Source organism: Pangasianodon hypophthalmus, chromosome 2 (genome assembly GCF_027358585.1).
Source record: "Pangasianodon hypophthalmus isolate fPanHyp1 chromosome 2, fPanHyp1.pri, whole genome shotgun sequence".
In the NCBI taxonomy this organism is placed as follows: domain Eukaryota; kingdom Metazoa; phylum Chordata; class Actinopteri; order Siluriformes; family Pangasiidae; genus Pangasianodon; species Pangasianodon hypophthalmus.
Window position 1 is genome coordinate 12859745 of NC_069711.1, and position 119406 is coordinate 12979150.

The window sequence follows — 119406 nt, forward strand, 5'->3', positions numbered from 1 at the left end:
AAACACTTCATGAGAACTGGAGTGAGAGCCACTGGTCTGTAGTCATTAAAGACAAGAGACATTTGCTTTCTTTGGAACAGGAGGCCAAGTCAACACCTTGAACACTTTGTCATGTTCCTCAAACTATTCCTGAACAATTTTTGCAGTGTGGCAGGGCACATTATCCTGCTGAAAGAGGCCAATCCCATTACGGAATACTGTTGCCATGAAGGGGTGTACTTGGTCTGCAACAATGTTTAGGTAGGTGGTATGTGTTAAACTAACATCCACATGGATGCCAGGACCCAAGGTTTCCCAGCCGAACATTACCCAGAGCATGACACTGCCTCCGCCGGCTTGCCTTCATCCCATAGTGCATCCTGGTGCCATCTCTTCCTCAGGTATGCGATGCACATGCACCCGGCCATCCACATGATATAAAAGAAAATGTGATTCATCAGACCAGGCCACCTTTTTTCATTGCTCAGTGGTCCAGTTCTGATGCTCAAGTGCCCATTGTAGGCTCTTTCGGTGGTGGACAGGGGTCAGCATGGGCACTCTGACTGGTCTGCTGCTACACAGCTCCATATGCAGCAAGCTGTGATGCACTGTGTGTTCTGACACCTTTGATAAAAAATAAGCCATTAACCTAAAGTTTCATGTTAATAATAGCCTATTCCACTTTTAATAGAAATGTAAATGTAAAGTTCCAGCTCAGCATTTAAGGGTTAAAGGACTAATGAGCATGAACTGGGGGCAGGTGAACACACGCCCAAGCCTTTATATTCACTCAAACAGACTCAGATTACACACAACAGCAGGATACCTGAGAGCGGAGAAGAGAACACAAGTACCTGGCACTATGGAGCAGCAAAAACATACTTCAACTGTGTTACTGCCAAAGAGAAAAGTTCGTAACAGCGATACTAACACGTCCCAGAGAACCTATCGCCTGAAAATCAACAACACATTAAGGGCCGTCTATGTTGTTGGGACTGAGCTGAAGATTAACCTGGACAGGTATTTGTGTGTGTGTGTGTGTGTGTGTATGCGTTTATATCTTGGTGGGGATAGGAAAGGTTTGTCTTTAATTAAAAAACTAAATAGGACTAAAAGTTTCCTTTTGGTTACTATTAATAATGTCAGTGGAAGGTCCTCACAAAGACAGTAAGACACCATCGCCCGTGTGTGTGTGTGTGTGTGTGTGTGTTGCACATCATAACTTATCAGCGGCACCCAAACCGCTAAACATTGTGTTCTCTGTGCATGCAGGTAGTATGGAAAGCAGCACAGCTTGAAAAGCAGACACTTTTCTAGCATAATATAAGCTATGCTAATTAAGTCTTCACCAGATGTCTTGCCAACATTATTAAATCTAGTGAAAATACAAGACACAAGTCAATGTTCGCTTATACGAGGAGGTAAATAGGTCTGGTACGATAGTTGTCACATGTAAACAGCACTACCCAGTGGACATTTTGAGTCTCAGACATAAAAGGTCACTGGGTGTGTCCCAAACAAATGTTTCTTCTGTTTAGGTTCTCCAAAAAAAACGTACTACACTGTACCAGTGGGGGCAGGTACATCTTTTGTACCTTGTATATTTTACCTAGGAAGGTGAACCATGTACTTTTAATGATTTTAACGCTACACTAAAACATAAATATGGTCCATTTATGTTCATGAAAACATTTTAAAGCTAGACTGTATCCATGCTTCCAGGTGAAATATACATAAATTTACAAAAAGTACTCTTGAGGAATGGTACAGTCCATTTTTTCTTTTTTCTTTAAGCATGAACTGTAAATAATATCAGCTTGAACATAATGTGTTGTGTTGATGAACAGTCCATGAAAAGCTCTATGGCTTTAATAAATAGCCAGAATATTATTGTACATATTGAATAACTAACAGTTAAAGGGGTCATTGGCTGCAAAAGTTTTAAATTATGTTTAAATTACCAATTGAAAGAATGAACATTTTAATAAGATTGTATTTATTGTTTTTATTCTACTTTGTTTAATGTAAGAGTAGCTATTTTGAAAAGTATTTCTGTGGTGTAAGTAGCCTAACACAGAGTATCAGCATGTGAATCAAGCTGATATATTTACTTGAAATTGTATGTGTAGTTTTTGTAGTGTGCGCAATATTGAAGAAAAATGTGATATGCAATAACTTGTTAAATAATGCGATATGCCATATGATAATGCTATGTGTAAAATAATTTTAAATTATATATATATATATATATATATATGTGTGTGTGTGTGTGTGTGTGTGTGTGTGTGTGTATATATATATATATATATATATATATATATATATATATTCATGTGTGTATATATATATATATATATATATATATATATATATATATATATATATATATATATATATATATATATATATATATATATTAAAAAACTGAAAATGACATAACCAACATACATGTTTCATGTTCTTTTGAGGAAAACATTCTCTGTTATCTGTCACCCTAAAATATGCATATCGCGATATTTACATTTGCGATATTTCGCTATATTGTGCAGCCCTAGTGTAGTTTGACGTCACAACTTTTCCAGCCCAGAAGGGCTGTGTCCGGTAGACTTTAAAATCAGTCTAGTGCCCTTTCTGAACTCTCCCCTCTCTCCTGCTGTAAGTAGTAGTGTAGCCAGTACGGAAGTAGAGGTTAAAGTGGGACAGAGGCGCTGTGTGAGTCAGTGCAGTGAGCGGAATTGTAGCTGCTTTGCAGAGCCGGCAGCAGCCGCAGTGTAGCTGTGTAAACCCAGAGACGGTGTGTGTAAAAGTTAGGATGAGTGGAGCTCCAGCAAAACACAGGACCATGAATTCACCCCGAACTCTGCGCCTCGTCACTGGCAAGAGCACCAGGACCCTGTATGTGTTGGGAAGGAAACTGAGAGTGAATTTAACAAGGTAACATTTACCTTGTAATTCTTCCTCACGCTGTCTCAGGGAGCTTTCTTTCCACTGGCCACTCTGGTCTGCTCATTAAGGATCTAAATCCGGATTTCTGTACAGCTGATTGGTGACACTGTCTGATGTTAAATGCTGTGTGCAAATAAATTTGAACTGAATTAATATTTACTTTGAATCCTCCCTCACTTGTGTCTGTTATATATACTGAGACATACTGAGACTAGAGCTGAACACTGTAATACACAAACAGTCTATAGCAGTGCTTCTTAAAGTGGAGTCCCAAGTGCTGCTAATCACAAGCCACCCTTGTTATTATATTTATACTTATTATATTTATACTTATTATATTTATTATTGAGTTATTGTAGTTGTTAGTCTGTTTGTTTGCTCCTTTGAATTAAATTGGTTTAATCTAAACTTCAATAACTCAAAAAACATGTACCCTATTAATAATGTTAGCTTGGGCATAATGTGTTCTGTATAGCTCTAATAATTCTAATAACTACACAAAATATTACTGTACACATTTAAATAATGTTCATGAAATAAAGCTGTACTGATGGAGTCTCTGGAATTTAGTTTACCACTATTTGCAAAAAAAAAAAAAAAAATTTGTGATATTTCACACATATCGTATTTGTCTTCAGTATGGACTGCATCATAGTCTAATCTTAACCCCATGATTGTAAAGTCTTTTACAACTGACCTTATAAATCAATAGTACTGACTGTTTTATATTCTTTGAGCACGAGAATAGTAAAGATCACATGTGAATATGCCTTTTGTTTCTTGCTTTAGCACATTGCATTGCTTGAACAAAGCCTCCGTCTTGCTTGTAGACTGAAAGCTTTGTATTCGGACAGCATTCTAGTCTGTAGTAGGCTGCTGCTGCCTCTCTGCTTCTTCCTGCTCATCTACACACAAACAAAGTGGTTTTGATCTCTTTACTGGTGGACAACAGGAGTTTGTTTTTGAAACACTGCTTTATTGGTACTGTAGGTCACATTGCTGTAAAGTGTTCAATCTGTAGACTAATGGTATTACAAAATATTGATTTATAACAGTGCACTGACGTACAGGACAATGCTGCTCTACTGTTAATATGTGCAATATGTCCAAAGTGCTTTATAGGCCTTTCTTTATTTGTGTCCAAAACATTTCCTTTTCTCTTGTCAAATATTCCTTAGACCTTCTTGTCTTTATTGTCTGTCACAAAACGAGGTTGGCTTTGATGTGGCCTAAGTACACACATTATAATATAGCTCTACACCATGTGACTAATGTACCCAGACAAGTCTGACCACAAAGTATGTTATTTGTGTGCCAAGCATGTTCTGTCTGAAATAGGAGAAGTGCCTCAGACAACATTTCCTGCTCACACACAGCCAATGTTTAACGATAACAACAAAATGATCAAGCAAAGAAATCTGTTAATCTCATTTGTGCCGTTCTCATGGATATGCTTTTCCAATGTAACATAGGTCTGTTCCAGTGTATCTGTATCAGTGAATTTGATCAGGTCAAGTAGTAGTCCATTGAACATGTTTGTGTTTTCTGTTGCCAGACTGCTGAGTGTATTTTTCAGTTAGTTAGTCCCACAAACCATATGACTACAATTTCCCACAAAGCTTTAATTACACATTCTTTGTGAAAAATGTGTCTTTCCTAACGTTTACTTACTGTAAACCCGGTTAACCCACCGAGACAGTGTAATACAAGATCTTACAGTTGCTTCTTAATTTAAACAGTGATGCAGCATGCAGAGAAACCTGGCCTGACCTCCACAATCCACTGAAGATGATCTGTGTATGTTTGTGTGTGGATGTGTGTGTTTTTATTTACAGTTGTGCCCCAGTACAGAGCAAGTCCTACTCTGTTAAATGCACCCCCAATGTGCAGTGCCAGGTTTTGCCTCAGGTCCAGGCTGGAAACTCGCTCTTCTTGCCACAGCCACTCAGCAGAGACACTGTGCTTCTCATTTCCATGGAAGTTGCCAGCTTGCAGCCCAATGACAGCAAGGTAACCTTGTCTTATAAACACTCGTCCCTCGGGTTCCTTTAATGAAGGGCTGGGATTTAGTCACAAGGCAGGGATTTCCAGTGTATTATCTGCAAACAACTGTACAACACGTGGCTGACAGAAGCAACTCATGCCCTGATAAAATATTTTATTGTAATTATATGACTGTATTTTCTTAAACTGAGTCATACGTTCCAGCGAAATATTCAGTTATTCATCTTAAAGCATATCAATCAGTAACTACAACCCCTGGCAAAAATTATGGAATCACCACACTTAGAGGCTGTTCACCCAGCTTTTTTACTTTATAGCAAACAAACAAATCACAGATATGACACAAAAAAGGTTTTGTTCAATAGCTTAACATTCTGGTTTGTGAAATATTCATAAAAAAATTCAAGGACATTTTTTTTTTTATTAATGGCATGTCTTTTTCCAAATCAAGTAGAGGAAAAAATTATGGAATCACTCAATGTTGAGGAAAAAATTATGGAATCAATTTTTAATTTCCATTTCTAAAACATATATTGGGACAAGTCTAAAAATGCTAATAAGTCAGCAGTTAAAAGGGAGTGCTTACACACTGGTGGACTTGGCTAATTGAAAGGAAACATGGCTCCAATGAGAGAGTTGTCAGTTGAAACAATGGAAAGGATTATAAAACTCCTTCAACAAGGAATTTCAACATGGAGTGTGGCCAAAGAGGTTGGTTGCTCCCAGTCAGCTGTGTCTAAAATTTGTTGCAAGTATAAACTTAATGGGAAGGTTATGAAAGGTAGATATACAGGCAGACTAAGGAAGATGTCAAAGCATCAGGATAGAAAACTCAAAGCACTATGCCTTGAAAATAGAAAATGCACAACAAAACAAATGAAAAACAAATGGGCGGAAACAAGAGTCAATGTTTGTGACAGAACTGTAAGAAACCGGCTGAATGAAATGAGATTTACATATAGAAAAGCCAAAAGAAAACCAGCACTAACACCAAAACAGAAGAAAACAAGGTTACAGTGGGCTAAGGAGAAGCAATCATGGAGTGTGGATGATTGGATGAAAGTGAAATTCAGTGATGAATCATGAATCTGCATTGGCCAAGGAGATGATGCTGGAACTTTTGTCTGGTGCCGTTCTAACAAAACATGTAAAGATGACTGCCTGAATCGGTCAAATTTCCCAACTCATTTATGATATTGGGTTGCATGTCAGGTAAAGGACCAGGGGAGATGGCAGTCATTACCTCAGCAGTCAATGCACAGTTGTACAGTGAAATTTTGGACATTTTCTCATTCCATCCATAGAAAATAGGTTTGGTGATGATGAAATAATTTTTCAGGATGACAATGCATCTTGCCACAGAGCAAACAGTTTTAAAGTTTTTTTTCAGGAAAGGTTTATCAACTCAATGACATGGCCAGCAAACAGTCCGGATCTCAATCCAATTGAAAATTTATGGTGGAAAGTAAAAAAACTGGTCCATGTTAAGGCTCCACCCTGCAAAGCTGATCTGTCAACTGCTATTCGAGAAAGTTGGAACCAGATTGATGGGGAATATTGTTTTTCATTAGTGAGGTCTATGCCTCAAAGAATAAAAGCCAGAGGAGGAGCAACAAAGTATTAATTGTGTTTTTTTTGTTGATGATTCCATAATTTTTTCCTCAACATTGAGTGATTCCATAATTTTTTCCTCTACTTGATTTGGAAAAAGACATGCCATTAATAAAAAAAATGTCCTTGAATTTTTTTATGTATATTTCACAAACCAGAATGTTAAGCTATTGAACAAAAGCTTTTTTGTGTCATATCTGTGATTTGTTTGTTTGCTATAAAGTAAAAAAGCTGGGTGAACAGCCTCTAAGTGTGGTGATTCCATAATTTTTGCCAGGGGTTGTATGAGTTATTCTGTAAAGATAGTGAAACTAATAGGAAACACGTGTCATCCTGACAGTGAGGAAAGGAAGTCTGGAGAGGCTGACAGATCTTGCAGTTGTAAGGGGTTCAGCTTTTTATTTTTTTATTAGAAATTTAGGTATCTGAGGAAGGGCTGGTGCCATAAGGGTTTTGCATGGAGTTGTTCTCCCTGTTTCTGTGTAGGATCTCTGGTTTCCTCCACCTCTGAAAGACATGCCAGTAGGTGGATTGGCTACACTAAACTGTCTGTAGTTGTGAATGAGTGTGTGCATTGTACCCTGCTATGGACTGCTGTCTCATCCAGTATGATGGATGGGATTGGGCCTTCCACTGTGTTCCTGATGTTCCCGGGACAGCCTCCATTTCCACCATCACCCTGACCAGGATAACATGCTTATTTAAAATGAATGAATGATGAGATAACTGAGTAATTGTAAGAGTTTGTATCCAGTGTCACTTTGAGTAACACGGGTATAATGCAGAATCAGTAGGAGAACTATTACAGATACGCTTAATGTGTTTGCTCAGGCTATCAACAGACTTTTTGCCTAACCAACAAGTTTGTGATTCATAATCAAGTGTCAGCCATGTGTAATTTGTAATTTTTAATTTTTGTAATTACAAAAATGTGTAATTTTTTCCCCCAATGACTCAATCAAAATGGGAAATTGAGCAATGACTTCTTACCAATCTTCATGAATATTGCAATGCAAAATGTATTTGTGATGATGAAAATTACTCTTAACATAAAATATGTATATTTCAGCTATCTGTGAGGTTCTATGGGGATAAGTCAGAGATTCTTGGAAATGCTGTGCTGCATCTTACAGCTGTTGGTATGCCCCTGTGTTCATCTTATATACACAAACACATGCCTATGCGCACACACACATGACCTCTGCTGGCTTAAATTTACTGTAAAACACAGCATTAAGGATACACCTGTGCATATCCCAAGCAACAGCTTCGAATGCTATGTTAAATATCACAACTGCCTTCAGAAAAAAACAGTTGTGATAAAACAAACACAAATTTGCTTGTTTTTACTTTTACTTTATTTAATACTGGTGATAAAGTAAATCTCTAACAAATAAATTAATCTGTATAACCATGCCCTCCAAGTAACCTGCACGTATGATGCTGCCTTCAGTTTTTGCTGCCATACTGCAGTTTAGAATAAAGAAGAAGACAACCTTATTGTCACGTATACATGTACTGTACAGTGAATTTTTTTTGGACTATCCCAGCTTGTTAGGATAAATTGCAGGGTTATACAGTGCCCCTGGAGCAAAGTGTGTTAAGCGCCCAGGGGCCCAACATTGGGCAGCATTTGAATTCACAACTTTCCGATCAGTAGCTAGAGCCTTAACCACTAAGCCGCTACTCCTCTTAAGTTATTAGTAGCTATTAATAAAATTGTCAACTTCCCTCAAAGTGTTTTTAGTAAAAGACCTTTTAAAATATTTAAAAAAGTGTGCCATTTTGTAATGAATGAAATGCAAGTAATAAATAAAATACACAATGCTAACTGAAGTGTCTGTGACTTAGAGTAGACTAGTGGTATAGGGAGCCATATAAGGTTAGTTGTAAAGAGACGACATGTTCTCATCAACTTGCCTCTGTTCCCTTACAGAAATCTCCCTAGATGTGGATGCAGATCGAGATGGTATTGTTGAGAGGAACAATCCAAACAAGGTGTATATCTCGGTTTTTGCCTGTGGTGCTTCAGCCTTCTCAGCAAGAACTGACCAGGACATTGTGCTCTTAGAATATATATTTTTGAGTAAACAGAAGTGGAGTACTTAATTTTTAAGCATATTTTCAGATGTTCTCCATTTTAGGGAGACAATCTTCTATGTGGTGAGTTGATTTCTGGTTGGGCCTCTTTATAAACATTTACTCTGTCTTTCTCTTCTCTCTATAAGGCTTCATGGAAGTGGGGTCCTAATGGACACGGTGCCATTCTGCTGGTCAACTGTGACTCTGAGTCTACCGTCTTAAAGAAAGTGGACAGTGAGAATGAGGAGCTCAGTAAAATCTCAGGTAAGCAAACCTACTGTAGGTCATCCAAGTCCAGTTAATCTCATTGTCATTATACAGCCAAATGATAAAAGAATTATGTAATGAAATATACTTGTAGGCTTTTTCATTCTACACATACACACAGCAAAGTCATTTGAGTCATTAGGCCTGCCACAACAATTGTATAATTCCATAATCTCAATTATCTGATCTTATGGGGATTATTAAAGGCAATTACAATTACTTATACATTTCCAAAGAAATACATGTTAAAAAAATGTTTATTCCCAGTTAGTCTCTTGACATGATCAGAATCATTATGCTCACTGTAAAAATGACATCATAACTAGTGGAAATACCTTGAATACAGTCAGATTTAGCGAGTATTTCCTATTATAAGAAACAATAAACCAAATGTGAGATTATTAATCCTATTTCTAGTCATTTTATCCATTTCAAGCTTGAAATAATCTTGTTCTATTGGCAGATAAATTTACTAATGTTTGATATTTGCTATCTATAAAGAAGCAAAATGATCTGCAAATAGAAAAAGAAAATTTAAAGCTTGAAAAAATGTCTAGAAATAGTTTTAATAATCTTATTTGGTTTATTGTGTTTTAATATTCTTATATTTGGAACACTTATCACTGAACACTTATCTGTTTGGCAAATGTTAAAGGCCTCAGCTTCAGAACTTTGTGTAAGATGACAAGGAAAACCAAAATCAGTGTGCAAGTGACTTGTACATGCTGCTGATAAAGGTGGAACTGCATGTTATAATTGTTCTGTTATATGAATATAAAAAAGCATACATATTGAAAGAATAGTATTCTTAATAATTCCGATCCACAATGGAGGTTTTTCTTTCAAATTCCAGATTTAAAGGACATGTCCAAGATGATCTTGCGTACCAGTGGCCCAGCTGTGCTCCCAGAAGGCTATAAACTGAGCTTGCATATCTCTCAGACAGACGCTGAGAGAGTGAGAATCTTCAGGGCCAGGTCCACCAAGCAGGCAGAGGCCTCTCTGAGTGAGTTATAGCAGAAACACATTCTTGTGTTTAGTCTTACATAGCATGAACATTGATATTTTAATGACCATCACACCCTAAACTGTTGCCACAAAGTTGGAAGAACACAACTATATAGAATGTCTTGTATGCTTTAGCCTTACAATTTCCCTTCACTGAAAAAAAAAAGGGACCCAAAAATGTTCCAGCAGGACAATGCCCCTGGGCACAAAGCAAGGTCCATGAAGACATGGTTTGGCAAGGTTGGAGTGGAATAACTCGAGTGGCCTGCACAGAGCCCTGACCTCAACCCCTCTGAACACCTTTGTGATGAACTGAAATTCTGACTGCACCCCAGGCCTCCCGACATCAGTGATCTCACTAATGCTCTTGTGACTGAATGGCCAAATCTCCACATCCACGTTCCAAAATCTAGTGGAAAGCCTTCCCAGAAGAGTGGAGGTTATTATAACAGCAAAGGGGACTACAGCTGGAATGGGATTTTCAACAAGCGTTTGGATGTGATGGTCAGGTGTCCACAAACTTTTGGCTATAGAGTGTATCAGTGCTACACTATAGAAATAGATGGCAAACTAGAAGTGGATGGGCTACAACAGTAGAACACTACACTGAGTTTCACTCCTATCACCTACAAACAGGAATATGGGGCTACAGTGGGCACAGGCTCCAGAATCCTGATCTTGGATGTCACTGAGATTACTTTTTTTAAATCCCGTTTGATGTGAACATTAAGTGAAGCTCCTGACCTGTACCTGTATGATTTTATGGACTGCGCTGCTGCCACATGATTGGCTGCTTGTATAATTGGATGAATGAGCAGGGGTACAGGTGTTCCTATTAAAGTGGCTAGTGAGAGTATATAGTATTGTAAAATATAATGTGATTACATATCAATATTATAAAATCTACAAGGTTAAAACTTTAAATTGATAAAATTACCTATATCCTATAAAATTTACCTATATCTATCATTCAAAGTTCATCCAAAAAATGCACAAATGATCTTTATTATTTGCTTTAATTAAAGTAAATTAATCTTCATTATTTGCTTTATTCCAGAAAATACATTCCTCAGTTTGTTCCAGAAGGAATATCCTTTAGTGCTGAACAAAAAGCAACTGGCTAATGAAGTCCCCTATCAGGGTGGCAAGTCTGAGCTAATGTTCTATGTGGAGGGCCTTCACTTTCCAGATAAGGACTTTGATGGGCTACTTACGATCAACCTTAGTCTTTTAGAGCCTGTTGCTGAGGTCAGTGCAAGCAAAAACCTTGTCCATATTTCAGTGGCTTTTCTGTAGCATGCAAATGAATACTAAAAACCTAGATCATTTATACCTTTCTATCAGAATGGATGTCCTAATGTGTGCATATTTCTCTGTCTTTCTCATTAACTGCACCCTGTGGTGTTTGGCAAAGGAATAGAAAGTAATTGAAAAGGCAGGCTCTGTTTTTGGTTTTCTAGGGTTTCCCAGAGACTCCGATTTTCACTGACAAGGTCATGTTCCATGTTGCTCCTTGGATTATGACACCCAACACCCTAAGACCTCTGGAAGTCTTTGTCTGCAGGTAAGCAGACCAATTTATGAATCAGTGTAAATTGTTAATCATTATTCAAACTATACAACACACACAAATGTATTTTTAACTTATCATCTTTAATCATTAGCTAACGAAAGATAACACTTGTTGAACAGTCTTGAGCACATTTCCAAGTGATAGTATTACTTAGAGCTAGACGTGTGTAACAGGACAGGGATACCATGGGACCCAACAAAATAGTTGCGTGAACAAGTGGTTTTTACTTTCATTCATATGGTAGCGGACAGTAAGATGTGAAGCTCATGGGACAAAAACGCCACATTCATTAACAGGAGAGAGTACTGGGCAAGCAGCTCTGTGGGATGAATTTAGTGTTCATTTGCTTTATCTGCTTTATCTTGCTTTATCTGGATTAGCATTGCTGTGGTTTAAATTACTAGTTTGTTTATATTTTGGTAAATGGAGCCAACCAAGTTCATTAGAAAATATTGCTAGTAGGTACAAACAAAATTAAACTGCAGGAGTGGGTGGGATTGGTCAGGAGTGCCTGTGGGAATTGGTGGAATTGTTCAAGAGAGACTGCGAGAGTGGGTGGGATTGGTCAAGCGTGTCCGCGGGAGTGGGTAGGATTGGTCAGGAGTGCCTGTGGGAATTGGTGGAATTGTTCAAGAGTGACTGCGAGAGTGGGTGGGATTGGTCAAGCGTGTCCGTGGGAGTGGGTGGGATTGGTCAAGTGTGCCTGCAGGAATCCATGGGATTGGACAAGATTGTTTGTGGGAGTGGGTGGTAACAGCTGGCTGAATCCTTTCTTTTTAATGTACCAACAGCACATCTGATAACTATGAGTTTCTGAAGGGCATAAAGCAACTGTCCCAGAAGAGTGGACACAAACTGAGGATATGCCACGAGTACATGAACCGAGGAGATCGCTGGATGCAGGTTTGCGCTAATCAACTGTTCATATCACTGATCTCAGAACTTTTTAAAAATGCATTCAAATTTGTAAGTTTAAACTGCAAAAGGTTTATTAAATATTGACAGGATACCTGGCTTTTCTATATTTGCAAGTACACTTGTAAGCAGATTGAGTAATCTCCAGTGCTGTTGCTCTGCAGGATGAGCTTGAGTTCGGCTATATTGATTCTCCGCACCAAAGATTTCCTGTGGTCCTGGACTCTCCACGAGATGGAGACCTTGGGGATTTCCCCTATGATGTCTTACTGGTATGACTGACAGGTTGCAACATTCTGTGCAGTTGTACTGATGTCCATTAAGACCACTGTTAGGAAGTCCATTTATGTTTACAGTGCATCAACTTCATGGTCCATTTCTATTGTTTACTGCATTTTGCCTCACTAAAACTTAGTAGCACAGGATTTGGCACCATAATGTCATTGACTGTTGCTGTTTTTATAGCATTATTTACAGACCACCTACCTCACCAATTCAGATTTTAGAAAATCCATTTCTGATATTTACCAGGGTTAGGGTTAGGGTTAGGGTTTGTTTGCATTCCAAACAAAAGCTGATTTTATGTGACAAAAAAACAACTTTAGAAATACTGAACATCTGTCTCAGGGTCCAGACTTTGGCTATGTGACCCGCTACGCTTCAAGACAAGAGGTGAGCAGCTTAGATTCATTTGGTAATCTGGAGGTAAGCCCCCCTGTCACTGTGAATGGGAAGAACTATCCACTGGGCCGGATCATCATTGGCGTGGCCTTCCCTACGTGAGTAATAACTCAAAAGCCTTAAATATGTTAATTATTAGATATTGGGCCTCATGTATAAAGCTGGATTCAAACAAATTTATTTGTAAGTTGTTTGCGGGAGCATTTACACAAGCAATGTCCATGAAAATCTAGGTTGTTTGGAAAAAAATGTTTGTGTACATTTAGGAGACTCACCAGTATGAACCTTGATTTCAAATCATATAATTGGCATGACTTCCTGCAATTTTTCTTTACAGATTATGCTCTAAAAAAATTTTAATCACTTTTTTAATTTTAATTTTTAATTTAAATTTTTTTTATTTAGTAAAACATGATAAAAACTTGATAAATTAAGACAAATAAGATTAGCTATTTCCTGGCATCCCATTTGCAGTGAATTCTCCCACCTTGTGCCCAGTGTTCCTGGGATTGGTTCCGGATCCACTGCAAATTATACAAATTAATTATACACAAAGAATGCTAACAGCTTTTATCCCTTACTGTCTCAATAGCACAGAGCATGGCCGCAATATGACCAAAGTGGTGCAGGACTTCCTGTGGGCTCAGAAGGTTCAGGAGCCCATTGCCCTCTACTCTGATTGGCTCTTCGTGGGTCATGTGGATGAGTTCATGACTTTTGTCCCAGCTCCTGACAGAAAGGTACATATTAAATTTCTCAATTTGTTCCCATGACTTTGAGGCTTTATTTACACATCAGATCTGGGTGTCTGTGTATGTGTTGACCTGCATTAGTCATCATTAAGTGCATCATTAAGTTACCCTGCTGTTTCTGCTAGCTCTGACTTTAATCCTCTCATTATTGTTCAGCAATTCAGACTGCTGCTGGCCAGCCCTGATGCAGCATATAAAGTGTTCAGGACATTGCAGAATAAAGGACATGGGAATGCTAAGATGTTTGCAGGTGAATGATGGCAGGTGTTCTTTCAGATATTCCATATGGCAATCATCGCTTGCAGCATAATTGATAAACACCAGTAATCTTTTATTTCAACAGGGACAGAGGAGGAGGTCAGCGTTGATCAGATCTTGAGTGATGAGGAGTTTCAAGCAGAAAACAGTTATGTCCAGGTCAGTGATCTGGTTCAAATCAACAGGCCTGTGAACATAGAAGCTCACAGGTGGTACAGTAAAGTAGTCTTTGACTATGTACATGTGGTCCTGGACTAAATTAAATAGAAATTAAGTCCTGAAAACATAAAATGTCTGTCTTTCTGCTTTCCTAAATTTCTCTCTTGTTTTTTTCCCCCAATCAGAGCTGTATTGACTGGAACAGGGATGTACTAAAGAAAGAGCTTGCACTAGATGATGAAGACATCATTGATGTACCAGTCCTGTTTAAAGTGATTCCTGAAAAGAACAGAGCTGTGGCGTTTTACCCTGACATGGTATAGTTTAATCCTTTAGTGAACAATTAATGCAGTATATGTGTGGTGATCAGGGAAATCCATTTACATGGTTAAATTTTTTTTTATATTTTTACTATGTAGTTTTGAAAACATCAGGATTTCCTGAAATATGTTTGTCTTGTCTTTGCATGTATTTCAACCACGAGTAAAATGATAGCATGTTAAAGTCTGGTTATCAATAAAAGTGAAAAGGGAAAAAAATTGCCTTAAAGATTGCATTCTGTCCATGGCACAGGAGCATCACAGACATTTTGACAGCTGGTACCTGATTACAAACTGGCCTGTAACTATCTAACAATCTGATCAAAGCGTGACATTCTCTGTGTGAGGAAATCACACGAGGCTATGGACATCTGTATTCATACTGACTGTTTTTACCTCCACGTCTATTAAATTGGTTCCTAATCCAACATGATCTGCAGGAAGAGAGCCAAGGCAAGATTAAAAATGTAAAAAAATATATTCCGGGTAGTTGTAGTGAAATATATGTATGGCTTCATAAATTTGAGGTCTCTATGTATGCCATACACAGAAATGTTTTTATTTATTTATTTATTTATTTATTTATTTTTTTTTTGAGGAATTCAGCCTCGGTAACATCTGACAGGTTTTCCCAGAACACCACACTTTCTATGTTAAATACCATTTTGTGTTTCATTTGAACAAAGAAACCTATAACCATTCAATATTCTATGTCTAGTCCTAATACTAACTCCTCTACAGTTCAGATATTGAGTTGTATTGACTGTTTTCTCCTTAACTAACTTTTAACATTGTTTTACTATACTATTTTAATGAATATAGTTTTGGCACATTTTAAACAAAGGTCTGTATAGGCTGATTAGTAAACAACTCTATGTTTTATCCTTACTGTGTGATGTTGTAAACACTACCCGTTGTTCTTGCAGGTGAACATGATAGTACTCGGGAGGAACCTTGGCATTCCCAAGCCTTTTGGGCCACAGGTGGATGGAAAATGTGCCCTGGAGACTGAGATCCGCTCTCTGCTTGAGCCGCTTGGCCTGAACTGCTACTTCATTGATGACTTTGCATCCTACCACAAGCTCCTGGGGGAAGTGCACTGTGGCTCCAATGTGCTCAGAGAACCTTTCACCTTTAAATGGTGGAACCTTGAGCTGTGAGAAAGTAGAGCACAACGAATTCAGTAGGGTTTGATAACATGTGAGTACAATATCAAGAGGTCTTTTTTGTTTCACTTATAAAAAACTAATACAATATATTTCCCAAAGAAGGTAACATCATCTTCATTATTATAGGTTTGCTATTATTTATTGACAGCATAGAGCACTGTACAGAGCCTATATCAAGTGTTAGTCATTATGAGATGATAGCATGTGTTTAAAGCATTTGTGTTACTATTTGAGTGAAATACCATATCATTTTTGAATGGAGGAAATTGTGTAAGCTTGATATTCAGAAATATTACATTTTTCATACATGGATGAACTCTGGGTACTCTGGTTTCCTCCCCCAGTCCAAAGACATGTGTTGTAGGCTGATTGGCATCTCTAAATTGTCAGTAGTGTGTGAATGTGAGTGAGCGATTGTGCCCTGTGATGGACTGGCACCCCGTCCAGGCGCCCCGAGTCCCCTGGAATAGGCTCCAGGCTCCCTCATGACCCTGTGTAGGATAAGTGCTATAGAGAATGGATGGGATGGATGGATTTCTTGGATGACTAAAAGGTGTTCATAAATAATAAGTACTAATAGAGTTAAAAACTTTATTTGACGTTTGATAAATTGTGAAATATACAGGTCTTGGAGGGGAACTCGGATGTTTTGACGCTACTGCATACCTGTTGCCTGCAAAAAATCATGCAGTTCCCAGAACAATCTACTAAAGCAGTATAACAAATCCCTACTGCACTAAGTTTGCCTACTGCAGTAAGAGTATCTACCAACCACTATGCGTCTGGGAATCTAGTTTTTTACGCTTCTGCGTTGTTGTTTTGTCCTGCTTACTTTATTACTACCTTTGGTGCCTTAACAATGAGACCTTTTGAAAGAAAATGTTTTTGTGTTGTTTTACTGAATGAAAAATACAGTGTAACACAGCACCTTTTCACACTGTACAAAATAATCAATAAAACCATTCTAAACATTGTCACCTTCATTAAACAGGATTTATTTTACAAAAAAACAAGGGTTTTGTTATTCACAGTGAAATATCACGCTAAGCCTTTGTGGTCAAAGGAAACACGTACAATAATTTTTATTTAGTAATATCAGCCTGTTGGAAATGAATTTGTGCTAAAGGGCAACTTGTGATATGTGCAAGCATACTCGATAAACAACAGTTTGATAAGCAATTTGACAACGACAATGTACTAACAAGGCCTTAGCACTGGAGGGCACACTTTTCACTTTGAAAGATTCAGCAAAATGCAGAAAAAAATTCAACCATTTTCCTCGCAGCACCGACACAAGCGATTTCACTTCAAAACAAAAATTTGCTGTTCAGTAATACACACAAATCTGGAACTGAACATTACGCAAACCTTGAATTCCACCAGGTAGTAGCAATAATGGGGGTACTTATATTTAATCAAAATGTTATTTTTATACTGTACAAACCATAAATTACATAATTGATAGACAAAAGAAATGTTCAAGATAAATACAGCTGCCTGATGAAAAAAAAAACATGATTTTTACAGTTAACCAAATATCACAGCAGCAATAAAGTAAAAGTAGATTAAACCTTAATTTTTTATAGAAGTGATAGCTGAGAATGTATTTTTTTAAAGAAACACTTCAACATTATTCAACCTAATCTCTATTTACTGTATATGAAACAAGCGTAAAATTACCACATACACTATAATTTTATACATCTCCCTGTATGGAAAATACCATAAAACCTGTTTAATTAAAAAAAAAAAAAGTCATGTATAATGCATGTCTAAGGGCAGTTGTAGGGATAGTCAGCAATTTTTTTTTTTTTTTTGTGTGTGTGTATTTTTGGAGAATGGTTTCATTATAGTTTTAAAATTGCATAATATAGTTTAATATAGTGTACTTTAAACGATTATTGACTGCCCCCACAGTTCCGTTAGAAGTGAGTTTCAGGTAAACAGGTTTTATGTTCCTTCCTCAATATAGGGAAATGTGTTGAAATTATTGTTCACAGCGATTAATCAATGTTGTAGATAGAGGTTAGGTTGAAACATGCTAGAGGATTTCGTTAACTATGTGTTTAGTCTTTTTCTTTTATCAAATATCATATAATTACCCAATCTTGCTATTATTTACATTCAAAAGCTTACTGATGCCTCCTGTAGGATGCAGTAGGGTTTCACACAGAGCACATAAAGCTATAGAAGGCAACTTGAGAACATCTCACAGTAGACAGCACAGTGAATAATTTCAACCTCAAGTGCTCTGCAGAAATAATAAAAACAGTCACGTGTGTGTAACTGCACACTACATCCATCACAATCTAAAAGTCTGAACTTCCCAATGCAAATACAAATACTGCAGAAATCAATGTTGTGAAAAGTATATTGTGCATAAAAACACCCATAAATACTTTTTAAAAATTAAATAAATAGTATAAGTTATTATACATAGCATTACTTGTTATAAACAATTACTCACCTGACAAGATAGTAAATGGTTTGTATATTCCAGCACAAGTCAGTTCATTTAACAACAAATAACATTTATAGATATTCACAGAATCACAAAACTGATGAAAATAATACAAAATGTACTGCTGTTAAAAAAGAAGAGAAAAGCTTACACATAATTCTGTTACACTGCTGTATGTGTTCATTCATGGGTGTTTTCCAGCACAGAAAAGTATGTTCAGTTCTGTGGTGTACTTGTTTGAATCTTTGAATTATTCTTTTTAGAATGTCATTTTTCCTGGGCCGCTGTGTACCTGTGAGTGGCAATCTGACCTCTGCCTGCTATTATGATCTTGAATAAATAAATACACCAAACAAAGAAGTAGACAAAATTAGAGCCACCAGTAAAGTGTGTTGTGCTTAATGCCACGTGGAAGCCACAGAATTAGTGAAAGAAAAACAGTAAGTGATAAACAGATAGAAACAGAGAAAAATAAAGACAGATAAGGTGTGAAATTTCTGGTTAAAGCCATAACACCCTTTGCTGGTTTTGCAGGCAGACAAATAACCATTAGAAATGCAATCAATAATAAGCCTCAGGCTGTTACCATTTGGCACCTGTGTAACAGACAGCCTTCGTAACCTGCTGAAGCCTAAAGGCATGCTGGGAAGCATGTTCAGTCACATGATACAAACAAAATGGTGCAAATCCTTAAAACAGGGATGAGATTCCTGGCCAAAGGCCCTGTGACTGACAGCTCTCCTTCTGCACTGGGTCTCCAGACGAGCTGGCTTTAAGCTCTTTAGGAGCTGCTGTAAATGAAACAGAATACTAGAGCTGTTTTCCATACCTCTAAAAGTGTTATTCTAAACAACTAGCCATAATATGCAGTTTGTTTCTATAACCGTATGGTTAAGGAATAAAAGTGCATCTAAGGCATAACTGCCAAAATTGTGAAGTGCTTTCTTTAAACACTAAGAGATAAAATTAATCAAACCTGCTGATGGACATTCATGAAGTAATTTGAGGAGAAAGCCTAGCAGTTCTGCACAACACAAACACAAAAACACACGAATTAACATTTAATACACTATCACATACTGTAGAGAATCAATTATTCAATCAATTAAAGAATAAATAATTGTTAAAATGTCTGACCGAAGCAAAGTGTTGTCTTTCTGTTCTGGGTCGAATGGGATCAGACAGCTGTCGAGAGACAACTGTGAAGTCAAACACAAAGGCTTTTTAAGCAAAAAGCTGCAGGATCTGCAGGACTTCATCTTATTAAAGGAATTCATTTTTCCTGACAACATTTTCTAATAATTGCTGTCTAATAATTGAGCTTTTTGAACTATTCACCATCTGCTGACATCCTAAACATTAAAGTCAACAATACAAACCCATAACAACCCTTTAGTGAATCATCGCATTCACTTTTATGTAAACATGCATGCGTCTCAGAGAAAGCATGTGTTAGCCCTCAGAGACTGGTACCATCATGCAACGGGGAGAAGCAGCTAGTGGGTAGGAACTGTAGATAACTAAAGTGGGAGCAAATTAGAGCAAAAATCCCACCTAAAAGCTTATTCATCAATAATAAACTTCCCAGGTTTTCAAAAATAGCAAATCCTAACTGATAGTCTTATAGATTACTGACCTGGTGGGCTGTTTTGCCTAGCACTGCTTATGCTTTCGTCCAACCAGCTGAATGAGCTCCGCTTCTGAGGGGTACCGGCAGAAGACAGGCTTTCCTGAAGCACACGCATATACAGGAAAACATAAAGGTTTCAGATAGCTTGTCATTTACTTTCAAAACTTTCACACTGTACTCTACTGATAGAGCCATTGACAACTCACATAAAAATAAATTACCCTGATTTCTATTACAGTTGAATGTTCCTGCAAGAAATAAAACTCATCTCATGAGTATTATAAGGGTAATTGAGTGTGCTGGCTGCATCATCTTGGTATGTGGTAGACAAATTAAGTAGTTACCAGTCCTGTGTCGTAGTCTTCCATAGCTTCCTGCTCATGGTCGTTCTCCTCCACCACACTAGTGAAGCTGCTGGCATTGGACGAGGACCGAGACAGATCGTACGACTCCGGAATGGAGGGGGCTCTACAGCATAGGGCCGCACTAAGAAGAAAACACACCCACACGCTTAATGGTCACTAAAGCCATTAAAGTTACACTTGATTTTATCTACATGCATTTACAAGTATTGTTGGCAAACTGCATCTCAGAAATGACTAGTACACATTGTCAATATGCAAGACTAACTTCAACAGTGGGTGTAGAATGCCATGCTGTTCTACAAGTCAGCAGCAGACTGAAAACACTATGACAGCAACCACAACAATAGCAGGAAGTTTTGAAACTAACAGCTTGCCCACAATTACCCACATTGCATGACATCTCTTTGCCACTTCACAGTGATAAAGATGCTTGAAGGAATAGCTGGTGTGAAATCACAAACATTTCAAGGGACTATATGAATGTTTTGACTATAGCTTGCTCCCTAGTGAACAGAGCTTGTAATCTTCCAGAATCACAAAGGCGTGGTCATCCACATAATGAAGTATAATGCTTCTGTAAGACATACATACACTCACCGTCCACATTATTAGGAATACCTGTACACCTACACATTCATGCAGTTATTTAATCATCTGGCAGCAGCGCAATTCAAAAAATGATGCAAGTTAATGTACATATAAAACATCAGAATGAAGAAAAAGTGTGATCTCTGTGACTTTAACCATGGCAAGGTTGTTGGTAACAGATGGGCTGGTTTAAGTATTTCAGAAACTGCTGATCTCCTGGGATTTTCTCACACAACAGTCTCTAGAGATTACACAGAATGGTGTGAAAGACAAAAAAAACATTGAGTGAGTGACAGTTCTGTGGGTGGAAATGCCTTGTTGATAGGAGAGGTCAGAGGAAAATGGCCAGACTGGTTTGAGCTGCCAGGAAGGATATGGTAACTCAAATAATCACTCCTTACAACCGTCATGAGCAGAAAAGCATCTCAGCGTGCACAAAACATCAGACCTTGAGGTGGATGGGCTACAACAGCAGAAGACCATGTTGGGTTCCACTCCTGTCAGCGAAGAACAAGAATCTGAGGCTATCATGGGCACAGGCTCACAGAAACTGGACAGTTAAAGAATAGGAAAAAAAAAAATCACCCGGTCTTTTTCCAGGCTTCAACTGTCCATTTTGGGTGAGTCTGTGCCCATGATAGCCTCAGATTCTTGTTCTTGGCTGACAAGAGTGGAACCTAATGTGGTCTTGTGCTGTTGTAGCCCAACCACCTCAACTTTGAAATGTTGTGCGTTCTGAGATGCTTTTCTGCTCACCACGGTTGTAAAGAGTGCTTATTTGAGTTATTATAGACTTCCTGTCAGCTCAGGCCAGTCTGGTCATTCTCCTCTGATCTCTCTCATCAGCATGGTGTTTCAGCCTGCGGACTCTCCGCACACAGGATGTTTTTTGTTTTTTGCATCATTCTGTGTAATCTTTAGGGAATGTTGTGTGTGAAAATCCCAGGAGATCAGCAGATTCTGAAATAATCAAACCAGCCTGTCTGGCACCAACAACCTTGCCACGGTTAAAGTCACAGAGACCACATTTTTTTCTTCATTATGATGTTTGATGTGAACATTAACTGAAGCTCTTGACCTGTATCTGCATGATATTTCTGAATTGCACTGCTGCCACATGATTGGCTGAATAGATAACTGCACGAATGTACAGGTGTACAGGTGTTCCTAATAAAGCTGACGGTGAGTGTATTATAATAAATAATTGTGCCTTGTTCATATGGTTACTCACCTAGTTCTTGTGGTATGCATCTCAGGCGAACTGTGATTGGGAGAGTTGTCAGTATTGGGCTCATGCAAGGCATGACCACTATCGGGTATCTTTTGCGTGCTGGGAGACACGTCCCTACTGCTGCAATATAAATGATGAACATTTCTGCACTGTCAAGCATACACACAAGAAAACAAACTGGGATTTGTTTCCTCTGCTCTTCTTACCTTCTCTCCTGGACTTCCTGAATATTCTCAATGCCGATTGCACTGCTCCTTCTGGAAGTAAATGGACCTGATTTCTTTCGGGTTGGGCTCTTCCCCGGGATGATCAGAGACTATGGAGGAGAAATCAGGAAAATTCCACATATACAGCAACTGATTTCTGAAATACTACTTTTTTATATAGATTTTTCATTTCTATTTGTTATATAACCACATTTAGGGTGCAAATATGATTATATTGCAGCTGATATTCTATTCAAAGTACTGTACCTGGAAATTCAAATACAACTTTTCTCAAAAAGGTTATCTACTTTGTTGCCATGGTGTTTACTGCAGCGTACTGATGTGTAAAGCTCCATCTGCTACACTGTCCAACATTCTGCCTAGATCAGTTTAGTGTTGTAGTGCTTAGCAATGAGGATAAGTGACTGCTGTGGAGTTCTGTACATCTCAGTGCATTTTTTTTTTCCAATTCCACAGTTTAAAACTGTACAACAGTTTTTTTGCTGCTGATTTTTAAATTATAAAGCATTTATGCACACTCATACTGTATGTAAGAATACATTATTTCCCCCTCTGTGACTGAAACTGCTCAATTCAGAGTCAAGGTCACAGGCAAACAGCCAAAACTGCAGGTCACAGAGGGCAGACAGACTGGCACTAATTCTAACTGGCACTCCACTAGGGCAACAACACAGTTGTCTTTGAAAGCTTTTCCAAAATAGTCTGCCCTCCTAACACCACATGTCAGTTTTCTTCAAGTAAAGTGCAAGGAATACTCACAATGCCGGGTGTTTTATGGATATCTGGGGGATTATGGGTAAAGCTGCCACTGTGGCTGGTAGAGACAGTGTGGGGCTTCTTGTTGCTCAGGCCCATAGCATCCATAGACTGACTCCGACTGCGAATTACTCTCTACGCACAGAAACACACACAGTGGGAAGACTCACCACAAAAGTCCACACTAAAGCTACACTGTGAGAAATTAGTGAATGAGTTAGAGAGAGAGAGAGAGAGAGAGGGAGGTGGGGTAAGGCAGGTGCAAAAGGATTGGTAAGCAGATGCAAGCGTGAACAAAAACTCATGGGTCATTTCCTCTTCTGTCACCGAAAAACTTTAAAAATAAAACACACTTAGATAAACATACCTTAAAGGACTCAAAGAAACCACCACCTCCACCTCCTCCGTTCTCCAGTTTCTCATCTTCTCCCCCCAGTCCCATCATGCACTGGCTGTTCACATGCAACTCCTCATACAATGTCTCCAGCAGTGCAGAGCGTGTTCTCTCCTGCACACAAACACACTGTGCAGTAGGCTCTTCAGACAAACAAACCCTCATCCTATCTCATACACAGAGCTGGGTTAAAGGTATAGACTGATTTTGGTGGATGATGTTTTTAAAATTATATCCAAACAAATAGAGAAAATAATGCTTCAGTGTTTCCTCCAAAGGACCATGCATGTGTGTTATCTAGCTTAGAAAGCCTGAATTCTAGTGAAATAGAGGGAGCTTTCTGGGGAAAAGATCATCGTTCTCTTGCTCATACACACACTTGCTTGCTCACCTCCAGCTTAGCAAACTTCTCTGCCTTATAGCAGGAATATTCAGCATTGATGAGTTTTGTCAGGAGGAACTCGTGGAACTCTGGACTCTAGTCAGGGAACAGAATGTAAAGTGTCGTATCATACAGATCAGATTTTGCTAGTTGCAAGAATTCTCTTATTGAAATAATAAATAAAACCACAGTGGATCTGTGGGTTTGAAATGTCTCTCACTTTTCTGAAAATGGCTGGGTCTGGGAGAGCAGGCCCAAAGAAAGGCACATCATCTCTCGAAGTCACTGATACCTGTAATGAAAGGTAAATACAGCATTAAGCAATACACATAGAAAATAGAGAGATATTTTTAACAAAAGGACAACATTAAAAAGTAATTAAATATATAGATATTATACATATATGACTGAATATGTACAGTACAGTAGATACTGAACAACATTATATCAAGAAAGGATGTGAATATTTTACTGAATACAGAATATTGTGTAATGTCCACATAACAACCAGACAGATTTGTCACCTTGTAAAGGACGTTATCTGTGCAGGCATTCTCCACTTGCACCACCACATAAGCATGCAGGAAATTGGATGCAATCATATCTGGTACAAATGGTGTGTTTTCCTCTTGAAACACAATAGCCACAATGTCATTTCCTATATGCCTCTTCCTCTGCAGCTGGAAGCAAAACACATTGCATCTTTTTATTTTTCAATATTGTGTTTCGGAACTAAAAAAATAAATTGGTGGGTCACACTGTGAACAACAAAATGAAGTTATTTCTTTGATTGTATATATGACAGTTTGAACATTAATATGACAAACATCAGCTGATGTTGATGGCTAAAGTTGGTTGACTGCATGCATTAAAAAAAAGGCTAAACAGGTGCTGAGCTCCTGAGTGTATGTGGAAGTAGTACACTAATGCTATTATTGATACATTTGAACAATTAGATGAACATATTTACTAAGACATATTTGCTAAAGGAACATTTAACCACCTAGCACATATTTGACAGCTAGCTGTTTGCCACAGAGTAGGTATTTAGTCAGCACTCTAGCCTGCAGTGTAGTATCACGCTTGTACCAATTCACTTTATAGAACTTTATAAACCATCATTCCATGTATAACCATGTAAAATTTCTGCATGCTAGGTGTTTCCAGCATGTGATGTATATTTAATCCACTGTATATTTGCTTAAAGATCCACTCGGAGAGTGTGTTTGCAAAGTGGCTACAGTAGCTCAATATTACCTGTGTCAGAATACTAGGTGATGTTTACTCTCTGGTTAATCAGACAGAAGGTGCAAAAACAGATGGCTTGCAATGGCCTGTTGTTCAGCACTGTGTCATGTGGTGTCCTAATTAACCAAGCATATGGGGATATGTGGCCACAGAACAACGCCCAGAGCTCAAACAGCTATATTGACAGGTTAAAATAATACTGAAATTGCTACCAGGAAGCCACATGAAAGTTTTTGATCTTAGTGAATACATTTTGTCTTTAAGTCTTATTCAACATATGACCTTAAGCACTGGCAGAAGTATTTTACCCACTGCTGCAAGATGGGAAATACTATTCAAAAAATAGTGTAAACAAAGCAAAGCAGTACACTTTCACAGATGGCCCAAGAAGACATTCCTTACCTGCTGTGAGTCTCCTTCAGTGTAGGGTAGTTTGGTGGACACATGGAACATAATCTCCTTGTTGTGGAAATTGTGATACACTGACTCAGTTCCAGTCTGGCCATGTGCAACATCAAGACCCCCACGAAACCTGGCATATGTACATATTCAGAATCAGCAAGTTTAGTATAAAAGTTACACCAATATTTATGCAGGGAAAGTTTCTCATATTCAGAGTTGGTTTATGCACACACTTAACTTGATTTTCTGAGTGTCCCATTCAGATTAAAATTACATGCATGCTGATTTTCTTGACAAAAAGTGTCAGAAATAGTAATTTTCAATAGTATCTAGACCACTGCCTTAAAACAGAAGAACACAGGGACAAAAATGTGGATTGAAGAGGCAGATCGTATTTTTTTCCCTTTGATGTGAAATGTAATATGATCTAACACAAAAGCAATCATTAAAAAAAAAAAGACTAATATGATGATTACATGAATGCGAAGATAGCAAGAACTGAAACTAAAATCTAATAGGAAACTAATATATTGCCAATGTGCAATATTACTGCATGAACATTCTTAGTAGTAATTATCATGTTAATCACTGCAAACTTGGTCAATATGGCTAAAGGAGATAAAAAGACCTTTCACAAATTGCCATTAAACAAGATAGATAATTAAGCTACCATAGACACTGACATTTATCTTAAAAGGCAGTTACCCTTTAAAGTCATGTAGCTCAATCTTCTCCCCCAAAAACTCCAGGAACTCAGTAAAGGCTGGACTCTCCTCATTGTTCCCAAAGAGCTCCTCTTCTGATGTCTGTAGGAGACACAAACTGTTCATAAACAAGCTACTCTGTATTCTCATAAACCCAGGAAAGAAACAGCTAGTGTTTATTACCTGCCCAAACTTCTGATAGATGACTCCAAACTTGAAATTGTTGCTTATGACATGTTCATCAAAGGTTACGATGAGTCTGGAAGCCTGTAGGAACACACAGTACAGCTTAGGGTCAGAATATGCCTGATATACAAGCAGTGATGTGAAAGTGATGATGAGTAGCGAAGACTAACCTTTGGGTAAAGGACTGGATAAAATCTGTCCACGTTTACTTCTTCACACACAAGCTACAAAAAATTAATACAGCCAAATTCAAATAATCAAACACAACCTCTTGTATTCACATGGTGACAATTGTGTTTGTCCTACCTTCGCCATTTGCACCACGTTGGGGAACTCAGTCAGGCAAGAAATGGGTATCACATCATGGTAGGTTTTAAACTTTGACCTAGAAGAGATTAAAGAATTCTGTTTAATTTTCCTATTTCTCTTTAATTCTTTAATTCAATTCAATTCAATTTTATCTATATAGTTCTTTTAACAATAGACATTGTCACAAATCAGCTTTTTCAGATATATATAAATTCAGGATATACATTAATTTTTTTTTCTAGATTTGCAAAGCAAGGATGGACTTTAAGGCTATAAATGCCAGATATGAAAAGCTCATTCGTGAGGTATTACATGTGAGGCAGCATGACACATTCATATTAAACCACGCATTGTAATCACTGGCCCTGTGAACAAACAAGTCTATAGAGATAAATGATTAAAAATTTAATGATTAATGTTGGGTGAGACAAAGAGAAAGACTAAGATAAATAGCTGGAGAAATACCAAGAGAAAAAAGAGAGGAATTAAGACATAAAGACAGAAGGTTTTTGGCATGATTTAAGACTGGCAGTTTGATGACTGAGCAGCAAGCGGGTCCTGTTGCCAATTAATCCACTGTGCTGTGTTCAGAGACTGAATGCAGATAAAGAACTACTTTACACTGTTATAAGATATCCTCTATTTGTTTCTCATTCCCTCATGATCTCCAGTCAGGAGATATTCATCACTGGACATTTTCTGTAAGGTGTGATGCACTGTGGTTAATAATGCTATTTTTTTTAAATTACAAAAAGCACTCAGAATAACAGCAAAAACATGCGTGAACAGAGGAATTACAGAAACTGTTAATCATATTAATATAAAAGTGCAGTACAAAGGAGAGGGACTTGGAAGGAAGGAAGAGGTGCATGAGTCACAGAGGTGTTAAGTGACAAACAGCTTTGTCTGGCACAGACAAAGTGAGAATAAAAAAAGAATGAGTGAACACAGTTGTGCTGGCAATGGATGAGATTTTGAATGTGTGTGTGTGTGTGTGTGTGTATGAGCGTTACCTAAGCACTAAGCGGAGGTGCTCTTGGTCCCCAATCACGTCATACTTCACTGAGAAGACAAGGTGGCCAAGCACTGTGTCCACAGAGTAATAATTAAAGTGCTCCTGTAGGGAGTTGCAGGTGCACGTGTTCACTCACACATACAACCTACATATTAAAGTCTATATTTTGCTATTGCTTGCTGTTTCCTCTACTTTCTATACAGTAGCAGGTAGTTTTAAATATTTAATTAGATGTCTATTTGTTTAGCTGGAATGATATTTTACCAAATAATTTATTCTAAAAACCATACATCTCAAAATAAGCTTTCAAATTCATGGATTATATACATGTTTTTTCCCTTTTTTATCTGAGCACACTCATCAAACATACAATTATAATTTCCTATTCTCACCTTGCCCAAGAAATGTTTCCTATAGATTTTGGCTATGCTATTGCTCTCCAGTTTAATCTGGGAAGCTGGACATGGGGGTGGCTCCTCATGTGCTGGGATGGTACTAAGCTCGTGATTGGTCCCCTCAATCCAGTAACCACCAAACTGTGGCAACAGAATCAGTGGAAACGGGGCTTTACGTTTCAGCACCTGTCAATCATAATGAAAAAAATGTGTATTGATTATGGAAAAAATATGCAGTGTAAGTATCACATTATTTTTTATGTTATTTACCTCATGAACACTTGGATAAGGAATATAGTCTTCTTCCGTCTGTTAAATAAACACAAAAGTACATTTTTGTTAGTATGCTGACAATTACATTTTACCAAATGTTCCAAAATAAGATACAATAAGATATAAATCTATATAATACAATATATGGCCAAATGTATGTGGATACCTTAGTATTGAACATTCCATTCCAAAAGCATGGGCATTAATATTGAGTTGTTCCCCCCCTTGCTGCTATAACAGCCTCCATGCTTCTGGGAAAGCTTTCTCCTAAATTTTGAAACATGGCTGTGGAGATTTGCCAATTCGGTCACAAGAGCACAAGAGGTCAGGCACTGATGTCGGGAGAGGAGGCCTGGGACACTGCCATCAATCCAATTTATGCTAAAGGTGTTCAGTGCATTTGAGATTAGGGTTCTGTGCAAGTCACATGAGTTCTTCCTCTCCAAACTTCTCTTTTTGGATCTCACTTTGTGCACAGGGGCATTGTCATGCTGGAACATGTTTGGGCCCCTTAGTTCAAGTCAAGGGAAACTGTAATGCTACAGCATACAAAGACATCCTAGACATCTTTATGCTTACAACTTTGTGGAAACGGTTTGGGGGAAGACCCACATATGGGTGTTACAGTCAGTGTCCACATACTTTTGGCCATATAGTGTATGTAATAAAACATAGAAATATTCCAGGGGTCATTTACAAAGGCCAGGTTATCAACAGTGCTTAGAATGGGCTCAGCGCACAAACACCCCCTTGCTCTTCTTAATACTGCCACTGCATTTCTGGTTCATTCACTACACTCGCAATAGTGTTATTTTACAGTCAGTTTCTGCAATAGCTCCCAAAGATGAACATCAGTAACATTCATCAGATACGAAGAATACTGACACTGCCCCTTCTAGAAAGCTGAAGAAAGGCTTCAAACTGTATGCTTCATCATACATACACAAAAATACCTAATTAAATAAAATAACTCATATAAATATTGTGAGTTGCTGTCTCACTGTCTAACCTGACAGCAGGCCACTGTATTTTAAAACTGGACTGAAGACAAAAGTTCATTCCTAAGGAAGTATGGAGAAATATGGAGTGTGTGTATTGTACATTATGTGGCCAAATGTTTGTGGACACCTTACCGTCTCCCCAAACTGTTGCCACAAAAGTTAGAAGCACACAACTGTATAGGATGTCTTTGTATGCTGTAGCATTACAATTTCCCTTCACTAGAACTAAGAGGCCCAAACTGTTTCAGCATGACAATTCCCCTGTTCACAAAGTGAGGTCCATGAAGACATGGTTTGGCAAGGTTGGACTGGAATAACTCAAGCGCCTGCACAGAGCCCTGACCTCAACCCCACTGAACACCTTTGTGATGAACCGAAGCACCGACTGCACCCCAGCCCTCCTCACCTGAGATCAGTGCCTGACCTCACTAATGCTCTTGTGGCTGAATGGACAAATCTCCACATCCATGCTCAGAAAGCCTCCCTAGAAGAGCGGAGGTTATTATAACAGCAAAGGGAGACTACAGCTGGAATGGGATGTTCAACAAGCAAATATAGGTGTGACAGTCAGGTGTCCACAAACTTTTGGCTATATACTGGTTATAATCATAAACACACTTACTTTAAGAGGAGGTGGAAGTGTGCATCTCTGCTCATCCATTCTGCTGTTCTGTAGAGCAGAAAATGAGCTGCAATTATACTGAGTCAGAACACTTTTAACACACTCTTTTAGCCAAATTGGGCTGTCAGCTTATCCGGAAAGCAGATATAAAATATATTTCATCTCATCTTCAAGAATGTATACAATACAGGCAAAAGCATTAGCAAAGGCTGTATAGTGTACAGAGAGCACACAGTGAGCAGACTGAAAAGTAATACATAATGAGATTGAGAAAGGTACAAGAGGAAGGACAAAGAGTGTCTGAAGAAGGGAGAGTGTCACCAGCAAGACCACAGCAACAGGCTAAGGTGCAAGAAGAGACAAAATAGCATATTCACTCTGTTTCTCCAGGGACTAGGTGCAATCTCTGTTTACCTGTATCCGCTCGATCATTGCAAATAAATCTGAATTCTAGGGACCAATCAAGAGAGAGAGAGAGAGAGAGAGAGAGAGATGATAAGATAGAAGCTTTCATTTCCATAATCTAAACTGTAATTCTGTTCAGAAATTTCCTCCTGTACACAGTCCCTACTTACATGGGGTGAGCAGTATTAAATAGCAACAGGGACATATAGATAGACTACTGCTGGTAGTGCAGTTTTTTTTTTTTTATAAAACAGACTATCTGTGATATTTTCTATTATGTTTTTCTGAGCATTATGGATTCAACATCATAGCCTGTATTCTCCCTAAAGGCAATCATTACACTAGCTTCTAAAATAGCCAGTAAGCATAATAAAGATACCATCTATTAATTGAATTGTGATGGGCTTTTATCAGTAATTACTGTAATTATATTGTATGGGCAGCTTTTAATTTCACCGCTCACGCAGACAAGCATTTATGGGCTGATGGAGCAGACCACCCCACCTATTTACAGCTCATTGGCACAGCGTGAATACCTTTAAAGCCTTATACCTGATACATTTTCAAGCTCATAATTAACAACCATTTTCATTGCCTTGTGCCAGCATGCGTTTGCAGTGTTCACAACGAATACAAGCCTGTTAGCTGTGACAGACTAGCAGTATTTACGGTTTTGTATGATGGCTGCTTTTGGTAAACTGTAATGCAGAAAGATTGTGGCAGCACCTGTTTGTTTAAACTTTGGCAGTTCATCAAGGCAACAAAGAGTTGTATATCCATTACACTTTAAACAAGGTGCAAGTAAAATTCAAAAGCTTTAAATCACATAATATATTAGCATATAAAATGTATTACATTACGTCAGTGTATTGTGGGTAAAATTTGCTTTCATATATATGTTTCCCATTAGAACCTCAAGTTAGCAAAGACTGTTAGAGGTGCATATGTGTGTTCACACGGTCACATGGAGGGCAGGAAGATTTCAGCATAACAGATGTTCTTCTGGTTCCTCTTGCCTCACTGACACGCTTTTGGAATCGTGTTTGCTCATTAAAGTTTCTACAGATGGCTTTTTTCTTTGTTGTGAACATTAAGTTATGAATGAAGTTATTTTGTAGAGTTAAGCACAATGATTCCTACTGAATGAAACCATGAACTTACCAAAAATAAATGGAACATAGAATTAACTATAAATATAAGAAAAAACACACCTTTCCATACATGAAAAACAAACTTGAACATGAAATATTCACCAGTATTATTGAATACCGATTATGACTAAAACATATGTACTTTAATGGCATCAGTAATGATGGTGGAAATGATCTTAACAGGGCACGTCTAGCATGTATAAAAAGTATACTGGTATACTTACAGTGTGTAAATGCATAAGTGAACATACATTCAGTTTATCTGTATGTCCCACGGTAAAGTCCCTAACTGCTAATGATCGCAGGTCCCGCAGTGACAAATTGCGAAATAGTAAATCAAACATGATTCTCCTTGTGGTCTGCTGATTCAGCTAAAATTGTCACATCCACACAGCCATACTGGAGTTGTGCGCTAATTCACAGCATTTGCAAAAGAGTTTTTAAGAATCATTTGTAAGGTTTCACAACAGGAGAGAGAATTACTTAACTCCACTGTACAGTACGTAACAGTTTTATTACACAATGTACACACACCAGCGATAGGTGAAGTAAGATCACTAGTACTTGTAGTTCTAAAAGTCGTTATTCCACTAGCACATGAAACTAGTTGAAGCGGAATCACTGAAGGTTGCTTGTTTTTCACCAATTTGTAAAAGCTATTTAGGCAACTGATTAATAGTACACCCAGTTTTAATGGGGTTACATATGTATACATACATTATCTGTCATTGCATATGCAGCCTCTGAATAAAGAGACGTGTACTCACATCACTGTGTCGTCTACGATGACGCGCTGCCCTAACAGCTGGATTGATGTATATGAAGGATCTTCTGGCCATGATGAAGTCAGGCTAAGGAACACCGAAGCATGTGTATATTGCCCTGTGGCTCTCTTGTTCGTTCCTCTTTAATGTTTTGTGCTATGAGAACCAACAGCTATAGAGTGGATTTTAAGAGTGACAGCAATCACTTCCTCAAACTGCAGCTACTTCCCTAAACCTAGATTTCTTACAAAATATACAATGGTCACTAATACAAACAAAATCTAAGATTCATGGTGTTTAAAGTGTATGTACTGCATATTCATGTGTTTGAGAGATGCATAACATCTCTCAAACACATGAATATGCAGTACATACACAGAAACAAGGGTTTTATTTCATATCATGTATTGTCTTTTACTGGCCTTAAGAACTGTATGAATTCACCTGGGAATGGCTTCTACAAGACACTGGATGTGCTGTTCAGGAAGGCTGTTCCTGCCACTGTAACCCGTTCAAAAAAAAGTGGTGTATTCTTATCAATGCTGAATTGATTTTTCAGACTGTGATTCAGATTGTGGCCCAAATAGACCTAGTTAATTTCCCTTAACCCCCTAATTCACAGGTTTGAACAGTTTAATACACATTTCTTTCTAGAAATCTAACAGACAACTGATTTTAAAGTGCCACATTTTTCTCTGTTGTGTGTGTCTGAAAGATACTGCATACATATAAATATGTCCTCTTTCTTCAGAGTAACGGAAAAAAAGCAAAAAAAAAAAAAAAACAGATTTTTGCTAACAGAGCTTCATTTTCAGAGACTCTTGATAAACTGAGGATACAGAAAAGGCACTGTGCTAAATGTGACAAAAAATGAGACAGAGATACCAAGCATGAGATTTCACAAAACTAACAATTTATATTGTGATGGATTTCATTCCAGTTGCTAGAAAGTCACATACTTTAAATCTGGTGTGACAGCTTCTGTGTTACTTTGATTTAGAATTGAGAATTGATTTAGACAAAATTTCAGACCAAACAAATGGTCAACTTTATTCATTCAAATAGTTCATGGAGATTTTAAGACTATAAGGAATAATTAAAAATTGCATAAACCTTATATAACGTGACATTTTTCAGGCAAATCCATGCTTCGGTCACCCTACTAATTAAGCATGCCAACTTCAATCCCATTTCTGTCATCATCTTGAACACCACTTTGCTACAGAGTGCTACAGAATACTGAGCTTTTATTCAGTTCACTGAAAAAAAAAGCTTAAAAAAAAAAAGCACCTCAGAACTGCAGCCTCTATTTGAAGTAGCACACAGACTTCATAATAATTCTGTGACAGCCGTAAATGTGTCCTTGCACGTCCTGAGAGTCCCCAGCAGGGGACTCTGAGCCATTGTTAATGGCTGTACCGGATGGGAAGGCACTGATGGAGGGATAAAGGAGTTATAGTGAGTTAATGGAGAGGAGAATGTCTCATAGGAAAGCGTGGGAACAAAGGACCAATCTGAAGCTGAAAACTCACAATCTTCCTTAACATCACATTATATAGGCTTAGAAAATAAAAAGGGCTTTTTAAAGAGTGACAAGAATGAAAGGTTGTCGGACATTCAATTTCTAAACACATGAAGGGTTAGAAAAAAGATGGATAAAACTTTTAAGGTCTTTAAGACCATTGCACACAGGCTGTGTAACTGATGGCCAGAAAATTGATACATACGTGCTATTCTATGATAGCCTGCGTAAATTTAACCATTTCTTTTTTGATATGTAATTAAAAAAAACAGGCATAGCATAGTTATTAGCTTATTGTGGTCATATCAGAGCACAAAAAGATTTATTTAAAAGAAAATTAATTTTAAAAATGTTTTAAAAAATAATAAGAAAAAATAATAATAATGTTTTTAACAAGACTATGGCTGTCAATATGATTCATTCGATGTTTTAATGTGGTTACGGAATTAATTATACTTTTATCTACACCACAATTGAATGGATTCAAGACTGACATTTCTTTTCTGCTGACATTTTTAAATTAAATCAACTGGAAACTTTACAAAAATATGCGATCTTTCTTTACTGTGAAAAGGAGTAAATTCATATGACAAACACAACTGCACAAAGTATTCTTATTTAATTTTATTTATTTATTCAAATAATAATACATGCCCCCACTCTAGTTGTCCTGAGCTCCACCACAAATTAAACCTGACTTCACTACAGAAATTGCAATAGCTTGATAAGATCAGTACACCCTTCTAAGGTGACACTCTCCCTTAAGCAGGAAAACAGGGATAGAGTGAAGAAATAAAATAATTTTATAGCACAGATGAATAGAATTAAGGAAGAATTAAGCAGACTAAGCTACTGAGTGAAACTGAAAAGAGAAAGTCAGTGGTCAATGTGATGAAACGGTCACTATACAAATGAACCATGTGAGCAACCTGAAACTGTAGTGCCAGGGGTAAAAAGAGAAGTGAGTGAAGGAAGGAATAAGACAATCTCTCTTACCTTTAGAAGTGCAGAAAGAGGGGACAGGTGTAATGAATGGGTCAAGTGAGTAGACTCTAATGTGTTAGAGGTTTGAGAGATTCTGCCATCGTTTTTCCTTTGGAAAGAGAAAACACACAACTCTTCAACAAAAAAGCCACAATTTATAGTCACACTGGTCACATGAACTGCATTTCCCCTAGTGTCATGTGTGTCTTTGACGTGCCTTTGTATGATCAGTGTTTGTATGGTAGTGTTTACATGTAAGGTATGTGTGTAAAAAAAAAAAAAAAAATATATATATATATATATATATATATATATATATATATATATATATATATATATATATATATATTTGTGTGTGTGTGTGTGCGCGCGTGTGTAGATTTGTGTAAGATAATATACATGTGCGTGCAAACTTCAGGCTTGTAAAGCGAGCTATAATAAACAGCTGGATGGAAGAATAAGCCCTCTGTTTTTCTCACTCTCCCTTGTTTGGCTCATGCTGTCAGAAAGGTCTATTATTAGCTAAAGCCTGAATCCAGTGGCTCAAACCAAGTGCATTATTTCACACAGCACTATAAACTAGTAACTAGCACTGTAATTTGTTTCACACAATGTAATACACTAGCCTAGATGGTTCAGTGATTCATAACTCAGTGATTCGTAAATTACTTCAGTCTCCTGTCACTTTTAGGTCCACATAATGTGATTCACCACAGCTAGCAAATGTGTGTAAATTTCACAAGCCCACAAAACTGTTTACAATATACCCGACCAAATAACTGAGAATAAACATAAAAGGCAGTGAGGCATAAATATTTGGTGTGTCAAATGAATTTGCATGTGACAAATGATTTTGAACGACTCAGTAGTACCCCATTAAACATATTCAGGCTGCAAATAAATCACTGTGAGTGTTAGGATTACCTCAGAGCCCAAAAAGAGGGGAGCATACTAGGTGATCTGATGCATCCTGGTCAGATTCAGTGCTGGAGGAACCTGAGATTTTCTAGACTTCTTCTAAAAAAATACCAAGCCTCCTGACTATGTGTACATGGTAATGACAAGCCATCGGGCATCCATGGATCGCACTTGTTTGTCCAGTACATCCCACAGATGCTCGGTCAGATTGAGATTTGGGGAATTTTGGAGGCCAAGTCAACACCTTGAACTATTTGTAATGTTCCTCAAACCATGCCTGAACAATTTTTGCAGTGTTGCAGGGCGCATTACCCTGCTGAGAGACCACTGCCATTAGGGAATACCGTTGCAATGAAGGTGTGTACTTCGTCTGCAACACTGTTCACACTGTAGGTGGTACGTGTCAAAGTAACATCCACATGAATGCCAGGACCCAAGGTTTCCCAGCAGAACATTGCCCAGGGCATCACACTGCCTCCGCCGGCTTGCCTTCTTCCCATAGTGCATCCTGGTGCCATCTCTTCCCCAAGTAAACGATGCACACGCACCCAGCCATCCACATGATGTAAAAGAAAAAGTGATACATCAGACCATATGCAGCAAGCTACGATGGACTGTGTGTTCTGACACCTTTCTATCATAGCCAGCATTACCATAACCATTTCAGCAATTTGTGCTACAATAGCTCTTCTGTGGGATCAGAGGAGACAGGCTAGCCTTCGCTCCCCATCGCATTAATGAACCTTGGCTGCCCATGACCCTGTTCACCGGTTGTGCTTCCTTGGACCACTTTTGGTAGGTACCAACCACTGCATGCCGGGAACACCCCACAAGAGCCGCCATTTTGGAGATGCTCTGACCCAGTCGTCCAGCCATCATAGTTTGTCCCTTGTCAAAGTTGCTCAGATCCTTTTTCCTGCTTACAACACATTAACTTTGAGAACTGACTGTTCACTTGCTGCCTAATATATCCCACCCCTTGACAGATGTCATTGTAACGAGATAATCAATGTTATTCACTTCACCTGTGGTTTGAACGTTATGGCTGATCTGTGTATATTCAGTGTATTTTTTTAGCAGCACGACTATCCGCTTTCACCACTTACAACAAAAACACCTAGCTTGATATGAAAAAGTTATGGGGGGTGCGGGGGGTAATCCGTTTTCCAATTACAGTTAGTGTCTGAATTTTAAAAACCTCTCATGTCACCTTCAAACTTACTGAAATATCTGTTTTGTGTACCAGCCTTCTGAATTTTCTAGATTAGTAAATACTTTTGAGTGTAAGGTCACAGTTTTTGATTGAAAACAATCATGACCCCAATCTCAAAGTTTTAAGAGAGACAGAGCTTGTCAGTGTGTTCAACATTGCTGTGCATGAAATTTCTAAAAATTTTACAGTTTGACTTGGAAACCTGATGCACAGGGATGTTTTGGCTCTGATGTGCCATCTAATAAATGGCACTTTTATCTCTTCTGGATGTACATAGGATATGCAGCGAGTGTGTGAATGATGCCACTCACACTACCGGTGTTTCTGCACATGCAACCAAAATCATGCAGGAAATATAAACCAGGTTCCACTGCTTCACATCACACGACCCCTGTGTGGATTATTTTCCTATAACAACAAGGAAAATAACTGCCAGCCAAGAACAAGAATCTGAGGCTATCATGGGCTCAGGCTCACAGAAAATGGCACTTGAAGATTAGAAAAAAATATCACCTGGTCTTTTTCCAATCTTCAACTGTCCAGTTTTGGTGAGTCTGTGCCCATGATACCCTCAGATTCTTGTTCTTGGCAGACAGGAGTGGAACCTGATGCGGGCTTCCTTGCACCAAAAGGTTTGAAATGTTGTGCATTCTGAGACGCTTTTCTGCTCACCACGGTTGTAAAGAGTGCTTATTTGAGTTACTATAGACTTCCTGTTGGCTCAGACCAGTCTAATCATTCTCCTCTGATCTCTCTCATCAACAAGGTGTTTCAGCCTGCAGACCAGGATGTTTTTTTGTTTTTTGCACCATTCTGTGTAAACTCTAGAAACCTTTGTGTGTGAAAATCCCAGGAGATCAGCAGCTTCTGAAATACTCAAACCAGCCCATCTGGTACCAACATCCATGCCACGGTTAAAGTCACAGAGACAACTGCATTCTGATGTTTGATGTGAACATTAACTGAAGCTCTTGACCTGTGTCTGCATGATTTTATGCATTTTGCTGCTTCCACATGATTGGCTGATTGTAAAACCTCATAAATGAGCAGGTGTACAGATGATCCTACGAAAGTGACCAGTGAGTGTATGTTACTGGCATAATAAAATGTCCAAATGTTACAGTAGTCGTATATTATAAATCTGAAATTTAAAAGTATGTAGGGTGTTCAAGGCTCGGAGTCACAGAAAATTCATAATTGTCCATTTGGGGTCGATTTGGTCAAAACGTTTGGGAACCCCTGGTCTACTCAAAAAAAAAAAAAATCTGGCAAACTTGGAGAACTACACGTATCCTTTAGGAATCTGCCCAGAAAATGCACTTAAGCACCCGTGTATGCTGACCCTGAATCCCCCACATAAATATTGATTCTAAACTTATAACTTATAAACTAATATAACTTATAAACTAATATAACTTCTAAACTTAAAAATTGAAACTCTGAATATGCCTGCTGTACACAGCTGAAGAAGATACACAAGGTACTGGTGCAGCATGTCTGAATACAGGTGGAACAAGAGAATGAAAGGTGCAGAAGTGGAGGCGTGTTTCGGTGTATATGAGTGTGTGTTGCGTTTGAATTTTCAATTTATTTTAGCCAAAATTCCATATCTATTTTGTGCTTTTCATTCTAATTCCATTTTATTATTTACTAAATTATTTACCAAAGTATTTACTAAATATGCTGCAACACATTCATAACCATGTCTTTTATGTTTGTTCATCCTGGACACTGTTTCATTGTCAATAATGTCACATAAAGTGGAGAAATGATGTGCAAATACACAGAGTATTTGAGTCCTTCACAAAATACAGTCTATGCAAAGCAGTGCTACTCTGAGGACCTCTGTCAGCAGTACCTGCTCATATAAATGATTGGAATTGTGCTAGAATGAATTAGCAGTGAGATATGTGAGACGTGAGTGTGTGTACCTGAGCAGTGTGTGGGTGTGTGTCATGATAAAAATCACTGCACCACAATTTGCTACAATACTCTCCAAAGAGAGAGAGAGAGAGAGAGAGAGAGAGAGAGAGAGGGAAAGAAAGACCAAAGCATAGAGATCATTTTTGTGTTTCTGATTGCAACATACTGCAGATATGCACATGTGGATTAACCCTTTAAACTCCCAGGATGGGTTCACACTAACACTCTCACTCTCATAAATACATACCTTTTCGTGTGAGCCTCATTGTATTTGAGTTAAACAATAATGTGCTTATTAATAATAACTACACAATAACTGAGGCTTAATATGCAGCCACACAAAAGTTCCTGTAAACTAGACAGAGTAATACAAATAAGTAACAAAAAATTAAATGCTTCTCAAAGACATAACAGTGTAGCATACATTCACTTATCATATCTTGTTCATTAACTATTTCAATACTGCAGTCTGACTAACTATTTAAACCACTGTTAAACACTAACATCTGCTCTCATTAGAGAGAGAGAGGGAGAGAGAGAAGATACTTACTCTGTGGCTGAGAGAGCACAAATCAACGCTGAGCAATCTGTGGACAACTAAAGCATAGATGAGAGATAGAACTGCCTCTCTCTCTTTCACTCTCTCTCTCCTCCTTCCTCTTTGCGAACTGTCTCACTAAGAAAGCATAGTGTCTATATCAGTACATATATCTAATTTACAATCTGACTCCTCTTCTCTTTTCTAGAGGATTTTTTCATTTCTTGTGGCACCATTACCCCCGTCTAAGTATGCACTACTACAGACAGCACTGTGTGTGTGTGTGTGTGTGTATGTAATTCAAGCCACAGTCCTTTTAAAATCTGACTATAGTTTGACTACCTCTCAGTCTTCTAATGTATCCTCTAGCCTTTAATCTACTTTAACGTGATTGTAGAGTGTAGAATTTTCCCAGGCTCCAAAGCACCTCAGGAAATCCAGCATCACAGAACAAACACCTCCGACCCTACAAACATTCAGGGTTTAACACACAAGCAAAATCAAAACTGAGGCAAAAATCTCCTTTTCCCTTAGTCACATAACTTAAAATACTGCTTATAAATTTGCTTATATATGCTTATATATTTTCTGCTAAGCTTTATAATGATACCTTCGGAAGCAAAAATACATAAAAACTTGACTTACCCAAAACCATAGCTTTTTCATTCAACTCTTAAACTCTTACACTTACACGGCAAATATAATAAATATAATAAAGTATGAAGTATAAATATAATAAAATCAATCATAACAAAAATACAGTCAAGTCACTTTACAAGAAAATATTTCAAGTTCCAAAAAAATCTTTTCTAATTCCAATCTTTTGTCACAGGATCAGATTAAGTTCGTTCTTTTTTCTGATATCCGATACACTGTTTATGCTGGTTTCTGCCCGATACTGATCACGAGCTCTAACTAAAAGTTGGGTTTAATGTATGAATGCAATCTTAATTTCCTTAACCACAAGTGAAGGCACCAAGACATCTATAATTGTCCACAGCTAAAACTCCACTGCATCTCCACCAAAAAATATAGTCTTATACACTATGCTGACACACTGCCAGACCTCACTGCGAAGACATGCTAAATTGATTTCTTCTTTCTTCTCTGGTCTTACCACAGATTGATTTTAAGTAGGACCGCTTGTGGCAGGCTGAACCTCTTGGTAATCGTGTTCCTTCTCCTGGACCCCAACATCATCCAGACTCGACACAGGTCAGAGACAGAAAACCAGGATGCACTTCTTTACATTAACTCAGTTTTAAATTAGATTTCTCTGTCTGCACTTCAGTGCGAGAGACTCCAGAGACTGGTACCTGATTGCTGGGTTTATTGTTTGTTGGCTCATTCAGTCAGATGAGAGTGACAGAGAGGCCAAACCTGTTTCTAAGTATTGTCGCTTATTGCTCATAACGTTACTTCGGGCAGGTGGGTCTGGAGCCGGTATCAGGTGGATGAACACTACCCTACCCTGAGGGCTAAAGTAACTGACAAAAGAGATAGCAGACAGAAAAGAGAAGCACAGAGCTGCCAACATTGCTAACAAGATAATCCTAGCAGGCGGAGAGAAAAAACAATTACCACAAAAACCCTAGGGAGCGTCTGTGGACGGGACGGCTCCATGATAACAGCATAAATGATAAAACATTTATTGTTCAAACTAATATTTAACTGTAAGCTGCAGAAATGTTTGGATTTTAAGCTACCAGCTGAGCGTATACGCTCACTGCAGTTCAAACAGTGCCAGATATTATACTGCACATCTGTCTAATATACTGTAAATATATATATATAGTGTTGATTAATTGACTTTTTTTGTCGATCTGACCATCAGTATACAGAAAAAATGGCCTTTACACATTTATTACTGACATGACAGGAAAATATTGAACAAATCAATTAACTAGGAACACAAAATATTTAGTAATTTTAAATAATAAAAATTATGAAGTCTACATATTGAAAGATTAAAAGGTGACACCCAGCGTAATCCACCCTGTGCAAAAATGCAAAATACACTCAGATCCAACCAGACTTTTTTGGCAGCATGTAGACAAACTGATTATGGAATAACACCGTGGTGAATGGCTTAACACTATGTCCTGGTGGGTGTCTAAGCCACTGCCACACCAGATTTTCACTGTGCTGTTTTTCTTGCTGATGATTCAAAATTAGCCAGTCCTGATGGCATTTGATTTTGGAAAGACCAAAGGGTTAACCAAGCAACTGTTTAAAAAATAAATAAATTAAAAACCACTGAGGCAAGGGCCCTTTATGACCGCTACTTTATAATCAGCTCCTCCATTTATTTACTGACCACAAAGCCCACAGTCCCAACGTATTGTGTTCTGTTGCCTCACAAGACCAAGGCTTGTGAATTCACAGGTCAAAGTTCATCTAGATGAAGTCAGCATGCCACGAAGTGAAAGTAATCACTACCGCAAGCAAATCCTTGTCTTTCAAATCCTATGTTCTTTCCCCTTCAGTGAACTAGCTTTCCCGGCTAGATGAATTTTATTTGCATCTAGCTGAGAAAGCACAAAAGAGTAGTTTCTGGTATCTATTGCTCTAGCTGGCCAAAACCCCCAAAATGCTATGGATAAATCTTAGATGTTGGCACCACTGGTAAGATCATTAACTTAAGTTCTTAAAATGAGGGGGAAAAATATATTGTATTATTCTTTAGAACAAATGTCAGCACTGCAATATCTGTACATTTTGTTATGTTACGGTCATATCCTGCCACACGGATAATTGTTACAGCTTAATTATACTATTTTATCATGATAGGGAAACCAGGTGTAAGGTATTTCTTTTCTGTTACAGAGCAGTTACTGTCTTCTCTCTTATTAGGGCACAGCACATTTGGTTATTTGAAACATTTAACGTTCAATAATGTAGTCAATGCACGTAACCCAGGCCTCATTTCCCATAGCCAGTTTATTTATGAAACATGTTTTAACATTAGGTCTAATAAGCCAAAAACATAAGCCATGCCAGTAATAAGACTGAAACACTCTCATTAACCTTAGCTTCATATATAATGTGTGTGAGCTAGTTCATGAAAGGAGACATGCTGAGCAGATATAATGATTACAGTCATAATCAAAGGTCCTACTAGTGAAGGGCAGATCTAACATTCAGGCCTGGGTGCCTTATCCTTCTTGTTCATCACACACACACACACACACACCACAAACACCCCTCCAGTGTCTGCCTCTTTCCACTCTTTCAGCAATCGAACAAATTAATGATGCATTAACTCCATTTGAGAACAGTGAAGGAAGAACTATACTAAATGCTTCATTACTTGTAAAATTGGGTCTATTTATTCACTTTGTTGTGCTTAACATTGTCATTTTGTTTGTCATTGTAAAACTAGTTTTAACAAATTGGTTAAAAACAAGCATGAAAGGTGCTCGGTTGAGTAATCTTACATGAACATGAAATGGTCAGTATTTTAAAAACTTAACTCCAGTAAACTCTTGATGTCTGTAATGAAACAGGTAAGCAACCATGCAGATCAGCTAGTTATTTTGCAGTCACATACTGAGTTACACTTCATTCAGAATGGAGTCAGTTTTTATTGACTTCATTATTTACTATCACTTAACCACATAGAAGAGACGGAAAGTTGATGATCAAATCAATTTTTGGCTTTGTTTCTTTTATATGGTATTCTCTGTACAATTATGATGTGCCAGTCTGTTTGTAACTGAAAATAAACTATCGACCGCATGAAAATAAATAACTGCAATACAAAACTAAGAAAATACTAATTTTATTAGGTCATCAGTATGCAAAGGATAAAATACAAAACGGTGTTATAGAAAAAGAATCCATGACGGTTTGATACGTTACCACCCTGAAGTGAATTATGTTTGTATAAGAGCACAATCCTGAAGTGTATTACTGCTCTTATAAAATAGCAATTTGCCAATGATTACAAGTGTTGTTTTTTTTTTAATGAACGCTTTTTATATTTACCATTTATTGTTATGGTTAATGTTGTGCATCATACATAAGACAAGTTAGTTCCTGTTATTACTTACATTATAGCAGCTATAAACAGTCATTCCTTCACCATTTTTCTTTTGTCTTGCAGCTTATGTTACAGAGAAACCGGAAAGAGCAAAGTCCTCTCTCTTGAAGACTGTCTGTGGTGGACACTTACTGACTGTTACAAAGCGCTGATACCTGAGACTCTTCCCATAAATGTTACATAAACATCTTCTTACAGAAAACTTCACATAAAAAATAACACTTATTTATCTGTTTATTTTTAGCCTTAGACTTTGAGGAGCGTCTGCCATACAAGAAGCTGTGATTCCCTGTGAGTGAGCTACTACTATAGATGACATTAAAATGAGCGCATTAATATACACATGTCATTTATATTACAGCCTGAATTACTGTCAGAGCTGTGCTGTTGGAGTAAATGAATGCACACCATCAGATCTGAGAATTCAACAGCATTGTGGTATAAATATTATATAGTGCACTATAATGCACTAGTGGTTTTTTCATTGTGCTCTGATTGGCAAAGTGTTCCTGGTGCAGAAATGTAGAAATGTAGTGGTAGTGGGTTTTTTTGTTTGTTTTTTAGTAAGAGTCTACACTGAAAATGTGTGGTTAGTCAGATTTAAGAGATATTACATATAGTTTACATAAAAATAGTATGTTTCTCTTCAAAACATGATTTCAGTGTATATGCTAAATTTAATTTAAACTAATGTATAATCTACTAGCTTGAATTTTGTACAGTAAGTGATCAATTCACATAGTATTAATGTGATTATAAAATCTTGCGAGGATGTTGGCACTCACAGGAAGTAATGACTATAGTATTAAATTAACTTAAATCAGGTATGGCATGATACTGTAGTGGGTAATGTTGCTGCTTCACAACACCGAGGATTTGGGTTTGATCTTGAGTTTCGGTGAGTTTGCAGTATTTGATTTTATTCCAGGACTTTGAAAATATGTGATCGAATCATGTTGGATGCACAAAAACTAATTGTACTAACATAACTCAATTAATTCGTATGAAACCGATGGACACATCTGAATCAAGTCAACTCAATGATCTTTTTTCGGTAGAGACGTGAGACGTGATTTTGAGAAGTGTTTGTGGTGTTTTGATAGTTATAGTGCATTTTGGTCGTGATATGAGTGTGTTTGTACAGAGAGGAGTTTCAGGTTTAAAAAAAAAGTAAACATGGTAATGACTAATGCTTGTTTGTAAACTGTAATCTCAGGCCTTATTAAGCTTACAGTTAAACTACTGTACAGGCTATGTAAATATTCTATTGAAAGTACTGTATTATGTTTGTATTTATTCTGGTTGTCAAAATAAGGTAGCAATGAAACAATTAATTGAAAGACGTGAACTTCAGAACCGTTGGCCTTTGTGTCTGAAGTTTCACACGCTATTATGCAAATTTCCCCATTGGGACGAATAAAGGATTATCTTATCTTACATAATGGGAGTGAGATTAATCAAAGTATTTCTATTAGTGTTCACATCATAAAACAGAACATCTCGGCTAAAAGTCCCATTAACAAGAACAGTTCTGGTGCATCAGTAATATTTGCTGTGTATGAAGTGCTCCCTCTGGACAAAGAGTGCATGGAGAAGAAACAACAGTGGATTTAGTGTAAAGGTCACATGAGAGTTATAGCTCAGGGCACAATCCCACGCACACTATGGACAATTTAGAAATGCCAATCGGCCTACAACGGATGTCTTTCAACTGGGGAGGAAACCGGAGTACCTGAAGGAAACTCCCGAAGCACAGGGAGAACACGCACACTCACTACACACAGGGCGGGGGAAGGATTCGAATCTCCAACCCTGGAGGTGCAAGGCAACAGTGCTAACCACTAAGCCACAGTGCCTTTTCTGTCTTTGTATTCATGAATATTTTTATTCCTTCATTATTTTTTTGTATTTCTGTATTTCCTTGTCCTTACACTAATGAGGCAGCTGTCAATCAAGCGTGTCATCCTCTCTCCTTATTCCCACTGGCTGATTGATATCAGATCCACAGATCGATTGTGCATGCTGGCTGTTTTGAACGTGAAGCACACCAGAGCAGACAGTCAGAAATGTGAGGCAGATGACTGAACCGGTAGAAAGTTCAAATTTATTTACTCCTTCATGTAGTAGTGCTGGCTAGCAGTTCGCAGCAGCTGATCCTTTAGTGGTCTGCAAGCTTACACAATGAAATTCATATCACACTGCTGCTCTTCCATTTTCTGTTTCTAATAGGACAAACACATGGGAGCATAATTCATATACACTGTTGACATTTTTACTGTGTGACTTAAGGTTTATGAATGAGTTGGTTCAAGCCCAAACCCCTGACCTGTACCGTGCCAAAACAGTGCAGCAGTGAACGTGATGTCACTGAGGTTTTTCTTTTATTGCATATCATCAAACAAAGTTCATTAATCCAGTCAGATGTTCTCTCCTGTGCTCAGTGGCAGTTTCAGTCATAAAGTTTGAATTTTAACCAGTGCGTGGGTGTACAGGCTGAAATGTGAAATGCTAAACACGTATATGTGCTGTATGTTCTAAAAAATAATTCACTGAATCTATTTGAATGAGTTGGTTTTTTTTTAACTTTGTTGGTTCAAAGTTGTGTGCTTTGGCTAGCTAAATAAGCTGAACCACACGCAGACAAACACATCTTGATGTCTGTCTCACTTTCATGCACACACACTGTCGCTGACTGCACAATGTACCACATCAACATGATGACATAAATGTCATGAAATCATGTGGAAGATCCTATCACCATCCTAATCAATCTTATAATCAAAAGCCCTGTATCGCCGAGGCTGCCTTCTCAACCATGCGCTCCCTGTCCCTCTCCCACTCTCCTACTCTGGGCTTGATTGCTGTGCCTGAACTTGAAAAGCATTCCCACCACATTACCATATGGATGAAAAAATACAGAAATGAATTAATACAGGAAACAAAATAAACAAAAGAATACAGAAAATAAAAAATTAATGAATAAAAATACAAAAGAGACAACAAAAATCAAATATAAAAATATATAATAATAAATGCAGAAGTGAGTAAATAAATGAATTGAGAAATGTACAATGAAAAAAAATTAAGTCATTAATAAAACTGAAATCACTAAAATAAACATAACTTTGTGCTAATTTGATTTATTGATTTATTAAGTCATTTATGTATTCTCTTCTTTATTATTCATTTTGGCATAATCTGTCCTCCCTTATAAACAAGTATTGTTAACACATAGTGGGTTTTAGTCTCATTGATAGATCTTCTCCCACTACTTATTTAGATAGACAAGTATAACTTGTTCATGTGCAACAGACATAGAAGAGTAATAGTCCTAATGTTAACAAATGTCCCCAGAGCTTTGTCCCAGACCCACTCAGTCGAGACAGCTAATCAGCTGGCCCACGGCTGAAGTAGCGTCAGTCACGCTGAGGTCTGTGATTCAGAGGAAAGAGGAGGGAAATCATGCCTTAAACAGAATGGCAGGCAGATGAGTAAGACTGATCTGAACGTGGTAATCATAAGAGCTTTGTGCTTTTTAAAACTAATCGTGACACTAGGACCATTTATTCAGGGAAAGTGTTGTAATGTCACTGTTCCGTTTTCTGTCACACAGGGGTGGTAACTGGCGACTTAACAAAGCTTTGATTTCAGTAATATTTCAACGCTTCTTGCAATGACTTAAGATCAATTTTATTTGGATACAAGGATTTTGAAAATAATCTTCTACCTAGTTGGCCAAGTTATTTAATTGATTAAATGATTTCAACTTAAGTCAAAGCCAATAAAACACACACAAGCACACTGTCTTACAATCTCTGTGAGGACCTTCCACTGACATAATTATAATGCAGAAAATAAATGCTATTCCTGCACCTAAATCTAACCCTAACCTTAACCTCAGTAACAAAAAGGTATAGTTTGTGGCCACTTTAATAGGAACACCAATACCCCTGTTCGTTCATGCAATTATCCAATCAAACAATCATATGGCAGCAGCGCAGTGCATAAAATCATGAATCATTGAGATGCAGGTCATCAGAATGGGGGAAAATTTTGGTCTCAGTGGCTTTGACCTTGTTATGGGTGCTGGAGCCAAAGAGGCTGGTTTGAGTATTTCTGAAACTGTGATTTTCATGCATAACAGCCTCTAAAGTTTACACAGAATTGTGAAAAGAAAAAACATCCAGTGAGCGATAGTTCTGCGAGTGGAAAGTCCTTGTTGTTGAGAAAGATCAGAGGAGAATGACCAGACTGCTTCAAGCTGACAGGAAATCTACAGTAAATCAAAACAAATTCTCAACCATGGTGAGCAGAAAAGCATCTCAGAACACACAACACACATCAAACCTTGAGGTGGCTGGACTACTACAGCAGAAGACCACATCAGGTTTCACTCCTGTCAGCCAAGGACAAGAATCTGAGCCTAAAGTGGGAACTGGCTCACGGAAGCTGGGCAGCTCAAGGTTAAAAAAACATCGCCTGGACATCTGGCACCAACAAGCCACGGTCAAAGTTACTGAGATCACATTTTTCCCCCGTTCTGATGTTTGATGTGAACTTTAACTGAACTTTAACTTTATGTATAGTGTTGCACATAATTGGCTGTTAGGATAATTGCATGAATTCCTAATAAAGTGATCGGTGAGTGTATAGCATAGGTTATAAACTGCACAGTCCCCATTCTCCAAAAAAAATTTGTAATGAGTGAAACTTTTAATGAGTCTGGGATATTCGTTCACCCAAAGGAGAACGCAGGCAGGCTTCAAAACCGACAGACTGTCATTATGCTTCAAATTGATGCTAATCTCAGCACACAGTTGAACAACTCTTTACGTGTGTATGTGTGTGTGTGTGTGTGTGTGTGTGTGTTACAGTCTGTGAGAAATAGAGAAGGGGGAAAAATGAGTCGTCTCTTAGGTATTTGCTCACATTAGCATGGCATTTGCTACTAGGTTTATCTGAGGTGATACACACAGAAATGTAGATCCTACCATAATTCCATTTAACAGAGGCACTTCATTCATCTAACATAATTTTACAATTAATCAAGCGGATTACTTTCTAGGCAATGTTTTTCTTACATCATCCCTAAACTTAGTCAAACGAAGTGCTTCTGTTAAATATTATTAGGGAAGTATTCACTTTTCCATATGCAAATAACATGGACGTTCTCAAATTAAAGATATTATTAAGATAAGATAAGATATTAAAATAAATTGACCTGTGGCCTCCTGAGTGGCAAAACTGTGTTACGCTTTCATCCTATCATTATAATAGATAAAACATAAGAAGATCTATTCCCGACAATGCCTCAGGCATACCAGAGAGCACAACTGCACCGTATAAATATACTGCATTCACAAGCAAATACGTGTTAATGATGGAGGTTTTGCAAAACAGCATCAAATTCATACAGATTGCATACAGATTTCTTTAATAATAAATGAAAAAGCATTATCCACACTTTATCAGCATGGTTTCCAAAAATGTTAATACGTTTGTCGAAAGTATTAACTGATATACAGTATATTAAATCTTATATAATCTTATAAACATATTGAGATATTTAAGAAGCTGTCTTACCATAGACCTCTAGCCTTGGAGAAAGTTTTGTCCACTCTGCAAAGACAATAAATACATTGCTTTAGGAACAAAAATAATATATATTTTACAGAACACAAACAATTAAAAATACATATTTCCCCCTTAAACTCTATGCCCCTTCTGTTAATGGTTAGCTAATCTAGTGCCAACAGACTTATTACCCCCGGGCACCTAATAGTTAAGCCTATAATGTAGGCAAGCGTCCAAAGTTAACTAGGTGTTTTATGATGAGAACGCACTGAAGGTCATCCTTATTGTGTATATTTAATTGAAAAAACTTTAATGTTACATTTTTATTTATTACAATGTGCAAAGTCTTGCCTGAGAAGTTTAATATTTAATCCTGTTAGTGTGTACTCACTACAGTACATTGCTCTACTTAAATCAGCCATGAAATATTGAGCCGTTCATCCAAGGCCAAGAACACTAATGAGAATGAGCAAATTATGAGGAAAGTTATGAGAAAAGTGTTTCAGCTGTTCTGAGCATATATAAGTAGACTGCTCTACTCTGTTGAGATATTCATCTTGCCCAGACTTTTTAAAATGGTTTTGGAATTAAGTTACGAAGTAAGATTAAAGTAGGCTTTTGATTCCACTGCTTTAAAAAAAACGAAGCTACATGCAACATTCTCACACATATTTACACACTCAATAACACCTAGGGGCAATTAAGAGTAGCCAATCTACCTACTGCTATGTTTTCGGGAGATGGGAGAAAACACCTCAAAGAGACAGAGAGAACATGCGGAAGTCCCCCAAACAGTTACCTGAGTTAACAGTTATCAGACTGGGAATCCTCGAGCTGTGAAGCAGTAACACTACCTGTGGCTGCACTGTGTGTCCGTGGAACAGTGGAAACAACAAAAGCCTGTGTATGTCCTTGACGTCATGTATTGAGGGTGAGCCTTTACAATTTATACACTATACGGCCAAAAGTTTGTGGACACCTGACCACCATACACATATGTGGGTCTTCCACAAACTGTTGCCACAAAGCTGGAATCACATAAATGTCTAGAATGTCTTGTATGCTGTAGCATTAAGATTTCTCTGCATCTAAGGGGCCCAAAACTGGACATGACAATGCCCCAAGTGAGGTCCATGAAAATAAGGTTTACAAAGGTTGGAGTGGAAGAACTGGAGTGGCCTGCACAGAGCCCTGACCTCAACCCCACTGGACACCTTTGGGATGAACTAGAACACCGACTGCACCCCAGACCTCTTCACTCAACATTAGTGACTGACCTCACTAATGCTCTTGTAGCCAAATGGGCAAATCTCCACAGCCACACTCCAAAATCTAGTGAAAAGCCTTCAGAGAAGAGTGGATGTTATTAAAACAGCAAAGGGGGACTAAATCTGGAATGGGATGTTCGACAAGCACATATGGGTGTGATGGTCACATACTTTTGGTAGTACCTAGTGTACCTAATGTAGTGTACCTAGGACAAGCTCGGTTTGCTGTTTTAAATTCAATGGTTGGCACAACTGAATGCTCCTCCATGGGCAAACAAAACAGGTGGTATACTGTAAGTCAGTTCAACTCCCACTAGATAGCTCTCCATCACTAAGTGACTTTCTGCAAGTTTGAAACACTTTTTTATAGTTCAATCCTTGAATGATCATTTAAATCTCATGCTAGGAACAGAAATCGTTGTTAAGTCGCTGATCAATTTGCCTTGTCTATGTCCTAATCCAAAACATTATATCTGAGCCCAGCTCATTGACCACAGATCAGCTGGCAGGGAATGTTTCTCATTCTGCTAACCCTGCCTCCTGTAGTCCAAATGTCAGAGCCCCTCAGGAAGAGAACAGTATCAATCAAACACTGTGTGTTCACATGGATCTTGCTGACATGGGATAAAAAGAGCCACTGTTGTGTCAACAGTACAGATAAAACAGCCCACCTCTAGATGCAAGCAGAAATGTTCAATGGGTTAATGCCTGATTAGCAAAACTAGCTAGCCAGAACTAGCTTCGATTTTCAGCTCTCACTTTTCAGCTCTCATGAACTGGTCTATAGAAAGTCATTAACTTCATTTGTGAGTGTCAAATTATACAAAAAAAGATATGAAACTAAAAGTCTTTGTGTATGAAAATTTCAAAACATTAGTCCTAAGAGTGTGGCCGGATGGAAAGCTCAAACCCTCATACATACTAAGTCACTGGAAATGTCACCATAACATCAAAAGCCCTCATTTATGGAACCGAACTGTGAAGAAACACTACATGGGTAGGTCATATGTGCAACTACTGTATAGTCAGTGTTCTCAGGGTGAAAGCATTATGATACAAAAACAATCACTCTCTCTGTCACACATACACTGAGCCACCTACAGTATGTGTTTAGCATGACTATCACATGATTTCATGATTTCAGTGTGTTCATCCCAAGGTAAAAGAAGAAATGAAGACTGAAAGAAAATTCAGAACAGACCTAGTATCCAGTATGAGAAAAATTTAGCTTGGTGTGTGTTAATGAATAAAATGCAAAAAAAAAACAGCCATTAATGTATAACCATTTATATGCATATATCATATAAACAACTCATTATCTGTTAATGGCAATTTCCTCTGTTTCATAAAGAAGGAGCTAATTGGTCTCTGCTGGTTTTCATTTTCCACTGGTCTCTATTGAAAAGCCTGAGTCAAGCCTGAGTCACTCACTTAAATTCATTAGAAAATATTGCAGCAGGTACAAACGAAAATAATAACTGAGCAAGCAGGAGTAAAAAAAAAAAATCCTGCACATATCTCTAGTTGAGACCAATTATGAACTCGAGTGATGTAGCTGAGGTTGAGGAACTGTCAGAGCCAGAATTCACAGACCATCCTGACAGTACTAGCATTTCTACCTCTGAGGAGTTTTTTCCAGGGTTGCACAGTGGTTTCTTTCATACTATTTTTTTTAAGAGAAAAAAAAGAAAATTTTTTTTTACAATTTAGGGCATGTCCACGATGGATTTACTTTGTGGATTTACAGATACAGATATTTGGAGTACTAAACAGATGCAGATACAGATAGTGGCACTGCATTACACTCATTCTAAAGTATATACTATATATTATAGCAGATATATTCTAGTTATTTTGACCTGAGAGTGAAAGCGTAACAAAACAAAAGCACAATTTTAAATGCTTCATCTTTAATTCACACACACATTCCTGCTGGAGGCATGGCATCTATTTCCATAAATGTTGTTTACATTGCTAATACATTTGATTAAAATATGATAACCTTATCTCTATTATGCAATTTTTAAATACATTCTCCAACTGCATAAAAGTTTCAAATACGATGATAAGAAAATGCAGAGCATAAAACCTCTATAATATTTCTGAGAAGGTAAACAAATAGTGCCTACAGCAGTGTAAGTTTCTCAAATGTGGCTGAGTTTGTGACTAATGGCCCATATTTACCCAAAGTGCTGCTGACTGGTTGTGTTTGTAACTTGATGATGTAGCACATGACAAAATCCTGACAGCAGATCTGCACTATACGGGCCAGTCACTTTACAATATATTAGTGTCCAACTTGTGAACTCAAAAAATAAAATAAGGTAGCAAAAGAAAGCAGAAGCAAAGTAACCTGGGAAAACTTTTCCCGGGGATGATTATCTGATTTTTAGGAATGACAGTCCTGAACACTGTTCTGCTCACTGGCTAAAGCACAATTTTCTGTTCTCCTCTCCAAGTGGTAGGACCTTGTTGAGCACATATTAGTGCTCGAATGAGGAGGGCAGACACTCATTAATGGCATGCCTGCGGACATTAAGAGGACATGCTGTCTTGTTTGGCCTCAGTAACAGACTGTGCCAGCAGTAATTTAGTTAGAAGCAAGAAAAAAAAGTTTTCAATTGAAAAACATGCACAGATTCAGTGCAGCTTTCTGACAATATTTGTAAGCTGTATTAAACATCTGCTATTTCATAATACACAAAAACACACATACACTCAAATTCTCACTCTTACCCTCCATAGGCCCCAAAAGTGAAGCTCCTCTTCCTATAAGACATAGTCTGCGATAGACAAGGATCTTCAAACCAGCACAGCTACAAACACTTCCGTTATTCTCTTTGTCTCTCACTGTTTCTTTCTCTCCGTGTGACAGTCTGAATCAGTCTGCTCATGTCCTGCACCTGTGCCTCTGTGTCCGTCCTTCACTGCCCTCCCTCTCTCCCTCCAGGTCTTTCCCTCTCCAGAGGGGGTGAGGGAGAGGCGTGTGTTTAGTCATACTGGTGTCTGTGGTTACCAGCAGGTGCATGGAGGGCAACTCATTGCCTTCCAGTCAGGGAGAAGTGGATTTCCTGGGTCACAGCTCCTCTCACAGTGGTCTCAGCCATGGGGAAAATAGAGCATTGCTTCCAACTAATGGAAATTCAAACTTGTGGCACCACACATGAGGAGAATACTGACCTTGAAATGGTCAAACGAAGGACATCACTAGAGGATTTAAAAGTATCATCAAATTTTCCCCAACACCTCACAATTATGTTTTAAGTGTAAAGCAGCCACTGGTAACGCGATGCATACATTTTGGGATTGTGAAAAGATTAAGACCTACTGGAAAGAGATTCACAAAATTATACAAAAGATTAATGGAAAGACCTTTACCATGTCTCTGATTATATTTCTCTTGAATTGTGCTGTTGCTGTAAATCTTAACTGTGATGATGAGCGTGTACTGAACTTTTGTACTTTTCTGGCTAAAAACATGTATACTGTTGTTGTGGTCAACTTCACAGATACCATCTGTCAAAATGTGGATGAGTCAGGCCGTTTGAAAAACTTACGAATGATCTTCATCACAGAGCTGACATTTTCTGGTCTTCTCTTTGGAACTTTATTAATGAAGAAAATGATTGTTTTATTCCATGCACTATTGTACCTTTATTGATATATCAAAATTATTATGTATTTATTTATTTGTTTGATGGTTTGTTTTTTCTTTCTCTAATATGCCCTGTTCCTACCTAGATTGTGTGTAGGGAGTGTAAGCTAGTGAAGGTTGTACATGCTGTCTTGAGATCCTGGTACCATTGTTCTGTTATTGAAAATCAAAGAAAAAAAAAAGCATCATCTTTGTAGAATTGACAATATGTTTTTAACTCAGGTCGTCATAAATCAGATCACTGTGACATCTCCACCCTGAAGGTGACTGCATGCTTGTTCTGTCCTTTTCTTCTTCTATGTCTATAAACCACCCGCAGTGCCTGCATCCCTCACGTACTGGGCTGATAGCTCACAACGTACATATCAACATATCCCCATAAACAAAGAAACTCTGCAGAGCTAGTGCATAAAGGTGGATTATAGTTAACAGATGTAGCCTAAAGGTTATTCAGAAAGAAAAAGAGCACAAGTAAAACACAAACTGTTCTCTGTCAGAAACAGCACTCAAAGGTCAACACGTTATTTAAACACGCATTCATAATGCTAGAATTGCAAATATATAAATTACGTAAATTCGTCATATCAGTATTAGAGGTGGACAGAAACCATTTTCTTCTAGAGACGATTAGAGATGATAATTGCTATTATACGACAGTTAGCTCTTGTTTCAAGTTAGCCAGCTTGCCGATCAGTGAGTGCGGCGTTTTAGGGATGTATTTCTGCTTGTGGAGCAAAAATAAACAAAACATTTGTCCATATTCTGTCTGAAATGTCAGTTATTCTATATTAATTTCTTGTTTATAGAACTGTTTTACAAACGCAATATTGCACTTGCAATCGTGCTGTTATACTGACTGATAATATATACTGATAAGATTATACTGATCGGCACAGCTGTGATTAGCTATGGCCATGTCACAGCTGTGCCGAGATTCAGTATAACCACACTATTTATAACCACTATATATAGTTTGTGCGATACTGCTTAAATAACAAACACTGATACCAATATCAATGTGTGGATTGTATCCACAGGGGATTATTGTACAGTCCATGCATGTGAATGTGTTACACCCAGTATTATTCATGTATTTTTTATACTGACTATGTTTAACCTCTTAAACTCTTAAACAGCTGGTCCAGATGTGCATTTCTCAATCTCCTAACTACATACCTGTCCTACTAGTCTCATTGTAGATAGCTTAAATACTTTATAGTCATTACTGAACTATTATTCTCAGGCCAGACAGAATATCTAATGGAAATACACATCTGGACACAGTCTTTCAAAATCCTGGTAGTGAACTGCGGCAAAAACAAGTGCAAACAATGCTTGGACATAAGCTTTCTCTCTAAAACCCTCCCCAATTCTTGCACTCTATGAACTGAACCATTTTTGCATTGCAAAAGATAACGTTTGGATTTACTGCATTTGGTTTGACTGTTATCCACACATGATATACACATACTGTATACTCTATACGTCAGTTCATCACCATGAAGATATTTTAAAAGAAACCAGCATGTTGACAGCTTTATAATTCCTATTTTATGGTTTAAATGTTATGGCTGATCGGTGTAAGATTTAAGAATCTAATTCAGCTCTGAATTCTTATAATCATCTACCATAAATGTAGAAAAAAATCTCTGAAGCACGCACATACAGTACAATTTTATTTTGAAGTAAACTACAATCAGGACTGTGGAACACTATGACATTCCTAAGCCCACTTACTTATCATTCAGCCAAACGGTCAGAGTTAAATTATAACCACAGTACTGGAGGAGTGACTCTCTAGGACACACAAAGTCAGTTTCATAACGCATGAATTAAGTGCAGGTTAAATCTGTGATATTCAACCTTGTACTCTCTGAGACAGACACTGTCTAGACTGTGAAGTTCTATAATCTCATTTAAATGCCACAGCATCAGTGGGTGCATTTCATCATACACCTTCAGAGCTACACTGTCTCCATAATGATGATCATCATTTATCTTCGGCCCACTGTCCGTTATGCACTATGCAAATAAAATATCTTGCTTAAAATTATATTACTGGATAAATGCTTTTTTATATGTAAATATTATCTAATAATTAGTATTATTAATTATTTGTTTTGTTTTTTTTTGTTCACATACATATATGTTGAATTTGGACAGCTTATGTCATTATATATATATGAACAGATTTCTCTTATTTTCAGTTGCGTGCCTTATGTTTTGTGTTAAGTGTTTTAGGACATGTCTCTTTTCCCCTCCTCCATCCTACCTCCCTATCTCTTTCTATATCTGTCACAGTAAATTATATATACTACATACCCTGGGCAGTGAAGGAGATGAGAAGCACATAGGGGATAATTAGTTTATTTCTGTTAGTCTCTTCAAATAAGCATCCGTACAAACACACACTTTTTTCTTAACCGGTACCACAGGTAATTCACCATTGACCACAAGCTCCCCGATAGAGGGAGCACCCCCCCAATCCCCCTTCATAAGCAAAAGTGATTTTGACTAGTTGCTAACAATGGTGTTAGCTGCACATCTGCAAGATTCATGCAACAAGTTTCCATCACTGGGAAATAACATAAAAATAACCCTGCATACAATAAACTGTTTTAAATTGTGTATGTTGTTCATTTAAAGTAAAACCATTGATGGAGGTTTACTGAACATTATTTGAAATGTGCTGTCTCTGTTTTCCCGTCTCTGACCACCAGCTCCTGCCCGCATGACAGTAAAAACCTCCCACTCCTGAGGGATCCCAGTCTACTTTACATCTTTCTTATTTCTTACATATACTACAATACATCATCTAATTTGGTGGTTTGCTGGCAAGTGGAAAACTGTGCTTGAATTGTCCTCAGTGACTTATGATGCAACAACACAGAGATGCCAAAAATGACCAAATAGATAACTGTGCAATACCTGTATAATGGCCACAGTATTCCCCAGCAGTAACTGCTCAATTACTGCTGGGGAATAATTATGTTCTATTTATCGTTGACATTCTGTCACTTCAGCCTCATAGACACTGTTTCATTTCAAATCCAAATGTGGTGGCGTACAAACATAACAATCTGTCCCAGTGTAATTTCATACAGACTGTACAGTATAACAATGTTCACTAGTACCAAGCATACAAAATTAAATCTGAGCCATGATTCCATTTTGTATTTGAACAATTCCTCAACACCAGATGGAACTAGATGAGAAACAATGTGCTTTTCATACATGAGACAAGAAATGAGGAAAAGATGAAATGTAAAGAGAAAGAGCAATAATTCAAAGACAGACAGTTAAATTGAGCAGGGGTAGTTACCTAGCGACACATTCGACACATTTCCCAGCATTGTCTATGGTCAGACACTGCACACTGCTCTCTACTGGAAACACACACATACTACATTGTGTGACTGGTGTCTCCGTGACCTTCAGCACCCTGGACAGTGAAAGAAGAGAAGATGTCACATCCACACCTCCACACTGTGCCTCCAAAGCACATGTATCAGACACAAGGACCGCAATATACTACTGCTCACACTATCCTGAATTCACAGCAGATCCATAGAGTAGCCACCTGAAGGGCAGTTACCGTAAACTGCTCTACATACATGCACTCCGGTTTCTATCATGGCTATCTTAACCGTGGTCTTAAACTCAGGATAAAATCAACTCCTATGTGCTTTTCTTGATGTAAATCACACTTGCATCTAAAGCCATTCAGAAACACGTGGTGTGGTGTGCTTAGTGTGGCGTGACCAGAAACTAATTTCGGTGGGATGAGGAAATATAAAAATAAAATCATGATTGTTTAACTGATCTGTACAATTATATTGGTAAGTGTGACATGCGCATACATTTCAAGTTGATATCAGACAGCAGTAATCCAAAAGAATCTCTCAATATTAATAACGTTGCCACTAAATACCTTTGTGACAGTTCCACTGAAGATTAAAATATTTTAAAAAAACACATTAATAATAGTGGAAAATTACACCTTATATTATAAATCCTCTCACCTCCATATCTCTGTGCCTATAGTGTAATTATCTGGCTGTTTCTCATCACAGCAACTGGTATCCCATAAAATGTGATTAAACAAAGGAATGCATTCATTAAAACAAAAACGTTTTATTATGATCAGTATAATAAATATTATTACCTAATAGGGCGTACACTTTAATTGTTTTTGTTAGTTTTCTTAGAAACCTCCTATTAATCCTATAGATTATTGATGTTAGTCAGTAGAATATATTAAATATGTAAAAAAATAAAATAAAAAAAGTAAAACCAATTATAGACTTTGATTATGGCCCTTCTGGGTCTCACAAAAAATGCTGTTGTGGCCCAGGCAGAATTTGAGTGTGAGACCCCTGACCTACTGCTTCATAAATCCATGAGTCCACTTTGTAGTAGGACGCCTCAATTAACTCCTGCTGTTCACAGCACTTGAAGCCAAATAAGAAAATAAAGAGTAGGTATGTAATCGAATATGAGTACATCTCAGAATGAATAGATAATGTGCACCAAACAAATACAAATACAGATACAAATAAGTACTACTTTTTATTTTTGGGAAATAGCTCCAACTAAATTTGTCAGGAAATACTGTGGGCAGATACAAACACAAAAGCAACTGTGGAAGCTGGATTTTAAAACAAACAAACAAACAAACAAAAACAGTCCTACACATCTAGTTGAGACAAATTACAAACTCGAGTGCTGTTGCTGAGGTTGAGGAACTGTCACAGCCGGGATTCTCAGACCTTACTGACACTGCTGCCATTTCTACCTCTAGGCGTTTCCAGTGTTTTCAGTGTTTCTAGCAGCACAGCGGTAAGGTTCATGTAAAAATAGGCTTCAGGTTAAACCATGCCCTAGGTTTAAATCCAAATACAGAAACAAATACAAATAGTGTCATTGCATTACACCTCTAACAAAACCAAAAGACCTCTATGACTGAGCAAACACCATCACATAGAAACACATTAATAGAAAGTATCATCTTATTCTCACTTAACAGATGTGGATAAACTATATTCTATGACCAACATACAGGAAAGTTCCAGGAGTACTTGCAATGCCCTAAAGAAATATGCTACTAGTCTGACTTTAAACGTAAAATGTTGAAAGTACCTTGAAGAGGTGCTGAGGTTTGTGTCATTTGTGTACGAGCTCTGTGGTATCTCTGCTGTCCACACACTCAGCTCTATTACTCCTCTACCGTGGCTGTTCAAAGCCTGTTGCACTGTTTCATGCTCGACTGTTCAAGCTGACCAATTTCTCCTCCCGCTGTGTGTGAGTGTGTGCCCACGCATGTGTGTCACACAGCCTGACCAATCTCTACTCCTACTGCGTTTGACCTCAAAATGAGAGAGAACTCAGTTGGCAGTCCACAGCTACTAGAAATCATAGAAAGGACGTGTGTGTGTGTGTGTGTGTGTGAGACAGAGAGAGAGAGAGAGAGAGAGAGAGAGAGAGAGACAGTGAGGTAAGAAAGTACGAAAATATTTATTTTCATTTCTATATGATCTGTTTCAGGAGGAAAGTGACTACTGAAGGCCAGGGAAAAGCTGTGTAATGGTGTTTGTAGAAAAAAAAAAGTCCATTCACAACTGGGGTAAAATAGCAATTTCTTTTTTTTTTCTTGATTTAACAGTTATCCAAATAAATGATTTCAAAGTGGATTTGAACAATTTTGCTCGGTCATCAAAACAGAGCACATATGGAAAACAGAACTTGGATGCTGGCAGACAAATGATATTACACCTTTAATTTGTTAGGTTTTTTATGCTGTTAAAACAGCATGGAGAAAAAGGTTTTCGTTAGAACTTTTATTTTTGTAACCCTTAAAACAATTAGTTTATTTCTTTTTACCATGACATTTTCTTTGTCCTGCAAATATATAACGAACTATGCACTCACTGAGCACTTTATTAGGAACACATGTCCACCTACTCATTCATGAAATTATCTAATCAGCCTATCGTGTGGCAGCAGTGCAATACATAAAAGCATGCAGATACAGGTCAGCAGCTTTGGCTAATGTTCACATCAACCATCAGAATGTGACCTCAGTGGTAAAAATGTGACCTCAGTGATTCTGACATCACGTGGCATGATTGCTGGTGCCAGACAGCCTGGTTTGCGTATTTGTATAACTGGTGATCTCCTGGGATTTTCACGCACAACAGTCTCTAGAGTTTACTCAGAATGGTGCAATAAAGAATAAACATCTAGTGAGCAGCAGTTCTGTGGACGGAAACACCTTGTTTATGAGAGAGGTCAACAGAGAATGGCCAGACTGGATTGAGCTGACTGAAAGGCTACGGTAACTCAGATAACCACTCTGTACAATTGTGGTGAGCAGAAAAGCATCTCAGAACGCACAACATGTCATACTATGAGGTGGATGGGCCACAACACTAGAAGACCATGTCGGGTTCCACTTCTGTCAGCCAAGAACAGAAAGCTGAGGCTACAGTGGGTGCAGGCTCACCAAACCTGGACAAATGAAGACTGGAAAAATGTAGCCTGGTCTGATGAATCTCCATTTCTGCTGAGGCACACATATGGTAGGGTCAGAATTTGGTGCCAAAAGCATGAATTCATGCTTTAATGGGTAATGTGTAAAATACTGTACCATTTATGATACTGTGTAAGTTACTGTTACCATGGTGGTGTTTCTTTTCATCAATATAAAGAAAAAGGAAACTGGATTCAGGGTTTTTTTTTTTCCCTTTTCCTCCTCCACCATCTAGATTCTCACGAGTTGACTACAGACATGTTGTCCTGTTCACCTCAAGTAATCTTCAGTAGCTCATTCAAAACAGACCAGTGTAATGAGTAAATAAATAGCTACTGATTTTATTTAAATCACTTTAGATTATAAACATTATAATAAAAAATATACTAACTATTTTAAATATAAATAATTGTGTCAAATTATTTATTATTAAAAATGCTTTTTTTTTGCTTTTCCTGCAACGTTAAAGATGTAAAAGTATATTTTTTACATTAAAATATTTTTTATACTTTGCTCAATGTTATGACCCACATACACTATACTTAGCTAACCTGCTTTCTACTTCATGTCTTTTATCTTTTCAATATTTCACCATTACCAGCGTACCAGCTCTCTTACAGACAAATGCTTGGATAATTTCTGTAAATTTAGTATGTAGCTATAGCCATCTAGCAGAAGTTCTCACATTTTCACCGTACTTCACTTTTATTACTATTTCGCTGTATTGTAATGTACACTCACCAAGCAATTTCTTAGGAACACCTGTAGACCTACACATTCATGGAAATGTATAATCAGCCAATCATGTGGCAGCAGTGCAATGCAAATCACTCTGATACGAAACAGAAAGCTGAGGCTTCATCAAAAAATGGACAGACTGGAAAAGACTTGAAAAATGTAGCCTGGTCTGATGAATCTCCATTTCTGCTGAGGCACACAGATGGTAGGCTTAGAATTTGGCACCAATAGCATAAATCCATGGACCCAGCTGGTTTCATGAACATGACAGTGAGTTCACTGTTCTTCAGTGGCCTTCAAAGTCACCGGATCTGAATCCAGTAGAACACCTTTGGGATGTGGTAGATCAGTAGATTCACAGTATGAAAGTGCAGCTGAAAAATCTGCGGGAATTGCGTGATGCAATCATGTCAACATGGACCAGAATCTCAAAGGAATGTTTCCAACATCTTGTGGAATCCATGCCATGAAGAACTGAGGCTGCTCTGAGAGCAAAGAGAGGACCTACCCAGTATTAGTATAGTGTTCCTAATAAAGTGCTCAGTGAGTGTATATATGACAAATAAAGGCTTCTTATCATGGCCAATGTAACTAGCTGGGCAACTTACCTGATATAAAGTGCTCAATACAGAGAATGGAGAGTTTTGTTCGTATCTTTATTTTTGATACACACGGCACAGCATCTTGAAGGCATATTGATACCGGTCAGGATCTCCACACTTTTTCAGTAATTAATATGGTGGTGTGGTCATGCAGTGACCTCACATGAAATGAATGTAATGTTCGTGAATATAATGTTCCTCCACAGCTCAACTTGAAACGCTCTTTAACTAGAACAACAGTGTTTTGAGGGGTTTGGATTTAGAAATGTGATGCAGATGGCTGGACATCTGTCTCTGTTTGGCTGTGCAGCATTCTTGCATGCAAGCAGCAAAACAACGCAATCTATTTTTTAACACACTAGCTGAAAACATCTTTACTAGTTGCATTGGATATGTTACACCCATAAAGCGCTGTCTTGGCACAACAGATCTGTGGAATCTCTGAAAGAGTGGTTTATGTAGATGATGCCCATGATGCTTCAGGTTTTGGAGAGCCATTAGAGCCACAGACAAGTTCAACCATAAATGGAACGCAATTAGAAAAAATTATGTTTTATATGAAACACAGCAGCTGTACCATCAGCTCTGTGTCATTTATCAGTGTGGAGTGCTGCTTTAGTATTTACTATATGAATGCAAAAAGCCTTTGTGTCCCACTTTACCTCTGAACATTCCTTGCATCACTCATGTTAAAAGATGATCAAGAGCATCACGAAAATGACTGGCTGTCATAGGAACAAAGCAATAAAAAATTTGAAGAAGTTAGAAATAAAAGATAGGAGAGGAAGTGAATGGCATCTAAATTGACAAACGCATGGAGCATAAACAGAAGCACTTGAAATAATTATGGCTGAATGGGAGTACAGAAGTGCTTAACAAGACATCTGCTAGTCTGGCAGTGTGTGTGTGTGTGTGTGTGTGTGTGTGTGTGTGTGGGTGCATATGTGCATGTGTATTTCTATCTATATTTGTATATGTCCCCACAATGATAGGAATATCTTACAATTTTGTCATTTTGCTTGTCCCTGTGAGGAAAACTGCTTTGTAATTACAGAAACTATTTTATTAAAATAAAAAATAAATAAATAAAAGATCTTTAATGTTCCTTTGGTTGCTAGGGTTAAGGTTAGGTTTGATTTAGGAGCATTAATAATATTTATGTCAGATGGTCCTTAAATAAAGGTGTTTTTTTGTGTGTGTGTGTGTGTGTGTGGGGGGGGGGGGGGGGGGGGGGGGGGGGGGGGGGGGGGGGGGGGGGGGGGGGGGGGGGGGGGGGCTTATGTACTGTATCACCCACTTCTGCTACAACAAACCAAATAAAACACCAGGCAGGAAAAGCAGTGATGGTGTTGTGCCTAAAGCCTAAAAGCCTCCATTCCCCTGATAGCTCTTCTATCTAATAAAATGTACTCTTTTAATATTAAACACAAGGATGCAGGAAGGCGTTGTACATTGCAGGTGACAGAATTTTAAGTAGCAAGCCTGTGCTGTGAGCTATGACGTCACACACAAATGACAGTCATTTTACCTTTAATAGCAAAATGGGTGCTGATAACAGTAAGTGAAGTCATTTTACTTTTAATAGCAAATGGGTGCTGATAACAATAATTATACCACAGCGTGGGTTAATTATTGAATCAGCAAGTGTTGATTAATTTTCTGTAACAGCATGGCTCTGACAGTTACAAGTGTAACATAAATAATAGATTTATAGTAATGCACTCATTCTAACATGGAAAGAGTCTTAATTGTAGGTCGTTTACTTAAAGTTGTAAGTTTCCGAACATAGGAGTTAGTTCTTGTAATTGCTTTTGTTATTGCAGCTATAACAGTGTTTGCCTCCCCAGTATCTCCTTTTGTCTCTCTTGAAGTTAGTGAGACAAAAATAGGCTACTTCTCATGTTACTGAGAAATTGAAAAACTCCTCTGTCCTGAAGGCTTTGAGTCAAAATACTCAATTTTAAAGTTTGTTTATTTGTTTATTTGCTAATCTATACTGTATATAATTGTATACAATATGTTAGCAGTTGTACCTGCATTTAAAATGAAAAGAACACAGAAAGTCAGGAGTGCTGCAGTACCCTCAGCTTACCATGTCCTTGATTAAATATAAGGAGTTCACAGTATTGTACTAAGATTTTTAGCCTAATATAAATCAATGGTCCAGAATCAATTCTATTTCTTCTATTTTTATCTGATGGCAAAGGGGAAAAAAGACAGGAAAGTATAACATTACAGAGGCCTTCTCAGACAAATCCATGGCCAACTGCACAGGCTTGTATAGCACAAGGCTCCCGAGCAGGCAATCAGCGGTAACGTGCCGCACCTGGCCACGCCCCTTCATAAAGCCTCCTGCTGCTTCACTCCACATGCGGACATATTTATGCGCCAGGTACGGAACGGCCTCACGCCGCTCTGATCGGTATTTCAGAAAAGGTTGTTCCCCACCTCGCTGCTGAGCTGGCGTGTTCGACTGCCCTAGACTCTGTCCCTCACCTGTCTGGATTTTTCCTGCCGGTCACAATTTTTTGGGTGGCTGGAAAAAAACCTCATTTGCGAGTCTTCATTGATTCAATTTTATCAATGAGATCTTGGTTCGAAAGATCTGCGCTGGACGGACAACCATTAGGCTTGGGCCCATAGCCACTCAGACGTCCACGGTCACCCTTCGCTTGGGTCACCATACCGGGTGACTGACTTTCTACGTGACCCAGGTGCCCCAGCTACATCTGGTCTTGGGATTCCTGTAGTTACAAAAATACAACCCTTGTATCGACTGGTTCATCAGCTCTATCTCAGAGCTGCCTTAAATGCATAGTCGCTCCTCCACCAACCAAGGTGGAACTAGTGGATTTATCCCGTGTGCCCCGAGATTACTGGGACCTCCATGAGGTCTTTTCTAAGTGCAAGGTCCAAACACTACCGCCCCACAGGTCTTTTGATTGTGCTATTAACCTGCTCCAAGGAGCCGCCCCCCCCAGGGGCAGGTTGTTTTCATTGGCACATCCTGAACGCAAGGCCATGGAGGAGTATATCAAGGTGGCGTTATCACTGGATTTCCTCAAAATTAGATTTACGCAGCATGCATAACTTAATCCGCATTGGGGCAGTGGTTGAATGGAAGACCGCCTTCATCACACCGTCTGGGCACTACGAGTATTTGGTGATGCCGTTTGGCCTCATGAACTCCCCTGAGGTCTTCCAGCAGTTCATAAACAAGGTCCTCTGCGAGACCCTAAACCGGTATGCTTTTGTCTATTTGGATGACATTTTGATCTTCAGTAACTCGCTGGAAGAGCTTGTGGTGCATGTGCGCAGAGTTCTGCAGCTCCTCCTACAGAACCGATTATATGTCAAACTCGAAAAGTCACAATTACACGTGACCACCATGTCCTTCCTGGGCTTTGTGGTCTCCCAAGGGTCCCTGAGTATGGACCCGGCCAATAAAAGGGTGGTTTCAGAATGGCCACAAGCCACCTCAGTCAGGGCAGTACAACGTTTTCTGGGGTTTGCTCATTTTTTCCGACGGTTTATCCAGAATTTTAGCAACCTGGTAACTCCCCTCAGTGCCCTGACCAAGTAGACCCCAGATGGTTTTAGGTGGACTAGGGAGGCGCAACAGGCGTTTGAAGCCTTAAAGGGGAGATTAACATCAGCTCTCGTACTGCAGATACCCTGTGGTTCAGTTTGTAGTGAAGGTCAACACCTCGGAGAAAGGAGTGGGCACCGTTCTCTTCCAGAGTGCGGGGCCCGACCAAAAGTTGCATCCGTGTGCATATTTCCCCCACTGTCTAAACCCCGCTAAGAGAAATTATGACTTGGGGAACCGAGAACTCCTGGCCATAAAGTTAGCACTGCAAGAATGGAGGCACTGGCTGGACAGAGCCAAACACAGGCCAGCCAGGGGATGGGGTCATATTGGTCATTGTAGGCCGATTTTTGAAGGCCTGCAAATTTATTCCCTTGTCTAAGCTCCCTTTTGCCAGGGAAATGGCAGATCTCCTCCTGCAGCATGTGGTTGGGGTGCATGGCATTTTGGGGACCACGGCCAGCATGTCCTAACGCCCAGACTGAGAGGGTCAGCCAGGATCCTGAGAATTGCCTCAGATGCCTATTCTCCACCAACCCATCCATGTGGGCTCAGCATTTGATGTGGGTGGAGTATGCCCATAAAACTCTCTGGCACTCTTCACTAGGCATGTCGCCATTTGAGTGCCAGTTTGTCTATCCTCAATCCATCTTTGCTGAGCAGGAGGAGGACATGGGGGTCCCCGCGGCAGAGCAGATGGTGCATCGATGTCGCAGGGTCTGGTGAAAGCCCAGAGCAGCTCTGCAGACAGCCGCTCAGAAAATGGCCTCCTCGTCCAATCAAAAGCGACGTCTGGACCCGAGTTTCCGCCCAGGCCAGTGAGTACGGCTGGCAACTAAGGACCTATAATTGTGCATGGAATCTAAGAAACTAGTGCTGCGATGTATTGGGCCTGCCTTTTAAGATCCTTAATCTGGTGGCGTTTCATCTAGCACCTCACTGCACAATGAGAATTAATCCCACCTTTCATGTCTCGTGACTAAAACCGGTCCTATGTAGTCCTCTGGGGACCTCTGCCAACCCGGCCCCTCCTCCCCCTCGTGTTATGGATGGGCCCCCTGCCTTCATAGTGAGGCACATCTTGGACTCTCGCCGCCGTAGGGGGCACTCAGTACCTGGTGGACTGGGAGGGTTATGGTGCAAAGGAACGCTTGAGGGTCCCAGCTTGGCACATCCTGGATCTGGAGCTCATCAGGGACTTCTGCAGGAACCAGGCTGAAGGAATGGGAACATGGGAACAGCCGGTGATGTAACATTACTTCTCAGGCAAATCCGCAGTCATCTGCACTGAGTTTTATAGCACAAGGCTCCCGAGCAGGCAATCACTGGAAACACCCAGCACCTTGCCCCGTAAAGCATTTTTATCACAAATCAGCAACGGAAAAGCTTTACCCTATCATCCGGAGATCGCAAGTCCCTGATGATGCCACAGCCATCCATCAATATTAACTGCGAGTTAAGGGGTGGCATACTCTCTCTCCCCTGTCAATCACAGTGACATTAACCAATCATGGACATCTGTGAGCTTCTGCATGCAGATGGTACGGATAGTGCTTTACACTGTCCCCTGACACCCCCTGAGCAGTTCAAAAAAGATGTGGTCGACTTCATGTTCCATCGGGGAAGCACGTGATAGCTTTCGACCTCCAACCCCAAGACCCCCCCCCCAACCATGGTTGGTAGCTGTCGTGTGACAGGGGAGAGATGGGTGGGAATTGGCCATGACTAAATTAGGGAGAAAATCAGGGGAGGAGAAAATGGCAGAAAACATTGTAACACACTTTCATTTTATTATCACTTGCATTATGCTCATAAAATGGATGGAAACTATTAATAGGATAGTGTCAAATGTACACACAATCATCCAGTCCTCACAAAAATTGTGGTTTACAGCTTTTATTTGAAAAACCTGATGGGCCAAAATATTTCCATCTGGTTACTGACACCAATTTCCTGACTCTATTGACATGCAGGATAGTCAGGTATCTCTTAGACTGGAGCTGGGATGTCAGGGATGGATGAATAATGCCTCGGGTTGACAAAGCTGGACCACAGGCAGCAGTACTTAGTGTCTGTATGATCTTTTTCACCCTGCTCATAATCACTGAAGTTATAAATGAAACCAAACGGAATAATTGATTTCTGTCCCTGAAGAGTAAGATCAAAACTGTTTGATTACCTGAAATCGGTCATCTGAGCCTGATCAAATTCAAATGGATGCAAATGAAAACTGTAAAACTGAATGCGACACTGGCACTACTACGGTGGAAGTCTCTGTGCACACATACAGAATACTAATGCACCAAAACTGACAGCCCTTGACTTGGCAAAGACAATTCAGGCTTGTGTCACAAGAGTGTCATAGCAGAAGATCATCATAAAGCAGCAAAGAGAAAATAAGTGATGAGCTTAACTTTATGATGCTTTCGAGAAATGGTGCCACTGTTAGCATTTTCTTTGTGATATTTATGAGACATCATTGTTATGACATAGGCCTAAGAATTAAAACATAATTAACAAATCAAGCAAATCAAACTCTTAAATTCATAATCTAAACTATAAAACTATTAAAAGTCATAATCATGATATTCATGAGATTACATTTAACACTGCACTGTGTAAAGTACCATACCATGTGTGATTAAAAAAACAAAAAAACAAAAACAAAACTCAGTAACACAGATTGTGCCAATGAAAAACACTCTTGAAACTAGGGGTGTGCACAGGTATTTGAATACCCAGTTAACCACTTCATGTGCCAGTGTTTGAATACTTAAATCACATGAGAAATTATGCAAAAGAAAAACCATGTTGTTGAATAATGTATGCAGAGAACTGTGCATGTTAGTGGTGTATATTGTGACTAAAAGGCAGGCAAATATTTTAGTCAAGTCAAGTGGAGTTTATTGTCATTTCAACCATATACAGCCAGTTAGTACACAGTGAAACGAAACAACGTTCCTCCAGGACCAAGGTGCTACATAGGACAAACACAGAACAACAAGGGACTACAAAAATTTATAGATAAAGTGCACAAGTGCAAACATGTGCAGACAGCACAAGACAGTACAATGACTACTGAGATAGACAATGGGCACAGTAAGTCCCAGTGCAGTGCCGACCAGTACACAGGTCTATTAGAAAGTGAATCCAGTGAAAATAGTGCAAAAAGAGTACAATATAAGTTGCTGAAATAGGTGTAAACATAAGAAGTAGCAGCCTAGTAGAGAGTATAAGATATGTACAGTACAATAAATATTTGTAGCAGCATAATGTAATGTGGGGATGTGCAAAAAAATTGCAAAGAGGATGGAGGATGTACAGTTGTGTGTGTATGTGTGTGTTCTTTCAGTCCAGTTTCTGAGTATTTAAGTCCAGTTTCTGAGTATTGAATACTGAGTACTGAGTATTTTACTCTCATGCAGTGGGAGCAGGTGGTCAGATATAAAGCTTGTGGGATAAAGGAGTGATAACACATTTACAATAACATTTAATACAACTTGAGTAAAGGTACTGAACTACAGTGCACAGAAATGAGGCAGTTCAGGTTTGCAGATTAAACTCAATATACACTAGAAATGATGCTGTATACTTGCCAAGACGAAACCACTTCCATTTTCCACCTTCTGTGTTGTCACTCATTTCAACGTAGCATGCAAATATCTGTACTGACCATCAGACTGGTATAAATATGCATTGCCACTGTGATCGCATTAAAAATTCATTAACCTAATTAGATTTCCACTCTTAAATTCAGTATTTTCTCAAAGTTTGAATTTTAACTGATGAAGAAGCATGTACTGTTACAGTACGGCTACAGGCTGAAATATTGAGCTGACATTCAGTAAAGATTTTGCTGTTCATTATTTCTCTCAGACAGATAAGCATGTGTGCTGTGACCGTCAGGAGGAACGGTTAACTGCAGTAGAAAATGATACTTGATTAAATCTCATCTCAGCCTCCCCTTTCCCTCTCTTAGCAGGCAACCAAATATCCATTCATTAACTCTTACAGATATCTGAATATTAAAATTATATGGAAGACATATTCCTACACTCTTAGAAAAGTCTGAACCTTCAAGGGGGAAACACTACAGCAGAGTGCCTCGCTTTGAAAAAGGGTTCCAAGTAGAAGCGTAGAAGCTAAGAACCCTTAAATAACCATTTTTCTAAATGTGCATAAAGGCTGAAACATTTGTCATTTTTAAACAAAACTGAAATGTTGTCAGGCATCATGGTAAAGTCACCCATATTCTCCCACAAAATGCCTAGATTAACATCTCATGGGAGAAAGTGCAGGGACAAACAGCAGTTTTATGTAATGAAGAAATATAACTATAGCTGCTGTATGTTTCTGCTAAAATGATCATTTCTCTACACAATAATATAAGCTTATATGCAAAGGTGCCTGAAAGACAATTTTTTTAATATTCATACCGTGTCTTCAAAATGATTGTATAAAAAAATAAAAAGCAAACATAACTTTTATATTTTTTATTTATTATTAAGCATGAGAGAATTCCTGCAGTCAGAACACACTCTCTTAGGATCTAACTAGCTTATCTATTAGATGATAGGTAGATCACTAACTTCCTTGTTAATGAATCAAATCATTGGCTAGCAAAATAAAGGATAAATAGAACTAATGTCAGGATATTGGCCATATGGCACACCCCTTAAACAGGCATAAGCTAATTTTTAAATAAAAATTTTAAATTAAATGCATAACACAATTTGCTTCCATAATACAATATATTTCTAAATGACACAGATCAGCGTTTTCACATGATAGAGCAAAATAATAAATCTGCTGCATCGCCTTCTAACTTTTTATCTAACTCAAGTCTCGGGCTTAAGGAGCGCATTTCAATTCCTTGCACATGTCTGCCTATTGAAGTCAAATTAGCATACACCAAATTAATTGCAGAATACTGTAGAGTACATTGGTAAGTAGATTGTTTTCGGATTGAGAAGCAACGTTAAATCATACTGCACTATTGTGAGAGTCAGTTAGATTGGAATATTCAATTACAGTAAAATACATAATCACATTACACATGGGAATGTATCCATATGCTATACATCACTGGTTGTCTGTAGACTGAAAATCCAACAGCCTGAAAACTGAACATCTATAGCTCTAAGACATTCTCCTCTCCAATTCACACTAAGACAGAGTGTTAGGGACAGAAAACAATAAGACAATGTTAAAGTATTAGCTCAAAATAGAAAAATGAGAATAAATAAGTATAGCAGCAAACTTTTGACATAATAGCAAATGAGTATAATAGCAAACATTGTATTATTTGACTGTTATCCATCATCATATGTATAATTCATCCAGCCGCATATTTGCCTTTAAAGCTAGAGTGTCTATGAAACTGCTGAAGTTCAGAAAAAAAACATAACCTTCCTACTTGTGATAAAAGCTTAATGATAAGAAAACATCTGTGCACTAACTGGTTTTGCCTTAGCTTATCACCTTTTTGTTAAACCAGAAACAGCTGTTAGACAAAAACAGTTTTTGATAACTGCACTGAGCATGCTGTGTAAGTGTCTGTTCTTCCCTTGAGCGCCTGAGAATAAAATGGGTTTGCTCGTATAGTCTCATCCCTTTATTTGTTAGTGCTAAAATGGAAAATCCACCACAGAGAGAGGAAGCAGATTTCTCTGTAAGAGTGGCCATGTTGTAAAGGTGATGAGATGGTGCTGATAAGTGCAATAAACATTCAAAAATATGCACCTTAAATTTAGACACTGTATAAGAAAGAACCACCAATGATAATAAGTGTTCCAATCACACAAACTTTATTAAGGAACACCCGCACGGTGTATAAAATCATGCAGATACAGGTCAGCAGCTTCGGGTTACAACAGCAGAAGACCATGTTAGGTTCCACTTCTGTCAGCCTAGAACAGAAATCTGAGGCTGCAGTGGGCACAGACTGATCAAAACTGGACAGTTGAAGACTGGAAAAATGTAGCCTGGGCTGATGAATCTCAATTTCTGCTGAGGCACACAGATGGTAGGGTCAGAATTTAGCGCCAACAGCATGAATCCATGGACCCAACCTGCCTTGTGTCAACAGTTCAGGCTGGTGGAGGTGATGTAATGGTGTGCGGAATGTTTCCTTGGCACATTTTGGGCCCATTAATACCAATCAATCATCGCTTGAATGCCACAGCCTATTTGAGTATTGTTGTTGACTATGTGCATCCCTTCATGGCCACAATTTACCCATCTTCTAATGGCTACTTCCAGCATGATAATGCACCATGTCACAAAGCAAAAGTTGCCTCAAACTGGCTTAGTGAACATGACAATGAGTTCAATGTTCTTCAGTGGCCTTCCCAGTCACTGGATATGAATCCAGTAGAACACCTTTGGGATGTGGTAGATCAGTAGATTCACAGTATGAAAGTGCAGCTGAAAAATCTGTAGGAACATCATGTCAACATGGACCAGAATCTAAAAGGAATATTTCCAACATCTTGTGGAATCCATGCCATGAAGAACTGAGGCTGCTCTGAGAACAAAGGGAGGACCTACCCAGTATTACTATAATGTTCCTATGTATAAACACTAAACACCAGGCATTTGGGGGAAGAGCTGCTGCTCATTTGTCTCAGTTAAGAGTTAGACACTAGAAAAGTTTACATGCACACTTTCTTTCTTCCTATTCTAGGAAAAGACACGTTTCTAGTGTCTACATCTGAACTATAACAGATGAGAAGCAGCTTTTTCCCCAAGCAGGTGGAGGATATCATAAAACCCAGTACATTAGCAATGGGTTTTGACCACGCTGTTTCCACTGACTGGTGCAGGAGAGCAAACACTTTTCTCTACATTGTTAGATTTTATTTCAAATTAATCGACTCAACATTTTCTCCATTTACCGTGACAGAAAGTAAGGCCTCATCTTTCAAAATCAGGAGTAGACGACAGCCTTGGCTGAAACATTTTAATGTGAGATGGGGGATGGGACCGGGGCTTCAAAACACCTGCACAACTGTCATTTCAGATTCATATGTCAGTTGCCTCACCTGCCATTTTATTGGGGAGAAAAATCACTGCTGTAATGTATTTTTAGTGTATCTAGTGTGTTTTTGAGTGATAACTCATACTCCCATGTTCAAATGTGGAACTCCTATATAAAACGCATAAAGGTTGGCAGGTCTGGGGATTATTCACTTCTTAATCTAGAAAACAGATAAATAAATTAATCTATGGGGTGAACTAATAACTGTATGAATCAGTCAGTCTGCATATCTATCTGTCTGTCGGTCTAAACATCCATTCATACACACACACACACACGCACACACATATGTACGTTTGACTTAAATCTCAGTAATGGAAATCTTTTAACTCTTTTAGTTCTTAAAATAAAAATTGTAGGGTTTTTTTGTTTTTGTTTAAAATGCAATTTTTTTCTTGTTGAAACTAGCAAAACAATGTTCCCACAAGGTCAAAACAATGCACACACACACACACACACACAGGAGGTAGTAAAGGCCAGTCTTTGTCTGACCCAATGGGATTAATTAAAATCATGCCAGGGCTTGAGTGAGGCGCCGAGCAGCTCTCTAGTCTGGGAAGGAGGGAATAATATCTCCTGGTAATGTAGTTGTATGCTGTACCAACAGGCCTCATGAATGTCAATTATGCATTAAGTGAAAATGAGGAAAATTAAAGGCTGCTCTACTAAAAATAAGGGACAGTATGATAACAGTTATTTATATCAGATATACATATCTAAGTACAGTCAAAGACTCTTCTGTCTGTACATTGGAAAGGAATAAACAATATCACTTAATTTTGAACATATCTGCTTATAGGTCTTCTTCATTTTTCCTATTTTTTTACTCTTTTATGAAAATAATGAAGACATTAACATTGTATGGAATACCACATGTCGAATAATGCAGTGACCAAGAAAAGAAAACCAATTAAATCCATTTTATTTTTTTCAATTCTTAACTGTACTCCTGATAAAAAACTTGCACACACTAATTTCTCAACCAGCTTCATGTGGAAGCTTCAACCAGAATGATTTTCTTAAAGTTCTCAAAAAGGCTTCTTCTCAAAGAGGCTTCTACTGCTTCTCCTAAATTGAAAAAAACATGTTTTGGGAAACCATTTACATTTTAGTAAAACTACTAGTTTAAAATAATAGCTACTTGTTACAATTATATTGATTCGGAAATCAATTTATACATGACCATTACATTTGTCTTAGAAACAGGAAAATGTATATTTATATATTTAATCGAGTCCATTTTTACTTTTGACTGGTAGTGTATATGAAGTATATTCTACCTAGAGAGTGATACAACTCTGCCTCATATGGATCTATAATAAATATCTTTCACAATACTCAAAGTGACTCATAAGTCATTGGCTAAAGGATCAAATCAATAATTCAAAGTGTTATGTGGCAACATGTGATTAATTAATAATTCTCAGCTTTTGTATTGACAGTTCAAAAAATTCTCATAAATGGCTGAGTTCGTCGGTTTAGTCAGATTGACATATTGCATTTCACGTAATATTTTCATACATGCCATTTCATGTAGGCCATACATACAGTACAGTGTATTGTATGCAGGAATGGTATGTGTGTGTGAGAGTGGTGTAGGGGTGGAGAGTTCCCCTTTGTTCCCTTGATTCTCTGCCCCCAGAATGTCTGTATGCAGGATCCTTATGTATGAATTCCTTAGGCTGCTCATTCATCTCTCCCCTCTGTACTAGACATGCCTGGCATTTGCAGTCATCAATGCAGTTTACAGTTATGACAATATACAAGTCTACATGGATGTAAGGCTTCCATGGGAACAATACTGGCTGCACTGGCCAATCAAGAAAGTATCAAAAGGGTGTGCTTTTTCAAGTAAAGAAAGTACACCATGCAAGGTTTTCTTGTGTGAGGACGAAAAAGGAAGGAAGACAGAAATAGATAGGTAGTAGGCATGAGACCATCCACTAAAGCCACGATATGAGACATATCCCAATACAGGCTTCACGAGATGATATTGACACAAATTTTAATACATTTATTTTGTAAGAACAACAAATCAAACTACTGCAGTATCGATATATTGTATTGTAAGAAAAGTAGATCAGGATTTATAAGATAAGGTGCCATTTTCTTCTATTATTAACATGATGTTTTGATCTTTTTCAATGTCATAAATTTATTTCATTGCAACATTATTAATATAGAAAGAGTGCTTCATGGTAGATTGTGCCTTAAATGATTAAATAACAAATTTGTGTCATCATCGCTCCTACTGCTGTCTGACATCCACCTGAAATGCACGAGCGAATCACACTTACCAATTTAACTGTACACTTGGGAAAGAAACAATCATGATTTTATTTTGTATATTTCCTCATCCCACTGAAAATAGTTTCTGGTTATGCCACTGCCAGCACAACACAATGTGTGTCTGAATCATTTTCAGACCTGAGTGTGATTTACATCCAGTGCAGCACACAGGAGTTGATTTTAACCTGCATTTCAGACCCAACCGACGTGCACATATCATTATCATCGGCGGTCACTCGAAACGAGTATGACTGTCCTCTCTTTTGGGTCTACTCGTGTGACTTCAGATGGCTGTAGAGGCCAATCCGCGATCCGCATACTTTGGTGTGGACAGGAGAGAGTGGTAATCATTGATGATGATTGAGCCTTTTTATCTTTCTCCTTGCAAAGCTGTCGCTTTATCTCTGCAGCACGGCGGAGTTCTATTTCATGATGTGCTGCACCATCCTGCACGGATTTCTTCCAGGAGCTTCTGTCCAGTGCAATGTGTTCCCGGTTGCTTGAAGTAATATGGAATTTCTTCAGAATGGCCTTGATGTTGTCCTTATAACATTTCTTTTGTCCACCAGTTGCTCGACTACCTTCCTTCAGCTGAGAGTACAGAATCTGTTTGGGGAGACGTGTATTGGGCATGCGTATGACATGGCCTGTCCATCGAAGTTGGTGCTGCATTATAGCAGTGGTGATGCTGAACATGTTGGCTTCCTCCAAGATGCTGATGTTGGTGCGTCTGTCCTCCCAGCTGATCCTCAGAATCTTTCATAAGGATCTTTGATGGTATTGTTCCATGGCTCTCAGGTGCCTGCTGTAGGTGGTCCATGACTCGGCTCCATACAGCAGGGTTGGGAGGACAACAGCTCTATAAACCAGGAGTTTTGTTTGGACTGATAAGTCTCGATCTTCAAAGACTCTTTTCCTCAGCCTGGTGTAGGCTCCACTGGCGCAACTCAAACGATGGTTAACCTCAGAGTCTATGTCAGCTTTTGAGGAAAGAAGGCTGCCGAGGTAAGGGAAGTGGTCCACATTTTCAAGAGTGGTATTGTCCACTTTTATGTTTGGCTGGATAGTTGGCTGGTTAGGTGGAGATTGATATAGGACCTGGGTCTTCTTGATGTTTAATTTTTGGCCCAGGGCTCTGTACGCCTTGGCTAAAGCTTTCAGAATGCCATGGAGGTCTTCTGCGGAGTGTGCGGCGATGACATTACCGTCCGCGTACTGTAGCTCTGTAATTGTGGTGCAGTTGACTTTACTCTTGGCCTTAAACCTGTTAAGATTGAAGAGTCTGCCATCAGTTCTGTACACGAGTTGGAGTATGGCTGCAATGAAGATGCATCCCTGTTTGACCCCTGTTTCCACTGTAAAAGGCTCAGACTCGGAGCCGCTATTGCTGAGCACTGTGACTGACATGCCGTCATGTAGGAGCCTCAGTATTCTAATATACTTGTCATGACAGCCGTACCTTTATAGTATGCTCCACAGGGCCTGGCAGTCTACCGTGTCAAAAGCCTTTGTCAGGTCTATAAAGGCCATGTACAAAGGCTGCCTTTGTTCACGGCATTTTTCCTGCAGTTGCCGTGCTGTGAATATCATGTCTGCTGTACCTCTGAATGTACGGAAGCCACATTGTGATTCTGGGAGTACTTCCTCAGACAGTGGTAGTAGTCGGTTTGCAAGAACACGAGCAAGAACTTTGCCTGTTGTTGACACTAGCAAGATGCCCCTGTAATTTCCACATTCAGCCTTTTCCCCTTTTTAAATATGGTCACTATTAGAGCATCCCTGAGCTCTGAGGGAAGTTCTTCTTTTTCCCAGACTTCGAGGAGTAGGGCATGAATGTGGTACAGGAGCTCCGATCTGCCTTCTTTTAGGATCTCAGCTGGGATCCCATCCGGACCAGTGGCCTTGTTGTTCTTAAGGCTCCTGATGGCGTCTTGAACCTCTATTATAGTTGGAGGTTCCCCCATGTCTTCTCTGATGGGATTCTGGGCGATATGTTTGGTAATGTCAACTTCAGTTGAGCTGTCACTGTTGAGGAGTTCTTGGAAATACTCTTTCCATCAAGCATTAATGGACACATTGTCCTTCGGCAGCTCCTGACCGTCCTTTGAGCTCAGGGGGTTTAGGCCATGATAGCTTGGACCACAGACGGCCTTAGTAGCACTGAAAAAGCCCCTTGTATCACCAGAGTCTGCCAGTCTCTGGATTTCCCTTTCTGTCCACCAAGAGTTTTTTAGCTCCCTTACCTGTCTCTGGACATCTGCCTTGGCTCTGGAGTGAGCCAGCCTTATGGCCTTGCAGGTTACATCATTTTGCCAGGCACAGAACGGCTTTCCTTTTCTTGGAGATGAGTTGTTCTATCTCTGTGTCATTCTCATCAAACCAGTCCTGATGTTTTCTGGACATGTACCCAAGAATGGTTTTGAAGGTAGCAAGGATGGTAGACTTTAACAGACTCCAGTGCTCTTCCATGTCATCAGGGTATTCTTGTTGGAGGCTTTCCCCAAGAGAAGCCTGAAGTTGCTGCTGGGTGGCAGTTTCATCAAGGCTGTCAAGGTTCAGTCTTGGTCGGATCGGCTTTCTTGAATTCTCCTCTTCCTCTTAAGTTTGATTGACATTGTGGAGCGGATGAGGCGATGATCTGTCCAGAAGACATCTGCATCAAGCATGGCCCTTGTGATGTTCATGTCACAGCGGTCCCTGGCTCGTACATTGATATAGTCAATGAGATGCCACTGTTTGGAGTGGAGATGTCTCCAAGATGCCTTAAATTTGTTTTTCTGGTGAAAAAGAGTATTAGTGATGATGAGATCATGCTTAATACAATTGCTGAGAAGCATAACTCCACTAGTGTTGATGTTTCCGATGCCTTCCTTTCCTATAGTGCCCTTCCAGAGGTGTTGATCCCTGCCAACCCGGGCATTGAAGTCTCCAAGGAGAATAATCTTATCTTCCTTGGGGATTCTCGACAGTGTCTCGTCTAAGCAGGCATAGAAGGTCTCTTTTACTTCCTCTTCAGAGTCTAAAGTAGGGGCATAGGCGCTCACAACTGTTGCTATCTGGTTGTTGATAAGCTGGTTCCTAATGGCAATTCCAACACCATGGATCCTGGGCTCATCAGCAGCTTTTCCTTTCCAGAAGTGTAGCCACCATTCTCCTCTTTCAGTTGTCCTTCGTCTGCTAGCCGGGTTTCAGAGAGGGCGGCTAGGTCAATCCGATACTTTCTCAGTTCTCTAGCAATGATTGCAGTTCTCCTCTCCGGTCTATCACTGGTTGCACTATCCATCAATGTGCGCACATTCCAGGCTCCAAAGTTCATAATTTTGTGTTTCTGACCGCAAATGGTGATCCCTCTGGACGCGGTAATCCAGTCAGGAGGTTTGAGGCAGGCTATTTTTAGGGCACCTTTTCTAGCCCCTTCCCCACATGGGGTAAACAGATTGGATCCTAAAGAGGGCTGCTCAATTGTGGGTGCAGCTGCCGAAGGACTCTTTCTGCCTCGTTCCAAGAGCCCAGTGACTGAGTCTAGCACTCACTGCCTATTGTGCCAGTTTATGACTAGGGGCTTCCAGATCTCACAATCCTGCCCCTGTCGCCACTCTCTGGTCACCACAGGACTTTAACCAGGATGTTAAGGTGGTTTCCCAAGGAGGACACCTGTGCATGATTTTGTTTAACGTGGGGAGACTGGTACACAGACAGTCACCACACGGTCCTTGACAGAAATGGGTCAGAATCCAGTGGCATGAAGTCCAAGACGACTGGGGGCCCTTTTCTCCTGCAGCCTTCATGTGCCTTCACAGCCATTGTGATGCTCCTGTAAGGCCAGCCATCATCCTCCACCTGCACCACCACTGAGGTCTTGGTTGGACTGCTCTTTGTCAGGGAACCTCCCCCTTGACCTTACCGCCATGGGTGACCCTACCAGGAGCATAGTTCCAGATGGCATCACTCTTGGGATCACAGGACCACGCAAGCCTCTCCACCACGACAAGGTGGCAATCCCCCAGAGAGGAGTGCACATATATATGGCGGTTTTCAATAACTATCTTCCGATGGCTACACTATGTACATGCTGTGAATTCTGGATAGTGTGAAAATGTTGAGCAGTAGTGTACTATGGGTCGTTTTGGTATTATTTTATTCAAGTTCACATGGGCCAAATGAAACGAGGCTGCCATGAGCCAAATAATGCATCCTTCTGCTTAGCTTAACTTTTTGGACTATTTACTAAGCAAGCTTTGAGGTACTTAGGTTCCCACTCGCAAACTTCATGCTCTGCATGCTACTACCTCTGCTGCTGCTGCCTAGTGTGTAAGTAGAGCTCATAATCAATGTTAGAAGGAAATATTGCAATACATGATATGAGAAGCAAATTTACCTTGCGAATATTTTGCATCACAATATTCGAGACAATGATATTCTGTCTCAAGCCTAATAGGTAGTCAGGCCCAAAACTGAGATTATTAAATCATGATAAGAAATTGACAGAAGTTGAAAGAGGGGGATAGGGAGAAGAGACACGAGATATTTCAGGGATTAAACACCACTGCATAGTCATTTAGATAATTACTTTGTATCAGTCCACAGATTCTGTGGAATGGCAAATAATTTTATTTACCTCCTTGATATTTCACTTCATCTGCAGCCCTTAGTGTGTGTGTAGACAGAATAGTATTGATGGCTATATCTGAATACTCAGTACACTGGTAAATGTATTCAAATGAATGAGAAGAAAAGAGACTTGAAGCAATAAGTACTCAATACCTAATCAGGTGTTTGAAGTCTATTCTACTAAGCACAAATATTCATCACAAAATGTTTATATGAACGCTGATGGCTGTAACGTTACACTAAAACCAAAACCAATGAAGCGTTAAAGGACATTCAAGCAAAATTATACTGTTAATGGAAATCTGCTGTCATTGTTAAATGAAAAACCTACCCTTGTTTCGCAAAAATTTATTTATTTAGTACTGCATTTAGTAACAGAACAGAATTTCCATAAGGCACAAATCTGTCATAGCTGTGTGTTTGACCCGTCACCAGTTCCCACTGTTCTCTAGGGCACAGCGCAAAAACAGGAACATATGGGATTAAGCTTCAACTCATATGACATTCTATTACAATAGTAACACTGCCTTGAGACAGATGGCAGATATACAACATTGCTACAATACTAAGAAAAATACTCTCTTCAAGCGAGCTGCAGGCGAAATATCCACTGAAAGCCATTAACTGAAAAATTACAGTATTAACCGTAATTACTGTGTGTATGTATCAGGGTGGACAAATGAAACTGCGCAAAAATAAAGTTCAGCACAAAGCCTTCTTATAACGCTCTTCCTGTAAGTAACAATCACTGTGCAGTTAAACATATTGAGAGAAAATGAAAACTAACGCAGACTCAAATCATGTCTTTTACATGCGATGCAAAGACAGAACACCAAATCTTACAGCTGAAACATTTGCCAATGACTTGATTGATAGGCTCTATCAATGCACTTAACTAGTGAACTAGCTCGATCCACGTTATTACATTCTTTTAGCTACCACTTTTCAGCATAGTCAATTCAGTTTCCAGGCAACAAAAACATGAAACTAGCACACTAGAGCTTTTATTTGCCCAGTGAGCTAGTGTGACGAATCGCCGGAGGCGGGTGGTGTAGGATCCATCAGCAGTTTAATAGCAAACAAATCCAAATCAGCAGGCAGAAAATGAGTAACAAGAGCAAAGTCCGAAAAACCAGGGAGTCAAGCAGCGAGGTAACCAAATCCAAAACACTAGGCAAAGGCAGTAATCCGTTAACGAGAACAGGGTCATACACAAAAGGCAAACAGATACACGATGGCAGAGAGAAAAGGCTTGGTAATGCCCCGAAAACAATACTTCGCGTCCTAGCGTGGTGAATGCGTTGCTTAAATGTCCGTAAAATCCCGGAAGTGTTCCTCGTGGGTGGCATCAAAACTCAGGCGAGGGCTCCCTCTGGCGGGCAGGTGCCGGTGGTGACGCTACAGAGCCCCCCCCTCTAGGAACACCTCCAGGTGTTCTACGATGTAGACGGCCCCAGGGCTGAGGAGCTGGCCGATTGGGGTGGATGCGATGGAAATCCTCCACCAAGGAGGGGTCAAGGATGTCGTCCGCATTTACCCAGGATCGCTCCTCTGGGCCGTACCCCTCCCAGTCCACCAGATATTGTAAACGGTTCCTAAGGCGTCGAGAGTTGAGGAGTGAGCTCACCCTATAGGCTGGGGACCCGTCAATGTCGAGCGGTGGCGGTGGCTCATTCCCCGTGGTTGTGTCATCCTGGCGGGGGCGTGCTGGTTTGAGCAGGGACACGTGGAAGGTGGGAGAGATCCGATACAAGGCAGGGAGCTGCAGTCGGTAAGTCACTGGGTTCACTTGGCAGACGATACGGAAGGGGCCAATGAATCGCGGACTCAGCTTGCGGCAGGGTAGCCTCAGTCTTAGGTTTTGCGTGGATAACCAGACCCTCTGGCCCACCTGGAATCTGGGATGTGGGCGTCTGTGATGGTCCGCCTGTATTCTTTGACGCCGTATGGCCCGTTGCAGGCAGACGTGGGCGCTTTCCCAGACCTCCTGGCTGTGGCGGGCCCAGTCGTCTATGGCAGGTACGTCGGAAGGTTCTCCTGACCATGGGAACAGAGGTGGTTGATACCCCATAATGCACTGGAAAGGTGTGAGTCCCATGGATGAGTGGGTGAGGGAGTTCTGGGCATACTCTGCCCATGGGAGAAACTCACTCCAGCGCTGTTGTTCACAGCTACAGTAGGAGCGAAGGTACCTGCCGATCTCTTGGTTCAAGCGCTTGGTTTGTCCATTAGACTGTGGGTGGTATCCAGAACTGAGGCTTACGCTGACCCCTAGGTGGGTGCAGAAAGTTCTCCAGACTCTGGACGTGAATTGCGGGCCTCGGTCAGACACAATGTCCTCAGGAAGGCCATAGGTACGGAAAACGTGGTGAAATAGTGTAGTTGCCGTCTCCATGGCTGTGGGTAGGCCTTTGAGGGGGACCAGACGGCATGCCTTAGAGAACCTGTCGATGGCTACTAGGATTGTGGTGTATCCTGCAGAACTCGGGAGGTCTGTAACAAAGTCTATAGCCAAGGGACCAGGGTCGCTTGGGAATGGGCAGAGGTTCTAACAGGCCCATGGGAAGCTGACGGCTGGTTCGAGACTGAGCACAGGTGCTGCAGCTCCCCACGTACTCCTCTACATCCTGTGCCAGTGTGGGCCACCAAAACTGGTTGCTGATCAGGGATGTAGAGTGCCGGAGCGCCGGATGGGTGGCCGGAGCTGGGCGTCTCGTGCACCCACCGCATTATTCTCAGACGAAGAGAGGCAGGCACGAAAAGTTTGGTGGGTGTACAAGCTGGGGGTGGAGGTTCGTCGGCCTGGGCCAGCCGGATCTCCTCCATGATGTCCCATCTGTTGGGTGCAAGTACTATGGCGGGCGGTAGTATCGGCTCCGGGCTGCTGGGCACATTTATGGGATCATGTCGATGGGATAGTGCATCAGCCTTGCCATTCTTGGTGCCTGGTCGATATGTGACCGAGAACCGGAACCGGGTAAAGAACAGTGCCCATCGAGCTTGTCTTGGGTTCAGTCTCTTAGCATTACGCAGGTATTGCAGGTTACGATGGTCAGTTAACACTATGAACGGGTGACACGCTCCTTCCAACCAATGCCGCCATTCTACTAATGCTTCCTTGATAGAAAGGAGCTCCTGACTGCCGACGTCATAGTAAGCTTCAGCTGGGGTTAGCTATCGGGAAAAGTAAGCACAAGGATAAACTTTTCCTGGACTTCCATGACGCTGTGAGAGAACGGCCCCGATCCCGCAGCTGGAGGCATCCACCTCGATGATGAAGGGCAGGCTGGGGTCCTCAAGATCGGTGCTGTGGTAAAGCTAGCCTTTAGCTGGGCGAATGCGGATCGGGCCGGTTCTGTCCAACGTAGATGCTGTGGTTTTCCCCGCAGGAGTGATGTCATTGGGTTAGCGATGCTGCTGTAATTCCTTATGAACCGCCGGTAAATGTTTGCGAACCCCAGGAACCGCCGCAATTCTTTGACTGTGGTAGGTTCGGGCAGCCTTGACGTATAGCTGGTGTTTCAGCAGCTGGGTGAGGACCGCTCTGACGTGGCGGACATGTTCCTCATAAGTGGACGAGTAGCTAAGAATGTCGTCAATATATGCGATGATGTAGCGGTGGAGTACATCCCTGAAGAGCTCGTTTATGAATGATTGAAATACTGCTGGGGCATTGGTTAGTCCATAAGGCATCACTAGATACTCGTAGTGCCCCCTGGTGGTGTGAAACGCCATCTTCCACTCATCCCCCTCCTTGATCCTGACTAAGTTGTACGCGCTTCCCTGAGTTGCTCTAAGGCTGCTGGTACCAGTGGAAGAGGGTAGGGGTATTGGACTGTCAGTGTATTCAGTCCCCTGTAGTCGATGCATGGCCGCAGACCCCCACCTTTCTTTTCAACGAAGAAGAACCCCACTGCTGGAGAAGTGGAGGGGCGGATGTAGCCCGTAGCTAGGGCCTCCTCGACATATTCTTCCATAGCCTTGGTCTCGGGGAGAGAGAGAGGGTAAACCTTACTCTTAGGTGGCATATCGTTGGGCAGCAGCTCAATCGTGCAGTCCCACGGGCAGTGGGGGGGTAGCTGCCTGGCTCTCTCCTTACTGAACACCTCTCATAGATCCTGGTATTCGTGTGGTATCGAGATGTTCTCTGGTGTGTCGGGACTTTCAATGGAGGTCAAAAGACATGGCCGTGACTGGACCTTGCGGAGGCAGTGGTTCTGGCAGTGGGGTGACCAGCTAATCAGTTCTCCCTCCTTCCAGGACATGACAGGGTTATGAAGTTGCAGCCAGGGGAAGCCCAGGATGATGGGGTTCGAAGGAGTGGGGATGATGTAAAATGTTGTCTCCTCGAAGTGAAGTAATCCAACCTGTAGGGTGAGCGGACGGGTCTGATGAGTGATGAGGCCTCCCCCGATGGGACGGTTATCGATGGCCGTCACTCGCAGGGGGGGTTGGCATGGCAGCGTGGGAAGATGAAGGTCTTCTGCGAGCTGTTGGTCGATGAGGTAGACGGCCGCCCCGGAGTCCACTAGTGCTGGAACCACAATAGTACCCTGAGTGTAGTGCAAAGTCACTTTCAGCGTCATGCAGGAAAATATGAAATCATCTCTCACCTTGGAGGTAGATGGTTTCTCGGGACAGTTGCTAACCCGGTGGCCAGTGCCCCCGCAGTAGAAGCATAGATTACGGCGTGCCCGACGTTGACGTTCCTCCAGCGAGACTCTGGTGCCGCCCAGTTGCATAGGCTCCGGACCCTCCTCCCGTGGTCTGCTGTAGCCCTCCCGAACCCGGGGTTCATAGTGAGGGTGAGACGTGCGTCGTTGAGGAGGAGGTTATCCAGACGAATAGCCGTGGTGATGTACTCAGACAGGGTGACATCCGTGCTGCGACAGGCCAACTCGGCCTGTAACGCTGGACGTAGTCCCTCCCTAAATACTGCTAGCAGAGCAGGGTCATTCCACCCACTTTGGGCCGCTAGGGTACGGAATTTCATAGCGTAATCTGCGGCCGGTTCGGTGCCTTGAGGCAGCTCTAAGAGTTGTACCGCTACGTCCCCCCCCGCCGGGTACTCAAAAACGTCGCGGATCAGCTCAGAGAAGTAAGTGAAGGATGTTTTTACCTGGGGATCGGTGTCCCAGACGGCCGAGGCCCAGTCCAGTGCTCTCCCCGTGAGCAGGGACAAGAGGAAGGCACACTAAGGCACACATCCGGGCTGATTCGCTGTGCACCGGTGTGGTTAAAGTAGAGGGAGCCACAGGTGTTTGCTGGAGCTGGTCGTGGGCAGCCTGCAGCGCTGCGAGTTGCTCCTGATATGCGCGAATGATAGCTCCTTGGCGGGCCACCACCGCCTGAAAATTTGCGTGCTCTGCTGGATCCAAAACAGGCGAAGTATTCTGTAACGAATCGCCGGAGGTGGGTGGTGTAGGATCCATCAGCAGTTTAATAGCAAACAAAGTCCGAAAAACCAGGGAGTCAAGCAGCGAGGTAACCAAATCCAAAACACTAGGCAAAGGCAGTAATCCGTAAACGAGAACAGGGTCATACACAAAAGGCAAACAAATACACGATGGCAGAGAGAAAAGGCTTGGTAATGTCCCGAAAACAATACTTCGCATCCTAGCGTGGTGAATGCGCTGCTTAAATGTCCGTAAAATCCCGGAAGTGTTCCTCGTGGGTGGCGTCAAAACTCAGGCGAGGGCTCCCTCTGGCGGGCAGGTGCCGGTGGTGACACTACAGCTAGCTAATGAATTTATGATTTGTCCACCCCGATGTATGTCTGTATTTGTGAATTTGTGTGTATAACAGCCCTGTAATTCTTTGTGTAGTCAGGGCATGATGGTGGTAATGCTCAAATGAGTGATGGACATGTTAAGGTGAAGATGAAAGGGCAAAGAATCACAAACATGAATCATGACCCCTAAGGCATGTGTGCAAGTGTGTATAGTCCCTGTTTATGTGTTCTGCCCCTGCAATTCACCTCGGCATACACACCCATAGAAAGAGAAAAAGAGAGAGAGAGAGAGAGAGAGAAAAAAGAGAGAGTCAAGAATAAACACTCTTGTCTGATTTATGTAATAGTCACATTTAGCTCTGCATCATACTTCAAGAGACACAAAATTAGAATGTTTGGCCTATAGCCTTCCTTCCTCAACAAAAAGAAAGGCACTGCTAACAAAAAAAGCTCTGTGAATGTGGATGGGTCTGGAGCTGAAAATAAACACTGAGTGGAAGTATTACCTAAAACCAGTGCTAAAGAAGAAAGGTGTAGGAGCTCATCATTTAACACTGCAAGCCAACTATTTAAAAATATTAATGTCAGTGTAACAGCACTGTTATATCAGTATTTATGTCAGATAGCTAAGTCACATGCACTGGTCTAATTTTATTCACTTCAAAGTTAGGCTAAAAATTATGTGCCTGTTAATCAATACTGCTACACTGGTCTTCGCAATGATCTGATTACACTGATTCAACACAGAGCCCTAAGAATATGTGTGATGTTGACTGACATGACAGTTCAGTCAGGATGTCAGCAGAGCACTATCACATACACTGCATTTCATCTGTCTGAATCAATCCCTGGTATATTTTCCCATTTGGTCAGGTTTGTTTGAGTTGGTATGAATCACAGCAACCACATTTGGGTGCAGACCAAACACCAGTCTGAGACTGCATGACAGAGATGGTCCGAGGCATCTCCAAGAGAACCCTAGCGATTCAATTCAGCTGCAGTGCAAAGAGAATTAAGCCAACGGTAGACATTGAATCATGCATGTTGTGTAATAACGGCAATTGGGATGCAAGCTGCTAAACCAACATGCAAGACTCAACCTGAACCAAAGCTGGAGTGCTGCAAGAACAATCAATCAATCAATAAAAAATAGCTTAATAGATTACTAATAATTTATACAACTATATTATTTAGCACCAAGGCTCTCTGTTCTCTGTGCCCAAATGCTTTTCAGAATTTCTTGCCAAAGATTTGCTTACATTTTCCATTTCGCCATTTCTGACCAATTACATGTTTTTTTGTCCTGACCCTGCCCACATGACCCGTAGCAGGTGCTTTTTAGTACTTTATTATACACAGTGGCAAAACAAATCAAACCAAATAGTAAATGAACCAAAGGTATTAATTTCATTCAGATGCAGACTCAGCAAACAGAAAGGCTCTTCAAAACTCACCCCGCCATTATGCCTGTGACATTTTGTGCAAGTCAGAAACAAAAGCTTGCAGAGAGCTGGCTCAGCTACTAAGACACTAGTCAGTACCAGATCAATACTGACCAATACCCAGAGCTTTGAGGTCAAAAAATGTGATCAATGCCTCACTAATGAGAACCACAGGGTGAACAAATCAGCTGCCCAGGCACCTGAGACAAGCTGATTACATGTCAGAGCTATAGGTTACATATCCATAGGTGCACAGGTGACATGTAGGGTCAACAGGCTGCTGATGTAGCAGTTACCAGCATGTTTTCACTCTTCCACTAACCAGAAAAAGAAAAGTATCCCCATACTTTTATTTGTTTTCATGTAAAATGCTGTAGTTGGAGCAACTTTACCTTTTAAACTGCACACATCAATTAAGGATGCATTCTGGCCATCAGTAGGTAATATCTTCACTAGGTGAATAAATTAGCTTGCACAACTCTCCTAATAGTATGTTGAGCAAAAATAAAGACTTACATATATTTTATGTGAGAAAAAAATAAGATGATACCAAAGACTTGCTGCCATTTTGTTGAAGGGGGAAGCACAATATGCTACATCAAATACAGCAGGATAGAATAAGGAGTGTCTGTGCAGAGACTATTAGAAAATTAGTGAGTACTCAAAATCTCAGGGATGGGGAATTTTCATTTGCTCATTATAATTTAGGGTTAAATTACATTAGCCGCCACTTTTTAGCCTACTTAATTAGGCTTCTGTGCAAACAGAACATGAGACGTACAAGTAGACTGGAGCTTTTACTTTCCCACTGGGTTGTCTAACATATTTGTTATGTCTCCATCCCTGGACCACAATTATTGCACTGTATTTTGTAAGAGATTTTAGGTGGTTTCCCCCAAGTGCTTTGTGAATGAAATGCACTAAACACTGTAATTTCATCATTATAGATCTTTCACATACTACCATGAGCAGCAATCAGTTCCTTCATTTACTTAGCTATATTATCTGTCAGGTTATAACTTATACACATACAGTCATATTTTAAGTATAACTTTATAGTTGTACACTACATGGCCAAAAGTATGTGCACCCCCCTCCTAATGATTAAGCTTTTTGTGAAATGCAAGCGTCTAGGAGCAACAACATCTTAGCCACAAAGTGGTAGACCATGCAATCTCACGGAGTGGGGCCACCGAGTGCTGAAGTGCATCTGAGTTTGGCAGATACCAGGAGAAAGCTACCTACCGGATTATATACTGCCAACAGTAAGTTTGGCAGAGGTGGGATAATAGTCTGGGGCTGTTTTTCAGAGTTTGGGCCCCTCAGTTCTAGTGAAGGGCAATGTTAATGTTACAGCATACAAAGACATTTGTCTTAGACTTTTTAGACTTTTGTCTTAGAATTGTATGCTTCCAACTTTGTGGCAACAGTTTGGAGAAGGCCATTTACTGTTCCAGCATGTTCCCCTGTGCACAAATCAAAGTACATAAAGACATGGTTTGACAAGTTTGGTGTGGAGGAACTCCAGTGGCCTGCACAGAAACCTGACCTCAACCCAAATGAACACCTCTGGGATGAACTGGGATGTTAATTGTGGGCCAGAGGTTCTCTAACTAACATCAGTGCCGGACCTCACAAATGGTCTTTTGACAGAATGGGCAAAAATTCCCACAGACATGCTCCAAAATCTTGTAGAAAGCCTTCCCAGAAGAGTGGAGGCTGTTATAGAAGCAAATGCCCATGGTTTTAGAATGGGATGGCCAACAAGCTCATATAGGTGTGATGGTCATGAGTGTACATACTTTTGGCAAAGTGTGAGATAAAAATGTCTTTGTATCAAACCCATTAAAGTAGTATCCTTCAGAATCCAGTCTGACTCTGACAGTTCTGTAGCATGCTCAGAAATTCTGTAATGGACAAATATTACATTAGGTCTGGGGAAAAATCAGCTCATATGCTACAGACAGCTAATACTACATAATTTGCATAAATTTGTTTTGGATTTGGACCAATAGACAGTGAAATAAACAGACTCTCTCTCTTTCTGTCTCTTATGCACACCCACACACACTGACCATAACTGCAAATAAGGTTTTATTACAGGAAACAGGGTTGAGAGAGGTTCAAACTTGACCTCTCCATTAAAGACACAGCGCTCAGGCAGAAAGCACCAAAGTGCTCTTATTTAACATGGAGTAATTTTGTTCAACCTCATCTTTCCCTCTCTTATCTGCCCTTCATTTATATGTGCATTTCAAAGAAGCCAAAACAATTCCCTTTGGACATGTTTACGTATATGCCAAGTGAATGTGATTATCATATTATCAAAAGCTCTCCACCAAGCATCACTTCCACACCATAAATACACATTGTAGTTAAGGTTAGTGGCTGAAAAGCATGAATGCCTTGCTCCAATGATAATGCTAAACACATGAGCTTTCATCTAATGCATCTGGCAACAGCAGAGCATTTCACCCAAACACAAGCTGTGGGACAGGTATGGGGGGATCAAATCAGTGGTACAAATCAGAGCAATGGGTTATTTTCTCTTATTAGCCATTTTGTGTTGGTTTCAGGTAATTGTCAGGTACTATCTGTATGAGAACAAGGAAACACTAAAGGAAAAAGAAGTGAAATGCAAGTCAAGATACAGATAAGGTAGATGAGGCAAGAGGAAAGAAAGGGCATTTTAATCTCAAGTGGAAAATCTGGAGGAAAGGAGGGAGACAAAGAAACAGACATAAAGATCATACAAAAGTGTCAGAAAGAATAAAGCTGTGAAAGAGAGTGTGTGTGAGAGAGATGGATGGGCAGAGAGAGGAGCTCATGGCTCTCCTCTGTGTGACTGCTCAATTTCTCGCTGCTATCAGTGTGGCTTCCCCTGTATGCCATGATTTAAACCATTAGACTGATAAATCATTACAGTGTTAGAGCACTGATCCCACACATCACATCAACACCAGTCTTTTATATAAACTCTATACACAGAGAGAAAGCAAGAGGTTTCAGATTGCACACTGCACCACCACCACCTGTACACAAATTTCATGTCACATGACTGTAGTGTGTGGTATAAATGAGTGTTGTAATGAGCAAAATGAGTGATGTGGCATGATCGCTGCTGCTGCTAGTTATAGTGGTTGTAGCAGCTCCCAAAAGGGTCTATTATGGGATTTTCATGAAATGTTCTGTACAGGATTTACTCATAATTATGCAAACAGACTGTCAGGTGCTGAAAGAAAAAGAAGAAGCATGTCTCCACCACAGACGCATCAAAGCTGGACTGTTAAAGGGTGGAAAAACTTGTTTGGTTAGATGAAATCTAGTTTCCTTTTGCATCATGCTGTAAGGATCAGAATTCGGCACAAGCAACATGGAGCCATCCAATTTGATATGAACGTTACAAGCTGGTGGTGGCAGTGTGTTGATGTGGGGAATGTTTTCCTCACACAGTTTAGAGCCCCTGATACTCTGAGGAAAGCCTGGATGGCACAGCACAACTCATCATCATTACTGGCCAGGTTTATTTATTTATTTATTTATTGCTATAGTTAATCCATACTTGGATGGATGCTATGGGCATAATAACGCACCACATCACAATATATACATCATCCCTGCAGGAGAAGCAGAGAGGAACTTTAAGAAAATCCTCCTCCATGAAGCTCCAAGCTGATTGAGAAGATGCTAAGAGTGTGCAAACTGTGCAAGTTTTGTATCATGAATACTATTAATTTAAAATATAAAATGATTTGATTTGTTTAACACGTTTGGTTACTGCATTCTTCAATATTTGTTATTTTAGTATGGATGAAAGTACTGCATTAGTAAAACAAAGGTTTTGTGGCATGAGTGACAAATGACAAAAGAAGGAGCATGGGATAAATGATAACCAAGGCTCATATTTATACTAGAGCATGTGCCAGGGTTCAGTAATCAATGCAAGGTTTCTTATGGCTCCAGAGAGCATGCAGTCTGCAAAGTGCACTTGGATTTAATTTCATCCTCTCAGCAATGCTAGAGCAGCAGAGCTGTGTAGTGAACTTATTCAGATTGGATCTGATGTTAAGACTGTTACTGCTCCCTTAAATTAGAGGTCTAAACCAGCTGAAAAACCACAACACATACTTACCTAATTTATGTGGACAGCAGTAACCTTATCAGCAGTTTTGCTGCTTACAATATCATAGATAATCATAATGGTCAAAGTAACTAACAATCTTTGATAATTAAGTCTTATGAATTAAGTCCTGTGCTTTTCATATTCTTATGGAATGGGAGCTGAATCTCTCGTGTCAGCAATTTTTTTATTGCTCCTGCATAGTCCCTGAATCTCAATTCAATCTTAAGGCATCTTGAGGATGACATGGAAAGTGGTGTTCCCAACAACTGTAGAGCTATGAAATTTACAGTGTAATAATTTCCACATTCCTGCTCAACACATCCAGCATTTTGTGGAGTCCACATCCATGTGAATTCATTTTAAAGGTCAAAGCAGGCACATAGATGGCCGTGCCTTAGAAACCTAAAAACACATGCCGAAATTTCAACTGCTTCAGCTACGGTTTTGTGAAATTATTGGAAAATACATAAAATACATACAATGCAAATACTTAAAAAAAAAATACACACATGCAGACAGCTTTAAGAGACATTTAAATTATCCCATTCCAACAACTGCTGCAGTTTAAGCATAAAATAATTCTAGGTTTTTACAAAAAAGGAAGGCCATAAAAAAAAAAAAAAAAAAAAAAAAAAAAAAAAAAAAAGATTTGTAAAAAGGTTTATTTTAGGTGATTTTAATGCATACATTGGGCCTCATTTATCAATCTTTTGGTAAAGTTGTGTGTAAATATTTTTCGTAGGCAACTTTCGGTTACTTTCGGCTTGTTTTATCTGTACTCACATGCATATGTTGATAAATGCCAATCACCCACAAAATGCAAAGTTTTATGGCTGATTTGCATTTAATGACGCTCACAAAACTCCATATAAGGTAAAGCTCACAGAGAGCTGAAATCGCACTACCAGGACAAAAGGAGGTAAGGTAAGGTGGTGAGGAAAAAAGGAGCTTCTGAGAGGCAGAAGCAGAAATTATTTTGACTCCCTAAAAAATATTTAGCAGCATATAGCACCTTCAAAGGCCAGAATTTGGAGACAAATTACAGAAAAGGTGAATTAGATATGAATTAATAGAGGTGAAAAAGAAATAGTTTGACATGAAAATGGAGGATGGAAATGTTTTTCCAGAAGTTTCATGAATACCAAATTGCTTGTGCAAACACCCCAATGAACGATTTACAAATATATTCTACTACTAATTTCCTTTATTGTCCACAAAAGGAAATATGTCTTTGGCTTCACAACACATTATAACAAGACCAATACAATAAAAGACACTTACATAACAACTCTAAAAGGTAATATTCGTTCACATATAGCTTGATAAATAAAGCCCAATGACATTATGCTCCTCTCTAAACTACACGTCTTCAAGAAAACAGGCTTCCTACATCCAGTTATCCCACTTTTATATCAATATTTTCAATATATCAAGATAGACCGATCAGCCATAGCATTAAAACCCCTGACAGGTGAAGTGAATAACATTGATTATCTCATTACAATGGCATCTGTCAAGAGGTGGGATATATTAGGCAGCAAGTGAACAGTTATTTCTCAAAGTTGATGTGCTGGAAGCAAAAAAAAAAAAAAAAGCGCAAGCATAAGGATCCGAGCGACTTTGACAAGGGCCAAATTGTGATGGCTGGACGACTGGGTCAGAGCATCTCTAAAACGGCAGGTCTTGTGGGGTGTTCCCGGTATGCAGTGCCTACCAAAGTACCTACCAAAAGTGAACCAAGGAAGCACAACTGGTAAACTGGCGACAGGGTCAAGGGCACCCAAGGCTCACTGATGCGCGGGTTCTGCTTGGAAACCTTGGGTCCGGGTATTCATGTGGATGCTAGTTTAACACATGCCAGCTACCTAATCATTGTTGTTGGCCAACTACACCCCTTCATGGCAATGATATTCCCTAATGGCATTGGCCTCTTTCAGCAGGATAATCCAGCCTGCCACACTGCAAAAATTGTTCAGGAATGGTTTGAGGAACATGACTAAGAGTTCAAGGTGTTGACTTGGCCTCCAATTTCCCCAAATCTCATTCCGATTGAGCATATTTGGGATGTGCTGGACAAACAAGTGCGAATCGTGGAGGCCCCACCTCGCAATGTACAGGACTTAAAGGATCTGCAGCTAATGTCTTGGTGCCAGATACCACAGCATACCTTCAGGGGTCTTGTGGAGTCCATGCCTCGACGGGTCAGAGCTGTTTTAGCAGCACAAGAGGTACCTACACAATATTCGGCAGGTGGTTATGGCTGATCGGTGTACACTGGAGTGTTACGCCTTAGGGATTTGGCAATGCTATTTTTGTTCTTGCTTTTTTAGCTTTGGTTCATTTTTTTCTTAAAGTTCAACGGATTCAAAAAGATTGCTCATCTTAGATGCCTGATTTTTCCAAACAAAATGAATCCGCTGTGAGACAAAATGCTATAGGTTTTACTTCTACCAGATATAAAATATTTATATGTTTTTATTCAGAGCTTCCTTTTGGCTAAATGGTGGGATGACATGCTCCCTGACAGCCTTGAAATAATAAAAAAAAGAGAAATAAAATAAATTATTTAAAAAAGATTAAAGAAGAAAAAATAAGACAGCAGAACTAATATAATCCGACCTCACTCGTTGACATTTTGATGTTTTGATATGGTATCATGTCTACGAATATGTGCATCCAGATCCAGTCTCGGACGACAATTAATAACATTGCACATCACCATTTGAACAGTAGCTCACCACAATCCAAAGCATGCAGGTTTTTTGTCCATTACAGCAAGCGTGAAGGAAAAGATCCAAACTAAAGAGCGAAAATTCTACTACCAGAAAATCAATTCCAAAGCAATCTATTTCCTCTCCTTTTCTAAGCATGATAAGTCCGTCAGTCAGAGTGAATGTGCTGATTGTGTTGAATGTCATATCTGCAGAGCACAGAGAACCTCTAAATTGGCCTGTCTTAAGTAATTCTATTGCACTAATGTAGAAACAGGCAATGGCACAAATGGCAAAAGCTCAAAGGGAGGGAGATTCTAGCATTCACTAGAATGCCCCGGGATTTGTTAAAGCTCATTCATGGGTGATATCAGGTTGACACAAAGATGTTTTCTTTTTTTGTGCTCCAAAGCAGACCCTTTTGTTCTCTCCCCCTCCCCCTACACACAATGTAAAGTCCGCAATTTTTTTGGCTTTGATTGCCTTTGCCGGGAAAAAATAAATAAATAAATAAGTAGACACATCGTCTAAAGCGATCAAAGACCCTGAAGTGTGCCCTTGTCTCCAAATACTACGGCTTCCTTTTGCTAGCAAATTTAAGGTCTCATATGTAAAACCACATAGGAGAAAACTGGCAAAAGAGAACAGCTAGATGTGTTTGTGAACATACGCACGTGTAAGAAAATGTGCCCATCTGTATGTGTCTGCAGGCAGACGAGTGTGACACTTTCAAGAGATTAACTAGTCGATAAGGCTCATCTCATACAATATATTAACATGAACACTACACCCAAGTGAAATTTGAAGTACAAAATCATGGCAAAGCTCAGTTCATACACAGCACTAGAAAATGTGTTTATGGCACACAATGTAATCAGTATTAAAAGTTAAAATTCCTTTTAACACCTGGGTTTTTGTCTTTACTGTATGACATGCACCCAAATATGAGCTTTAACATGAGCAATGTGTTGCAAGATCACAAAGGAAAATTCCACCCTGAAACACATTAAATATGTTTACATTGAAATATTTGCAAAGTCCTTAGTGATTCTGGTCCTAATTTGTTGGTTGATGCTGTTTTTTTCATTACTTCTGTGAGAAATTAGCAGCTGCCTGTCTAACTCCCAAATCCTGCTTTCTCATGAAAGTAAGTGCAACAGCTGTCTTTCATGTGACTGTCACCACTTTGTATGAAAACAAGAAAAAAAAGAGAAAACCAAGGAAATGTTGGCTGGAGAGACACAGACAGTGTACAGTGAAAAGGAACCTAGCTATTTTTATACTGTGCCCTGCCAGGAATCATGTCATGTCTGTGTTTATTTTTGCTGTTCCTTACAACCATTTTGGGTATGACATGCCAAATAAGTTCTTACAGAAGCAATGTTATTGTGTTTACATCTTGTCCTCACCCTCCCACATGAATAGATGGATAAAAGAACTGGATTCAGGGAACTGCTGTGCATGAGAGCAGATGAATCAGGCTCTTATTGGCTGTTTTGTACTTGCATCTATTGGCAGAGGGGTTCACAGTCCATGATTCATCGTTGAGAAAATCAAACATGCTTGAAGAAATCGGAGGCTCAGTGATCACTCGCTCATAGACTGAGAAAATCGCTTTGCCAGGAGCAATCAACGAGTAGTTGGTGAACTGAGGTGCATTGGTCGGGTGCCAAAATACGCCAGCTAAATGAGGTCAGGGCTAAAATTCTGTAGTGTGCACTAGGCTTAAGAGGTAACAGTCAGGTTTCTCTGTTAGGGCCTAAATACAAAGGAACAATAGCTTCTTTTTCTCACTCACCATTTTTCAGCAACATTCAACATCATATAAAGTAGATCACACATTAATTATAAAGATTAATATGCAGATTGTTCAGGGTGGGTTTTTCCTTTAAACAGCTTTTTCATTTAGTTTTATTATTGTTTTGCTTCAACAAAAAAATTTAGCTTTACAATCTAATGGCCCATCCTTCCTAATAGTCCACTCTTCAGTCCATTAACTCATCCATGCTCTATTATTCTGTGGTTCTCCGTGCATACTCTAGCAATTACACTCAACCCACAGCCTTGACTAGTAGCTAAATTGAGCGGGCGACAGTGTTTTCCTCTGCAGGGGGAAAAAAAAAACGCTCAACTGCCAATTACGCTGGAGAGGTCACAGAGAGAGCAAACAATCAGCACTACCTCTAATAGCTCTAGCCCTCAGTGTCACCTCAACATTTACCCATCTCTTTTCATAGACCGTCCATAGAGGAAAGCTAGTCCTGACCAGCAAGTGAAATAAGAAACTGAGTCAGAAATAGACAAAGATCTGAGAGTGTGAGACATGGTGTAGGAGAAGCAGAGAGACAGTAGAAATGTAGAGATAATTCAAGAGAAAAGTACAAAATGTAGCAAGGTATTTGCTTATCTGGCCTAATTTATCACCCTTCCTGGCTTCCTTCTTTAATGAAGCAGTCCTGTGTAAACACAATCTGGGCTGCTCTCTCCATGTGCAGTAAAAAATTCCGACACCTCTGGCTGCAGACACATTACACAAGCAATTAAGCCGACACTCGAGCCCTGTTCGTGCAGTTTCTGTCAAGATTTAAATGGAGAATATAAAGGCTTCAACTTGAGATTCTTCAGCAGATGCTGTGCAGGTACTGAGAAAGGGAGAAAGGAGGTAAACAACAGCTGTGATTGTGTGTGTCAGTGGAAGATATGGCAGGAGAAAATATATTCAACTTGTATGATAGCAGTTGGAACCATTTTGTTCTGATTGCAGTCATCTTAATGCACACTGTCCACCAGCACTCAAAAGCTTAGACATTAGACATTCAGACACAAAGCATATCTATTACATAAACCCTAATGGAACAATCCATCCTAAACAACTTGAATATTAATCTGTGTAATTAACCTGTGACCTTCCATGGTATCTAAGATTTATTGTGACATTTTTAGATCAAATTTCTTTAATGTTAATAGTTTCCTGCAATACCCACAATGCCTTTCCACTACCTGCTGATAGTAGTGCCAGTAGGATTTATGCTGAATTTGCACAGACGTCATAACTCATAATTCCCCACATCCAACTAGTATTTGCTTTAGATCAATCAGACATATTAGTTTGTTAAATCTAAAACACTGACTACACAGTTTCATTTGTCTTGAGGAGGAAAATATACGTCACTCATCACAATTAGCTGGCTAGCTTGTTGCTAAAAAAAGACAAATAATGGAGGCGTCCGTGTTTTTTTTTCCGCTTTGTGGTTTGAATGCACAGAGGCAAAAAATGACATCATTCCAGGCTCTGAGTTTCCACTTCCAAGTTATCTCTTGCATCATCTCTAAAAGAATGATGCAGCAGCGCTTTAGTGTGTCCGGTTTTCTCCCCTAGTCATCTGAACTCTCTGGTCAAACAGATCAGCTTCCAAAGCTTCAACTTTCCTGCTAACACCACCGTCAACACCATCACACTTGTCATCTCATTATCTCATTAATGTGACACTGAATGGGAAAGCTGGAAAACGGTGAGTGAGAAAAGAAGCTCTTGCTCTTTTTTAGGCACTAACAGTAAAATGTGAGCTTTATGCCTTGTGTTTGACATTACAGAATTTTTCTCCTATTAAAAGTCATTGTATCTGCGCAAGCAATGTTCCCTGTGTGACATCAGTGCGGCTGCTATGTTCTCACGGGAATAAGGAAAATACAGCACCAACCAACACACTGGCACAAGAAGCACTAAACACATCATGAACATTTCAATATATGCATATTTAATGTGTATCATGGTGTAGTTTTCCTCATACAAGCCACAAGCATAACACTAAGGCTGGTACCCTATTGCAAAATGACATAGGAAATAAAATTAAAAGATGAATAAAACCTGAATCACATGCATGGATGTCTCTGTTAAACTCCAGTTCAGATTAGACTCTTTTGAATAAACATGATATCCAGAGCAGAGCAGAGCACACATGGTTAATGGCTGCTTAGTGGCTAATATTACTGAATGATAGGACTGTGTAGTTAAATGTATTGTTCACTACTGAACATCAGACACATGAAACAGTTAAAAAGCTCCTGTGCAAAACCTTGGAGATTTATTTTCAGCCAAGCTGAAAAGTGTGCTGTGATTTTTTATTCCACTTTCAGCTTGGCTGAAAATAAATCTCCAATCCATGAAAGCACTTACAGACAAACCTGTTAGCAATCTCCAGATAAGTTGACTGATGTCCTGACTGTTCAGTCAGTAAAGGAGCCTTTACTAGGTTTACATGTTTGTCATTTTAAAATGACCACGGCACTACACTCTCAGACAAAATGGCTAATATTCTGTACAATTTCTTGTATCTTTTACCTAGGAATGTGAATGTAGTATACCTTTTAAAGCTTTAAATTGAATCACGGTCCAATTATGCTGCTTAAATCTATATTTTTAAAGGTACATCACAGTGTATCCACATTTACAGGTGAAAGAGATATAAAAGATAACGGTACCACCACAGCAACAATGAAAGGTACGGTTTAGTACTTTTTTTGCATTACCTCAGTGAATTTTATTCTATTAATCTGTACAGGTAAGAAGTACTTTCTTACCTCAGTGTGTGAAAGCGCTTAGCAGGGTTAGCTCTGTGCACTCGGCGGGATGGAGAGAGAGAGACAGTGACAGACAGAGAGAGAGAGAGAGTCGGACAGGTGCTCTTCCAGACCAGTTTTCCTAACGGTTAAAACGTTTTTGAGATAATAATGTCCAAAAAAGTGTTATGTAACCGAAAACCGCTAGGCTACACGCTAATAATCTTTACTAACCGTGTAGACTGTCCTCACCGGCAGGCTGGGCTTGTTGTACAGAGAGCGGAGCTCAGCCTCCTCTCTCAGCTCCAATAGGCGCAGTCCTGTCACGCGCTTCCCGCGCACAGCGGCAGTTACACGCTCACGCGCGCACCACAAGCTGCTGGTGGTTATACTACTGCCAGAGCCAGTACAACCTGAAGCACTACACATGACAAGGGTATATAATAGCTTATACCATAGCTCTTAGAATGATTCAGGGTGTGATTACCGACAACCCAGTGTTATGTTTTACTGTATATCACTATATCACATCTGCTTAACGCTTTGTACCCCATCCAGAGTATAAAGGATAATGAGTACTGAAGATAGATAAAACAGATGCTTCATGCTTTGCATTTTTTTTTTTTTTTGGATTTCATTTTAGCCAAGATTGTGTGCAGAATATACACTTCCCTGCAATGTTTGCACTATAACAAGTGGATTAATTCACTCACTCACTCACTCATTCATTCATTCATTCATTCATTCATTTGCATTTACATTTATGGCGTGTGGCAGACGCCCTTATCTAGAGTGACTTACTGTGCAGAAATGCTTTGCAGTCTCTATCAATAAATACATCCTGATACTGGTTCACTAGGTCACGGACTAAGAATACCATCAGACCAAAAACTCTGTTGGGGACGTAGTATAGTAAGAGAAGTATACATTTGAAGTGCTAATTTAAGTACTTCAGGAAGAGGTAAGTCTTTAGACATCATCTGAAGACTGCCAGTGACTCAGCTGTTCGGACACTTAGGGGAAGTTCATTCCACCCCCTAGGTGCCAGAACAGAGAAGAGTCTTGATGCTAGAGGATCAGAGGGAGCGTGGTGCAGTCAAGGTGTGATAAGGGCTTTGAGGTAAGTGTGTGCTGGTCCGTTTTTGGCTTTGTAGGCAAGCATCTGTGTTTTAAACCTGATGTGGGCAGCTACAGAAAAGCAGTGGAGGGACCGTAGCAATGGGGTGGTGTGGGAGTACTTAGGAAGGTTGAAAACAGTTGCAGAGGTTGAATGGCTCTCAGAAGCAGACCTGCCAAGAGCGAGTTGCAGTAGTCCAGTCTCAAAATGGACTGAACAAGCACCTGAGTGGCCTGTGTGGATAGAAATGGACGAATCCTTCTAATGTTGTAAAGGAGAAATTGATACGAGCATGTCATATTAGCAATGTGAGAGGAAAAGGACAGTTGATTGTCCATGGTTACACCAAGGTTGCTTGCAGTGACCAAAGGTGAGATCCAAAGTGAGTTTCTTGAGGTTGGGAATAACTCTTGCTCTCTTGAATGCAGTTGGCACATGTTATGGAGCCATTGATGATAGTAGTAATGAAGAGGAGGAGATATTGTGAGATGGTCTGGAACATTGTGGAAGAGACTGGATCCAAAGGGCAGGTGGTAGGATTGCAGGACAAGGTGACTTGCAGGATCTCTTCTGTTGCTAGATTAGAAAAATGTGCCAGTGAAAGAGAAGGGGAATCATGAGTGTGTATTGTAGAAGTTGGGGTAAGAGTGAAAGTCTGGCAGTTTTTTCAATCTTCCCATCATGAAAGGTGACAACATCTTCAGCAGTCAGGGAGGATGTAGCAGGAGGAGCCAGCAGGTCAAGTAGTGAAGTAAAGAGTTGTGGTGCTTGCTTTTCCTTGTAGAAGGCAGTCTTAGCAGAAGTCACTTCAAATGAGAATTTGGACAGGAGAGTGCAGTAAGAGACATGATCTGTGTTGAATTGTGATTTCTCCCACTTTCTCTCTGCTGTTCTTAATTATCTCCAATTGCTGCGCAATACATCTGATAGCCAAGGAACAGGGCAAGAAATCTTTCTGGGTTTAGAAGATAGAGAGCAGAGGAGCTCCATGGATGAGGAAAGTGAGGAGAGGAAAGTATCTGGTTTGAATTTATCTTCATAAATGGCATGTTACTTCAAGTACTCTTATTTAATTTGGTTATCTAACAATGAATTAATCTACTGTCAGTGCAATTAACCTAAACTTTCCAGCAGTGTAACAAAGCCTATGGATCCAAGAATTCACTCAGTCTGAACATGGAGTCTGAACAAATGTTTTAAGGACTGCTTTCTCAGTAACTTTGAGAGTTATGTAGATGTACAGTAGATTTTTTTAATACCAGGGTATCATGGAATTAACACATATCACTCAGTAATTTAAGATGGTCATTTTTACTACATGGAAATATCACTGCTTATTTAAATTTTATATGTGTTTTTTTTCTGGCTTTAACATGTACAGAAATGGAACGGCTAAGCTAGGAAATATTGACACCATTGATAGTAAAGCATTTATTCATTGGGGAGTCAAAAAACAGAGAAAAATAAATCTGCTGCTGTTGCTGTTTCACTAAAATTTGATCCTGCTTTCAAGAGAGGCACCCTGCCGCTTCCGTGGCTACACACAGTATATGAGCAGTCTATTTGTGATCACCTATCACCGAAAGATCAATATTATGTGCAAGATGAATCATGCTGTCAGGAGCTGGGTAGCTTTAGACTTTGCAGCTAAATATCAATCGATTGGTTTGATGGCTTGTTATTTTGAAACCCCCGAGCCATCTCTTCTGCTTTGTGTATGATTGCTTAATGTGTTCGTATTTGTTGGTAATAGTTCTTCCGCCATGTCTTCCATAAAACCGTACATATCAGAGCCCACCAACTTATCAACTGAATTTTGTGTATTGAGTAGTGCATGACTAGTGAAAATTTATATTTCTGCTGTGATACTGCACCTTGTGTCAAAACTCTGAAGCTTCACACCCATGTGACAGAATGCATAATATTCTGCTGATCGAATGACTGAGATTTTGATTAGCTAAGAGAAGAGAATTAGCAGAACATGTAATGTCTGAGATTGTGATTTTGGAGAGATGTCAGATTTGAAATGCTTGTTTGATTGATTCAGAAGAGTCTTTGTCACTGGTGCCAGAAAGTCATCAAACCAATGTGAAAATAGGAGATTGTGGCTCTCGACAAAGACAGAGAGAGAGAGAGAGAGAGGAGAGAGATCGAGGGATTTATAGCTCATTGCACATTGCTCTGGTAAAAATAAAGATGACTGGCAGATAGTGAATTTGTGAATTTGGAAAACAAGAAGAGAGTTAAGTCTTTTCATACAGGGCTTTGCATGTGACAGGCCAAGGGATTATGTTTAATATTGGTCATTTTTGCCTGTACTGAAGGATGCCTCCTGAGAAGCCATAAAATATGACATTTGCCAGAATAATCTGGCCATTGCGTTGGACTCTTGCTTTCTCAAAAAAAAAAAAAAAAAGCTGTCATAGACCATAGTCGGTTCTGCCTTATAGACTCTGTTGTATGGTTATGTTTAACATAAAGACATTAAGTCAGACTTTGGAATTACCAGTGAGACAAAAGTGGGTCTCTTAATAATTTCAGTATTCAACAATCTGCTGTTGGTTAAAAGTAGTCATCATGTAGCAGAACAAGTACTGTGCTGGGTAGGATATTGAAACATTTAGTATTAATGATCCAATATAGAGCAAAAGATGGGGTGATTAAGTTACCTGAGTAATGTTTTATACTATATTGCCAAAGGTTTGCAGACACCTGACCATCACAGCCATATGTGTGGCTTCCCCAAACTATTGTCACAAAGTTGGAAGCACACAATCGTATAGAATGTCTTTGTATGCTGTAGCATTGCAGTTTCCATTAACTGGAACTAAGGGATCCAAACCTGTTCCAGCATGACAATGTCTCTGTGCACAAAGCGAGGTCCATGAAGACATGGTTTGCCAATGTTGGACTGGAAGAACTCGAGAGTCTGCACAGAGCCCTGACCTCAACCCCACTGAACACCTTTTAGATGAATGAGTGTGATCGTCAGGAGTCCACAAACCTTTGTCTTGCCCTGCAATAGGCATCCTATCCCAGGTGTATTCCTGCCTCACGTCCAGTGTGTGTGGGTTAGGTGGTTACTTCAATGAATGAATGAATGAATGAATGAATTAATGTGGCTTATAGCATATATTATCATAGGATTCATGTTGGCAGAGTCTGCTGGGTTCACTGATTTTGTTCTCTGACATATGTATAGCATATGTAAAGTACAAGTCACAGAAAGCTAGACTGTAGCACTGTAGCCTGATACACTTTATATATATATATATATATATATATATATATATATATATATATATATATATATATATATATATAAAATCAGAAATCAGAAATGCAATACAGTACCTTAAATCTAGCATTCCTCTAAAAAAAATTTTAAAATGGATAGATATTACAAAGTTCAAATCACTGCAGTAAGGGCTACACAGCACCCAGTAACATGACCCAGAATACACTGCAAGAGCATACTGTAAGAGCCACTTGGGTTTTATAATGAGCTAACTGAACCAATAAAAAAGAGTTAATTGCCTCCAAAACTATAGCTCAGGTATGAGAGTGTAGTGCTTCAGAGCTCAGCATGGCCTGATTTTACACAAGCCCTCACTGTGGGAAAACAGAGAAAGAATTAGTGTGAGGGAGAGAGACAGATAGAGTCAGAAAGCGAGGAGGAGTGCACACCAATAGAATGATGACGCTAAAATGAGTCATACATATTTTCTGAGCTGAAGCTACTCATAGAACATTGTGTCCTACAAACAAGAAGACATATTTATAGAATCAACTAATGACACATTGGAAGTTATGCAAAAAAAAAGGGTTGTCCGAAAAAAAAAAAAAAGGATCTTAAGATACAGTACTTACTTCTTTAAGCAATGCAAGGTACTTCCTAAGAGAATGCATTGATAAATTACAGTGGCTTCGGAAAGTATTCAGACCCATTCACTTTTTGCACATTTTATTGAATTATATATTTAACATAGATTAAATTAACTTTTTTGGCCATTAATCTATAAACAAAAATCCATAATGACAAAGTGAAATCATGCTTTTAGAAGCATGTTTGTTAATTTATTAAAAATAAAAAACTGAAATAATTCATTTAGTATTCAGACCCTTGGCTAAGGCACTCCAAACTGAGCTCAGATGCATCCTGTTTGCTTTAATTATCTTGAGCTGTCTCTAGAACTTGACTGAAGTCCACCTGTGAACATAATTTAGAAAGGCACAAACCTTTGTATATGTATATATATATACACATAAGGTCCCACATTTCACAGTGCATGTCAGACCAAAAACCAACCAATGAAGTCCAAGGAACTCTTTGTAGACCTCTGCAATCAAAGTGTGTTTGAGTCACAGTTCTGGGCAAGGATATAAAACTATTTCTAAAGCTTTAAATGTTCCTAGGAGTACAGTGAGCTCCACTAGGATTCTTCCTAGTGCTAGCTATCCAGCCAACCACAGGAACTGGGGAAGAAGGGCCTTGGTCAGGGAGGTGACCAAAAACACAATGGCCACTCTAAGGAGGCTCCTCATCCAATCTAATGGTTTGAGGATCTGCCAGGAAGAATTGAAGAAACTGCAAAGTTGGATTCAAAGTTGGATTTGCTGTAAAAGTTGGTGCTACAAAGTGTTTATTAAAACGTCTGAAAACTTATCAAATTGACATATTTCAGTTTTTTCTTTTTAATAAATTTTGAAAAATGCCTAAAAAGTTTTCATTTTGTCATTACTGTGTGTAGATTAATGGCCAAAAAAGTCAATTGAATTAATTTGAAATTAAATCTGTATCACAATAAAATGTGCAAAAACTGAAGGGAACTGAACGCTTTCTGAAGCCACTGTATATACGAAGGTGTGGTTACAATCCATGATTCTGATTCATGACATTATCTTCATATAATAAGATTAGATTATAATAAGTTTTCTTCCTAAGTTTTCAGGAAAGAGGGCTTTGCAGTTTCTTGGTAACATGAGGGAAATTTCTTTTTATAGCTGCTATAACGTAAGTGATAACAGAAACTAAATTGTCTCATTGACATTCCACAACTTTAGTGTAACTATAAACAGATAAAAAGCATGACAATATTCAGCTTTGTATCTGGCTGCATCCCACTACCCCACCATTGATTGTTTTTAAGATATATTTTTTACCAGATTATTTTTTGTGTTTTACTCCTTACCTATTACAGCATATAGAATTATACTGAAATGTTCTGAATAGCATTCGCTAGTTATAAGAAACACCAGTGAATTAGAGGCTCACACACACACAGATCCAGCCATAATATTGACATGACGAAACTTGACACGGCTACATGATTTATACACATGCATTAATGCACGTACATACTGTATATAATTACATGTGCATGCACACACATGAACCTAATCACCAAGGCCTTCCCAGTGAGCGTAGCATTTCTGCTTCCTTTTGGCAATGGAATCTCATGATCAATAGAGTTTTATCTAATTGTCTCAGAAGCAGCACTCACTCCTTAATGGCAGTAGGAGGAAAGAAGTGGCTGAGTAAGCTTTGTTTTAGATCCATATAAACTCAACTTTCAGGAACATCATTCCCAAAATTATTGTCTCATTCTATGTCTCATTCTGATTACTTACACTTTTTTTTGCAGAATCAGTGTATAATGAAGAGGAAATGTCTTTCTGGGTATACATTTGTAGAAGATAACTACTAAAAGTTCCTCTCTCTTTGAAATGTCACACTAAACAGGAAATGTTTTATTGTGTGTGTGCGTGTGTGTGTGTGTGTGTGCATTAACAGACGGACAGTTGAATCAGAGGAGCAGACACATACATTGTGATTGCACCTAAGTTACCATGGCAATGCCTGGACACTGAGATGGCACAGTCAGGGCTATTACATTACTGTTCAAGTTTCAGAACTTGAAGACTATTCATTCATTTCATCTCCAGTAATCACTTTATCCTGGTCAGGGTCACAGTAATTCCATCAGCATGGAGATTATTTGCTATGAAAATACACATTTCAACTAAAAATCAACACTGATTTACTCACTCTCTTCAGCAGCCACACTTTATCCTGGTCAGGGTCACGGTGGATCCAGAGCCTATCCCAGGAATACAAGTTGCAAGGCAGGAATACTCCCTGAATGTCCCAGGAATGTCAGATCATTGGCCAGTGCACCTACTGACATGTTTTTTGGAGGCGGGAGGCAACCAGAGAACCCAGAGGAAATCCAGAAACACTACGTGCTGCAACATCGTGCCACAAACACTGATTTAACTGATCAAGTAATCCTGTCTTATAGTGCATATAGCACATTTTAATGAATTTTATCCCAAAAAAGTGTTGATTATTATTATAATATAGATATATAGGTATATAGTAGATGTAGCTAATTATGGACTATATATTTATGAATGTATAAATCTATACAATGAGCATTCACTTCAAGTTGTACATTTAAAGACGCTGGTGAAATATTTGCTTAGTTTTCATTTTACACGCTGAACTTGCACTATTCTTGTGTGGGTGATGTCATATGTTCAAGGTGATGAAGCTCAAAGAGAGGAAATAATACTCTAAGCATCATTCCTGAACTCCATTCCACCTCAGAGACCAATAATGGATCCAGCTCACACTCTTTCAGTAACATTTTAGCCTTCTTATTTTCTTCCTCCTCTTCTTTTTCCCCCTCATTTCATTACTGTATGTGCTGGTGCTGCTATAAACCTGGAGCTATCATTAATTTCTCAGTTTCGTCCTTCTATTCAGGGATCCACGTATGCTCTTTCCACCATGCTTGTTTGCTGAGCGTTTTGACATGATGTGTCTTGTAGGAAATGTACTGGATAATTAGCAGAGCAGGAAGCTTACAATCCATATTTTAACCCAGAACCAGTGGCACATTTGACAAAAGATTGCTGAAGCACCATGAGACAAACTCTGGTGCAGAAAACTCCATATTGAGCCTGCGGCTTTTCACAGCTTTGCATCTGTCAGTATGACTGCTGGAATCAATCCACATCTTGAAAATCTCCAATGGTCCTTTTTCTTCTAAATGGCAGAATTCTACTAGTTATCGAATCTACTCGAGTAGGCTTTTTGAGCAAAACTTGGCAACAAAATTGTCCTCAAATGTAGTTGATGAGCAAGACAGTTTTTGTATTTGAACTTTGTTGCTTTAGTTTAGCACTGGAGCTACAAGGCTCCAGCCACCAGTTCATGAAAACTGTAATCTGTAATACTCAAACAGTATCATGTCATTAATTAATCTGAAATAGACTTGCTTATGCGGTTTTCCACACTATGGCACGCTATTATGTACGATAAAACAGAGAAAATCATGCTGCATATGTGACTCAGCTGTATTTACATTAAGTACATTCCATAGCCAAGCTACCATCCATAATGTGAAGGTGGAATTAATTGTTACAAGTGGTACAAATAATAATATTGTTCCACTGCTCTTTAATTACTAGTGGCAATGTTGAACCAAACAATGTCTTTTATAAGAAGTTCAGTCATTCAGTTTGCACAACAGCATCATCATGCAGTAGGTGGTCACAGCTCCAGGTCCTGAATTAGATCCTGAGTTTAGGTTGGTGTCTGTGTGGGGCTCCTCCAAGTTCTCTACTTTCCTCTAGCCTCCCAAAAACATGCCAGTAGGTGGACTGGCCACTCTAAATTGCCTCTAGGTGTGAATGAGTGAGCAAATATGTATGCATTGGTGTATTCCTGCCTCGTGCCCAGTATTCCTGGCTTCCAAGCCACTGTGACATTGATCAGGATAAAGCAGAAACTGAAGATGAATGAATAAGCAGCTATAAGTTTAACTTACTTGTAGCACTGAGGTAAGGAAAATGGATGGAAATACAGTATATCAGACTGCTGCCTAACTACATCAGTTCATCAACTGGCAGCCTTTCCCCCAACCTCACACACACACACACACGAACACACCAGGTTTTCCTGGAAACGCCCACAGTGAAAATGACAATCACATATTGAGAAAACAGCTGCTTTCATCTGCATGTATTATAGATTCTTTGTAATTTACACTTCTCTGAAGCATGAACGGGTAGCCCAGTGGTGCAGTGGTCAGTGTTTTAGCTGCCCAGGGTCGCAGATTCAATTCTAAGCTTGGGTTACTGTCTGTCTGGAGTTTCTGTACATTGTCTCCTTGTGTTCACTGGTTTCCTCCTACCTACCAAAAATATAATTGATAAATTGCCTCTAGGTGTGAATGTTTTTGCCTGGTGTCCCATCCAGGCTTCATTTGCACCTCATGCTCTGTACCTGGGATAGGCTCCAGATCCACCCTGAAAAGGATAATGTTTTTTTTTTTTTTTTTTTTAATATACTTCCATAAATACAAATGTGACAATATCTCACAGAGAACTTATTATACTGTAGTTCTTAATGTTCTCACACAACACCTAAGCCCTTATAGTGCTTCTCAATAAATGTTTAGAACATCAGTTTCTTTTCCCCACTAGCTTATAGAATGTTTCTACTAAAATAGAACAGCTTCTGATCTAGTCTCCATTGCATTTCTAAGGTTCATGAATCATTATTCCAATTCTCTCCATTATTTCCGGAACGTGAGATAGAGAGTGGGAGGCTTTAAACATCCCTGATGGTTCTAGACAGCATTAGAGCTGATGGGGCACTTCATTCACCAATCAGTCTCTCTTATAGAGAAGGCACTGGGTGGTTGTGATAGCGAGCCTCCTTCAGTAATTGCATTGGACACACCTCAGTAAGAACAACTACCAACTCTTCAGCTCCCACAAATGCCAAAAGAAGATTAGATCATATGTACATTGTACTGGATGTGTTTCTTGTGATTTGTGTCATGTTTTTTTGTTGTTGTTTTTTTTAATATTCTTGTTCTCCTATGTATAATGTTGTGCTACATAACAAAGTCCCCTCTAAAATAGGAACATAGGAATAGGTTATTGATTTGAATTATTTCAATAAGGAAAATTAAATGGGTTAAGTCAAGTCCACTTTGTATTGTAGACATGACTAATCTCTGAGTTGTACATGGTGCTGATGAGGGTAATGAGCCACTCATTCCATAACCTCTGACTGACCTGATCTTTACTCAGCCTGGTTGAAGATCAATATTCAAATTACTGTCTGAGACAGACAGATGCTCAGGGTTGTGGGTTACTTTTCAACAATTAATCCTAAAATCACAGTCTGCTTTTATAAGTACCTTTATTGTTATTGTACAATGTAAATTGATATGCAACCCCCAGGAAATAGTTTTAAATACACAAAATTAGAAATAAAAATCTAGTTATGTACAGTCATAAAATTTTTATCGGTTGCAGAATGATAGATCAGCTTATAGAGGTGGTCATGGACAGTTGAAAGTACAGTGATGCAGTACAATAGGAAATAATAATAGCAGCACAGTAATTAACAGAGTCACGCATTTAGCAACAGAATGGTCTATAGTGCTGTTGACAAGAGCAGCTATCATGAGCAATAAGAGACAAATGTAGTCTACTGCTGTTAGCTTATCATTACTGGTGTGTGTATATTGCAAAATGTTCAAAAGTGTATGGAATGTGCCGGATGCAAACTTCCTGTTCAGAAGGGGGTTAGAGAAAGGTTGATTCGGCAGCGTGATAAATGGTCCTGTAATGCTTGCTGGATAGCAGGAGTGCAAACAGATGATGGCAGGTGTGAATGGGGTCTTAGCAGATGTTAGTAGCTCTCCTCAAACGCAAGCACGAGTAGTAAATCTCTTCCAAGGATGGAAGTTGGAGCCCAGTGTCACTGCTGGTTTACTAACAGTTTGTGCACTAGAAATATCAACAGTCAACAGTGGTGCTGTGGCTAGAAGCTCACCACTGATGAATGGCCTAGAGGAAAAAGATGAAGTATCTTGTCTAGAAGCTCACCAATAACCTGGACCAACATGGAAGAAATGTTAAATAACATCGCCAATAGGTGTAAACACAGCCTAAAAACTACGATAATGCTGCTGTGCTGAGAAGAGTCCATCACCCAAATAACATCTCGTAAGTCTTGGTTCTATTGAGGTCCTTTTCCATTAATGGGGTAGAGAGCTGACAAATGTGTAGTTTTGTAGGTTTACCTGATATAATGTCCAATAAGTTTTGGTATAAAGGATAGGTGTACTGTCCAACCACGTGAAAGTTATCAGTACAAATGATGATCTTAGAAAGGCTCAAAAAACTGAGCATAGGGTTGAATTATCTGAAGAAATGATTTGGGTAAAAACTGCCCCCAAGTGGATGGAGTTAAGAACTGCAGGGGGCTGTAATGCTGTTCAATGGAGTGTTCAACTAATTAAAGATTCATTAAGTAGCTCAGAACTCAGCCGGTATTCAACTTAAGCTTCAAAAACAGTTTCAAGTAAGAAGTGAGAGCGGTTATTAAGTGCAGGACTCAAAAAAAAAAATATATATATATATATTTTTCACATTTTATTGATATTAAACAAGATATTAAAATCCAAAAACTAAATAAATTAGGCAAGCTAATAAATACAACACTATTTAACAGTAAAACTATACAACTTAACATTTTAAACTATCTTTACAGTATTACAGCATTACAGTCTAGTCAAGAAGTGAGTTTCATTATTATCTGGAAAAAAAAAAGTTGTAAAAAAAAAAAATCATATCAAACCACATACATAGGAAATTATGAAACAGTTTTTCTGCTATGTACAACGTTTTTCTTTATGCATGTTGCCATGGCCACTTATTGTTTTAAGGCAATGATAAGCTCACCCTGTGTCCATTATGATACACGCTGGTTCTTTCAGGTACAAAGAGGTTGCAAACATTGTTAGACAAAATACATCTTTTGAGCCAACCCGATATTCTGACCTAATACAGTGCTTTTTTCCATGTGCAACAGGACACACCCACACATACAAACCCATGCACACACTCTTTCTGGAATGCTTTTGCTAATTAGCCTGAAAGCCCTCAACATGTACCCTGCACCCTGACACACATTCCATGTGTTGTTCAAACTGGCCATGCAAAATTTGAATCCAGAATGCAACAGTCAGATTTTTCATGCCTAAAATTATACGCATGAAATTGTTGAACATTACAAGAACTGGGAAGTGTGCAAAACATCACTATTTCAGTTTTTCTTCATCAGAATGTTTCTTACTTTATAACAAACTCACTCTAACCACACTGTGTTAGGTGTGATTAATGTCAGACGAGATGTGAGTGATAAAGAAAGCTTCAGGAAAGCCTCATTCTTATTTGAATCAAGACTAAAAAAATCCATCTTTTTTTTTAAAAAAAAAAATTAAATTAAAACCATAAAATAGGAATTATAAAGCTGTCGACATGCTGGTTTCTTTTAAAATATCTTCATGGTGATGAACTGACATATATGAGTTGTGTACAGTATACATGTGTTGTACAACATTAATGATATACTGTCAAAATTGTCATACATGATTAAAATAATTTGGAAATGTTTTTTAATGTCAGTGCAACTCAACTTTTGTTCAGAAGATAGCAATTGTAAAAATGTAAATACATTCGTAATTATAAAATACATAGGACTAAAAAGTTTATTGCCCATTACCACTTATACTGTTGAGGGGTGTGGTGGATCTGGAGCTTATCCTGAAAGCACTGTGAACCACTGGAGAGCCTACACAGTAAACAGAGCTCAGGATCATACCCTTACCATGGAACTCTGAGGCACAAACACACCGCGCCTTATCCAGCTTGCTCAAAATCACGGATAAAGGCAATATATAAAATCACTTGTAAAATAAATATAATCTCTATTTGAGAATACAGAAATGGCAGGTAGGGGAAGAAGTCTGTAAAAGCAGATTCCAGGAGGGCCACAGCACACCACAATTCAAAGCTTGTCCCTATTCTATCTTCCCATTAGCTAATTTGACATCCATCCATCAATCTCTCATTGCTTTGAATAAATAAGCCCAATCCTAAAGCTCTCTGACTTGCATAAAAGAAAGATACAGTTATATGGAATTCACTATGTTTAAGCCTCGATAAAAGTATGCTGGTGGACAACAGGAATGATCATTATAAAAATAATTTCGTCTTATTGTACAGACAAGGTAACAGATACAACGTTTAAAAAGTAAAATATTTTCTCATGTAAATATAAAACAATGCTGGAAATCTCTAAATACAGCTTTCCCACCTCTCCACACCTATGTACACATATGAAAAAGGAAGAACAGAGGCATTGAACAGGCAGAGAGAGAAATGTGTTTCCAGCATGTTCCTCTCTCAGTAGTTGTGTCAAGGAGTGTGAGGGAATGAAGGAGGTGGGGCTCAGAGCTCAGAATCCCCAGCCCCCAGGCTGTTCAGCTCTTCAGGTGATGCTTTCTCTACGCCTGCAGCAGCTGGCCGGGAGAAACCGGCAGCAATCTCCTCAAATGTCCGGCCTTTTGTCTCTGGAACTTTGAAGTATGTGAAAACGAAGAAAAACAGCAATAGGACAGTAAAGATGATAAAGACGTATGCACCACAGAGGTTCTGTGAGAGAGAGAGAGAGAGAGAGAGAGAGAGAAAAAGAGATGATAAAGTTGCCACAAACCACAAATTGTGAAATGGTGGAGCAGGTCAAATAAATAATCAAATAATAATCAAAATGCTGGTGCCTTACCGCCACATACTGAAAGCACATTCCCACTATGAAGTTGGCCGTCCAGTTGCAGAACCCAGCCACGGCAATAGCAGAAGGCCGAGGGCCTTGACTGAACAGCTCGGCTACGATGAACCAAGGGATGGGGCCTGGTCCGATTTCAAAGAATGCCACAAAGGCAAAAATAGCAATGATGCTCATGTATGACATCCACGGGACCTGTACCTGTGAGATCGACACATGAGAACAGCATAAATAAACAACTGCCTGTAACTGCCTGCCTGTTCAGTATTGAATATCAATGAAGCGAGAAAAAGACATCAAAGAGCAAAGACCACATATGTGTTGCAGTCATGAGTGACTGGGAAAACCCAGGGTTAGGGTTAGGAGGAGCCAACCCCAGGAGCCAGTTTTAAAATGTAGCTATAAAAACAGTCAGTTTGCCTAAAGATAACTCAAATTAAGTGTGAGTTCCTCACACAGTGCATGTCACACCTTGATCAAGTTGTTGGCTAGCTCAGATAGAATGGAATTCTTAAATACGGCTTTCTCCTTTTTCACCTTTGCAGGTAACCCAGATTTTAAAATGCTAGAACTTTACTTCTGGTTGAGATACATGCAACAGAGAAACGTATTTCTGTTCAGGAAAGCCTGTAGTTTTCAGAACTATATAGAAGAAAATGTGTGTGTTTTATCATACCTGCAGTGCTTGGGCAATTGTCATCAGGACTGCAGACACAGCCATACCCAGCAGTCCTATTAGCTGCAGTGATCTGCGGCCAGCTCTCTCCACTAAAAACAGCTGCAGGGGAGAAATGACAAGATGAAGATATTATTGACTTACAATACATAGCACCACAATGAACACCTTATGTTAGTTGTTATTAAAATGATAGAGTCTGTTTGCCATAGCACATGGACATTGTGAGATGTGTTCACACATGACTCACCGACACCACAGTGAACGCTGTGTTGACGACTCCCGCTCCGATTGTGGCATACACAGGCTGCGCCACACCAGCTGTCTCAAAGATGCTCGTGGAAAAGTAGAAAACCTGCACAAATAAACACCATCATCAGCCGACACATACAAACATAATCATCAGCATCATGTAGACTGACTGGACAAAGATCAACATTTACTGCTGTTTGTATTATTTGCGTGAGACAGGTGTAGTGTGTTTTCTGGTACAACTAGAGATATCCTGTTAACCCTGGTGCATTAATCGCTCTATTGTTTTGTATACAGATCAGTTTTCATCCACCATCTTGTTGGTGCCATACAGAGTAGCGCTTTACACACATTATGCAATATTTTGGCTTTGGTAGGTTGCACATCTGCCAGGCACATCTGTTTATAATCTAGTATACTCTATATGAAGGGTTACTGAGTAATGGAAATTTCATTAGCTCAGATTTAACACTTTAATGTTAGTGTCCAAAATGCAAAATACAAATATCTGCAAAAGAAGTAAGGCTATATTGTTTATCTACTGGCGTCCCATCCAGGGTGTATTGTGGCCAGTGTTCCTGGGATAAGCTCTGCATCCACTGCAACCATGCCCAGGATAAAGCAGTTACTGAAGATGAATGAATGAATGACTGAACCTTGATTTATTTGACCCAAGAAGACTTTATATTGGCCATATTTCACACAGTGTTTGAAACACTGTTTTGTATGTGTGTGTGTGTGTGTATGCTTACAGCGTTGATGCCAGACAATTGCTGTGACAGCTGCAGTACGATGGCGACTATTAAAGGCTGCCGGTAGAGTGGGGAGGAGAGCAGCTCTAGGATGGTCACTTTCTTCTCCCTCATCATTTGCCTGCTCTCCTCCTTCATCTCCTGCATGTCTGAACTCACATCTGTTGTTCCACGCAGCTTTTTCAACACTACATACACAAACAAAATTATTATTATTATGTAATCATTGATACATTACAAATTAATATGGAAATGATTTTTGCATCAAAATCTTTGAAAGATAAAACAACAGCTGGTCTGAGTGGGAGACTGACTGCTGGTATTACAAACTTAGGTTTACAGTCCGTTCCTGTAAAGGCATCTACATGCCCTTGCTGTGTTTGCTTTCCGCTCTTGAGTGAGTAACCAATTACGCAGAGGATCAAACTCTGCTTTTAATTAGCATTTTATGGTATATGTATGTGTAGGTGTAATTATACATATATATTCCTAATAACTATGTATATATGAGTAGTAACTATATGAATTACAACTAGTTCTTTTTTTTTTTTTATTTACCAAAAATGGTTGACAGTTTGTCAGTAATAGGGACAAAAGTGGTCTGATAGCTAAAAATAAAAAAATTCTTCTATTATTCAGAGTCAATCTCAGTGTTTTGGAGTAGAAGACTTACCTATAGCTTACGTATGGCTAATCATGGTGTGTGTGCATGTGTGTGTATGTGTTTGCTGACCTGATTTAGCTTTGTTCTCTTCATTGCAGTTGATGAGGAGATAGCGAGGACTCTCGGGGCAGAGGGGTAACAGGAAGCACTGCAGCAGTGCTGGGATGAAGGTAAAGCCCAGCAGGAAGGGCCACAGATCGGCGTTGCCCAAGATCACATCCAGACCAAACACCTGCACCAAACACAGTACAGTTCCTGTTCCGTCATATGCTTAGCTCCTCTATTTGTGTCAATAATTTAAATTAATTCATAGTTTCTTTTGAATTTCTGTATACTGAATACCACAGAAATTAAATAATAACTCTAACATGGTTTACTGGTAAATTCAGACTGATAACATTTTGATGTTCATGTAATATTTTCATGGTTATGATCATAGATAGATACAAAAGAGTGTGCGTTTAGACTTTTTGGACTCTATTACTGTGTGGCTAAGGGGTGGCGTATGCATACCTGAGCTATAAGGATGCCTATAACAATGCCCAGCTGATGCAGAGTTCCCAAGGCTCCTCGGAGGGCGGTAGGTGAAACTTCACCCACATACATGGGTACAAACCCAGTGCAAAGGCCAGAGAAAAGCCCCACCACAAAACGGCCAATGATCAACATTTCCCATGAGGCTGCCATTTTAGAGAAGCCCATCAGCGCTGCTGAGATGAAGGCTAGCACATTAACAATGAGCATCGAGTTTCTCCTGTAGAAATGCAGAATACAGATGGAAAGATTGAGAAAATGGAAATGAAAGTTCTGTTACTGACTTCTATACCAAATATTCATGGCATTAACGCAAGATATATAAGGAGTGCTGGTTGAATTTACCTTCCAAAGCGATTGACAAAGAGGCCAACGGAGAAGGAGCCAAAGATCCCCCCCACAGAGAAGATGGCCACTGAGAAAGACCACAGTGATGTGAGGGATGCTTCAGGTATTGGCTCACCATATCGGTCAAACCACGTCTCATTGTAGAAGCTCTGGATGATCTACAACACAAGTACAAAACATAAACCTCAAGAAACATCTCAGTGATTTATCAAGAAAAAAAGGTATTTGAAAGTATTCATTAGACAGTTTCATGTTCCAACAAGTATGCTACTCTAGAAATATATTTAATGCAATCTTTGTCCTGCAGAGGGCGTTGAGCAATGGGCTTCGTGTTTTGGTGCAGGAGGTGTTTGTTGCGTGTGACTGGATGAGGAAAATGTCAGACGAGTTCTCTGGTTACGTTTCTGCCTTTTCCGTGGAACACTTGTGCTGACAGACACCATGGCCATGACAGAGGACAAGAAGCTTTCCTTAGAAAAATACACTCTTATGCTCACTCTTCGTTTTTTCGTTTTTCTTTTGTAGGGTAAAGAATTTACTGAAAGGGGAGAGGAGCAATGCATGTTTGCATGTCCTGAATAGGAAGGCGAAGGGAGGTGTTAGAGGAACTGTTCTATGTTTCGCTGCTTGGCAGGGCAGCTATTCAAGGAGATCGGGTTTCTGCATTTTAGTTCATCACGTTCTGACTCTTCACTCTGTGAGAATAAGATGATCCTATCTACGTCATTGACAAAATAGACTGTATATCATCATGTGCCTCTGTTATGAATATCTCCCCTGTAAACATGGATTACAGTATGATTATACAGTATGGCATTCTACAAACCATACCACATGCTCTGTAAGTAATAGAGATGGGCATTTTAAGCAAAATAACTATTTGATTCTTTTTTTTGAGAGAGAGAGATCACACTTTGGATTTTATGCCTTGCAGTTGTAATCTAATCAAACCCAAATTGTTTCCTGTTTGCTGTCTGAGATGTAGCAAAAGGCACCTCAGTTTGTTCAGGTATGGAGGAATAATTCTTTTCCAATTCACAGTATTGAATCATTTACACAACTCCTCATCAGTGTCATGTGATTACTACTAAATAATGTATGACTCTCAAAATATTATGACTCTCTCAAACACTGAATATTGAATACAATATGGACTCACTCTAGCAGCTGGAGGTGTGTTGAAAATTAGTGTCTGCACAACTGTAACTGTATGTTTGCCATATTGCATGAGTGTGTCTGTTGAAACATGGAGGCTTTAGACAAAGAACCATTGAAAATATATCAATCTTATCAGAAAGACTGTGTACACAGGAGCGGCACAGGCTAGGCCTTATCACTCCCTTTTATGACTAGCTTACTCTTACTACTGTTCTTACCTCTGTAGCAGGAGAAGCCATAAACACACCTGACTGCAGTGTGAGTATGGTTTAAGAAATGAAAACTTGGTCAGGCACTAATACCCACTTTCCCCAATGTGTTCACGAGAATTTTACTTTTTAGCCATCCCATTTGTTAAAAGACTACGTTACTGAGGATTATATCTCTGTCCGCTTCCTCTATAGCATCTCACATGAATCAATGCTTTCTTTTAGATACTTCAGGGCCGAAATATTGGTAACTAAGCGAGCATGTGTGAGGTACTTTACAGTAGTTCCAGTATATTACTGCCAGCATGGCCTCATACACACATCAATGAGCTTCTTGTGTCCTTGGTTAGACTGCTCACCTCCTCTCTCTGCTTCTACCAACATGCTGAACACACTCTAACAGCAGAGTTAGCAGCTGGATGTCGACACTGTGTTGTAGATTTTAACCCTGTTTCTCAAAATGAGTAACAGTTTAATGCAGGCTCTTCCTGCATAAACATTACCAAATGGTTTTTTTTTTTTTTTTTTTTGAGTAAATGGATCGTTTGCTCCCCAACATCTGGAACTCATAATTCATCCTCTAGGAAAAAAAATGTCCTATCAGGTTCTAAGGACCTACTCTGGCCCCCTAGCAGTGTTGTGAACACCACTTTCCTCCATCTTTTAGGTTGACTGTTCTCTCCACAGCACTTCAATTATCATACTGATATAAGACTGCAGTAAAAACTAACCAAAATAATGGAGGAAATAAAGCAGTGCGAAATACAATAATTTTCTCTTCAGTCTAACGACTAAACATTTAGTTGGTTTGCTAATCTTCTGCTGAGTGCCATTATATTCACAGAGATGTTTCATAATCACAAAGCATTATTGGCTGTTGTAGACATGATTCTAGACATGATGTCAAGTCCTTTGACATGCTCCCTCATTGACTTCCTCTACTATAAGAAAGTATGTCATAACTCCAGCAAAAAAATCTGGACTTGCATTATGAAATCCAAAATAAGCAAGCTAAGCAAAAAGCTGAATTTAATAGGACACAGACTGACAAAATACAAAACATTTTCATTGGTTAGACCATTGCCAGTGCATGGAAAAAAAAAAACACAGCCCACAATTAGACAACAATGCAGGTAAACACTGGTGTAAGTCAACTAGGAGGACAGGAGGGTTCTCGTAAAATCAAAGACTATGATCTCCTTACTGAACGATATCCAGCAAAGGACATATCCTAGTGTCTCAAGAATTACCTTAATCGTGTTGAATTACCTTTGCAAAATCAATAAAACTCTGGGTGTGTTTTGGACTTACAGAAGGTTGACAAGCACAATAAGTTTCTGTGACATCTAGAACATTCAGTCCTGATAGCCTGGAGCCAACACTCATGTAAACTCTGAGACTCGGCCATTAAAAACCTGAATATCTTACATAAATTTCATGGTAGAGTGTGAAGCTAAATGTTAAAATGAGCTATCTCAGTCAGAGAGCAACGTAAGTTATGGGAATCAAGAGGGTTGGGGTGTGGGTTTTTTCTGTAAATCTAAGCCTCTGTGTTAGAGGCTTATATACGGTGGTCCAGGGTTTTTGTGTCAAGTGTGAATCTGTGTGTGTGTGCGTTTGTGTGCGTGTCCGCGCGCAAAGCTCACCTTCTGAGGTGCGTTGATAACACCTGTGTTATAACCGAACTGAAGAGAGCCAATCACAGCTGTTCCCACAGTCAGCAACAGCTGGAAGGTCACTTTCTGCAGGAGGAAATAAAAAAGAAACAGATTAATCACTGGCAAAAGCAAATCAACACAATTTACTCACAGAAAATAACTTAAATCATACGCTGAAGGGGACTGTCAGACTTTTATGAGTAGCCTTTCGGGGCATGCAATGGAATGCTTAGAAGCTGAGACGTCTCATTTCTCATCTCTCTCTCTCTCTATCACTCTCACAAAAGGACCTCTATTTCTCCTTAGGTAAGAGCTAAACCTACACCTGTCTGGAAGGAATGTATACTGCATAATAAGGACAATTTTAAGTGCTGTTGCACCAAAGTCACACTTCTGTAATTTTCAAGCAACTGTAAATGCCACCAAACAAGAAATCATACGAAAAGCATTTAAGTCTTTTTCACAATATTTTGTAAAGCTCCCCCTGGAAAATACCAGTGTATTCTGATCGTTTTCTAAATACACATGCTAAAAATATGCTCACTGGCCTTTCCTCATTCTGCAGCTAAAACAAATACCATATCAGGTCAGTACAGGCTGGTCTGGAATAGCTAGAATAAGCACGCTATGATGGAAATAATAATTTAAGTAGTCTCTAACCACAGATCTCTCTCTCTCTCCCTCTCTGTAAGAGGTTGCTACTTAATTGCTATTTAATTCATTTGTTTTTGCATGCATTTTGTAGCACAATGTCATTTTTTTTTACATATTTTTAACAATTTGCGTACAAAAGCCTTGACATGATTTCATAATATTGTATGTATGATAATCAATGTTGGTGCTTGTTGTGTTATCATTAATTAACTGCTGCTGATTTTTCAGTCTTTGCTCGACTGATTGAATTAATGTTGGTCTCCATGTCCTGATCGTTGCTCTGTTTACTGTAAACAGTCCCCATGAATAATATTGCACTGTAATCCTGTAAAGGGGTCGAGGCAGACATTTATTCCCACTTCATGAAGCTAACTAACCAGAACAAATGAGTCACAGAATTCTGTCCTTCCTGAGCTGCCTCTGTTTTAATCCAAACTGTAAGACAAGCTTTTTTAGAGCTAGACTTCTTCCACCCAAATTTCACGGGCTAAAAGTATTTCAAATGTTGGGCTAAGATTTGTGAGTCTTTGCCGAAGTTCCTGAAATCTGATAATGGCTTTAAAGATGTTGTACTACACTGTGACATACATGTAAGTGCACACAATGGCATCATATGTCTGTGTTTTTTTTTATAAGAATCCCAGTATATAGTTTTCCATTGTTTACATACTGACTAAGCTTGTTACAATACATTCATGGCAGCCACTATCCTTCATTCCACCTTGATAAGATCAGGTGTAGACACCATATCATTTACACCACACACATTCATCGGTATTTTATTAAGGGCTACAAACACTATGGGTAGACAGTAAATAACCCAAACCTAATGAAAAAAACTTCTATAAAACAGATACTGTTAAATCCTTAAATGGTTCTTAGTTTACTGACG

General features: G+C 39.4%; 3 protein-coding genes across 16 annotated transcripts in view; 1 reads left to right on the forward strand and 2 right to left on the reverse strand.

The window, feature by feature from the left end:
- Window positions 1–776: 776 nt before the first annotated feature.
- Window positions 777–16698, forward strand: padi2 (peptidyl arginine deiminase, type II). 2 transcript variants are annotated; one of them, XM_026925720.3, is made up of 16 exons: window positions 777–999; window positions 4761–4935; window positions 7610–7679; window positions 8477–8538; window positions 8769–8886; window positions 9743–9895; window positions 10955–11145; window positions 11358–11461; window positions 12262–12373; window positions 12550–12657; window positions 13013–13164; window positions 13659–13806; window positions 13975–14068; window positions 14162–14235; window positions 14421–14552; window positions 15482–16698. In XM_026925720.3, the coding sequence occupies exons 1-16, from the start codon at window positions 842–844 to the stop codon at window positions 15713–15715; spliced, it is 2085 nt and encodes a 694-aa protein (XP_026781521.2). In that variant the 5' UTR covers window positions 777–841; the 3' UTR covers window positions 15716–16698. The 2 variants fall into 2 exon arrangements, with proteins under 2 accessions (XP_026781521.2, XP_026781528.2); XM_026925727.3 differs by lacking the exon at window positions 777–999 and adding an exon at window positions 2553–2913.
- On the reverse strand, window positions 16696–98085 carry rap1gapb (RAP1 GTPase activating protein b). Of its 13 annotated transcripts, none has more exons than XM_034310887.2 (26): window positions 59010–59142; window positions 57193–57312; window positions 48957–48992; window positions 34752–34848; window positions 30328–30363; window positions 29914–29961; window positions 28288–28326; window positions 28015–28203; window positions 27621–27724; window positions 26605–26683; window positions 26469–26522; window positions 26296–26379; window positions 26114–26214; window positions 25409–25538; window positions 24283–24438; window positions 23979–24050; window positions 23768–23854; window positions 23350–23490; window positions 22986–23117; window positions 22206–22315; window positions 22000–22116; window positions 20160–20301; window positions 19822–19915; window positions 19323–19384; window positions 19162–19209; window positions 16696–18976 (listed from the first exon to the last, which is right to left on the reverse strand). In XM_034310887.2, exons 2-25 carry the CDS (start codon window positions 57270–57272, stop codon window positions 19201–19203), a joined length of 2199 nt encoding a protein of 732 aa, XP_034166778.2. In that variant the 5' UTR covers window positions 57273–57312; window positions 59010–59142; the 3' UTR covers window positions 16696–18976; window positions 19162–19200. The 13 variants fall into 13 exon arrangements, with proteins under 13 accessions (XP_034166778.2, XP_034166776.2, XP_053084185.1 ...); XM_034310885.2 differs by having other exon boundaries at window positions 16696–18973; window positions 22000–22119; window positions 59010–59140; XM_053228210.1 differs by having other exon boundaries at window positions 22000–22119; window positions 59010–59139.
- An 11312-nt stretch (window positions 98086–109397) lies between these two features.
- slc2a1b (solute carrier family 2 member 1b) overlaps window positions 109398–119406 on the reverse strand; it is a 16718-nt gene continuing 6709 nt past the window's right edge. Inside the window, exons 2-10 of the mRNA XM_026916743.3 lie at window positions 117849–117944; window positions 114833–114993; window positions 114467–114707; window positions 114023–114185; window positions 113290–113477; window positions 112536–112640; window positions 112286–112387; window positions 111607–111810; window positions 109398–111476 (exon numbers count right to left, since the gene is read on the reverse strand). Of these exons, the coding sequence (XP_026772544.1) occupies window positions 111273–111476; window positions 111607–111810; window positions 112286–112387; window positions 112536–112640; window positions 113290–113477; window positions 114023–114185; window positions 114467–114707; window positions 114833–114993; window positions 117849–117944 (1464 nt within the window). The 3' untranslated portion in view covers window positions 109398–111272. The remainder of the gene's footprint in view (window positions 111477–111606; window positions 111811–112285; window positions 112388–112535; window positions 112641–113289; window positions 113478–114022; window positions 114186–114466; window positions 114708–114832; window positions 114994–117848; window positions 117945–119406) is intronic.

Excerpts from the sequence above, each read along its gene's own strand:
- padi2 (XM_026925720.3), top strand. The coding sequence starts at position 842 with ATGGAGCAGCAAAAACATACTTCAACTGTGTTACTGCCAAAGAGAAAA. Across the intron at positions 11,146-11,357 it reads TTTTAGAGCCTGTTGCTGAG|GGTTTCCCAGAGACTCCGAT; the intron begins GTCAGTGCAAGC and ends TTGGTTTTCTAG. Across the intron at positions 13,165-13,658 it reads ATTGGCGTGGCCTTCCCTAC|CACAGAGCATGGCCGCAATA; the intron begins GTGAGTAATAAC and ends CTGTCTCAATAG.
- rap1gapb (XM_034310885.2), bottom strand. The coding sequence starts at position 57,272 with ATGTGTGTGTTTCCAGTAGAGAGCAGTGTGCAGTGTCTGACCATAGAC. Across the intron at positions 26,684-27,620 it reads CACCTCCGCTTAGTGCTTAG|GTCAAAGTTTAAAACCTACC; the intron begins GTAACGCTCATA and ends AATCTCTTCTAG. Across the intron at positions 22,120-22,205 it reads CAGGAAGTCCAGGAGAGAAG|CAGTAGGGACGTGTCTCCCA; the intron begins GTAAGAAGAGCA and ends TTTATATTGCAG.